The 144,179-nt window shown below is 44.5% G+C and overlaps 2 protein-coding genes across 7 annotated transcripts; one reads left to right on the forward strand and one right to left on the reverse strand.

The window, feature by feature from the left end:
• The first annotated feature begins 11,141 nt into the window (after positions 1-11,141).
• Positions 11,142-52,623, forward strand: LOC137331272 (cysteinyl leukotriene receptor 1-like). Of its 4 annotated transcripts, none has more exons than XR_010965415.1 (3): positions 11,142-11,322; positions 18,500-18,616; positions 51,825-52,623. XR_010965415.1 is itself a non-coding variant. In XM_067994960.1 (3 exons), the coding sequence occupies exon 3, from the start codon at positions 23,957-23,959 to the stop codon at positions 25,115-25,117; it is 1,161 nt and encodes a 386-aa protein (XP_067851061.1). In that variant the 5' UTR covers positions 11,165-11,322; positions 18,500-18,616; positions 23,947-23,956; the 3' UTR covers positions 25,118-28,243. The 4 variants fall into 4 exon arrangements, 3 of the variants coding, with proteins under 3 accessions (XP_067851062.1, XP_067851061.1, XP_067851063.1); XM_067994960.1 differs by lacking the exon at positions 51,825-52,623 and adding an exon at positions 23,947-28,243 and having other exon boundaries at positions 11,165-11,322; XM_067994961.1 differs by lacking the exons at positions 18,500-18,616; positions 51,825-52,623 and adding an exon at positions 23,947-28,243 and having other exon boundaries at positions 11,164-11,322.
• Positions 52,624-56,587: 3,964 nt separating this feature from the next.
• On the reverse strand, positions 56,588-117,304 carry aadac (arylacetamide deacetylase). Of its 3 annotated transcripts, none has more exons than XM_067994967.1 (6): positions 117,127-117,304; positions 109,450-109,788; positions 73,521-73,743; positions 66,273-66,342; positions 60,425-60,596; positions 56,588-58,536 (listed from the first exon to the last, which is right to left on the reverse strand). In XM_067994967.1, the coding sequence occupies exons 3-6, from the start codon at positions 73,705-73,707 to the stop codon at positions 57,928-57,930; spliced, it is 1,038 nt and encodes a 345-aa protein (XP_067851068.1). In that variant the 5' UTR covers positions 73,708-73,743; positions 109,450-109,788; positions 117,127-117,304; the 3' UTR covers positions 56,588-57,927. The 3 variants fall into 3 exon arrangements, with proteins under 3 accessions (XP_067851068.1, XP_067851064.1, XP_067851067.1); XM_067994963.1 differs by having other exon boundaries at positions 109,306-109,788; XM_067994966.1 differs by lacking the exons at positions 109,450-109,788; positions 117,127-117,304 and adding an exon at positions 79,813-79,908.
• Between the last annotated feature and the right edge of the window lie 26,875 nt (positions 117,305-144,179).

A 144,179-nucleotide genomic window follows, 5' to 3' on the forward strand; every position in this document is an offset into this window, starting at 1 on the left:
TTTGAAAGAGGTTAAGATCTCCATTAAGAATACACTGGATCTTCATCCACTAATAGTGAAGTGTTATTTTTAGCCATTGCGCAATGGATTCTGGTAAAATGACAAGCTTGCATTATAATTAGTGCTGTATGAAAGCGTTATTATTTATCACTTATAAAGGATTTATCACACAACAATCTGCAGTCATTCACATACACATACATAGGCTGCCAGCTGGCAAATCAGCTTAAGGGAAATGCTATGCAGAAAGTTGTCCCGTCAGCTTTAACAGAGCACTTGCTTTTACAAAGTGTGTTTATAATGAGAGTTGTTTTGTATATAATAAAAAGTAGGTCAAACAATTGGAAAATGTATTTATTTTTTAGTCAGCCAGGCTTCTAGCACATGCAGAAACTCTTTACCCATGTTTAAGAATCTCCAAAGCAAAGTAGAGTAGAGCTTCTACTTATTCAAAAAGGAGTACACGCTCTCTCTTTCTCTGTTTCCCGCTCACTCTCTCCCTGTCTTTCTCTCTCTCCCTCTCACTCTCTATGTCTCTCTGTCTTTCTTTGTCTCCCTCGTTCTCTGTTTCTCTTGGTCTTTCTCTGTCTCCCTCGTTCTCTGTTTCTCTCGGTCTTTCTCTGTCTCCCTCTCTCTCTCTGTCTCTTTCTCTCGCTCTCTCTCTGTATTTCTCAGTCTCCCTCTCTCTCTCTCTCTGTCTCTCTCTGACTCACTCTCTCTGTCTCCGTCGCCCTCTCTCTTCCTGTCTGTCTCTCTTTCTGTCTCCTTCTTTGTCTCTCTCACCCTGTCTCTCCCTCCCTCTCTCTCCCTGCACTTAAGTCACGGCTCACTCACCTAAGTCCAGACGTCTCAGGCTCAGGTTGGCAAGAGCCAAGGTTTGGGGAGCCTCAAGTGTCTGCAGGGCTACAGCTGAGATCCACAAAACTGATCACTACAGAGCAGTGGTAAACATCCTCTGCTTATCCAGCCAGGACCACCTTGCCCATTAGACACTGGCTTTCAGGAGTTATCGGGAGCAGAGTGGGAAGAATCCCAGTTCCCATCGATTTCCGAAAGGCTATTGATGAGTGCGTCCTGTAGTCCTAAGAGGGAAGCTATGGGTGTACTTAGTAGAATTGACATTCAAAGTAAGATACTACCTAGCAGACAGCGCTGGGAAAGGTTAGAGACTGAATTTACTATAGTTTTAGAGGCAGATGAGAATTTTTAATCAATACATTGCTTTCTCTTCAATATTATATCTAACTTTATTCCCCTTTACCTCTTTATCCCATCTGGTGAATCTGCACTGTACCCTCCCCGAAGGACAATATGTCTTTCCTGAGGTCTGGTGCCCAAAACTCCCTGGGAGTGCAGGATCTCGGAATCACTCCTGGCACGGGCGCATGTTTAAACACGAGGCTGTCTGTTGCTGTTTCAGTTGGCAGCTCCGCAGTGCTGACCTCAGCAGAGACTGCTGGCAGAATCAGCAGAGGTGAGCACACACTGCCTTCAGCCTTCACCTCTGCAGCTGGGAGGTGGGAGTCGCTTGGCGTCAGGGGAGCATTTGAGTCTGGCCCTTCCACGTCCAGAGGTTGGCGTCGCAGCCGGATGCGTGGGGGAGCTTTGCGCCAGCAGAGCACCTGACGGATTTCCCACTCAGCGCTCCTTCGGGGGAAATTCCACACACCCCGGCCTGTGATTTTCCCATCATAAAAATTAAACAGAAAATCCTGGACCATGTCCAAGCACCGGCAGGGAGTACAGCCTTTAATATCTGCCATTTTCTATAATCCACTGGGAGGTCTTCTCCATTCAGTGTAATTTAAATGCCGTTAGATCTTTTGTTTACATGCTGATGTGGAGTTGGGGAGGTGAAAGCTCAGGACAGCTCACCCTCCAAAATGTTGGAACAATTGAGGCAATTAGGCGTCAAAAGAGTCAAGATTTTCATTGGAGTAGGGCATAACCCCTCAGGACCCCCCATGGAAATAAATTTCTCACCTTCGGTCCTTACATCCCCTTTTAGACATTTCCAAATCTGCTAGGAGCAGGGATGCCCGAGCTTTCTGCCTCCTTGGTGGAACTGTGGAGGAGCAGAGAGATTTAGAAACCGCAAAATGCTAGTGGACAGATGCAAGAAATAATTAAAAAGGCTAATGGAATGATGGCCTTTACCTCAAGGGGGCTGGAATACAGAAGGGTGGAAGTTACACTACAGTTGTATAAAGCTCTGGTTAGACCGCAGCTGGAGTACTGCATTCAGTTCTGGAGGATAGGTTGGCAGATAATAAGAATAAAACCAGACGGACCACCCTGCATCGGACCACTAGGCACAGGACACAACAAAGGCAAAGGCAAATCAAGCCCAGTCGACCCGCAAAGTCCTCCTCACTAACGCCTGGGGACTTGTGCCAAAATTGGGAGAGCTGTCCCACAGACTAGTCAAGCAACAGCCTGACGTAGCCGTACTCACAAAATCATATCTTTCAGCCAACGTCCAAGACTCCCCCAGTGGCAGGACAGACCCACCACAGATGGCAGCACAGCGGTATACAGTCAGGAGGGAATGGCCCTGTGTGTCCTCAACATTGATTCCAGAACTCAAGAAAACTCATGGCATCAGGTCAACCATGGGCAAGGAAACCTCCTGCTGATTACCACCCACCGCCCTCCCTCAGCTGATGAATCAGTCCTCCTTCATATTGAGCAACACATGAAGGAAGCACTGAGGGTAGCAAGGGCACAGAATGTCCATCACCAAGAACGGCTCAGTAGCACCATTACTGACCGAGCTGGCCGAGTCCTGAAGGACGTAGCTGCCAGACTGGGCCTGCGGCAGGTGGTGAGAGAACCAATTTAAGTGAAAAACCTACTTGACCTCGTCCTCACCAATTTACCTGTTGCAGATGCATCTGTCCATGACAGTATTGGTAGGAGTGACCATCGCACAGTCCTTGTGGAGACAACTGGGGAAAAATTGGATAGTGGCCATTTTTGGGCATGGGTAGCATGATGCACTATTACCCTGCGCCCAATGACCCCTGCGCAGGCAGGACACGAGTCTCGGCCACCCCAAGGACTCAGCTGCAATCAGCATTCCATTCCGGGCCTTGCCACGTGGAATCAACGCAATTTACACTTTCCACCACAAGGGGGAACTCAATCTCTTAAAGGGAGAATGTTTCTTAGAAATTTCTTAAAGGTAGCTGGTGCCTGTTATTTGCTGTCTGCACGGAGTCTGAACGGAGATCAGACATTGCACACGTAAAACACAGATGTAGGTCCCATCACACTGTATGTTTACACACTGATGAGTTATGTTAAAACATTAAATAAAGGTTGTGCACTGCTAAATCCCACATCCTCCAATCTGCACGTCAGATCTCCAATCTGCCGATCTGAGTTGGTACCAGGCCTGCGAGATTGCGTGCACCAAGGTTCTCTGCTGATGCATTAGAGACCTTGGTGCAAGAGGTGGACAGAAGGAGGGACATCCTATATCCACAGCGGGGGGGGGGGGGGAATGCAAGACACCCTCCAGACATATATCCAAAAGGCAGTGGGAGGCAGCGGGGGACACAGTCAATGCCAGGCGCACAGCATCATGCAGTGCAGGAAGAAGTTTAATGCTTTGACATGAGTGGTCAAGGTGAGTGAGGTTAACTGTCAAGTGGCGTCTCCTACCAACTGCTCCACTCACTACACCCCCATCACCCACATACCAACAAACTCTTTCCAGCAGTACTCAACTCTTCCAACCAAATGCTGCCTCTCACCCTTACACATTACCATTGTTTCAAGCTGCCCACCCACAACTCACAGGCCAAACACACTAGCTATCCTACCATGACCGGCACATCACCCAAGCCCATAATGGGTACGGTAGCATAGTGGTTATGTTACTGGACTAATAATCCAAAGTCATGAGTTCAAATCCCACCACGGCAGCTGGGGAATTTATAATTCAATTAATTAAATAAAAAAAACTGGAATTAAAATACTAGTATCAGTAATGGTGGCCATGAAACTACCAGATTGTCATAAAAACCCATCTGGTTCACTAATGTCCTTTAAAGAAGGAAACCTGCCGTCCTTACTCGGTCTGGCCGATATGTGACTCCAGACCCACAGCAATGTGGTTGATTCTTAATTGCCCTCTGAAATGGACCCCATGAAATCTCATGGCATCAGGTCAAACAGGGGCAAGGAAACCTCCTGCTGATTACCACCTACCGCCCTCCCTCAGCTGATGAATCAGTCCTCCATGATTGAGCACCACTTGGAGGAAGCACTGAGGGTAGCAAGGGCACAGAATGTACTCTGGGTGGGGGACTTCAATGTCCATCACCAAGAAGGCTCGGTAGCACCACTACTGGCCAAAGTCCTGAAGGACATAGCTGCCAGACTGGGCCTGCAGCAGGTGGTGTGCGAACCAACACGAGGGAAAAACTTACTTGACCTCGTCCTCAAACAAACTTCCTGTCGCAAATGCATCTGTCCATGACAGTATTGGTAGGAGTGACCAGTGCACAGTCCTCGTGGAGCTGAAGTCCTGTCGTCTCACTGAGGATACCATTCAATGTGTTGTGTGGCACTACCACCGTGCTAAATGGGATAGATTCAGAACAGAACTAGCAGCTCAAAACTGGGCATCCATGAGGTGCTGTGGGCCATCAGCAGCAGAAGAATTGTATTCCAGCACAATCTATAACCTCATGGCCTGGCATATTCCTCACTCTACCATTACCAACAAGCCAGGGGATCAACTCTGGTTGAATGAGGAGCAGCACCAGGCGTACCTAAAAATGAGGTGGCAACCTGGTGAAGCTACAACACAGGACTACATGCATGCTAAACAGCGGAAAGCAACATGCAATGGACGAGAGCTAAGCGATTCCACAACCAACGGATTGGATCAAAGCTCTGCAGTCCTGCCACATCCAGTCGTGAATGGTGGTGGACAATTAAAAAACTAACGGGAGGAGGCTCTGTAAACATCCCCATCCTCAATGATGGCGGAGTCCAGCACGTGAGTGCAAAAGACAAGGCTGAAGCGTTTGCAACCATCTCCAGCCAGAAGTGCCGAGTGGATGATCCATCTCGGCCTCCTCCCGATATCCCCACCATCATAAGAAGCCAGTCTTCAACCAATTCTCCACATGATAATATCCCGGCTGTAGTGCTGAAGTCTTGTGCTCCAGAACTAGCTGCGCCTCTAGCCAAGCTGTTCCAGTACAGCTACAACACTGGCATCTACCCAACAATGTGGAAAATTAACCAGGTATGTCCTGTCCACAAAAAGAGGATAAATCCAATCCGGCCAATTACCGCCCATCAGTCTACTCTCAATCATCAGCAAAGTGATGGAAGGTGTTGTCGACAGTGCTATCAAGCGGCACTTACTCACCAATAACCTGCTCACCGAAGCTCAGTTTGGGTTCTGCCAGGACCACTCGACTCCAGACCTCATTACAGCCTTGGTCCAAACATGGACAAAAGAGCTGAATTCCAGAAGTGGGGTGAGAGTGACTGCCCTTGACATCAAGGCAGCATTTGACCGAGTGCGGCACCAAGGAGTCCTAGTAAAATTGAAGTCAATGGGAATCAGGGGGAAAACTCTCCAGTGGCTGGAGTCATATCTAGCACAAAGGAAGATGGTAGTGGTTGTTGGAGGCCAATCATCTCAGCCCCAGGACATTGCTGCAGGAGTTCCTCAGGACAGTGTCCTAGGCCCAACCATCTTCAACTGCTTCATCAATGACCTTCCCTCCATCATAAGGTCAGAAATGGGAATGTTCGCTGATGATTGCACAGTGTTCAGTTCCATTCGCATCCCCTCAAATAATGAAGCAGTCCGAGCCCGCATGAAGCAAGACCTGGACAACATCCAGACTTGGGATCATAAGTGGCAAGTAACTTTCACACCAGACAAGTGCCAGGCAATGACCATCTCCAACAAGAGAGAGTCTAACCACTTCCCCATGACATTCAACGGCATTACCATCGCCGAATCCCCCACCATCAACATCCTAGGGGTCACCATTGACCAGAAACTTAACTGGACCAGCCATATAAATACTGTGGCTACAAGAGCAGGTCAGAGGCTGTGTATTCTGTGACGAGTGACTCACCTCCTGACTTCCCAAAGCCTTTCCACCATCTACAAGGCACAAGTCAGGAGTGTGATGGAATACTCTCCACTTGCCTGGATGAGTGCAGCTCCAACAACACTTAAGAAGCTCGACACCATCCAGGAAAAAGCAGCCCGCTAGATTGGCACTCCATCCACCACCCTAAACATTCGCTCCATTCACCACCGGCGCACTGTGGCTGCAGTGTGTACCATCCACAGGATGCACTGCAGCAACTCGCCAAGGCTTCTTCGACAGCACCTCCCAAACCCGCGACCTCTACCACCTAGAAGGAAAAGAGCAGCAGGTACACGGGAACACCACCTGCACGTTCCCCTCCAAGTCACACACCATCCCGACTTGGAAATATATCGCCGTTCCTTCATCGTCGCTGGGTCAAAATCCTGGAACTTCCTTCCTAACAGCATTGTGGGAGAACCTTCAGCAGACGGACTGCAGCGGTTCAAGAAGGCAGCTCACCACCACCTTCTCCCGGGCAATTAGGGATGGGCAATAAATGCTGGCCTCACCAGCGATGCCCACATCCCATGAACGAATAAATAAAAACACATTTCCCGCTTTTTTGCAGGAGAAGGTGGCGCATATCAGGAGGCAGCAAATGGCAGTGGCATTTAGCCCCTCGAGCCTGTTCCACCATTCAGTGAGATCATGGTGGACCAGTGACCTATCTCCATATACCCGCCTTAACATCATATCCCTTAATAATCTTGGTTCACAGAAATCTATCAATCTCAGATTTAACATTCACAAGTGAGCTAGCATCAACTGCCGTCTGCAGAAGAGCGTTCCAAATGTCTCCCACCCTTTGCATGTGGAAGCATTTCCTAACTTCACTCCTGCACGTCCTGGCTCTAATATTAGGCTATGTCACCGCGTCCTAGTATTGAAGTCTAGGGGACCTCCAAAAACAGTTACAAATATCCAGAAGCAATAATCCAGCCACTAACCTGTAAATCCAGCATGGTCCCTTTAAATAGCGCTGGTGGAGGCTCCTCCAGGCACTCAAAGACATGTTCAGATGGTCGGGGTTAAGATTGTGCGTTGAGTTGAGCGTTAAGTCCCAAATTGGTGTCTATCACTTTAAATCAGCGTTGCACACTGAGTGAAGCCATTTTCTCCCTACTTTACATGATTCCAGCGTTTGTAATCAGCTCCTGCGGTAACTCCTATACCAAGATGGTGACTGGCACACATCACGCTGGAAACGTGCATGCGCATCCAAGACGCCGTCTTGGATGTCAGAGAGCCATGTAGCGTGGAAACAATTGGCGCTTCACGGCCCAATTTAGCACCCAAAGTCCCGTCTTCACACTGAAGACACCATCCATCATGTTGTGTGGCACTACCATCGTGCTGAATGGGATAGATTCAGAACAGATCTAGCAGCTCATAACTGGCCATCCATGAGGCGCTGTGGGCCATCAGCAGCAGCAGGATTATATTCTACCACAGTCTGTAACCTCATGGCCCGGCATATTCCTCACTCTACCATTACCAACAAGCCAGGGGATAGGAACATAGGAACAGGAGCAGGCCATTCAGCCCCTCGTGCCTGCTCCGCCATTTGATAAGATCATGGCTGATCTGTGAGATCAACCCTGGTTCAATGAGGGGTGTAGAAGAGCATGCCAGGAGCAGCACAGACGCACCTAAAAGTGAGGTGCCAACCTGGTGAAGCTACAACACAGGACTACATGCATGCTTAACAGCGGAAGCAGCATGCTATAGACAGAGCTAAGCGATCCCACAACCAATGGATCAGATCAAAGCTCTGCAGTCCTGCCACATCCAATCATGAATGGTGGTGGACAATTAAACAACTAACGGGAGGAGGAGGCTCCGTGAACATCCCCATCCTCAATGATGGCGGAATCCAGCATGTGAGTGCAAAAGACAAGGCTGAAGCGTGTGCAACCATCTTCAGCCAGAAGTGCCGAGTGGATGAACCATTTCTGCCTCCTCCCCATATCCCCACCATCACAGAAGCCAGTTTTCAGCTAATTCGATTCACTCTACGTGATATCAAGAAATGGCTGAGTGCACTGGATACAGCAAAGTTTATGGGCCCCGACAACATCCCAGCTGTCGTGTTGAAGTCTTGTGCTCCTGAACTAGCCACGCCTCTAGCCAAGCTGTTCCAGTACAGCTACAACACTGGCATCTACCCGACAATGTGGAAAATTGCCCAGGTATGTCCTGTCCACAAAAAGCAGGACAAATCCAATCTGGCCAATTACTGCTCCATCAGTCTACTCTCAATCAACAGCAAAGTGATGGAAGATTTCTTCGACAGAGCTATCAAGCGACAATTCCTCACCAATAACCTACCCACCGATGCTCAGTTTGGGTTCCACCAGGATCACTCAGCTCCAGACCTCATTACAGTCTTGGTCCAAACATGGACAAAGGAGCTGAATTCCAGAGTTGAGGTGAGAGTGACTGCCCTTGACATTAAGGCAGCATTTGACCGAGTGTGGCACCAAGGAGCCCTAGTAAAATTGAAGTCAATGGGAATCAGGGGGAAAACTCTCCAGTGGCTGAAGTCATACCTAGCACAAAGGAAGATGGCAGTGGTTGTTGGAGGCCAATCATCTCAGCCCCAGGTCATCGCTGCAAGAGTTCCTCAGGGCAGTGTCCTGTTTAGTCCATTCCAGCAGCATTATGAGTCGACACCTCAGTTGGAGAAGAGGCAACAACGAAAGGAGAGGCAACCAAAAACCAATTGGAAAAAGATATTCAAATCAAATTGGTCAGACTACAGTAATTACACTGCATTGTTTAAATACTTTAGGATACGCTGACGTATTTACAAGGACTTTGAACCGTTTACAGTGGTTTCGTAATATCCTGTTCATCAGCAAAAAAAAATTACAGCAGTGAAATATCTTGCAACATTTTCATTGCTCATAAATGTGATACAGCAAGTTAACTGTGACTTCATAAATTAATAGATTTCATCTTTAGGAAGTGGTGTGTGAAATCCCAGCAGGACACATCAAACAGCAGAAGTATATTTCCCATGAAGAAAGAAGAAAAAGCAGAAATAAAATGTTAGACTTTCAACCTAGGGATACCCGATTTTGTCACTAGCAATAATAGCGCTGCCTGTAAAAATCAATAGTAATAGAAGAAAGAAGAAAGAAAGACTTGCATTTCTATAGCGCCTTTCATGGCCTCAGGATGTCCCAAAGAACTTTACAATCAATGAAGTATTTTTGAAGTGTAGTCACTTTTGTAATGTAGGAAACACGGCAGCCAATTTGCGCACAGCAAGATCCCATAAACAGCAATGAGATAATCATCAGATAGTCTGTTTTTTTTTTAGGTTTTGGTTGACGGATAAATATTGGCCAGGACACCAGGGAGAGCTCCCCTGCTTTTCTTCAAAATAGTGCCATGGGATCTTTTACGTCCACCTGAGAGGGCAGATGGGACCTCGGTATAACGTCTCTGTTTACATATTTTTTTTAAGTCTCACGTGGATTTAAATGAAATGAGCTGGCAGAATGGTTAATAAATTCGCATTCACAAGATTGGTTCCAATCAAAAAGGCATATACGGCCCATTTAATCTCAACCTTCCAAGGTACCTGTCACTTGCCTTCTTGTTGCAGTATCTTAGAAGGATCTTAACAGTGCCCTGTGTCCCAGCCTCAACCGTCCTTTCCTGGCAAGCCGTCCCAGCTGTTGATTGCCCTCTCGGTGTAAAGGGATATTCTCTGACATCTGTCCTAACCTCACCCTTTACAACCCTGAACCTGTGCCTTCTTGTTCTGCTGCCCTGGCATATCATAAAGTGCTGAGCATTTCCAATTCTTAAGTTAGACAAGGAAATAGAAACCTCAAATTTATATCAAGGGATACTAATGCACACTTAACGCATTTGTCTGAAAGTCCTCTCACTGCTATTTGTGCCGAGGGGCTAACTTGGTTAAAACAAATGGGTTAACACCATAGTGGAGAGAGCAATTATATACGACCGCATTAAAAGAAAGAAAGACTTGTATTTATATAGCGTCTTTCCAAAGCACTTTACAGCCAATGAAGTACTTTTTGAAGTGTAGTCCCTGTTATAATACAGGAGACGTGGCAGCCAGTTTGCGCACAGCAAGCTCCCACAAACAGCAATGTGATAATAACCAGATAATTAGTGATGTTGGCTGAGGGGTAAATATTGGCCAGGACATCGGGGAGAACTCACCTGCTCTTCTTCGCAATAGTGCCACAGGGTCTTTTATGTCCACCTGAGAGGGTAGATGGGGTCTTGGTTTAATGTCTCATCCCAAAGACGGCATCTCCGACAGTGCAGCTTTCCTTCAGTACTGCACTGAAGTGTCAGCCTAGATTATGTGCTTAAGTCTCATGGAGTGGGACTTTAACCCACAACCTTCTGACTCAGAGGCAAGAATGTTACCCACTGAGCCACGGCTGACACCTATAAATCACGTATTTTCCACTTCCCTCCACTGTGAACTCAAGGCCAATGTTAAAAAGAAAGGAGAAAGGAAAGGCACAGAGAAATTAAAAAACAGAACTGGAAATGCCAATAGGTAAGCGGTAAGATTCGTCGACAGCTTCCATTCCTTATTAGGTTAGAAAGAACGAAACCAAACTTAAAAAACCTTGAATGCCACCCCCCAGCCCCCCACCCCTCATCCCCCACCCCCCCCCCCACCTCCCCCCACACACCCCCACCCCCAGCTCCACGACCACACTTTCTTTTGCTGGTAAATCTTAGCCAATTCAAGTGGCTTTTTTTTTGTCACACTGTGTGAGGATTGACGAGAAAGCCTGCATGATACCTACTGCAAATAAGGAACAACCCAGCAGTTTTTTTAAAAAACCACCTGCCTGGCTAGAACTGGACATTGATCAGTTTGTGCTTTCGGCATGGAGCTGCGAATGTGTTTTTTGGGTGTTGCGTGCGTCTGTGGTTTTCCCAATTCACTAGCTTTTCTGTAGTTCTGCGCAGCATCTGGGACTCCTGATATGGTGTACCCTAGAAACTATTGCTGAGTGTGGATGGTGTGTGGGTGGGGACTGCTCTGATGACCACACTGCTATTACTCAAATAAATAGCGTTGCCAAATTCAGAGGTGGAAGTAGAGCTTTAATTGATCTCAAGCAGCAGGACAGACATCAGCCAGCAGCTGCCCAACATATCTCTTCACTCGGAGACAACCTGAAATGTAAGTGTTGGCTTTTATATTGTATGGAATATATGATAATATTAATTCGGCTGCTGTTTTGAACTAGAAAAGGATTACTTTAGCTCTAGATTGCTGATTAACTTGTTTTACTGATTGCTGGAAGCCGGTGGCTGACACTGATCATAGAATCTTATAGCGTAGAAGGAGGCCATTCAGCCCATCATGCCTGTGCTGGCTGTGTGAAAGAGCTACCCAATTAGTCCCACCACCCCCTGCTCTTTTCCCGTAGCCGTGCAAATTTTTCCTTTTCAAGTTTATATCTGATTCCCTTTTGAAAGTTACTGATGGATCTGCTTCCACCACCCTTTCAGCCCGTCTCCCCTCTGGTTCTTTTGCCAATTATATTAGATCTGTGACCTTTGGTTACCGACCCTCCCGCTAGTGGAAACAGTTCCTGATGTCGAAGGTCAGATGAAGTCATTTTTGTTTTCGGAACTCAATGTGAACTGGGCTGTTCCTCTCCGTTCCGAAATGTTAGCCTGTATTTTGTCTAATTCTGTCCCATCAGAATGCGAAACGTTTGGGTTGAAATCGCAATATAAGTAACAAATGACTTAACCCTTATTTATGATGCGTTGTTGTCAGCTGCTTTAACCCATTTATTTTAAACGAGCTAATTTTTTTGATTAATAAGCAGAACGAAGAGTTTCATACAAATGGGTTCTCACGCATCTTAATATCGACACTGCTAAATACTGCAGAAAGCCTAGAGGAGTATAGAAAGTACAGGGATGACGTAAAAAAGGAAATAAGGAAAGCAAAGAGAGGGCATGAAAAAATATTAGCTAGTAAGATTAAAGAAAACCCAAAGATGTTTTATCAGTAAATTAAGAACAAGAGGTGGGACCTATCAGGGATGTGGAGATGCCGGTGATGGACTGGGGTTGACAATTGTAAACAATTTTACAACACCAAGTTATAGTCCAGCAATTTTATTTTAAATTCACAAGCTTTCGGAGGCTTCCTCCTTCCTCAGGTAAATGTTTCACCTATCAGGGATGATACGGGTAACTTGTGTGTAGAAGCAGAGGATGTGGGTAGGGTTTTAAATGCATATTTTGTTTCCGTATTCACAAAGGAAAGGGATGATCCGGACATAGTAGTTAAAGAGGAGAGGTGTGAAATATTGGATAAGGTAAACATAACGTGAGAGGAAGTACTAGAGGGACTGGAATCCTTGAAAGTTGATAAGTCACCAGGGCCGGATGGATTGTTTCCTAGACTATTGAAGGAAGCCAGGGAGGAAATAGCAGATGCTCTGAGGATCATTTTCCAATCCTCACTAGATACAGGGGAGGTACCGGAGGACTGAAATACTGCAAACGTAGTACCGTTGTTTAAAAAGGGTACGAGGGAAAGGCCGAACAATTATAGGCCGATCAGTCTTACCTCGGTGGTGGACAAACTATTAGAATCAATACTGAGAGATAGGATAAACTGTCACTTGGAAAGGCATGGTTTAATCAGGGATAGTCAGCATGGATTTGTTCAGGAAAGGTCATGTCTTACAAATCTGATTAAATTCTTTGAGGAAGTGACAAGGAGGATTGATGAGGGTAGTGTAGTGGATGTTGTCTACATGGATTTTAGTAAGACATTTGACAAGGTCCCATATAGCAAACTGGTCAGAAAGGTAAAAGCCCATGGGATACAGGGAACTGTGGCAAATTGGATCCAAAATTGGCTCAGTAACAGGAAACAAAGGGTAAAAGTTGATGGATGTCTTTGCGAATGGAAATCCGTTTCCAGTGGTGTGCCACAGGGCTCAGTGTTGGGTCCCTTGCTGTTTGTGGTATATATTAATGATTTGGACTTGAATGTAGGGGGCATGATTGGCAAATTTGCAGGCGGCACAAAAATTGGCCATGTAATTGATAGCAAAGAGGATAGCTGTAAACTCTAAGAAGATATCAATGGGTTGGTGGAGTGGGCGGAAAAGTGGCAAATGGAGTTCAACCTGGAGAACTGTGAGGTAATGCACTTAGGGAGAGCAAACAGTAAAAGGGAATATGCAGTAAACGGGAATATATTGAGAGGGGTAGAAGAAGTGAGAGACCTTGGAGTGCATGTGCACAGGTCCCTGAAGGTGGCAGTACAGGTAGATAAGGTTGTGAAGACAGCATACGGAATGCTCTCCGTCATTAGCCGAGGTATAGAATACAAAACAGGGATGTAATGATGGAACTGTATAAAACTCTGGTAAGGGCACAGCTGGAGTATTGTGCGCAGTTCTGGTCACCACATTAGAGGAAGGACATAATTGCTCTGGAGAGAGTGCAGAGAAGATTTACAAGAATGTTGCCAGGGCTTGAAAATTGCAGCTATGAGGAGAGATTGGATAGGCTGGGGTTGTTTTCCTTGGAGCAGAGGAGGCTGAGGGGTGACTTTATTGAGGTGTACAAAATTAAGAGGTGCCTAGATAGAGTAGACAGGAAGTACCTGTTTCTCCTAGCGTAGAGTTCAAGAACTAGAGGACTTAGATTTAAGCTAATTGGCGGAATGATTAGAGAGAACATGAGGAAAAACTTTTTTACCCAGAGGGTGGTGAGTGTATGGAATTTGCTGCCCGAATTGGTGGTAGAGGCAAGGACCCTCAACTCTTTTAAAAAGTACCTGGACTTGCATCTAAAGTGCTGTAAGCTGCAGGGCTATGGACCGGGTGCTGGAAGGTGGGATTAGAATGGGCACCTGGTTGTTCTTCGAGCCGGTGCGGACATGATGGGCCGAATGGCCCCCTTCTGTGCTGTATCTTTTCTATGGTTCTATGGTTCTATGATTCAAAGCCCTCCTAACTGTTAGATCACATTGTTCAGGCTACTTCAACCATTTTATATTGGGAAAGCTGGTTGTTGAGCCAAAACCTGCAGTAAAAGGGGCTGAAGAGAATAGGAGAGCAGATGAGGTGAATCAAGAGGTTAGATGATGTCAAGCTTGGCTTCTTAGGAACCTGTAGGCTGTAGAAGGAAGGGAAGATGAGTGAGGTAGGGAGTTTCACAATCTCGAGGTCCTAGAAAAGATTGCTGTAAGAGAACAACTAGCATTAGCGGCATCGGGATTTTTGCAAGTGTCTTGGGACGTTTTCTTTTGTTAAAGGCGCTATATAAATTGTTGGAGTATGCACTGAGATGTATAGATTAGCAATTGGCTTCAAATCTTCCCTGTTTTTCTGTGTTCTGAGATGAGAACAAGGCTTAATTATGCGTGGCGTCAAGCCATTGCAAACACTGCACCATTAGGTAAGGGTACTTAATATAGAAAGGAAGACATGTATTTCTATAGCACCATTCACAACCTCAGGACGTCCCAACACGCTTTACAGCCAATTAAGTATTTTTGAAATATAGTCACTGTTGTAATGTAAAAAACACAGCAGCCAATTTGCGCACAGCAAGGTCCCACAAACAACAATGTGACAATGATCAAATAATCTGTTTTTAGTGATATCGGTTGAAGGATTAATATTGTCCAGGGCACCGGGGAGAACTCCCCTGCACTTCTTTGAAATGGTGCCATAGGATCTTTCATGTCCACCTGAGAGGGCAGACGGGGCCTCGGTGTAACGTCTCATCTGAAAGACGGCACCTCCGACAGGCAGCACTCCCTCAGTGTAACAAAAAAAGACACATGTATTAATATCCCGAGAAAGCGCTGCAATCTGCGTGTAGGTGCATTCTATTGGCAGAATCCCGCACACTGTATTTACACAGGGAAACACACTTGCCATTTGTTATTTACTCTGAGATAGACAGGCTCATGGGGCCAATTCTGCAGTGCTGTGAATTAAAGAGCAGCTGTACATTGGGCACAGGAAGATTGCAAGCCTTGCACTCATTTCCTACTGGGCTTCAATTCTGCAATTTGCCGCCGCTGAATGACACAGCGAGTCAGAAGGTTGTGAGTTCAAATTCCACTCCAATGACTTGAGCACACAATCCAGGCTGACACTTCAGTGCAGTACTGAGGGAGTGCTGCACTGTTGGAGGTGCCGTCTTTCAGATGAGACGATAAACCGAGGCCCCGTCTGCCCTCTCGTGAGGACGTAAAAGATCCAATAGCACTAATTTGAAAAAAAGCAGGGGGGTTCTCCTGGGTGTCCTGGCCAATATTTATCCTTCAACCAACATCACTAAATCAGATTATCTGGTCATTATCTCATTGCTGTTTGTGGGACCTTGCTGTGTGCAAATTGGCCGCCACGTATCGTGGACAACAACAGCGACTACACTTCAAAAGTACTGAATTGGCTCTAAAGCGCTTTGGGATATCCTGAGATCGTGAAAGGGGCTATAAAAATATAAATCTTTCTTTAACAGATACGTGAATGCAAGAATGAAACATGTCAGTTGGCAGCTGGGACTAGGCACCTGAATGATGAGGAGAAGCTGTAGAATCTGGGAGTGTTTACAATGAAGAAAAGGGGGCTCGAGAGGTGGAGGTTGATTTTATAAAAGTATGAAAAGTTCATAAAGGATGGAGACAAGATAAACATCAATATGTGCAAGGAATCTTACAACACCAGGTTGTAGTCCAACTGTTTTATTTGAAAATCACAAGCTTTCGGAGGCTTTCTCCTTCGTCAGGTGAGCGAGTGTGACTCGCTCACCTGACGAAGGAGAAAGCCTCCGAAAGCTTGTGATTTTCAAATAAAACAGTTGGACTATAACCTGGTGTTGTAAGATTCCTTACATTTGTCAACCCCAGTCCATCACCGGCATCTCCACATCATCAATATGTGCAACATGGTCACAGATTACATAAAACGTACAGCACAGAAACAGGCCGTTCGGCCCAACAGGTCTATGCCGGTCATTCTACGACATGAGGACATAGCTTTTAACTTAGAAGAGAGAGGTTGAAAAGACAGTTTAGATTTAACTACTTTCTGCTAATTGTGTGGAATGGACTGCGAAGGGAGATAGTGGGAGCAAATTCAGAAGAGAGTGGATAAGTACCTGGTGAAACATTTGATAGAGGCATATGAGAGGCATTGTGGGATACCACATTTTCTTCACACTGGGACCAGCCAGATGGGCCACAGTGGTTTGTTCCAGTCCCGCAAATTCTTATGTTCCTGTGTCAGTGGGCTAAATTGGGCCCTTTTTAGAGTAAAGATTGGATTTCTTTTATCAATATTTTCCTTCCAACTATTTGTCTCCCAAGCCACACACTATGCATGGCTAGGAGAATGTAAAATATTAATACCTTGTCACATTGAAATTTCTGAACACTTTGACACAATTAATTCATTTTCTTGTTCTTATGTAAACAAATGCTATTATGTGGGGTTTTGATGGAGTAAATAGGGAGAAATTGTTTCCACTGGCGGATGTATCGATAACCAAAGGGCACAGATTTAAGATAATTGACAAGAGAACCAGAGCAGGAGATGAGGAGATACGTTTTTAGGCAGCGAGTTGTTATGATCTGGAATGCGCTGCCTGAAAGGGTGGTGGAAGCAGATTCAATAGTAACTTTCAAAAGGGAATTGGATAAATATTTGAAATGGAAGAATTTTCAGGGCTGTGGGGACGAGCAGGGGGGAGTGGGACTATTTCGATAGCTCTTTCAAAGAGTCAGCACAGGCACGATTACCCCAACGGCCTCCCTTTGTGCTGTCAGATTCTATGATTCTATTAATGATCCATTGAGATGAATGATAATTTAATCTGCTTTTTGTGGTTTTAGTTCAAGGAGACGTGTTGGCCAATGTGCGAATAAACACTCTGCTTTACTTCAATTACCTCATGGAACATAGGAACATAAGGACAAGAGTAGGCCATTCAGCCCCTCGAGCCTGTTCTGCCATTCAATTAGATCATGGCTGATCTGTATCTTAACTCTGTCTACCCGCCTTAAATGTTAACATCCACCAGAACAAGCCAACTGGATCTCGTTTTTAAGCAGGGAACTCGTTGCTTGCCGTCTGCCCGAGAACAATCTGGGGGTGACACTCTTTCTGACGTACCTGTGAGGAAGCATTTGACCTACGTTCAGCGGTTACCCATAGTAACGCAGTTGAAGTTGGCACCGCAATTGCGTTGGAGTCATGGACGCCAACCCATGTCACACCCAGTCTGGTGGAGCACGTTGACACTTCAACCCATTGCACTCAATGGCGAATGGACGTCTCTCCAAAATAACTGGAACCCCATAGCTCCCTATATTGGAGCATTTTCTTCATAGCTCAATGTCAGAAGAATACTTCTGCTTCCAAATATAAATCAAATGAGAGATCCCTCGGTGATCTGATGCAATAGTTTGTAAAAGTGAATTGGTTCCTGTTTAAAATTTGCAAATTCATTTTTTCATTTGAACAAGGAGCGACTTCCAGAACTTGCCCATTAGTTCGGCATTTGATGATGGTGTAGGAAATGACACAAAACTCGACTCATTGCTCCTAAGGTGTCAGCTGTGGCAGTGGGTAGCGCTCTCGCCTCTGAGTCAGACGGTTCAAATCCCACTTGCATGCAAAATCTAGGCTGAAGCTGCATTATCAGAGGTGCTGTCTTTGGGTGAGATGTTAAACCGAGCCCCCGTCTGCCCTCTCAGGACGTAAAAGATCCCATTGCTCTATTTCAAAAAAGAGTAGGGGAGTTCGCCCTGGTGTCCTGGCCAATATTTGTCACTGTTGTGATGTAGGAAATACAGAAGCCAGTTTGCACACAGCAAAGTCCCACAAACAGCAATGTGATAACAGCTAGATAATCTGTTTTTTTGGGATAAATATTGACCAGAACACTGGGGAGAACTCCCCTGCTCTTCTTGGAAATAGTGTCATGGGATCCATTATGGTCACCTGAGAGGGCAGACAGGGCCTCGGCTTAACATCTCATATGAAAGCTGGAACCTCCGACAGTGCAGGACTCACTCAGTACTGCCACTGGGGTGTCAGCCGAACTCTTGCACTCGTGTCTTGGGACTGGGACTATGAAACCACAACCTTCTGAATCAGAGGCGAGAGTGTTACCCACTGAGTCACAGGTGACACCTGCTGCCTAACACTATTGAATATGACAATACCGAAGTTATTGTAGCAGAATTCAATTTTAGGCATGCCTCATACCAGGTACCTTCTAATCACAGAGCCAAAGAGTAGAAGTCAGTGGTATGAACCTATCTTAAATGTATAAATTATTTCCTGCTGCCTCTTTTTCAGCGAGCGCTATCGTTCACTTTGTACAATCTGTTCCTTGGTAACCGTATCGTGAGAAGCACGTCCTTGCTGATCAGCACCTCCAGGAACTGGAAGTGTCCAGAAGAAAAGACAGCACCAGTAAGCAACAGCAGACATCAGTGTGACCTGGACCTAAAGTCCTTAGAGTTACTAGATGCGTGATTTTAACCGAAGTTGTGTCTCCCTATTGATAGTAAGATATTCAAGGCCAGCATGACATTGAAGCTGAAATACCTCAGCAGAATTTTCAGATTGCAAGCCCAATATTGATGAGGAAGACCATTTGGGTCTAGGATCGAACCAACCAGGGAACAGACTATTTTAGGTCTTATTTGTGTAATGAGACAGGGTTAATTAGTAATCTCACTGTAAAGGATCCTCTGGGGAAGGGTAATCATAATATGATAGACTTTCACATTGAGTTTGAGAGTGACGTACTTAAATCAGAAATCAGAGCCTTAAACTTAAATAAATCCAATTACATAGCTATGAGGGGCAAGTTGGTTCAGGTAGATTGGGAAATTATATTAAAGGGTATGATGGTTGATAAACAATGGCAAACACAAGACCATAAGAACATAAGAGATAGGAGCAGGAGTAAGCCATTTGGCCCCTTGAGCCTGCTCCACCATTTAATGAGATCATGACTGATCTGATTTTTAACTCAACCCCACTTTCCTGCCTTTTCCCCGTATCCTTTGACTCCCTTGCTGATCAAAAATTTGTCTAACTCAGCCTTGAATGTATTCAATGACTCAGCCTCCACAGCTTTTTGGGGTAAAGAATTCCAAAGATTCACGACCCTCCGGGAGAAGAAATTCCTCCTAATTTCCATCTTAATTGGGCGACCCCTCATTCTGAGACTATGTCCCCTAGTTTTAGATTCCCCCATGAGGGGTAACATCCTCTCAGCATCTACCCTATCGAGTCCCCTCAGAATCTTATGTTTCAATCAGATCTCCTCTCATTCTTCTAAACTCCAATGAATATAGACCCAACCTGTTCAATCTTTCCTCATAAGACAACCCTTCCATACCCGGAATCAACCGAGTGAACCTTCTCTGAACTGTCTCCAATGTAAGTATATCTTTCCTTAAATAAGGGCACCAGAACTGTACGCAGTACTCCAGGTGTGGTCTCACCAGCACCCTGTACAGTTGTAGCATGACTTCCCTGCTTTCTATCATGTTACGATCACTGCTTGCCAAGGGATCCTTTACTTTGAGATCATTAATTAATCCTGTTTCATTACCCATTACCAGATCCAAAATGGCCTGTTCCCTGGTTGGTTCCCCAACATATTGGTCTAAGCAACAGTCCTGAATACATTCTATGAACTCCTCCTCAGGGCTACTTTTGCCAATTTGATTTGTCTAATCGATGTGAAAGTTAAAATCGCCCATGATTATTGCATTACCTTTTTTACAAGCCCTCCTTATTTCCTGATTTATATTTTGCCCTACAGTGTAGCTACTGTTAAGGGGCCTATATGCTACTCTCACCAGTGATTTCTTTCAATTGCTATTTCTTACTTCCATCCAAATTGATTCGACATCTTGATCTTCTGAGCCCAGATCATTTCTCACTATAATACCAATTTCATCCTTTATTAACAGAGCTATTCCACCACCTTTACCTTTTTTCCTATCCTTCCGAAATGTTAAATAACCCTGAATATTTAGCTCCCAACCTTGGTCACCTTGCAACCACGTCGCTGTAATGACCATGAGATCATACCCATTTGTTTCTATTTGTGCCGTCAATTCATCTATCTTATTACGAATGCTCTGTCCCTTCCTGACACACTCTGTTTATCATTACCCCCATAATTTTCCGGTAATACTCCCTTGTCTTTTCTCTTTATCAATCTAAACTTTGCCCCACCTGAACCTTCAACCCCCACCCCCCCATTTAGTTTAAAGCCTTCTCTACCGCCCTAGTTATTCGGTTTAGTATTAATATTTAATATTGAAATATTTGAAGTAATATTTCAATATTCTCAACAAATACACATTCCATTGAGAAATAAAAACTCCATGGGAAAAGTGATCCATCCGTGGCTAAGTAATGAAGTTAAGGATAGTATTAGATTAAAGGAAGAGGCCTATAATGTTGCCAAGAAGAGTAATAAGCCTGAAGATTGGGAGAGATTTAGAAACCAGCAAAGGACGGCCAAAAAATTGATAAAAAGGGGGAAAAAAGAATACAAAAGTAAACTAGCAAGAAATACAAAAACAGATTGTAAGAGCTTCTACAAGTATGTAAAAAGGAAGAGAGTAGCAAAAGTAAACGTTGGTCCCTTAGAGGCTGAGACAGGAGAAATTGTAATGGGGAATCAGGAAATGGCAGAGACGTTAAACAATTATTTTGTATCTGTCTTCACAGTAGAAGACACAAAAAGCAAACCAAAAATAGTGGGGAACCAAGGGGTAAATGAGAGAGAGGAACTTAAAGTAATTAATATCAGTAGAAAAAAAGTACTTGTGAAACTAATGGAACTAAACGCCATTAAATTCCCTGGACCTGATGGTATACATCCAAGGGTTCTAAAAGAGGTGGCTACAGAGATAGTGGATGCATTGGTTGTGATCTTCCAAATTTCCCTAGATTCTAGAATGGTCCCAGTGGATTGGAAGGTAGCAAATGTTACCCCGCTATTCACGAAAGGAGCAAGAGAGAAAACAGGGAACTATAGGCCAGTTAGCCTGATATCAGTCGTCAGGAAAATGCTGAAATCCATTATTAAGGAAGTGGTAACAGGGCACATAGAACATCATAATACGATTAGGCAGAGTCAACATGATTTTATGAAAGGGAAATCCATGCATCCTTCTCTCCATCATAAGGTCAGAAATGGGGATGTTCGCTGATGATTGCACAGTGTTCAGTTCCATTCGCAACCCCTCAGATAATGAAGCAGTCCACGCCCGCATGCAGTAAGACCTGGCGACAACCAGGCTTGGGCTGATAAGTGGCAAGTAACATTCATGCCAGACAAGTGCCAGGCAATGACCATCTCCAACAAGAGAGGGTCTAACCACCTCCCCTTCACATTCAACGGCATTACCATAGCCGAATCCCCCACCATCAACATCCTGGGGGTCACCATTGACCAGAAACTTAACTGGACCAGCCATATAAATACTGTGGCTACAAGAGCAGGTCAGAGATTGGGTATTCTGCGGCGAGTGACTCACCTCCTGACTCCCCAAAGCCTTTCCACCATCTACAAGGCACAAGTCAGGAGTGTGATGGAATACTCTCCACTTGCCTGGATGAGTGCAGCTCCAACAACACTCAAGAAGCTCGACACCATCCAAGATAAAGCAGCCCGCTTGATTGGCACCCCATCCACCACCCTAAACATTCACTCCCTTCACCACCGGCGCACTGTGGCTGCAGTGTGCACCATCCACAGGATGCACTGCAGCAACTCGCCAAGGTTTCTTCGACAGCACCTCCCAAACCCGCGACCTCTACCACCTAGAAGGACAAGGGCAGCAGGCACATGGGAACAACACCACCTGCACGTTCCCCTCCAAGTCACAAACCATCCCGACTTGGAAATATATCGCTGTTCCTTCATCGTCGCTGGGTCAAAATCCTGGAACTCCCTACCTAACAGCACTGTGGGAGAACCTTCAGCCGACGGACAGCAGCGGTTCAAGAAGGCAGCTCACCACCACCTTCTCAAGGGCAATTAGGGATGGGCAATAAATGCTGGCCTTGCCAGCGACACCCACATCCCATGAACGAATAAAGAAAAAATTACGTTTGACAAATTTATTAGAGTTTGTTGAGGATGTAACTTGCAGGATATATAAAGGGGAACCAGTGGGTGCAGTATAATTGGATTTTCAAAAGGCATTCGATAAGGTGCCACATAAAAGGTTGTTATGCAAGATAAGAGTTCATGGGGTTGGGGGTAACATATTAGCATGAATAGAGGATTGGTTAACTGACAGAAAACAGAGAGTAGGGATAAACGGGTCATTTTCAGGTTGGCAGGCTGTAACTAGTGGGGTGCTGCAAGGATCAGTGCTTGGGCCTCAGCTATTTACAATCTATATTAATGACTTAGATGAAAGGACCAAGTGTAATGTATCCAAGTTTGCTGACGATACAAAGCGAAGGTGGGAAAGTAAGCTGTAAGGAGGACAGAAGGAGCCTGCAAAGGGATATAGACAGGTTAAATGAGTGGGTAAGAAGGTGGCAGATGGAGTACAATGTGGGGAAATGTGAGGTTATTCACTTTGGTAGGAAGAATAGAAAAACAGAATATTTTTAAATGGTGGGAAACTATTAAATGTTGATGTTCAGAGAGACTTGGGTGCCCTCGTACAAGAAACACAAGAAGTTAGCATGCAGGTACAGCAAGCAATTAGGAAAGCAAATGGCATGTTGGCCTTTATTGCAAGGAGCTTGGAGTACAAGAGTAAGTAAGTCTTACTACAATCTTACAGGGCTTTGGTGAGACTTCACTTGGTGTACTGCGTACAGTCTCCTTATCTAAGGGAGGATAAACTTGCCTTAGAGGCGGTGCAGCGAAGGTTCACTAGATTAATTCCTGGGATGAGTGGGTTGTCCTGTGAGGAGAGGTTGAGTAGAATGGGCTTATACTCTCTGGAGTTTAGAAGAATGAGAAGTTATCTCATTAAAACATATAAGATTCTGAGGGGGCTTAACAGGGTAGATGTTGAGAGGTTGTTTCTAGAGAGTCTAGAACTAGGAGGCACAGTCACAGGATAAAGGGTCGACTGAGATGAGGAGAAATTTCTTCACTCAGAGGGCTGTGAATGCTGAGGTGTTGAGTATATTCAAGGCTGAGATGGTTAGAATTTTGGAATCAAAGTATATGGGCAGGAAAGTGGAGTTGAGATTGAAGATCAGCCATGATCTAATTGAATGGCGCAGCAGGCTCGAGAGGCCCTATAGCTTACTCCTGCTCTTATTTCTTATGTTCTTATATCCCAAACCGCTTTACAGCCAATGAAGTACTTGTGAAGTGTAGTCACTGTTGTAATGTAGGAAACGCAGCAGCCAATTTCCACACAGCAAGGTCCCACAAACAGCAATGTAATAATGACCAGATAATCTGTTTTAGTGATATTGGTTGAGGGACGAATATTGGCCACCACACCAGGGAGAACTCCCCTGCTCTTCTTCAAATAGTGCCTTGGGATCTTTTACATCCACCTGAGAGGGCAAACAGGGTCTCAGTTTACCATCTCATCCGCAAGACAGCCCCTCCAACAGTGCAGTGTTCCCTCAGTACTGCACTGGAGTGTCAGCCTAGATTTTGTGCCCATGTCTCTAGAGTGGGACTTGAACCCACAACCTTCTGACTCAGGTAAGAGTGCTACCCACTGAGGCAAAATTAGCCCATGTATGAAGGTAACTAATAAAATGACTATTGCTAATTTCTACAGAAACAGAAAGATGACGACCATTGCCGTCCCTCAGGATAGTTCTACAATCACCAACACATCGTATGTGAACACATCGAAGGGACCACTCTGCCCAGCAAATGACGAGTATAAGTACTCGGTCTACTCCATTGTGTATAGCATTGTGTTCGTGGTGGGCCTGCTGTCAAACATATTGGCTCTCTTTGTGTTCTACCGTATCGCCAAGAGGAAGAACGCCAGCACCGTCTACCTAATGAACCTTGCCGTTGCTGATCTCCTCTTCGTCCTAAGCCTGCCCTTGCGGATTGTCTATTACCTGAGAAACGGCGACTGGCCTTTCAGAGATTTTCTGTGCAGGATCTCCACCTACATTTTCTATGTCAGTATGTACTGCAGTATTTTCTTTCTGACTTGCTTGAGCATTTCTCGCTACCTGTCTGCAGTGCATCATGTAAGGCATCAAAGAGTGTTCACTTTTCGGCGGTGCATAATAACATGCATTAGTGTCTGGATATTTGTATGTGCTGCTGCAGCCCCCTTCCTCTTAACAGGAAGCCAGGTCGTCAATGGCAAAATCAAATGCTTTGAGCCTGTGCACGTGGCTTCCTGGACTCGCATCGCAAATATGAACTACTTTGCACTCACCGTTGGATTTCTCATCCCTTTCACAATCATTCTCATCTGTTACTCTCTGATAATAAAGCATTTAATGGGAGTTAGTTGGGGCACAAAGCGAGTCAAGAGGGATTTGGCCATGACCGTGCTGGTTTTGGGGGTGTTTTTTATCTGCTTCCTTCCCTATCATGTGCAAAGGACTGTGCACTTGCATTTCCTGGTACACCACCACACTAACTGCGACCTTGAAAATGACCTGCGCAAGTCCGTTGTGGCAACATTGTGCCTGGCTGTCGCTAACAGCTGCTTTGATCCCCTGCTTTATGTTTTTGTGGGGCAGGGATTTAGGACGTTTGTTAGAACATGGTTTAAGAAAAAAGAAGCCGATTCCATGTATAGCTCTTCCAGTACCAAGCTTGCCGTGGCATTTGTCCAACAGGGCAGGGAACTGGAGATGTCATCATTACGCCCGATACAGACAATCCAGACTTTGGTTGATGGAGGAGCTGAGGAAGAGTATAATGGGTTATGCGAAACAGAAAACTTGTTTAACACTGAGCAAAACAATCCACAGTGAAATCTCAACATCCTCCATAGTTCCAGTTAGATTCAGAGAGATTTTGTTGTCGGGCAGGGTAATCAGTTGGTTCACTGACAGACAAAGATTTTCTAAAAGCGTTTTAAGCAGAAAACAGTGGAGTGGCATAAGGGTGACAACGGGGAGGATGTGGATTTGTCCACAATTCCTGACATGTCAAGAGACCAATCTCACCTGAATCGAGTAGAAGCGACTTACTTTCCAGGGGGTTGCGGGAGGGGGAGGAGGGAGGAATGGGAGGGATGGTCACCCCCATCCTTTCTCATGTATTTCCCAGCATGTGATCATACAGCTACATAGACAGAGGTTGTGGTAGTGTTTGACCGTAAAAAGAAGGGGAAAAAGATAACTCCTGAATCACATACCTTAAAATGTTTTTAAAGCAGTCAAAAATACCTACCGCACACAATATTATCTCTCACCTGTCTAGACATTCTCATGTTTCAGTTCTCCCAAGATGTTTCATCAAACAACACGTTTGCTGCCTTTTTAAAGAAGAACTTCTTCAAAGGTTTCATGTGTAAACGCACCACGTGTTTTATTTATAAGCTATACAAGGCCAGGAAGTCCCAGGTTCAATCCGCAATCTGTGGCGATGCAGCTGACCTTCTCTAGGGCAGCTGTTGGCCTTAGGGACCTCATGCTCGAGAGGGGGAGGTTCAGCCAAGGTTCCCACTCCTGATTGTTTTTATTTTAGTTTTCCATGCTGAAGTATCCCGCAGAACACAGATGTTCAACAATTGATGCCAGCAATGTAGCGTGAGGTACAGCGTAACTTTTGGGGAACAGATTGACCTTGATGATTGCACTCTGTGATAGGAAGTCATCATGCAATGGAGTGAAATAATATTGGCCACTTGTATGTCATTTGTTAAAAGTGCAATCACTTTTTGGATAAAGTATGTATATTTTTACAATTATGCAACCATTGTTAAGTACAACTTAAGTATTAGATCATATTGAGCACAGTATTGGGGTCTCGAGCTGACCCATGAGTCTATGTTGCTGTAGTTTGAGAAAATCGTACTCTTTAACTCCTCACTGCCATGCTGCATCCAACCCATTTGCTCACTGCTGGTGGAAGGGGTGAGTGGGGGGAGTGTTGACCATTACATTGAGTGAAAATACTTGCCGTCAGCTATGGTGAAAAGCTACCCTGGAACCCTCAAGATGAACTCAAGCAAAAATGGAAAGTAAATAATTTAAACAGAGGGAAATTTACCCTCATGAACAAAACAAAAGGTTACTTCTTCCAAGACACCTTTTTGCTTCCTTAAAGGAACAATGTCACCACATTAAGAGAAAAAGAAAGAACTTGCATTTATATAGCACCTTCCATGACCACAGGACATCCCAAAGTGCTTTACAGACAATGAAGTACTCTTGAAGTGTAGTCACTGTTGTAATGTAGGAAGTGCGGCAGACAATTTTTGCACAGCAAGGTCCCATGAATAGCAGGGAGATAATGATCGGATAATCTGTTTCACATGTTGGTTGAGGGATAAATATTGGCCAAGACACCAGAAAGAACTCCCCTGCTCTTCTTTGAACAGTACCATGGGATCTTATACATCCACATGAGAGGACAGGTGGTGCTTCAGTTTAATGTCTCATCTGAGCTCAAGTCACATCATGTGCTGAAGTCTCTGGAGCGGGGCTGAACCTACAGCTGTCGTGACTTCAGAGGCAAGAGTGCTACCCTCTGAGCCAAGGCTGACACCTAAGGAGTCTTTGAGTAGGCTCGTTGCCTGAAGCAGCCAAGACCAGCTTCCTTGAAGAACTTAATAAAAGTTGAGTAAAAATACTGAATCTGTAACACTGGATGAAATCAGAAATTTCAACAACACTAATATGATATTAGCCAAATAATTGTATCTTTTCCTGCATAAGAATCAAGTGTTTCAGAAAGCCCATTGCCATGACAACATTTCCTCTTAGAGCCAGCTGTGCTTTGACTACAGTTTGTGCAAAATAAGGAAGTGTGTTACACTGAAGGAAAATGTTACTGGATTGCCGTGACTTTAACTGAAAGAAGTGACTGTGTCTTTGGCTTTCCATCTGTTTGTTGATTAGCAGGCAATTCACTCTCTGTGATTTTCAAGGAAAATGGACCTTAAAAAAAATCAGGAGAAAGAGTGGGAGAAGAACACCCATGGTCACAAAAGACCATAACAAGACCAAAAAGGTGGAGAAAGGAGCGGGGTCCAAACTAAATTCGATGTGAGAATGCCTACACCACTGGATGTTGCTCCAAGTAGTCCCATTGAACCAATCTACACCATGGTGGCCCCATAATATTTGCTACTATTAGTAAGTGTGTAGAAAATACTCAACCATTTTCTTCCCTACCCTCTTCTCATGAAGTTGTTGACCCCTTGTTAAGGTGTAGCTCCACAGTGCTTTCCAGGCATCATCAACAACTTGCGTGTATGCTGCGCCTTTAATGTAGAAAAACTTCCCAAGGCGCTTCACGGAGCTTAATCAGACAAAAATTAAGGGAAAGCTAGTTAAGTACATGAAGGAGAAAAGAATTGAAGTTTATGGTGATAGAATTGGATGAAGAGGGGTGGGAGGAGGCCCGTGTGGAGCATAAAGACCGGCATAGGCCGGTTGGGTCGAATGGCCTGTTTCTATGCTGTAAATTCTATATAATTCTATGCAAAAGAAGTGCTAATAGCCACAAATCATCTCCAGACATTGTGGGGATTAACAGATCATAAATGAAGGATTAGGAGTGGTCCAAATTATGTGAAGCACCACTAAGTGAAGAGAGACTACATGGAGGGCAAAGAGAGACCAGGTCCAAAAAAAATGTAGTCAGCCTAGGCCACCAGAGAGAAGAACAAAAAAAAATGACAGTATGTCAGTCCGGAGCAGAGTTAATGACCCCCCACTGTCAGCAAGTATGTGTACCAATTGATGTTTGATGTCTTATCAGTGCCTTATTTCTGAAATGCTTCAAATATAACAGCTGAAAAAATTTATTATTTTGTACAACTACCATTTTAGTTTAATTGAGACACAGATCATTACTCAATGATCTTAATATATTGTTAATTTAAGAAGCTTGATGCACTTTTCTTTAATTAAATTGTTCCTGTGATATGCAAGTGTAATTTGTTTGCTTTCTAAATGTAACATTTCAAAAATCATTTCACCCTTGTAAAAAACCATTACATACATTTCTTTGATATAATATATTACACCATTAAGGCATTTGGCTTTCTTTGTCAGCCTCTGAGTCAGAAGGTTGTGGATTCAAGTCCCACTTGAGAAACTTGAGCACATAATCTAAGCTGACACCAGTGTAGTACTGAGGGAGTGCTGCACTGTTGGAGATGCTGTCTTTCGGATGAGACGTTAATCTCTCAGGTGGACGTAAAAGATCCCATGCCACAATTCAAAGATGAGTGGGTGGTGGGGTTCTCCCCGGTGTCCTAGCCAATATTTATCCCTCAACCAACATCATTAAAACAGATTATCTGGTCATGATGGGCTAAAAATGGATAAAGAGGAGGTTCTAGAAAGGCTAGCAGTACTTAAAGTAGATAAGTCACCCAGTCCGGATGGGATGCCTCCTAGGTTGCTGAGGGAAGTAAGGGTGGAAATTGCAGAAGTACTGGCTATAACCTTCCAAACATCCTTATATACGGGGGGTGGTGCCAGAGAACTGGAGAATTGCAAATGTTACACCCTTGTTCAAAAAAGGGTGTAAGGATAAACCCGGCAACTACAGGCCAGTCAGTTTAACCTCGGTGGTGGGGAAACTTTTAGAAACGATAATCTGGGACAGAATTAGCAGTCACTTGGATAAGTGTGGATGGATTAGGGAAAGCCAGCACGAATTTGTTAAAGGCAAATCATGTTTAACTAACTTGATAGAGTTTTTTGATAAGGCAACAGAGAGGGCCAATGAGGGCAATGCAGTCGATGTGGTGTATATGGACTTTCAAAAGGCATTTAATAAAGTGCCACATAATTGGCTTATCCTCAAGATTGAAGCCCATGGAATAAAGGGGGCAGTAGCAGCACAGATATAAAATTGGCTAAGTAACAGAAAGCAGAGAGTAGTGGTGATCGTTTGTTTTTCAGACTGGAGGGAGGTATACAGTGGTGTTCTCCAGGAGTCGGTACTAGGACCACTGCTTTTCTTCATATATATTAATGACTTGGACTTGGATGTACAGGGCACGATTTCCAAATTTGCAGATGACACAAAACTTGGAAGTGTAGTGAACAGTGAGGAGGATAGTGAAATACTTCAAGAGGCTAGAGACAGGCTGATGAAATGGGCGGACATGTGGCAGATGAAATTTAACGCAGAAAAATGTGAAGTGATACATTTTGGTAGGAAGAACCAGCAGAGGCAATATAAACTAGAGGGCACAATTCTAAAAGGGGTACAGGAACAGAGAGATCTGGGGGTATGTGTGCATAAATCGTTGAAAGTGGCAGGGCAGGTTGTGAATGCAGTTAAAAAAGCGTACGGGATCCTGGGCTTTATAAATAGAGGCATAGAGTACAAAAGTATGGAAGTCATGATGAACCTTTATAAAACACTGGCTCGACCACAACTAGAGTATTGTGTCCAGTTCTGGGCACCGCACTTTAGTAAAGATGTGAAGACCTTAGAAAGGGTGCAGAAAAGATTTACTAGAATGATTCCAGGGATGAAGGACTTTAGTTACATGGATAGACTGGAGAAGCTGGAGTTGTTCTCCTTGGGGCAGAGAAGGTTGAGAGGAGATTTGACAAAGGTATTTAAAATCATGAAGGGTCCAGCAGAATAGATAGAGAGAAACTGCTCCCATTGGCGGAAGGGTCAAGAGGACATAGATTTAAGGTGATTGACAAAAGAACCAAAGGTGACATGAGGGAAAACTTTTTTTGCCCAGCGAGTGGTTAGGATCTGGAATGCACTGACAGGGGTGGGGTGGTGGAGGCAGCTTTCAAAAGTGAATTGGATAAGTACTTGAAGGGAAAAAATTTGCTGAGCTATGGGGATAGGGTGGGAGAGTGGGACTAGTTGGATTGCTCTTGCATAGAGTCGGCACGGACTCGATGGACCGAATGGCCTCCTTGTGTGCTGTAACCTTTCTATGATTTTATGATTCTATGATTATCACATTGCTGTTTGTGGGAACTTACTGTGCGCGATTTAGCTGCCAAGCTTTCCCGCATTACAACAGTGACATCTTCACTGCCTGTAAAGTGCAATATCAATTTCTACTTTCTTTCTTTTATGTGCAATATAATTATCAATGATTTCTTCAATAATTTATTTGCTGCTCAGTCTTGATAAATACATAAACATATTTCTGACTTCATATCAGCTACAAGCATATTGAAACAACATGCTTACCCGAAGTGCGCCTCACATATCAACAGCACAGCACTGACAGGACGGAGAAAAAGCACAGGACGTTGACTTTATCAATATTGGTGTGACTCTGTATCCATCATTAATTATAAGAAGTGCGATGAATGTTTTCTGCTGATCTGTGAACATTTGATTCCCAGCTTAAAAGCTGTGAACTGAAAATGGCTGATGACCACAGACCACGGTGGTGAAATTTAACTCAGGCGGGGTGTCAAACGGTCTGCCAATTCACTATTGCCCGATTTGCACAACAACCAAAGTAGAAATCCCCCCACCCCCCCATGCCCACCCCACCCGCCCCCAAAACACACATTTTTTTGAAGCTCTGCTGCCTTTTCTAATTTTTTATCGGTGAGCTCAATAACAAACGCCACACTGACGAAGTATCAAGGAGGGAAAGTGGGCCTATGTTGAAAGATTAAGGGACTGCTAAAGACGTGTTTGAAGGGTAAGGTTTTCAGGAGGCTTTTCAAAGGAGGGAGGAAGATGTCCCGGTGGATAGTTTGAGGGCATTCAGAGGGTAGGAGCATAATGGCTCAGGTCTTGGTTATGCATTAAATGAGCGTAATTTTTTTTCTCCATTTTAGCACATTCACACAAACGTACAGATTAATCGAAGTGCATTCTTGGAGCTGGGACATGTAAAATTAATGCCAGACTGTGTGTTAACACACATTTGGATCATTTACTCTGTGCAGCAAATTTAGAAACATGGGCAAAATTGCTCTAATGCTCTGTTAATGCCAACACACCAAATGTCTGCCCTGTAATGCATAATTAGTACATGTGCTAACTCTAATGCACAGAGCAGATTAGACCCCTGTGTGGGAAATCAGAGGACTACCCCATGTTGCATCTTTTTGTACAGAGTGTCTATTGACACCACTGCGTTAGCCAATGAGTTGCACTGTGTCAGCCAATGTATTGGAGGCAGGGCGGGACTTACAACAGGACTCACAGCAAACAGTCTATTTTACAGCAATCAAGCTTTCGGGGCTTTGCTCCTTCATCAGGTGAAATCACCTAACGAAGGAGCAAAGCTCCGAAAGCTTGTGATTTCAAATAAAGCTGTTGGACTATAACCAGGTGTTGTGTGACTCCTTACATTTGTCCACCCCAGTCCATCACCGGCATCTCCACATTACAGCAATCAAAGTCTATTTACAGAGTCTATTTAAGAAGAGTCTCTGTGAACTGAACTCATGACTAAAACTACAGCGACTTCTCCCGATAAAAGCAGGGTGATTTCTCCAGCAAATTGCAGTGAGCAGAGGATAGTTACATAATGTGCATAAAATCAATCCCAGTCACTTACAGCAGTGTGGTCTCCAGGCGTGATTGACGGGGGAATTACCCAATCATCTCTATTCTGGCCGGGAATAGTGGTGCCACTATATGCAGCCCTCTTTGTATTGCAGTATTCCTAAGCATGGCCTGCAAGTAAGGGGAGTCCTACTGTGAACTTTCAGTCTCCATGCTGCTGCATGGATACTATGTTTGTTAATAGTTGGTACACTGTCTAAAGACTTTCGAATGAACTAAACTATTATAAACAAATTTGAAAGTTGAAAACCAAAGCAAAATACTGCGGATGCGGGAAATCTGAAATAAAACAGGAAAATGCTGGAAAACACTCAGCAGGTCAGACAGCATCTGTGGGGAGAGAAACAAGAGTTAATGTTTCAGGTCAATGAACTTTCATTGAAAGTTGAAAAATTGATTCTGACGGAATGAGACTCCAAGGGCTGAGCATACTAATGAGAACCACTCTGAAGGGGCCTCTCATATTTAATTAATCAATGTCGTCAAGTGAAATTTCAGAGCATTAAGTTTCACTTGACAGAATATCTGATGAGTGAATATTTCTCTCAAGGGCTTTGAAAGTTCAAACAGTGCTTCACAGAAGTAGCAGAGGAAAACAGGAAGGAAGAAAGAGCATTTACTGATATAGTAGCGCTTAATATATTCGTAAATGCTCAACAGGGCTAATAACCCCTCAACTGAAGGACTTCTGAATTCTGTTCACAATAAAACTGACTGAAAAAAAAAATGTGATCATTAAAATAAGAATGGAACATATATTTGAAAAGGAAAAATGTGCAGGGCTATGGGGAAAGAGCAGGAGCAGGTGGAACTATTGGATAGTTCTTGCAAAGTTGCTGCACCATGGGCCAAATGGCCTCCTTCTGTGCTGTATGATTCCAACAGAGCAAATAACCAATAAGTTCAAAGAGCAGATAAATTGGCCCTGATTTTAAATGCGTAGGGTGGTGGCGTGTATGGTGTCTTTCCAGGTTTGCCCACATCTCGAGAACAAATTTTTAAAAATGAGGCACATTAAGGCAGAGCAGCTGGTACAGAGCAGACAAGCCCTGAAATGGGTGGAGCACCCAGGGAGTCCGAGAACTTGGAGGATCAGCCGAACTTATCATAAATCTCCTCGGTGACCCGCCTGAACCAGATCAGACCAGACCCGTTACCTGGCCGGCGGGTGGGAGCAGGAATTTGTCGGCTGGAAATCACAGCCGGGGACCCAGGTAAGTGGTGAGGGGGGCACTGGATGCGATCGGGAGGGGGGGGGTGTGGGGGTAGCCCAGGGCAAAGGAGACTTAAGGTGTCCTGGTGACACCTGGAGGAGTACTCCTGCTCTTTTCCCAGGCCCACATGCAGCACTAAAATTAAATTTAATGACTTACCTGCCTGGGCCTCTTCCGGTCCACGATCCCCCTTCCGGCAGGTCACTGACCCCTGCTCAGGCCTCCAACTAAAATTGCAGATTGGGTCCCAATTACATCATCAGGCCCGATCTGCATATTTAAAGAAGCAGGTGTCCTACTTTTTTTTTTATTCGTTCATGGGATGTGGGCGTCGCTGGTGAGGCCGGCATTTATTGCCCATCCCTAATTGACCCTTGAGAAGGTGGTGGTGATCCGCCTTCTTGAACCGCTGCAGTCCGTGTGGTGACGGTTCTCCCACAGTGCTGTTAGGAAGGGAGTTCCAGGATTTTGACCCAGCGACGATGAAGGAACAGAGACATATTTCCAAGTCGGGATGGTTTGTGACTTGGAGGGGAACGTGCAGGTGGTGTTGTTCCCATGTGCCTGCTGCTCTTGTCCTTCTAGGTGGTAGAGGTCGCGGGTTTGGGAGGAGCTGTTAAAGAAGCCTTGGCGAGTTGCTGCAGTGCATCCTGTGGATGGTACACACTGCAGCCACAGTGCGCCGGTGGTGAAGGGTGTGAATGTTTAGGATGGTGGATGAGGTGCCAATCAAGTGGGCTGCTTTGTCCTGGATGGTGTCGAGCTTCTTGAGTTTTGTTGGAGCTGCACTCATCCAAGCAAGTGGAGAGTATTCCATCACACTCCTGACTTGCCTACTCAAAAGAGCAAGTTAACATCGGGACACAGCAGGATCAGAAGGGGTAAGTCGCAGCCCTCATCTTAACTGCGCCCAGCCCAGTTTCCGCCAGGCAGGGGCAGTTAAAATTGGGCCCATTGTCTTATTTAATTGCTGTCCATAAAAACACTTTAATTCACAGGTTTCTAGAAGTGTCTTTATTATGCACTGGTGTAAATTTATATCTAATTACTTAGAGCTAGACTACAATATATTACTGTGTGATAATAGTGTACAAACGCTTAACAGGCTCATATAAAATGTCTTTGTCCTCTATTTTAACAGAGGTATTAATCAGTTTAAAATATTAATGTTTCCACTAAAAGAACAAAGGAATTTCATATGAATGTGCTGAGCATTCATATTGCCACAGTGTCATTTCAAGGCTACACTCACCTATCATAACAAATGGAACAAGAGAAGGTCGAGAGCACATCTGTCAAGATCAGTGTGAGATTTGATATGCAAAGGCGTGAGATGAATTGCAAACCTATCCAAACAGGCATTTGCGTTTTTTTTTTAAGAGTGCGATATATCGATGTAGGGTACATTTTAAACCACAATAAGTCAGAATTGGCAGCCATGGGTTAGAACAGGGACATAGTGAACTGACATGACCTTTTCCTGGTTCACTTAATCCACCAGGGGAGGTAAATATCCAAAGATAAAACTTTTGGCAGGAGAAGACACTTCTAACTAACCCATAAAGGCAATTGCGATCGAGAGGAAGCAACTGAGAGTGGACTTTATAGAAGTATTTACATAGAATTGCATAGAATGTACAGCACAGAAACAGACCATTTGGCCCAACTGGTCTATGCCGGTGTTTATGCTCCACACGAGCCTCCTCCCTCCCCTCTTCATCTCACCCTATCAGCATAACCTTCCATTCCCTTTTCCCTTATGTGTTTATCTAGCTTTCCCTTAAACTGGCCAGAAAAGTAAAAGCCCATGGGATCCAAGGGAAAGTAACAAGTTGGATCCAAAATTGGCTCAGTGGCAGGAAGCAAAGGGTAATGGTCGACGGGTGTTTTTGTGACCAGAAGGCTGTTTCCAATGGGGTTCCACAGGGCTCAGTACTAGGTCCCTTGCTTTTTGTGGCATATATCAATGATTTAGACTTAAATGTAAGGGGCATGATTAAGAAGTTTTCAGATGATACAAAAATTTGCATGTGGTTGATAATGGGGAAGAAAGCTGTAGACTGCGGGAAGGTATCATGGACTGGTCAGGTAGGCAGAAAAGTGGCAAATGGAGTTCAATCCGGAGAAGTGTGAGGTAATGCATTTGGGGAGGGCAAACAAGGCAAGGGAATACACAATAAATGGGAGGATACTGAGAAGCATAGAGGAGCAGAGGGGCCTTGGAGTGCATGTCCACAGATCCCTGAAGGTAGCAGGACAGTAGATAAGGTGGTTAAAAAGGCATATGGGATACTTTCCTTTATTAGCTGAGGCATAGACTATAAGAACAGGGATGTTATGCTAAAACTGTATAAAACACTAGTTAGGCCACAGCTTGAGTACTGCATACGGTTCTGGTCACCAAATTACAGGAAAGATGCGATTGCACTAGAGAGGGTGCAGAGGAGATTTACGAGGATGTTGCCAGGACTGGAGAATTTTAGCTATGAGGGAAGATTGGATAGGCTGGGGTTGCTTTCTTTGGAACAGAGGAGGCTGAGGGGTAGATTTAATTGAAGTGTATAAAATTATGAGGGGCCTAGATGGAGTGGATAGGAAGGACTTATTTCCCTTAGCAGAGAGGTCAATAACGAGGGGGAGTAGATTTAAAGTAATTGGTAGAAGGATTAGAGGGGAGTTGAGGAGAAATGTTTTCACCCAGAGGGTGGTGGGGGTCTGGAACTCACTGCCTGAAAGGATGGCAGAGGCAGAAACCCTCATCGCATTTAAAAAGTACTTGGATGTGCACTTGAAGTGCCGTGACATACAAGGCTTCAGACCTAGAGCTGGAAAGTGGGATTAAGCTGGATAGCTCTTTTTTGCCTGGCACAGACACAATGGGCCGAATTGTCTCCCTCTGTGTCGTAAATTTCTATGATTCTACGATTCTATGAAATGCATCTATGCTATTCAGCTCAACCACTCCTTGTGGTAGCAAGTTCCACACCCCTAAACCACTCTCTGGGTAATGAAGGTCCTCCTGATATCAGATATTAAACTGTGCAGAAAGAATAAAAATGAGGCAAAAATGTGGAATCATTTCAGAAACAGATGGCAGCAATGGGCACAAAGGGCACAGGGTCAAACTGGAGAAAAGTCAATGGACTGAAGTCAGCAAGTTCCTCACACGAAGAGTAATTAACATTAAGGATGAGCATTTGAGCAAGGTGGTTCAGGCATAAACTCTGGATTCATTTAGGACAGGGTGAATGTTCTGATGGGATGAGGCCCATAGGGTTTAATGTGAATGAATAAAGCTATTTAATTTGTGGAATATCCAGAGTATCAGTCTGCCATCACAATCATAACGATTCCAGTCTGGGATAATGAAAATGTCGCCTATTAATGTGCGAATCGGCCAGCACGTTCAGGGGATGAAGAGATACGCCATGAGTTGCAAATCTCCAGGACTTGCTGGTCGATTTACGCCACTCCACAGCATCTCGTCCATAGCCTCCCCATTATTTTAATAGGGACCCGAGATTTATGGGGAGGAGGGGAGGGAGTGGTGGGGCCGGGGAGGAGGTGGGGGGGGGCGGTGGTTTTAGTGGCAGGCAAACAGGGAAATACGGGTTTTCTTGGAGGTCCTGCCAAATTTAACAGCAGGGCCTGATTAGGTTTTTTGAATTGGTTTCCTGGCCACAGCCAGCCAGATTGAGAGGCTCGCTGATTGTCGGGCGGGAAGGCCTGCAGCTCCAGGCTGCAGCCGGGGAGCGGAGAGGAGGGAGGGAGGTGATTGGAATATCAGGGGCTTTACAGGTTAGCTCAGGGGGCTTGGGGGGGAAGAACTCCTGCTCCTCTTGGCCCACAAGCTGTGCTGGAAAGGGACATACCTGTTACATCCGACTGTTGTGGCTTCCCTTCAGCTACCGGGTTTCCAGAGGCCCAGAAAACCCAGCCGGCCAGCGTTAAATCTAGAACAGTGATAAAATCTTTGGCTCACAGCCTCATTAAAATATTTAAATGATGGGCCCGGGTCTGGAGAGCAGGTTAGTCGCCCAGCCCCCAACCCACCCCTGTAAAAACAGGAAGTGGGCGCATTGGAGGCAGGTTGGGGTCGGGTTTCCCATTTTTAAATTTTTACCCCCCACCCACCTCCCCGCCCCCGTCCGTCCTGGCAGTTTAAAATTACCCCCTTAGAGTCTAAATGGGTTAGAGGTGCAAAGGGATCTGAGGTACAGGTTCATAAATCATTAAACACAGCAACACAGGTTAGCAAAGCCATAAAAAGTGCAAACAAAGCACTGGGGTTCATTTGTAGAGGGATACAATTCAAAAGCAAAGAAGTTGAGTTAAACTTATATAGAACCTTGGTTAGACCACACTGAGAGTACTGCACACAGTGCTGTTCTCCATTTTACAAAAACTATATAGTAGCACTGGGGAAAGTGCACAAAAGATTCACAAGGATGATGCCCGAACTGAGAAGTTATAACTATCAGGAAAGATTGAACAGGTTGGGACTTTTTTCTCTAGAAAAGAGAAGGCTGAGGGGTGACCTGATAGAGGTCTTTAAAATTGTGAAGGGATTTGATAGGGTAGACATAGAGAAGATGTTTCCACTTCTGAGGGAATCCAAAACCAGGGGCCATAAATTTAAGATAATTACTAATAAATCCAACAAAGAATTCAGGAGGAAGTTCATTACTCAGAGAGTGGTTAGAATGTGGAACTCGCTACCAAATGGAATGGTTGAGGTGAATAGGAGAAAGGAATAGAAGGATATGTTGATAGGGTGAGATAAAGTAACGTGGGAGGAGGCTTGTGTGGAGCATAAACACCGGCATGGACCAGTTGGGCCGAATGGCCTGTTTCTGTGCTGTAAATTCTATGTAATTCTATATAAATACTTATATAAAGATCCCCCTCAGTCACTGAGCCATGGCTGGTACAGAGTTAATACAGAGTTAAACAGTAGTCTATTAAAGCAAAAAGAACGGTGCCTAACAGTTTCAAATATGAAGACACAGTGGTAAGAGGACCCCAATCATTTCAAATGAAAAACGTGATCTTACTGCTGACTGCATCACCTGCAGGCCAGTGAGAATGAGGAACTGGAGAAGATGAGAGGAAGCAGCATTCGAACAGGCACGGTCTTTGTGAACAACATGGTATTGGGTAAACCAGTTCTGGTTTGGGAAAGAAGAAAAGCCAGAAGTCATGTGTCATTTTCAGCACAGTGACATCAAATGAAATGGCACAATGATGGGAAGTCATTGCACAGGAAACTTGGCTGCACAAACCTGTTTTACCACACTCACGTGTTCAAGCAGCACTGCGCTCCCTGCCAACTCTATAAAGATAGAAACACCCGATCGTTACTAAGCTTTAATACGCACTCAATATTTGTTCAATACATTTACTGCTGCTGTCTGTGACTTCCTAGACCTTACTAGCCTCTATGCATGCTTGAGTTAAAGCCATTTTATTTTTCTTCCTGTAAGTGTGCTCCTCAAGGTGAGGGATGTTAGTGCTGGTGAATGGAACGCTTCCCATTCCAGGCACCCAGTGTCAGCATCAAGCACTCCCAGGTGCAGCCACCTGCAGAATAAAACTTCCTCTATTTTGCCCATCAAGATGCCTCAGTCCCAACCTCAGAAAAACTCCCACCACCAACTACACCAGCATGACATTTTTATCCCCCATTTCTCACACTAGCTATCCTGTGGCTTCTCTGAGCAAATAGCGCCAGTTTTGCGCTGTAGGTCTATGCCCCCTACGGACTGGATCAAGCTAATTTCAGATAGGAACTTTACAGAGAGTAGACAGAGAAACACTCTCATCCCATCAGTCTGGATTTAAACTGAAGTCCCAGAGGTGAAAGATCTGTGTTTAAAGGGTTAAATTACGAGGACAGGTTGCATAAACTTGGCTTATATTCCCTTGAGTTTGGAAGGTTGAGGGGTGATCTAAGCGAGGTGTTTAAGAAGATTAAAAATTTTGATAGGGTAGATACAGAGAAATTATTTCCTCTGGTGGGGGAATCCAGAACAAAGGGGCACAATCTTAAAATTAGAGCTAGGCCATTTAGGAGTGAAATCAAGCAGCACTTTTTCACACAAAGAGTAGCGAAAATCTGGAATCCGTCCCACCCCAAAAAAAAGCTGCGGATGCTGGGGGCCAATTAAATTTTCAAGACTGAGATGGATCGATTTTTGTTAGGTAAGGATATCAAGGGACATATCCATGTAAATGGATATAAGGTAGGTAAATGGAATTGCGGTACAGATCAGCCATGATCTAATTGAATGGCAGAACAGGTTCAAGGGGCTGAATGGCCTACTCCTGTTCCTATGTTTCTAACCCACTGTGCCACCTGTTCTCCAAAGCCAATCTGAGGACTGTAGTCTTGCTGACGGGTTGAAGATAAAAAGCCTCTCTATTGAGGAGACAGGGTCATTTTTATTAATTACGCACTGAAGTAAAGCATAGATCAAAAAGATGCTCAATTTACCAGCACAAGGCACTAGAAAAGATTCCAGCTACTTGTTCATGTAGGACCACTCTATTCATTATCTGGAGCTGAGTGGGAAGAATTTTAGCGCTCGGTGACAGGTTTATCTCTTCATGTTCAATCGATGAGCCAGGCTGGCTGGTCGCTTATCAACAATGCCTTGATGTACTGAAGCCTTGAAGGAGGTGTCTAGCTCAGGCAATGTGTCAGTCACAGACAATCAACCTGGTTCCAATCACCAAGCATCTCATCTCAGAGTCAACTTGACCTCAAAGAGACCCTGCTTACCTAGCCCAAAGAGAATAGTCACTGGTAACATGACTTGTTCTGCAGTCCTAGGAACTAGAACGCCAGGAACCGTGGAGGTCCAAAGAGAGTTAGGGAGGTCCATGTACACAGATCACTAAAATGTGGTGGCCAGGTACAAAAAATAATCAAAAAGGCTAATGGAATGTTAGCCTTTATAACTAGAGGGCTAGAATATAAAGGAGAGGAAGTTTTGCTACAACTATGCAAATCCCTGATTAGACCACATCGGGAGCACTGTGCATAGTTCTGGGCACCGCACCCATACTGGCCTTGGAAGGAGTGCAGCACAGATTCAACAGAACGTTACCTAGGCTCCAAGGATTAAATTGTGAGGAGAGATTACCTAAACAAGGTTTGTATTCCCTGGAAGATAGGGAGAAACTTTTTCCACTAGAAGGGGAATCTGGGCCAAGGGAACTTAACCTAAAATCAGAGCCCAGGCCTTTCAGGAAAGAAATAAGGAAACACTTCTTCATGCAAAGGGTAGTAGAAGTGTGGAACTGTCTCCTACAAAAAGGAGTGGATCCTAGTTCAATTAATAATTTTAAATCTGAGATCGATAGATTTTGTTAGCCAAGGGTATTAGGGACATGGAGCCAAGGTGGGTAAATGGAGTTAGGGTACAGATCAGCCATAATCTCATTGAATAGGGGAACAGGCTCGAGAGGCTGAATGGCCTGCTCGTGTTCCTATGTTCCTTGAAGAACTAAGTCAAAACCTGGTCAAAAATTATGTTGAAAATCAGTTCTGCATTTCACAGAAGTGCCTCATATTCCATTGAGGCCTTTACACAGTTCAATACTTTGTAACCAAAACCCACTTGAGAACATTCAGTCCAATCTACCCACAAACCACAAGTTCTAACAAATAGCATAAGTGAAATAATAGCCCTGAATTTCCCTTTTACTTTCAGGACTTATGCTGTCATTGGGATGAAAAGATTGAGGAAATTTCCCTTTTTATCACATTTGGCTACATTTATGCCGTTATTGCGCTAAGCGCAAGTTTCCTTGATCTTTTGGACAGTGTAAATCTTACGCCTGTCATGGCCCATCAGGGATCATATGCACAGCTGCACTATTGAAGTACATGGAAGTTTGCTGGGTTTAGGCCGCTCCTGCAATCGGTGTATCGTTACATCCCCCCACCCCCACCCCCAAAGAAAACGGCCTAACAGCTCCCCCTATCACTTCAGACCAGTGTAAGTGAGGAGTTGGTGAGCTGAGGAGGGTACCAACTTCACTTAATGCCTACTGTCGTAGAATCATAGAAGCATAGAATGATACAGCACAGAAGGAGGCCATTCAGCCCATCGTGCCTGTGAATCATAGAATCATAGAAAGTTACGGCACAGAAGGACACCATTTGGCCCATTGTGTCCGTGCCGGCCGAAAAAGAGCTATCCAGCTTAATCCCACTTTCCAACACTTGGTCTGTAGCCCTGTAGGTTACGGCACTTCAACTGCTCATCCAAGTACTTTTTAAATGAGTTGAGGATTTCTGCCTCTACCACCCTTTCAGGCAGTGAGTTCCAGACCCCCACCACCCACTGAGTGAAAAAGTTTCTCCTCAGCTCCTGTCTAATCCTTCTACCAATTACCATATCTATGCCCTCTGGTCACTGACCCCTTTGCTAAGCGAAATATGCCCTCTCTATCTAGTCCCGTCATAATTATATATACCTCAATTAAATCTCCCCTCAGCCTCCTTTGTTCCAATGAAAACAATCCCAGCCTATCCAATCCTTTTTCATAGCTGAAATTCTCCAGCCCTAGCAACATCCTCGTAAATCTCCTCTATACCATCTCTAGTGCAATCACATCCTTCCTGTAATGCGGTGACCAGAACTGTACGCAGTACTCAAGCTGTGGCCTAACCAATGCTTTATACAGTTCTAGCATAACCTCCCTGCTTTTATATTCTACGTCTCGGCTAATAAAGGAAAGTATCCCGTATGCCGTTTTAACCACCTTATCTACCTGTCCTGCTAACTTCAGGGATCGGTGAACATGCACTCTAAGGTCCCTCTATTCCTCTACACCTCTCAGTATCCTCCCATTTATTGTGTATTCCCTTGCCTTGTTTTTCCTCCCTAAATGCATTACCTCACACTTCTCCATATTGAATTCCATTTGCCACTTTTCTATCTACCCGACCAGTCCATTGATATACCTACTGTCTACAGCTTTCCTCCTCACTATCAACCACTCGGCCAATTTTTGTATCATCTGCAAACTTCTTGATCAAGCCCCCTACATTCAAGTCCTATTCATTAATATATACCACAAAAAGCAAGGGACCTAGTACTGAGCCTTGCGGGACCCCACTAGAAACAAGCCTTCCAGTCGCAAAAACACCCGTCAACCATTACCCTTTGCTTCCTGCCACTGAGCCAGTTTTGGATCCAACTAGCTACTTTCCCTTGGATTCCATGGGCTTTTACTTTTTTGACCAGTCTGCCATGTGGAACCTTGTCAAAAGCCTTGCTAAAATCCATGTACACTACATCAAATCCGTCACCCTCATCGACCCTCCTTGTTACCTTCTCAAAAAATTCAATCAAGTTTGTCAGACATGACCTTCCCTTAACAAATCCATGCTGACTGTCCTTGATTAATCCATGCCTTTCTAAATGACGATTTATGTTGTCCCTCAGAATCGATTCCAATAATTTGCCCACTCTGTGCTGGCTCTTTAAAAGAGCTATCCAATTAGTCCCACTCCCCTGCTCTTTCTCCAGAGCCCTGCAAATTTTTGCACTTTAAGTATTTATCCAATTCCCTTTTGAAAGTTATTATTGAATCTGCTTCCACCACCCAATCAGGCAATGCATTCCAGATCACTGCATAAAAATTTATTCCTCATGTCGCCTCTGGTTCTTTTGCCAATTACCTTAAATCTGTTTCCTCTGGTTACTGACCCTCCTGCCACTGGAAAAAGTTTCTCCTTATTTACTCTACCAAAACCCTTCATGATTTTGAACACCTCTATCAAATCTCCCTTCAACCTTCTCTGCTCGAAGGAGAACAAACCTCAGATCCTCAAGTCTCTCTACGTTACTAAAGTTGTTAATCTTTGGCACCATTCTAGTAAATCTCCTCTGCACCCTCTCTAAGGCCTTGACATCCTTCCTAAAGTGCGGTGCCCAGAATTGGACACAATGGGCCAGAAATCGCTCAAAACGGTGAGGCAACGCTCACCGCAGCTCCTGCAACTTAAATTAACAAAAATACTTACTACGGGCTCCGTAACATCGAATTGCTTGATTTTGAACTTTAAAAAAATTGTGCGCTATCAACCGAGCCTCTGAGCAGCGTGAGTTGATGCACATGGAACAACAGCCTGTGAGAAGAGAAGACACGCCCACAAATTCTGTCAGGAAGAGAAGTTACGCCCACAGATTCAGGCTGCATTGCTCAAGCAGGCAAGCAGACTACATTCATTGAAAGTTAGTATACTGGGCGTCATTGTAAATAAAAATGTTAATTTTTTTTTATACAAAGCCGAAGAAATAATTGAATTAAATTAAAGAGACAGAAGGGAAAAATAAAAAAAAATAACTTTTTAATTTAAAAAAATTTTTTATGACCAAAAACTATTAAAATAAGGAGTAATATGAGACTCCACATTTTTAAAAGTTAATTTTTAGTTGTTTGGCAGTCGTTAAGACTAACTGTGGTCTTAAAACATAGTTTAGTTCTGTATTATTAAGCGTGCCTATTTGGTGGCGTAATTAGTTACTTTCCAGCTGGGCAAATAAGCAAGTTGGCGATTTTTCAATGATTTCTCTGATTGCAGCGTGCGATGGCCCTTTAATTCGAAGCTGTCATTATCGTCGGCGAACCACTAGGAGCAAGTTCACGATTTCCGCGTTTCACTGTGCAAACGTGGGAACTTGCTCCTTCAATTCACCACTAAAAACAGAGAGCGTTGTTGAGCTCCTCTGTTATTTCGGGAGCGATTTCTGGCCCAATACTCTAGCTGGGCGCTAACCAGTGTTTTATAAAGGTTTAGGATAACTTCCTTGCTTTTGTACTCTATGCCTCTATTTCTGAAGCCAAAGATCCCGTATGCCTTTTTAAACAGCTTTCTCAACCTGTCCTGCCACTTTCAAAGACTTGTGTACGCACAGCCCCAGGTTTCTCTGTTCCTGCTCCCCCTTTAAAATTGTACCATTTAGTTTAGAAACATAGACATAGAAACATAGAAAATAGGAGCAAGAGTAGGCCCTTCAGCCCTTCGGGCCTGCTCCGCCATTCAAAATGATCATGGCTGATCGTCTAACTCAGTACCCTGTTCCCACTTTTTCCCCATATCCCTTGATCCCTTCAGCATTAAGAAATATATCTATCTCCTTCTTGAATACATCTAATGACTTGGCCTCCACTGCCTTCTGTGGTAGAGAATTCCACAGGTTCACCACCCTCAGAGTGAAGAAATTTCTCCTCATCTTGGTTCTAAATGGCATACCCCATATCCTGAGACTGTGACGCCCGGTTCTGGACTCCCCAGCCATTGGGAACATCCTCCCTGCATCTAGTCTGTCTGGTCCTGTTAGAATTTTATATGTTTTGATGAGATCACCTCTCATTCTTCTAAACTCTAGTGAATGTAGGCCGAGTGAATATATTGTCTCTCCTCATTCTTCCTACCAAAATGAATTACTTTACACTTCTCTGCATTAAATTTTATCTGCCATGTGTCTGCCTGCCCATTTCACCAATCTATGTCCTCCTGAAGTCTGTTACAATCCTCTTCACTGTTACTACATTTCCGAGTTTTGTGTCATCTGCTAACTTTGAAATTATACCCTGTATACCCAAGTCTAGGTCGTTAACATATATCAAAAAGATCTATGGTTCCAACACCGACCACTGGGGGACACCATTGCTCACTTCCCTCCAGTCTGAAAAACAACCATTCATCACCACTCTCTGCTTTCTGTCCCTTAGGCAATTTGTATCCACACAGTCACTGCCCCTTTAATCCCATGGGCTTTAATTTTGCGAATAAGTCTTGATGTGGAGATGCCGGTGATGGACTGGGGTGGACAAATGTAAGGAGTCTTACAACACCAGGTTATAGTCCAACAGTTTTATTTGAAATCACAAGCTTTCGGAGGCTTCCTCCTTCGTCAGGTGAGTGTGGGATTCCATAAAGGTACAGCATATATAGTCAGAGAACAATGCCTGGTGATTACAGATAATTTTTCCAACTGCCCGTTATCAAAGCAATCAAAGGAGTTGAATGGTGTTCAGACAGGGAAACATTACATACAAGACTACCGAATACACAAACGGTCACAACACAAAGACAGAGAGAGAGAGAGAGAGAGAGACACACCCGAAAGGCAGAGAAAGAGACAGAATGACCAGTTGTATTAAAAACAGACCATCGTTTGCACCAAATTACCCAGCTTTCAGGAGAACAGCGGCCACGACACCACACAACCCTGCCACAGCAACCTCTGCAAGACATGCCAGATCATCGACACAGATAGCACCATCACACGAGAGGACACCACCCACCAGGTACATGGTTCATACTCCTGCGACTCGGCCAACATTGTCTACCTCATACGTTGCAGGAAAGGATGCCCCGGAGCATGGTACATCGGCGAAACCATGCAGACACTGCGACAACAGATGAACGGACACCGCGCAACAATTGCCAGACAGGAGGGTTCCCTCCCAGTCGGGGAACACTTCAGCAGTCAAGGACATTCAGCCTCCGATCTTCGGGTAAGCGTTCTCCAAGGCGGCCTTCGAGACACACGACAACGCAAAATCGTCGAGCAGAAATTGATAGCCAAGTTCCGCACCCATGAGGACGGCCTCAACCAGGATCTTGGGTTCATGTCACGCTACACGTAACCCCACCAGCGAAAAAAAAGTTATCTGTTTTTAATACAACTGGTCATTCTGTCTCTTTCTCTGCCTTTCGGGTGTGTCTCTCTCTCTCTCTCTCTGTCTTTGTGTTGTGACCGTTTGTGTATTCGGTAGTCTTGTATGTAATGTTTCCCTGTCTGAACACCATTCAACTCCTTTGATTGCTTTGATAACGGGCAGTTGGAAAGATTATCTGTAAACACCAGGCATTGTTCTCTGACTATATATGCTGTACCGTTATGGAATCCTACACTCACCTGACGAAGGAGGAAGCCTCTGAAAGCTTGTGATTTCAAATAAAACTGTTGGACCATAACCTGGTGTTGTAAGACTCCTTACATTTGTCCACCCCAGTCCATCACCGGCATCTCCACATCATGGCTACTATCGACACCACAAACTGCCGGCTCACAGTGGAGAATATCTCCAAGAAGATTGCGCATATCGACACAGACATCAAGTTTCTACAGAGCTGCAAGAAAGCAGACAAGATCCCAAAAGGACGTCAGATCATGAAACCCACTCAAGTCGACATACAGCTCAGATTACGCTGAGAGACTCTGCCGTCATACATCTCGTACACCAAATCTACAGCAGACGCCGCAATCTCGAAACCAAGATAGAGTCCATACTCTCAACCTTTACTCAGGACACAGCAGACCAGCTACGAGACACCGCCAAACAGACGAGGCAACGGAACTACACCGCCTACATGAAAACCAAGAGCAAGAAGCTTGAGAAACTCGGCATCACCACCAGCATCAACCAAGCCTCCCCCGGTACCACGGTTGCAAGCACTGGGAAGTCTATCGTCAATTTGTCCGACCACACCCTTCAACCAGACTAAATCGAAGTTCTCAGCCGGGGGCTCAATATCTGCCCCACCACCAAAATGGACCCAATCAGTTTTGCGGTGGACACAGAGGAATTCATCAGGAGAATGAGACTCTGGGAATTCTTCCACAAATCCCAAGATTTCAGCAGCGAACCCAATGAGACAATCAATGATCCGGAACAGCAGACAGAGGGATCCGCGATACAGCAACTGAAGAAGAAAGAGTCAAATTGGACTCCTCCGGAGGGTCGCTGCCCTAAGCTTGACATGTATGCTCAAGCTGTCAGGAGATGCGTCAACGCCAGATTCACCAGCCGCACTCACAAGACAGCCCAGAATGTCACCCGAGCACAACGCAACTGTGGAAAACCATAAAGACCACATTAATGCAGAAATACGTGAACAGTTACTTGACCATAAAAAAGAAAAGCATGATGGGTATTTGACCAATGTTAACTCCTTGACTCCCATACATAGGGTAGTTACAATTTCACACACACACACAGAAAGACACAATTGTCCTTGGTACGTTGATAATTAAGTTGGCTGTCCAGGCGCTTGGTACTGTCTGGCCTCCCCCCCCTCTCCCTTTGCAGATAAGGGTATTGCTGGCTTATAATATATTGAGAATACAGTTTATTGAGAGGCCATGTGGCCTTGATTCTGACTTCAGCCCTGTGATTAACCAGCTTTGGAATTTAGGGAGGTGGTGTTCTCGGGCCTGCGAGGCCTGCTACGTGCCAAAACAGGAATGAGCTATGGATGTCCAGAGGAGGCAGGCTCCCTGCTTGATTGACTAACCACTTGAACTAATGGGGAATGTACATGTACGCCCATATTCTATGATAGGCAGACATTACTGAATTAACTGTATAAAAGTTAACTGTTTTCTATGTACAGTGAAGACGTAGCCTCAACCATTGTTTGGGGTACACTTCCACTTGAGCTCAAGTTTCTCTTAATTAAAATTCTTACTTGTCTGAAAATAAGTGTTTGGAGTTGATGCATTGTATATAAGGGGTAATTAAGTTTTCGACAGTTCTTGGAAGTTCCACCGAGATCGCTTGTGATCCCCGGTAAGTACGGATACAAGTTGTCTGTACGAACCCAGACACACAGCGATTGATAAGCATATGCATTAACTGACGTGACTAATTCTTCTGTTTGCCTTTAGGAATCGGAAGGCGATCATAGGAAATGTGTTTCGTATAGACAAGAAAAAAAAGAGAGAGACGCGCGACAGATTACTCAATATTGTCAGCTGCGGTGTTGTAGTAACGGGCTGAGAGAGCAATAACGGAGTAGATCTGTGATACTGGTGATACTAGGAGTGAAGTTGAGGTTGCTGTATGGGACCAACAGACTGTCAGCTGCGAGTGGATAAAGGCGCCAGGAAAAGAGAAAAGGTGACCCTGGTTATTGGGACCACGTGAGTGTAGATGGTGCAGGATTACCAAGAGTAGTTCTTTGACATAAAATGGCTTTACAAAGTTACGGTGCAACCTTTGCTGGAGAAATTTGGTGCAGGAAACGATCCAGTGGTGTTAAAAATTTAAGACTTTAGCTGCAGACATCAGCAGATACCAAATGTCACAGCGTGGTGATATCAACCTGATTCTCTTCTTTTGAAAACATTTTCATTTGTTTTGTTTTAACCCATTTATTGTCTTCCGAGACAGAGTGCTCGAGATGGGAAGATATGGGAGTTACATCCACAAGCACTTCATCTCTACTATAAAACCACAAAGCCTGGACATAATTTGTTTCTGAAATTGGAATTGATAAGAAAAATTTATATGAGTTGCTATTCAAGCACTCGAGAAAGAAAAATGTACTTGTAATTTAAGGGGATAATCAAATTATATTTTAAATAAAAGAAGTCCAGTCTAAATGGTTCCTATTGAATGCTGTGTATCAAGGAAGAATTCTTTTCGAGAGGGAAGAAAATTTTACATTGACAATACTGCTCTCAAGTTGGGATAATTGTGAAATGATAGAAGGGACTCGGGCACAATGTAGTGGGATATTTTGGGAAATGAAAAGCGGTTCAAGAAGAAATTACGTAAAATAAACAAATTTTGGGATACTGAACCTGACTGTAAATATTGTATCGGACAGTAACGTTCCTCCAGGGCTCATGATAGGTAATATAATGGGTTATGTAAAATTGGATGAGAGGAAGTGATTGAGAATTAAAGTAAAGAAACAGAGAAATTACACCAAATGGGAATTTCTCTAAAGTCATTGAACTGGGCATGATTTACAAAATAAAATATCAATCTGGCATAAATATACAATCTAGTGAAAGTCAGGAAAGTGTAGTTGAGAATAGTAAATTGATAGCTTTCTCGTGGAGATATTTGTGTCCTTGCCTATAATGAACAATGAGAAAGCTACACTCAATAGCCTGGCCACTACCCTGACATCGGGACCATGCAGGGGGAAATAAGCACTCTAGACACCCCTGATCTTTTTGATAAGATAACCTGAAAACCTAAGAATGGCTACAGTGGACATAAAAGATACAAATGTATGTTGCCATCATCTGAAACGGAGACCAGGATGAAGAACATGATTACAAAGGCCTATGGCCTGGTGAGCTGGTGCAACCACTCTTTAAACAAACCAGTTGCTTTTACAGGACTGAATCCTACAGGACATATGATGTGTGCCATGGAAAACACGTTCGGAAATACCATGAGGAAAAAGAGACTGGCCAGCAGAAAGTTAATATCCAAGAACACTACCTATGATATGTTGCTAGTATGCGGAAATACATGAAGAAGATACACTGAAGAATGAGTCTCAGACAGGCTCAGTTACTTGACAACAGCACAACATGAAATGGTTAATGTGGTCCAGGCAAGTGAGAAATCCGTTTAAACAAGGCACTGACACATGGTCCATAGAGAAACCAACTAATTAATGAAACAGTCAGGAAACACTGGTACCAATCAGAAGGACTGAAATTAAAGTAAAGAGGGACATAGTAATTTAGATTTCCAAAATTCAGGGTTAGGTTCCCATCAGTTAACAATGAAATTGAGAGAAACAATACTTAGAAGATATCCACACGATGGATACAAAATTACAAAATTATGAGGGGCCCAGATAAAGTAGACAGGAAGTACCTGTTTCCCCTAGCAGAGGGTTCAAGAACTCGAGGACATAGATTTAAGCTGATTGGCTGGAACAAAATTAGAGGGATGTGTTACTAGACATGCTGTCACTGTATGTCCACATAGTGTTGGACACAGCCCAGCACAGTGTGGGTTTAACAATACCGGTACCAATCAGGATATTAACTGTACCATGGAGGCCCTAGAGGCGGATCTAAAACCCACTCAAGTGGCATATGCCGGAGAGGGCGAATATTGTGTTACAACTAATTTGAAAACATTTAAATATGCCAATCTAACTTGTGATATTTTAAGTCCAGAGTTCTGCTCCATTCCTGAAGTCCCGGTTCGGATTGGACCCGAGGAACTGGTAGAGATACACCGGCATAACCTCACCACCTTACAAGTTTCTGAGGATGTCAAAAAAAGGACTTAAAAGAATATCAGGACACATTTGGGTATCTGACACCCCTGTTGCCTAAATGCTTGAAAGCATTGCGAATGGAGATACGCCTCTCCCAGAAGGTTTATTATAACCTACAACAGGACAATAAAAACATTAAGCATGACATTGACCAAATTAATGTCACCACTTGGTGGGATGACCTCTGGAATTTGGGACTGAATATACAGATCCATCTTTGGATTAGATTAATTTCATATGTATTAGTCATAGTGCAGTTTGTTGTAATGTGCTTCTTGATTTTCATTGCATGTAATAAATGTAAGCAGAGGATGAAGGGTTTGGCAAAGATAGTAAAACAGAGCCTGGGTGAGAATGTCCCCATTGTCTCTGTGATTTCAACTAAGAAAACATCTTAATGGTACCGGGAGTAGCACCCGCTGGGGTAAGGTGCATGTAAAAGGGAAGACAATCATAGTTTGATAGGATTATCAGATGCTCTGCCTCTCTTCCACCCGGACTGGTGGCCAACACGAAGGGAACCTGGTTAAGATGAGGTACAGCATCTAACAGGATTTTGTAGGGATAAAAATTTGGATTAAGGGATATAAAGGGGAGGGCCCCAATTCACAGGTATAAAATGGTCTGAAAGGTACCATTCAGTCTAGTTAGGCTGGAAACAAAATATAAAGCACCATGGGATATTTGACTATGTTAGCCCTTTTCAAACTAACATGGATAGGTTTAGCTGACCAAGGACATTCCCAGCTTACTTGAGAAATGTTTAGAAGGAGTCTGTTCCTGAGAAGAGATAAGAGTACAAAGGCGTATTGATGAAACATGGCTGAGTTCTATTGGGACTTCTCTAGTTCAAGGTTTAGTCATATTCGTTGTTATAATTCTTATAGTTTATTGCTTACTTAAATGTTGCTGTCCTATGATGTCCAATCTGGGTACACATATAGCGCCCACAAATTTGATGGTGCAAGTAGGGGTGACACAGGATGAGGTGCAGGAGGAGTTTGAACGTCTGGGTGGAATAATGCTCTATTAGAGTATTGTCCTTATATATATATAGGACAAAAGGAGGGAATGTGGAAAACCATAAAGACCACATTAATGTAGAAATATGTGAACAGTTAATTGACCATAAAAAAGAAAAGCATGATGGGTATTTGACCAATGTTAACTCCTTGACTCCCATACATAGGGTCGTTACAATTTCACTCACACACACAGAAAGACACAATTGTCCTTGGTACGTTGATAATTAAGTTGGCTGTCCAGGTGCTTGGTACTGTCTGGCTTCCCCCCCTCCCCCTGTACAGATAAGGGTATTGCTGGCTTATAATATAATGAGAATACAGTTTCTTGAGAGGCCATGTGGCCTTGATTCTGACTTCAGTCCTGTGATTAACCAGCTTTGGAATTTAGGGAGGTGGTGCTCTCGGGCCTGCGAGGCCTGCTACGTGCCAAAACAGGAATGAGCTATGGATGTCCAGAGGAGGCAGGCTCCCTACTTGATTGACTAACCACTTCAACTAATGGGGAATGTACATGTACGCCCATATTCTATGATAGACAGACATTACTGAATTAACTGTATAAAAGTTAACTGTTTTCTATGTACAGTGAAGACGTAGCCTCAACCAATGTTTGGGGTACACTTCCACTTGAGCTCAAGTTTCTCTTAATTAAAATTCTTACTTGTATTAAAAACAGACCATCATTCGCAGCAAATTACCCAGCTTTCAAGAGAACAGCCTCCACGACACCACACAACCCTGCCACAGCAACCTCTGCAAGACATGCCAGATCATCGACACAGATACCACCATCACATGAGAGGACACCACCCACCAGGTGCATGGTTCATACTCCTGCGACTCGGCCAACGTTGTCTACTCATACGTTGCAAGAAAGGATGCCCCGGAGCATGGTACATCGGCGAGACCATGCAGACATTGCGACAACGGATGAACGGACACCGCGCAACAATTGCCAGACAGGAGGGTTCCCTCCCAGTCGGGGAACACTTCAACAGTCAAGGACATTCAGCCTCCGATCTTCGGGTAAGCGTTCTCCAAGGCGGCCTTCGAGACACACGACAACGCAAAATCGTCGAGCAGAAATTGATAGCCAAGTTCCGCACCCATGAGGACGGCCTCAGCCGGGATCTTGGGTTCATGTCAAGCTACATGTACCCCCACCAGCGAAAAATAAGTTATCTGTTTTTAATACAACTGGTCATTCTGTCTCTTTCTCTGCCTTTCGGGTGTGTGTCTCTCTCTCTCTGTGTCTTTATGTTGTGACCGTTTGTGTATTCGATAGTCTTGTATGTAATGTTTCCCTGTCTGAACACCATTCAACTCCTTTGATTGCTTTGATAACGGGCAGTTGGAAAGATTATCTGTAATCACCAGGCATTATTCTCTGACTATATATGCTGTACCGTTATGGAATCCTACACTCACCTGGCGAAGGAGGAAGCCTCCGAAAGCTTGTGATTTCAAATAAAACTGTTGGACTATAACCTGGTGTTGTCAGACTCCTTACTCTAATAAGTGTATTGTGTGATATTTTATCAAACATCTTTGAAAATCCATATTTACATCAACCACACCACTCTCATCAACCCTCTCCTTTACTTCATCAAAAAACTCAAACAAGTTAGTCAAACACGATTTGCCTTTAAAAAATCCGTGCTGGCTTTCATTGATTAACCCATATTTTTCCAAGTGCCAACTAATTTTGTCCCGGATTATTGTCTCTAAATGTCGGCCAAGGAACATTTTCTTAAGCCCATCCTTCACACTTTTAAATCACTGACACCTGCACTTCGTTTTACCGTAGTGTTTTCCTCTCTTCCCAGATAAAAATCTAGGAACGCCCCAACTCCCCCCCCACCACCCCTAAACCCACACACAGATCGACTTTGGATCGGGGATGGTTGTTCCCACGGGAGCATCACTCTGCTGTCATAATGGAGTAGCAGTAGCAGTAGCAGCGTGTCCAGGCCAAGAGATTTAGGTAGCATGGCTGAGGACAGAATGTACTACCTTCCCCAACCCTTTGTACAGGCCGCACCGGCCTACGAGGACCTCTCTGAGGAGCTGTGCGTCCAACAACTGCACCTCTGTTAGGAACACTAGCATGAAAGGTTTTTATTGAAGAGTCCATTTTATGTCCAGGACTCCATTTTGTATTTAAAAGAAAGTTTTTGCAGAACCTGTTGAAACAGGCAATGTCTGTAGATGTTGGAGTACCATCCAAACAGCCCTCTAGTACCTCAGGCAAATCATGTTGGAATACCTAATATAGACTGGGATAGTAATAGGGTAAGGGGCAAAGAGGGGGAAGAATTTTTGAACTGTGTTCAGGAGAACTTTCTTGACCAGTACGTATCTAGCCCAACGAGGAAGGAGGCATTGCTGGATCTGGTTCTGGGAAATGAGGTGGGCCAAGTATCAGTGGGGGAACATTTAGGGAACAGTGATCATAGTATCATAAGGTTTAGCTTAGCTATGGAAAAGGACAAGGGTCACTCTAAAGTAAAAATACTCAATTGGAGGAGGACCAATTTCAGTGGGATGAGAACGGATCTGACCCAGGTAAATTGGAATCAAAGATTGGCAGGTAAAACTGTAAATTGATCAATGGGCTGCCTTTAAAGAGGAGATGGTCCAGGTACAGTCTCGTTACATTCCTATGAGGGAGAAAGGTAGGGCAACTAAAGCCAGAGCTCTTTGGATGACAAAAAAGGTAGAGAGTAAGATGAAGCAGAAAAAAGGGACTTACGACAGATGTTAGGTTGATAATAGAAGTGAGAACCAGGCTGAATATAGAAAGTTCAGAGGGGTGGCAAAAAAGGAAATAAGAGGGGCAAAAAGAGAGCATGAGAATAGACTGGCGGCTAACATAAAAGGGAATCCAGAAGTCTTCTGCAGGCATGTAAACAGCAAACGAGTAGAAAGAAGAGGGGTGGGACCAATTAGGGACCAAAAAGGAGATCTACGCATGGAGGCAAAAGGCATGGCTGAGGTACTAAATGAGTACTTTGCATCTGTCTTTACAAAGGAAGAAGATGCTGCCAAAATCACAGTAAGTGAAGAGGTAATTGAGATATTGGATGGGCTAAATATTGATAAAGAGGAACTACTAGAAAGGCTAGCTGTACTTAAAATAGATAAGTCACCTGGTCCGGATGGGATGCATCCCAGGTTGCTGAGGGGAGCAAAGGTGGAAATTGCGGAGGTACTGGCCATAGTCTTCCAAACATCGATACGGGGGTGGTGCCAGAGGACTGGAGAATTGCAAATGCTACACTCTTGTTCAAAAAAGAGTGTAAGGATAAACTCTGCAACTACAGGACAGTCAGTTTAACCTCATTAGTGGGGAAACTTTCAGAAACGATAATCCGGGACAAAATTAGCAGTCACTTGGACAAGTGTGGATTAGTAAAGGAAAGCCAGCACGGATTTGTTAAAGGCAAATCGTGTTTAACCAACTTGATAAGAGTTTTTTGATGAGGTAACAGAGAAGGTCAATGAGGGCAATGCGGTTATATGGTGTATATGGACTTTCAAAAGGCATTTGATAAAGTGCTGCATAATAGGCTTGTCATCAAAGTTGAAGCCGGTGGAATAAAGAGGGCAGTGGCAGCAAGTATACGAAATTGGCTAAGTAATAGGGAACAGAGTAGTGAATGGTTGTTTTTCAGACTGGAGGGAGGTGTATAGTGGTGTTCTCCAGGGGTGAGTACTAGGACTACTGCTTTTTTTGATATATATTAATGACTTGGACTTGGATGTACAGGGCACAATTTTTAAATTTGCAGATGACACAAAACTTGCAAGGGTAGTGAACAGTGAGGAGGTTAGTGATAGACTTCAAGAGGACATAAAGTATTGTGTCCAGTTCTGGGCACCACACTTCAGGATGTGAATGTCTTAGAGAGGGTGCAGAAGAGATTTACTAGAATGATTCCAGGGATGAGGGACTTCAGTTTCATGCATAAACTGGAGAAGCTGGGGTTGTTCTCCTTAGAGCAGAGCAGGTTGAGAGGAGATTTGATAGAGGTATTCAAAATCATGAAGGTTCTGGACAGAGTAGATAGAGAGAAACTGTTCCCATTGACGATGGGGTGAAGAACCAGAGGACATAGATTTAAGGTGATTGGCAAAAGAACCAAAGGTGACATGAGGAAAAACATTTTTACACAACGAGTGGTTGTGATCTGGAATGCACTGCCCGAGGGGGTGGTGGAGGCAGATTCAAACGTGGTTTTCAAAAGGGAATTGGATAAGTACTTGAAGGGAAAAAATTTATTGGGCTACAGGGATAGGGCGGGGCAGTGGGACTAGCCGGATTGCTCTTGCAGAGAGCTGGCATGGACTCTTGGGGCCAAATGGCCTCCTTCCATGCTGTAACCATTCTATGATTCTATGTGGCCATTCTTTTTGCGAGACCCTGAATAATGAGAGTCTGCCAGCTGTTTGACTGCTCAGGGTCATCGCAGCTGAGCCTGATCTTTTCCTCACCCGAGATGCATGTGTGTGCATTACAGTGGCTCAGTGGAAACACTCGCCTATTGAGTCAGAAGTTTGTGGGTTCAAGTCCTCACTCCAGAGACTTGAGCACAAAATCTAGGCTGAGACTCCAGTACAGCACTGAGGGAGTGCTGCACTGTCAGAGGTACCGCCTTTCAGATGAGATGACATTATCACATTGCTGTTTGTGGACAAATTGGCTGCTGCGTTTCCTACGTTACAAGAATGACTACACTGCAAAAGTACGTAGTTGGCTGTAAAGTGCTTTGGGACGTCCTGAAGTTGTGAAAGGCGCTATGTAAACGCAAGTCTTTCTTTTTACTTTCCAAGAATCAGTGGATAACAATCAGTACAGGGATACCTGCCCAATATTTCCCCCTCCCTAGCCCAGGAATGGTGTAGCTAATGGTAATACCCAGCTGCTGTCTTGGCTGAATTGGGTTATCTCAGCACAGATCATGGATCAACCTTGGGCTCTTCTCGGGCTGTAAAGCCTCATGCCACACTGTGCAGTGTATTTCATGGCTGTTCTAGCAGAGTTGGTCTACTTTGGGGGTTTTAACGCAGAAAATCTACGTGTTAAAAATATTGGAAATCAGTTCCACATTTCTGCAACACTCATTGTATTGTGGTGAGACCATCATTAACAACACCAACATCAACTTGCATTGATGTAATGCCTTTAACGTAGAAAAATGTTCAAAACATCTCGCAGAGGCGTAAGGAAAAACAGACAGTGAGCTAAAGAGGGAGAGATCAGGAGGGGTGTGCAAAAATTTGGTCAAGGAGGTGGGTTTTAAGAAGGGTCTTGAAGGAAGAGAGGGTAGTTGAGAGGCGAAAGGGTTTAGGGAGGGAATTCCAGACCGTGGAACCAAGTCAGCTGATTCACCCAATTGATTATTCTCTGAATAACAAAATACACAGAGACATCTGAAATGAAGAAAGGATTTTTTTTCTCAACAATTTTAATGTTATTTTGTGATACGAAGAGGACAAGTGATCGCATTACATTATGTGTTATGCACAATCAGCACATAAACAGGGAATAGGGTTAATACATAACATGGCACTTAATTATTACCCCATAATGTTATGGGTACACCCGGAGCACGGTGACAGTACCAGGCAAGACGATACAAAATAGGAACAAAATGTATAAAAGAAGAGGATAGTAATTGTTGATTTGAGGAGCAGGGGGGACCACCAAGAATGAAGATACAGAGGCAACTGCTGACTTTGGGGTCAGGCATTCTGGTTTATGGAGTAAATACCCAGTAATTTTCATAGTTGAAAAGAGGACAATAAAATTTTCGATCCTTATATTTGAAACAAAGACTTTTTTCAGCTCTGCTGATGCGCAGGCAGTTCTCCTCAAAGTTTGGTGTTTGATAGGGCAAAAAGTCACAGGCATGGGTGAGGTCCCTGTGCAGGACCCAAGTAGGGTCGCCAACCCTCCAGGATTGCCCTGGAGTCTCCAGGAATTAAAGATTAATCTCCAGGACACTGCATCGAGTAAAACCCGACTTGGAAATATATCGCCGTTCCTTCATTGTCGCTGGGTCAAAATCCTGGAACTCCCTTCCTAACAGCACTGTGGGAGAACCATCACCACACGGACTGCAGTGGTTCAAGAAGGCGGCTCACCACCACCTTCTCGAGGGCAATTAGGGATGGGCAATAAATGCTGGCCTCGCCAGCGACGCCCACATCCCATGAACGAATAAAAAAAAACCCAGGAGAAAAATCATAGGGGCAATAAAAAATTGTGTTTTTTAAAAAATTCTCTTTGAACACTTTTGTTCACTAGTTGTAAAAATATTGAACATGGGAAAAAAGGATTTTTGACTTACAGTGAAGAATCATCCAATCAGGTAACGAAAAACCTATTCCCTTTCCAATTGGTGTGAGAAGGCGGGGCACCGTGAGGATGGACATGTTGGGCGACCAATGATGGGTGTGTGGGGGTGGGGCAGTTGGAGGCAGGAGGATGAAACCTCCAGGACTATGTCCAATCAGAGTTGGCGACCCCTGGACCCAAGTAACGACAACCTTCTCCTTCCTTACCTCACAAAAAAAGTGATTTGTTTTTAAATCAGTCATTTAAAATGATGAAAGCCCTGACCAAACTTATTTCAGTCAAATATAAATGGTTAAAAACAATGATATTCGGGGGGAAAAAGAACATTTAAAAAAAAAACACTTGGCGACAATTCAGAGGTGTGGACGTACTGTGGGTATTTAGCAGGGGACCGACGCGATGTTCCTTTAAAATTTATTTACAAATTCTTTTGCAGCCAGTCTATGTAACGGCTCATCATTTTCTGGCCAATTGCGAAATCGGTCGGCCACGTGATGAACATCATGGCACCGTGGAAGCCATCTTCGTAATGCTCGTGCGTCACTCGGACGCCCGCCTTCTCAAGCCTCATGACGTACATAGCCCCGTCGTCCCGCAGCACGTCGTACTCGCAGGTCACGATGTAGGCCCACGGCAGCGCCTTCAGCTTTTCGTCCCCCGCCAGGAGGGGGGCGGCCCTCGGATCGAAGATCCCAGGAACCTTGGCGGAGAAGTCCGAGTTCTCGCGGCCCGGGAGGACGTACCTGTAGCTCTTTCTGAATTTCTGCGGCAGCAGGACGCTCCAGTTCACAAGGTCGCTCAAGCGCCTCGATTCTAGGGTCATGTGGCTGTCGCTCATCATGTTTCTCAGCAGCGACTTGTCGCGACTGAAATATTCACTCCAAAACCTGAGCATTAAGGACTTGGGAAGGATAGGCATGTTTGCATTTTGCTGGTAGGAAGGAGTGTTAAAGTCAATGGTCTGAAGTGCAGGGTAGATTAACGCTTGAATCTTGATCTCTCCTTGAACCTCTGGATCCTCCTGAATCTGCAAGGCATTCCCTTTCATTAGTAAATGCCCAAAATTACTACGTAAATGTATTAACATACAGACATGATTGTACGGCAATTTTAACGGGTTAATATCACACAAGATATTACTTGATTTCTTAGAAAGAAAAGCTGCAAATCTGAAATAAAAGCAGAAAATGTCAAATACGCAATAAGCCAGTCACTTAGATCTGACAAAATATTTATCTTTCTTCTCCTTGTACGTCAAGCTGTGTATCTAACTTGGTTCAGTTGGTAGTCAGGAGATTATTGCCTCAAGCCCCACTCCAGACCTTTACCACATAATCTGAACGGACACACCAAAGGAAAGACGTGCATTTATATGGCACCTTTCACGACCTCAGGACATCCCAAAGCACTTTACAGCTAATGAAATACTTTCTGACATGTAGTCACTTTGGAATGTAGGAAACACAACAGCCGATCTGCACACAGAAGGCTCTCACAAACAGCAATGTGATAATGACAAAATAATCTGTTTTAGTGATGTTGTTGACGATAAATATTGGCCAAGACACCAGGGAGAACTCCCCTGCTCTTCTTCGAAATAGTGCTATGGGATCTTTCACATCCACCTGAGAGGGCAGACAGGACCTCAGTTTAATGTCTCATTTGAAAGGCGGCACCTCCGACAGTGCACTGCTCCCTCAGTACTGCACTGGAGTGTCAGCCTAGATTTTGTGCTGAACTGGTGCAGTACTGAGAGAGTTCTGCATTGTCAGGAATGAATGAGATGTTGAACTGAGGCCCAGTCTGCCTGTTTTTGGTGGACACGACACAATTTGAAGAAGTCCAGAGTTCTTCTAGTGTCCTGCCTGACAATCCCCGCACAATCAATGCTACCAAAAACAGATGAAATGGTCATTTCCTTTTTATTAAACAGTATTAGCATCGCATTGTGGGTATAACAATATTATGAATAAATTAGAGGTGAATAGGCCCAATGAGGCTGCTCCTTTTTCATAGTTCAACACCCAGCTTATCACATCCCTCAATCTCCAGAAACAAACCAATTCTTTCTTGGACACTTTGTGATGTTCATATTATTGGATAGTGTTGATTCTTTGTTTAAAGTTTTTCGCCCTTCCCTCAATTAGCTTCAGTGGAGGACTTCAGAATCGTGTTACTAAAAGGGAAGGTGGGAATCGATAGACCCTCGCTAACACGGTGTAACAAATGGAATTCAATACGATTGCCTTATGGTGCCAGAGTAACAACCATTTTCATGTTGCTTCTTCTTCTCCCTCGCACAACAGATGTATTAGGTAGTAGCCTGTACCTTGAGTCTCACTCAGCACAAACTAAACCCCACACCCCCAAATATCCAAACAACTCCCAGGAGAGACAGCAGACCAACACAGTAACGCAACCATTGACATGGAACATCACTCCAGCCAACAGGACCACTAACGAGCAGAACCCTTTTGTTCCCCGACCTATTTGAATTCCAGAGATCATGACCAAACATACACTTATAGAAGGCTGCTCACCACCACCTTCTCAAGGGCAATTAGGGATGGGCAATAAATGCTGGCCATGCCAGCGACGCCCACATCCCACGAACGAATAAATAAAAATACTTGCAAAGGAAAAAATGTGCAGGACTATGGGGAAGAAGCAAGGTAGTGGGACTAATTAGATAGTTCTTTCAATGGGCCGAATGGCTTTCTTCTGTGCTCTATGATTCTATGATTGTATACCAAGCTAAGGAGGGCAGTCCCCAATTTGGCACGAGCCATGGGAGAATGAGAAAATGGCCACTTTGGGCGAAACAGTCGTCATTTCAAAAATATTATAATTTAAGCAATCAAAAACATGCAGGTTTGATAACTTTCACAAACCATTGGTGGTATTTGTAACTGTACCTGCTGAGCTACTGCGGCAGCCAAGTTCCCACCAGCGCTGTCTCCTGACACAGCAACTCTGCCCGGATCCACCAAGTATTGAGCCAACACATCGTGCTGTAGGAAGTACTTCACCACAGTGTAAACATCATTGAACTGATCAGGGAAATGATGCTCCGGTGCTAATCGGTATCTGGAGAAAAAAAATGGGGATAGAAAATAACCGATGGCTATCAGAACTCGACCGAGTATCGGCAGCAAATATTGCATGCTGGCTCTCCAGGCTCTCCAGCTATTCAACTAAAAATATGTCAGGCAGCTGAGGAACATAGGAACATAGCATTGGAACAGGAGTAGGCCATTTAGCCCCTTGAGCCTGTTCCACCATTCAATGAGATGATGGCTGATCTGGATGTAACCGCATGTCCCTTAATACCTTTGGCTAACAAAAATCTATCAATCTCAGATTTAAAATTAACAATTGAGCTAGCATCAACTGCCGTTTGTGGAAGAGAGTTCCAAACTTCTATCACCCTCTGCACGTAGAAGTGTTTCCGAACTTCACTCCTGAAAGTCCTGGCTTTAATTTTTTGGCTATGTCCCCTAGTCCTAGACTCCCCAACCAGCGGAAATGATTTCTCTCTATTTACCCTATCAGTTCCCCTTAATATCTTAAAAACTTCGATCAAATCACCCTAGTTTGTGCAATCTCTCCTTGTAATTTAACCCTTGGAGTCCAGATATCATTCTAGAAAATCTAGACTGCACTCCCTCCAAGGCCAGTGTATCCTTCCTAAGGTGCGGTGCCTAGAACTTTTTTTTTATTCGTTCACGGGATGTGGGCGTCGCTGGCAAGGCCGGCATTTATTGCCCATCCCTAATTGCCCTCGAGAACTGAACACAGTACTCCAGGTGCGGTCTAACCAGGACTCTGTATAGCTGCAGCATAACTTCTACCCCCTTGTATTCTAGTCCTCTAGATATAAAGGCCAGCATTCCATTAGCTTTTTAGATTATTTTCTGTACCTGTCCATGACATTTTAATGATCTATGTACATGGACTCCTAAGTCTCTTTGGACCTCCACTGTTTCGAGCTTTTCACCGTTTAGAAAGTACTCTGATCTATCCTTTTTAGGTCCAAAGTGGATGACCTCACACTTGCCTACATTAAAATCCAGTTGCCACAGTTTTGCCCATTCACTTAGGAACATAGGAACATAGGAACAGGGAGTAGGCCATTCAGCCCCTCGTGCCTGCTCAGCCATTTGGTAAGATCATGGCTGATCTGTGATCTAACTCCATATACCTGCCTTTGGCCCATATCCCTTAATATCTTTGATTGCCAAAAAGTTATATACCTCAGTTTTAAATTTAGCAATTGAGCTAGTATCAATTGTCGTTTGCGGAAGAGAGTTCCAAACTTCAACCACCCTGTGTGTAGAAATGTTTTCTAATCTCACTCCTGAAAGATCTGGCTCTAATTTTTAGATTGTGCCCCCCAGTCCTAGAATCCCCAACCAGCGGAAATAGTTTCTCTCTATCCATCCTATCTGTTCCCCTTAATATCTTATAAACTTTGATCAGATCACCCCTTAAGCTTTGAAACTCTAGAGAATACAACCCCAATTTGTGTAATCTCGCCTCGTAACTTAACCCTTGAAGTCTGGGTATCATTCTAGTAAACCAACACTGCACTCCCTCCAAGGCCAATATGTCCTTCCGAAGGTGCGGTGCCCAGAACTGCTCACAGTACTCCAGATGCGGTCTAACTAGGGTTTTGTATAGTTGCAGCATAACTTCTGCCCCCTTGTACTCTAGTCCTCTAGATATAAAGACCAGCATTCCATTAGCCTTATTGATTATTTTCTGCACCTGTTCATGACACTTCAATGATCTATGTACCTGTACCCCGAAGTCCCTTTGGACATCCACGGTTCTTAACTTTTTACCATTTAGAAAGTACCCTGTTGTATCAATTTTTGATCCAAAGTGGATGACCTCACATTTGTCCACATTGAATTCCATTTGCCAGTTTTGCACATTCACCTAATCTATCAATATCGCTTTGTAATTTTATGTTATCTACACTGCCACCAATCTTTGTGTCATCGGCAAACTTAGATATGAGACTTTCTATGCCTTCATCTAAGTCATTAATAAATATTGTGAATAATTGAGGCCCAAAGACAGATCCCTGCAGGACTCCACGAGTCACATCCTGCCAATGTGAGTACCTACCCATTATCCCTACTCTCTGTCGCCTTTCGCTCAGCCAACTTCCTAACCAAGTCCGTACTTTTCCTTCGATTCCATGGGCTTCTATCTTAGCTAACAGTCTCTTATGTGGGACATTATCAAATGTCTTCTGGAAGTCCATATAAATAACATCCATTGACATTCCCCTGTCCACTACTTCAGTCACCTCTTCAAAATTCAATCAGGTTTGTCAGGCACGACCTACCTTTCACAAATCCATGCTGGCTCTCTCTGATTAACTGAAAATTCTCGAGGTTCAGTCACCCTATCCTTAATTATAGACTCCAGCATTTTCCCCACAACGGATGTTAGGCTGACTGGTCTATAATTCCCTGGTTTCCTCCTCTCTCCTTTCTTAAAAAGCGGAGTGACATGTGCAATTTTCCAATCTAGAGGGACAGTTCCTGAATCTAGAGAACTTTGAAAGATTATAGTTAGGGCATCTGCAATGTGCTCACCTACTTCCTTTAAAACCCTGGGATGGAAACCATCTGGTCCTGGGGATTTGTCACTCTTTAGTGCTATTATTTTCTTCATTACTGTTGCTTTATTTATGTTAATTTTATTGAGACCCTGTCCCCGATTCAATATTAGTTTTCTTGGGATATCCGGAATGCTATCCTCTTTTTCTACTGTAAATATTGACGCAAAGTAATTGTTCAACATGTCCGCCATTTCCCCATTGTCAATGACAATATCCCCACTTTCAGTTTTTAAGGGGCCAACACTGCTCCTGACCACCCTCTTTTTCCTAATATAACTATAAGAGTTCTTCGTATTGGTTTTGATATCCCTTGCAAGTTTCTTTTCATACTCTCTTTTTGTAGCTCTTACTATCTGTTTTGTGACCCTTTGTTGATCTTTGTATCTTTCCCATTCACCAGGATCAGTGCCATTTTTTGCCTTTTTGTATGCCCTTTCCTTATGTCTTATACTGTCCCTTACCTCTTTAATTGTCCATGGCTGTTTTTTTTGGCAAGTAGATTTCTTGCCCCTCAGGGGTATAAACCAATTCTGTATCACGTTAAATGTTTCTTTAAACATTTCCCACTGATCATCAGTCGTTTTACCCATTAACAGATTTGCCCAGTTTACTGTGGACAGTCTCTGTCTCATCCCATTGAAATTGGCCTTACCCAAGTCTAGAATCTTAGCAGCTGATTCACTTTTTTCCCTTTCAAACACTACCTTGAACTCGATCATGTTATGATCACTATTGGATAGATGTTCGCGCACAGTTAAGCTGTTAACTAAATCTGGTTCATTACTCATTACTAAATCTAGTATGGCTTGCCCCCTTGTTGCTTCTAGGACATACTGCTGTAGAAAACTATCCCGGACACACTCAAGAAATTCATTACCTTTTTGACAGTTGCTGGTCTGCTTTTCCCAATCTATGTGAAGGTTAAAGTCCCCCATTAAGACCACTATGCCTTTCTTACACGCTTGTCTAATCTCTGCATTTATACAATCTAGCACTTCAGAGCTGCTGCCAGGGGTCCTATACACAACTCCCACTATAGTCTTAGATCCTTTTCTATTTCTCAATTCAACCCATAAGGTCTCTGTTGGCTGCTTACCCCTCGTTATATCCTCCTTTATCATTGAAGTGATTTCATCTCTAATCACTAAGGTTACTCCTCCCCTTCTTCCATTTTCCCTATCTTTCCTGTAGACCTTCTAACCCGGTATATTTAGTTCCCAATCCTGACCATCCTGCAGCCATGTCTCCGTAATAGCTATCATGTCATACCCTCCAATTTGAATTTGAACCTGTAGTTCATTTAATTTATTCCTTCTACTCCGTGCATTTGTATATAGAACTCTTAGTTGGACCACACACCCTAGCCTGACCTTCAGCTTTGATGCTGGGTTAATCGCTTTACACCTTCTAGTTTTCACTTTATCTGTAGTGCCTAAAGTACACTTTCTTTCTGCTGCTCTACGCTTTTCCCTTTCACTTGTTCTTGAACAACAGTTTGTACTATTTGTATTGTAAATTTCCTCCAGGTCCTCCCCTCTCTTGCTGCTCTCAACTTTACTCCCTTCTGACTCCCCGCTCAGGTTCCCTTCCCCCTGCCACTCTAGTTTAAACCTTCCCCAACAGCACTAGCAAACACCCCTGTGAGGACATTGGTCCTGGTCCTGGTCCTGGTCCTGCTCGGGTGTAACCCATCCCGCTTGTACAGGTCCCACCTTCCCTAGAACCGGTCCCAATGTCCCAGGAATCTAAATCCCTCCCTCCTACACCATCCCTGCAGCCACGCATTCATCCGGTCTATTCTCCTGTTCCTATACTCACTAGCATGTGGCACTGGTAGTAATCCTGAGATCACTACCTTTGAGGTCCTGCTTTTTAATTTATCTTCTATTAATCTATTAATATCTCTGTAATTTTATGCTTCCATCTACTTTGCTAACAATGCTGCCTATCTTTGTGTCATTGGCAAACTTTGATATGTGGCTCTCTATCCCGTCATCTAAATTGTTAATAAATACAGTAAATAGTTGAGGCCCCAATGCAGATCCCTGTGGGACACCACTAGTCACATCCTGCCAATTTGAGTACCTGCCCATTATCCCTACTCTCTGTCTCCTGCTGCTCAGCCAATTTCCTAACCAGGTCAATAATTTGCCCTCAATTTCATGAGCTTCAACTTTAGCTCAGGAAAACAGGAGGTGTCCACTGAGGTTGTACAATAGCAGATGGGATGTACGCTGTGCACTGCATGTAGGGTGAGCAGGGGCAAAGAACCAATTACCAGTGACAGAATGAAGAGCCATGGAACAAGATTCACTTGGCCTGGTAAGGTAGTGTAGTGGTTGGGTTACTAGTACCAGTAATCTAGCGGCCTAGACTAATTAAAGCCTGAGAACATGAGTTCAAATCCCACTTTGGCAATTTAAGAATTTAAATTCAGTTTAAAAAAGCTAGCATCAGTAAAAGAATTTTTTTGGATTGTTGTAAAAACCCAACTGGTTCACTAATGTCCTTTAGGGAGTGAAACTTGCCATCCTTACCCAGTCTGGGCCTATATGTGAATCCAGTGCCAAACCAACATGGTTGACTCTTAGCTGGCCTATCAAACTGCTACCAGCAGTTCAAGAAGGTGGCCCACCACCACCCTCTCAGAGTAACTAGGGATGGGCAGTAAATGCCAACCTTGCCAATGATGCCCACTTCCTGGGAATGAATAATAAATAAAGGATGTCTAGAAAGCACTTGGATTAACTGCTCATTTTTATAATTCTACATATAACTGATCAAAAAGATGCCCTTTTTTTGCAGCAGCTTTTGCTTTCTGAAACCTAGTCTTGACATGTTTGATTCCTCAGCTGCCTGATTCATGTGTATGTTTTCTTATTTGTGATGGATTGGGCAATACAATAATAACCAACAGTTAATCTGTCAAAAACATCTTGAGCAATTACAATAAATCTATCAAAATTACTCTTTATTATCATATAGTCCTATTAGAATTGCCCTTAACAATCCCGAGAAGCATTTAATGTGGGTGTTTGAGGTTTTATGATTACAGGGTTCAAATAAAATAAATCATCCATTCTCCAACAGTGCTCATTTTGAGAAGAAAAGACAGTAATAGTTCTTACTCAACAGAAACAATCACTGCATTTAGTTCGGCTGCACTCTTTCTTGACAGGACATCATACGGTTGCATTTCTGAAAATGAAATGAAAGATTAGATAATCTGGAGTATCAAACTGCTTCAATTCAAATATACTTGCCAAAAAAATATGGAAGGACCCCCCCCCCCGCCAAGGGAAACAGCTGGCTATATATAAAGAAAGAAATTGCACTTATATCTCATCTTACCACATCCCCAAAGCAATTCACATGTAATAATTTACTTTTAAACTGCAGGCACTAATGTTTTGACAAACACAGCAGCCAATTTGTCACAGGAATGTCCCACAAACAGCCAATGAGATTAATGACCAGTTAATCTGCTTTTTACAATTGTGTCAGCTGAAGGTGGGATGTCAACCAGGAGACCGGGAGAGCTCGGTGCTCTTATTCAACAAGCACCATGGGATCTTTCACATCTGCTGACTTGGCCTCGGATTAACATAAACTAGGGTCGCCAACTCTGGTTGGACTTATTCCTGGAGGATTTCGTGACCTCCGCTCTCCAACTGACCCGCCCCCCTCCACGCTACTCCCATTGGTCGCCTGACGCGTCCATCCTCCCGGGCGCACTGCCTTCCCACGGCCAACTGGAAAGCGAACAGTCTAATCATTACCCGATTGGATGCTTCTTGACTGTCAGTCTTTTTTGCCCATCTCCAATAGTTTTACAACTAACAAATGAAAGTGTTCAAGGAAAATGAAAAAACACACAAATCTTTTTCAGTGACCCTGTGATTGCTCTCCGGAGTTGCTTGCAGCAATGTCCTGGAGATCAATCTTTAATTCCTGGAGACACCAGGACAATCCTGGAGGGTTGGCAAACCTAGATTAAACCCACAACCTCCGAGTCACATGCGGAAGTGCTACAGCAGAGCCCAGCTGACAACTGTAATGAGAATTAGATAAGCAGATATCATGTAGTACTTTTTGCTGCCACCAAATAGTGCTGTTGCACTTAGTAATGATGTGGAGATGCCGGTGATGGACTGAGGTTGAAAAATGTAAACAATCTTACAACACCAGGTTATAGTCCAACAATTTTATTTGAAAATCACAAGCTTTCGGAGGCTTCCTCCTTCGTCAGGTGAATGGACAGTGGGGCCGAGATCGGGACTTAAGGTGGAGTAGGCCTGAGTGCAGCGTTCGACCCGTGACTTACGTGACACTCTCGAGGATATAGTCGTAGCTCAAGTTCTCAACAAAGGGAGGCAGAACTGCTTTATTGGCATTGCTGGGATTGTACTCCCTCGAGTATAGAAGATCAAGGAGTGATCTAGTTGAGGAGTTTAAGATGACTAAAGGATTTGATAAGATAGATCGAGAGAAACTATTTCCTCTGGTGGGGGGAGTCCAGAACAAAGGGGCATAATCTTAAAACGAGAGCTAGGCCATTCAGGAGTGATGTCAGGAAGCATTTCTTAACACAAAGGGGAGTGAAAATCTGGAACTCTCTCCCCAAAAAAGCTGTTGAGGCTGGGGGTCAATTGCAAATTTCAAAATTGAGATTGATAGATTTTTGTGAGGTAAGGGAATTAGGGGATATGGAACCAAGGCAGGTAAATGGAGCTATGATACAGATCAGCCACAATCTAATTGAATGGTGGAACAGGCTCGAGGAACTGAATGGCCTACTCCTGTTCTTATATTCTTAGTTTTGATGGGCACATGGTTCACTTGCAGTTGAGTCTTGGTTCAATTTTGTTTCCAAAACAAAACATAGGAACATCGGAACAGGAGTAGGCCATTCAGCCCCTTGTGCCTGCTCCGCCATTTGATAAGATCATGGCTGATCTGTGATCTAACTCCATATGCCTGCCTTTGGCCCATATCCCTTAATACCTTTGGTTGCCAAAAAGCTATCTATCTCACATTTAAATTTCGCAATTGAGCTAGTATCAATTGCCGTTTGCGGAAGAGAATTCCAAACTTCCACCACCCTTTGTGTGTAGAAATGTTTTCTAATCTCGCTCCTGAAAGGTCTGGCTCTAATTTTTAGACTGTGTCCCCTAGTCCTAGAATCCCAACCAGCGGAAATAGTTTCTCTCTATCCACCCTATCTGTTCCCCTTAATATCTTATAAACTTCGATCAGATCACCCCTTAAGCTTTGAAACTCTAGAGAATACAACCCCAATTTGTGTAATTTCTCCATGTAAAGTAACCCTTGAAGTCCGGGTATCATTTTGGCAACAACTAGTAATTTTTGACCTGAGGTGATCTTTCATAAGGCTCATCTGGTGCTATTTGAGTTCTTATCGGTCCATGGGCTTGACTGCCGTTTACAGCAGGTAATGCTGTCAACTAACATCTTTCAGAGAAAGAACTGGATGAATATGTTTAGATTAGCAGTTCGACCTTCTCGCGAAGATCAAGTGTAGTGTAGAGAGATGATTGAAACCTAAGCAGAATATGTCGACTGCTGAGCTTCCTACTGGCGGCCAGTCAAAGAAATAAGGGCCAATTCTCCTGCCTCCCCCTTTTTTGTCAATTCATTCTCGGGATATGGATGCCACTAGCAAGGCCACCATTTATTGCCCATCCCGATTTGCCCTTGAGAAGGTGGTGGTGGGCCTTCTTCTTGAATCGCTGCTGTCCGTGTGGTGAAGGTTCTCCCACAGTGCTGCTACGTAGGGAGTTCCAAGAATTTGACCCAACGACCATGAAGGAACGGCGATATATTTCTAAGTCGGGATGGTGTGTGACTTGGAGGGGATCGTGCAGATGGTGGTGTTCTCATGCACCTGCTGCCCTTGTCCTTATAGGTGGTCGAGTTCGCAGGTTTGGTAGATGCTGTCGAAAAAGCCTTGGCAAGTTGCTGCAGTGCATCCTGTCGATGGTACACACTGCAGCCACAGTGCGAAGGTAGTGGAGGGAGTGGATGTTTAAGGTGTTGGATGGGCTGCAGATCAAGCAAAATAACCCAGTTCTGACGAAAGATCTTCGACCTGAAACGTTAACTCTGTTTCTTTCTCCACAGATGCTGCCTGACTCGCTGAGCTTCTCCAGCATTTTCTGTTTTTATTACACAAACACACGATGGCTTTGCAAACCTTATTCTCACAGAACGTGCCACCTTAATCAGGGCACAGGTGCCCTCGTCTGAAGAGTTTAATTGACTCACATTGGAGACAACAGACGACAGATACCAGAATTCTCCCTCAGTGCTGGATTTTTGTGAAATTCGCTTTGAATTGGATGCACGCAGAATGATTTTTTTTCTGGCAAAACTCATTTTGTTCCATATAAGATTACCACATTATAAGAATTCTTTAAGTTACCGTGGTTATTTTCAACCAAACGTCGCACAGAGAGGGGGGGGAAGAAAACATTTGCAGCCGTTGTAATTGCGGCGTAGCCCCAGTGCGGGACAGGGCAGGTGTTGTAGTCCTTTCCTGCCGATTTAACGTTGGACCAAATGGGGAGAGGGACTACAACTCCCAGAGTGCAGCACGTTGCACAGGTGCCCTTGATTGACAGTTGCCTGTTGAAGCGTGAGGATGAGAGACAAGGTGGGTGTGAGATAGCAGCAGCTGGGGCCTCTTACACAAGGGCAACCCTGACAGGGCAGAGACAGGGTTTGTATTGCATTTATATATTTCATTGATTTAAATCATTTGCAATATAAATGATTTGGCGTGACGACAGACCGATGGTCATTGCCATAAGTTGGGGAAAAGCAACATTTCCATTCCTAGCTGCACCATTGGGCACTGATGATGGCAGCACAGAACCCAGACAGGATCAGAGGCCCCATTCCTGGTACTGAAAAGAAAGCTGAATATACATATATATATATATGCACCAAATTTTACTGAGATTTATTTAGTTTATTTCAGCCGTAGCACTGAGGGGGTTCTATAATTGTTTGCAATGTCCCTGGGATAGAGGGGGATATAATCAATAGTGATAGGGGCTCTACAATTGGATACAGTTTCCCTGGGTCAAAGAGGAATAAAATTAACAGAGATAGTGGCTGTACAATTGGATATAGTCGGACAGATTTCCAGTTTAATGCCCGGTTGTAGATCTGATGTTGCAGACCAGCTGCCTGTTACAGCAATGCCCTGATTTTCATTTCTATTGAAACAAATGGAAGTGAAAATCGGGCGGTTGCTATAACGGGCGACAGATCCGCCAGTTTTATGAGGCAAGTTGAAAATCTCACCCCAGTGTCCTTGAGTTAAAGAGGGTTAAAGTCAATCAAAGTCAAAAAAGGATAAACCCAGCAACTACAGGGCTAGTCAGTTTAACCTTGGTAGTGGGGAAACTTTTAGGAACGATAATCCGGGACAAAATTATCAGTCACTTGGACAAGTGTGGATTAATTAAGGAAAGCCATCATGGATTTGTTAAAGGCAAATTGTGTTTAACCAACTTGATTGAGTTTTTTGATGAGGTAACAGAGAGGGTCGATGAGGGCAATGCGGTTGATGTGTATATGGACTTCCAAAAGGCTTTTGATAAAGTGCCACATAATAAGGTTGTCATCAAAGTTGAAGCCCGTGGAATAAAGGGGGCAGTGGCAGCATGGATACGAAAATGGCTAAGTGATAGGAAACAGACAGTAGTGGTGAACGGTTGTTTTTCGGACTGGAGGGATGTGTACAGTGGTGGTGCCCAGGGGTCGGTACTAGGACCACTGCTTTTTTTTTATATATGTTAATGACTTGGACTTGGGTGCACAGGGCACAATTTCAAAATTTGAAAAAGACACAAAACTTGGAAGGGTAGTGAACAGTGAGGAGGATAGTGATAGACTTCAAGAGGACATAGACAGGGTGGTAGAATAGGCGAACATGTGACAGATGAAATTCAACGCAGGAAAATGCCAAGTGATACATTTCGGTAGGAAGAACGAGGAGAGGCAATATAAACTAAAGGATACAATTCTAAAAGGGGATGCAGGAACAGAGAGATCTGGGGGTATATGTGCACAAATCGTTGAAGGTGGCAGGGCAGGTTGAGAAAGCGGTTATGAAAGCATACGGGATCCTGGGCTTAATAAATAGAGACATAGTGTACAAAAGCAAGGAGGTTACGTTGAACCTTTATAAAACACTGGTTCGGCCACAACTGGAGTATTGTGTCCAGTTCTGTGCTCCTCGCTTTAGGAAGGATGTAAAGTCCTTAGAGACAGTGCAGAAGATATTTACTAGAATGATTCCAGGGATGAGGGACTTCAGTTACTTGCATAGATTGGAGAAGCTGGGGTCGTTCTCCTTAGAGCAGAGAAGGTTGCGAGGAGATTTGATAGAGGTATTCAAAATCATGAAGGGTCTGGACAGAGTAGATAGAGAGAAACTGTTCCCATTGGCGGAGGGGTCAAGTACCAGAGGACATAGATTTAAGGTGATTGGCAAAAGAACCAAAGGCGACATGAGGAAAAACTTTTTTACAAAGTGTTGGCCAGGGGCTGCAGAAACTATTGAGTTTATTCTGAACTGCTGACACACAGGGAAAAACAACTTTTGAACTGAAGTAACCTGAGTTCAGTCGCTGGCCTGAGCTGGCTGGAACCAGTTTGAATTAGCTAAGTTTTGTGAAAGACAAAGGAGATGTGATAAGACACAAGTCCTTATTTAGAAAAGGAGTAATGAGGTAATGCTACCTAAGTCCTTGGGACAGAGCCAATGAGGAGAAGACACGGACTAGGCGAGCAAGCCTAAACCAAAGGGAGAGAGACAGCACAACTTGAAGAGATAAGATTCCGAATAAAAATGAAGAATCTGGGGCGTGGAGCCAGAGCGAAGACTCCGGAGACCAACCATCGCAGAAGTGGAAGGACCTACGTCAGGGACGTAGAGATGACGTCAAAAGAGAGAGAGAACGGAATGCCTGGCCAGCGTCAGCTCTCCTTTTCGGGTATTAGCCTTTATATTCTGTGACCACTCAGGGAGTGTCAGAGAAACCTAGTGGGTGTGCGTTTAGATCCTAGTTTGGGTATAAAACTGTATAACCTGGTGCAAACTGCATGTCTATATCTAACCAGACGTATAAGCTATATGTATATGATCTAACGACGTGAATAAAGCGAATTGAGAGTTAAGAGAGAATTGACTCTTCTCCTCTTTGTACTAAGCCAATAACCATAACCAGTGACCTCCGGTCAACAAAAGCGTGTGGTTGTGACCTGGAATGCACTGCCTGAGGGGGTGGTGGAGGCAGATTCAATTATGGCTTTCAAAAGGGAATTGGATAAGTACTTGAAGGGAAAAAAATTGCAGGGCTACGGGGATAGGGCAGGGGAGTGGGACTAGCTGGATTGCTCTTGCAGAGAACCGGCACGGACTCGACGGGCCAAATGGCCTCCTTCTGTGCTGAATCATTCTATAATTCTACGATTCTAGGTCATCCCTGCTGTCTACCATCTAGGGAACTTTGTTGTATTGTAGACACTGGGGACAACAGGAAAGGGCTCACCCAAGCATGGTTGAATATCTTCCCAAGACTGTCAAGGTTCACACATTAAGATTGGTCACTTTTAGGTGAGGTGCTGCAGGTTCAGGTCAGAATCTTCAAGAACTGAGCGAATAAAAGGGAAAAAGTAGGACAAAAAAATCGTTCTAGTTTTCATTGTATTTACCTGAGGGAAGAAGGTTTTTAACAACAATATTATTTAATTCAATTAATAATCAAACAGTACAAAAGGCCTGGTATGAAATACTGTGTATTGCATCTATTAAAGTTAATTTTTAAAAATTGTATCCAACTTGCAGCAGACTAGAGTCAGCCTTGGCTCAGTGTTAGCACTCCCAGCTCTGTGTCACAAGGTCATGAGTTTGAGCCCCACTTCAGAGACTTGAGCACATAATCTTGGCTGACACTCCCAATGCAGTACTGAGGGAGTGCTGCACTGTCGGAGGTGCCGTCTTTCAGATGAGGCATTAAACCGAGGCCCCGTCTGCCCTCTGAGGTGGACGTAAAAGATCCCTTGGCACTATTTCAAGGAAAAGCAGGGAGGTTCTCCCTGGTGTCCAGGTCAATATTTATCTCTTAACTAACACCACTTAAACAAATTATCTGGTCATTTATTTCAATGCTGTTTGTGGGACCTTGCTCTGTGCAAATTGGCTGCCGCACTTCCTACAGTACAACAATGACTACACTTCAAAAGTACTTCATTTGCTGTAAAGCACTTTTGGACGGCCTGAGGTCGGGAAAGGCACTGTATAAATGCAAGTTCTTTCTTTAGAGGATGATTTTACTACTTACTTGCACTTCCTATGCACCATCCGCCACCGTGCACGTAAACAACCGCTCGCCTCAGTCCCAGATTCCGGCTGCTCGGCACATAGACGCGAACTGGGACCTTGTTAAATGTGGTGTCCATCACAGTGACATTTTCGTCAGAGGCAGGGGCCACTGTCTCTGCTGCAGTGAGAACCATCATCACCTCCATGTAATGTTTGAGCCCAATGAGTTCAGTCAGTTCTGCCTAGATTTAGACAAAGAGAAGCAGATATTCAGGTTACCCCAACCATTAGAACAAATGCATTAACTTCCTCCAGCCCTAGAAGCCTCCGAGATCTCTGCACTCCTTCAATTCTGGCCTCATGCGCATCCCCGATTTTCATCACTCCACCATTGGCAACCATGCCTTCAGATGCCTAGGCCCTAAGTTCTGGAATTCCCTCCCTAAACCTGTCCACCTCTCTATCACTCTCTCCTTTAAGTCGCTCCTTAAAACCAACTCTTTGACCAAGTTTTTGATCATCTGTTCTAATGTCTCATTATGTTGCTTGGTGACAAATTCTGTTTGATAATCGCTCCTGTGAAACGCCTTGGGATGTTTTACTAAGCTATATAAATGCAAGTTATTGTTGTTGTCGTCCTTTTGGGAACAGTGCTAAAACCACTCACCAGAAGATTGAGAGACATTGTGGTTTGTTTCGCGACACAAAAATTTAAACAAAAATGGGGCAATTTTAACCTAACTTGCCTGGTGGGAAAGTGATGGGATCGGGGCAACGTTGGTTTACACCCGGCCTGATTTTATGAGCAATATTAGTTGGGGTGTAAATCCAGCATTCCATCATGTCCGACCCCCATCGTTATCTTCGACCCCCTCCACGATCTTCGACCACCCGCCACAATCTACCACCTCTCCACGATGTCCGACCCACCCAAGATTTCCGACCCCCACCCCACGATCTCAGAACCCCCAATGTCCAACCTCCTCAAGGTCCGACCCCCCCCACCGACTCAGCCCCTGATGACCTCCCCCAATGACCGCCAACCCTGATGACCAACCCCCCACCGAATGAATCCCCGACCGTGACCCCCCGCCCCGGATGACCAACCTACTCTCGGATAACCGACTCCCTGATGACCCCTGACCCCCGATGACCACCGACCCTGACCACCCCCCACCCCGATGACTGACTCCCCCATGACTCCCAACTCCTCCCGATGACTGATCCGATGACTGACCCCTGATAACCCCCAGCCCTGACCCCCCCTTACCCCCTCCCCCCCCGCCCCCCCCCCCCCCCCCCGGCCACCTGCTGGCCTCCGCTCCCTGGCCACTCTCGCGTCCAACTGACAGCCAACCTCTCAATCCGGCTAGCCTGTCGGGCGGGAAACCTACAGAAAAAAAACGAAAGGCATCCTTACGTCAAGATCGTAAGGACGTCCGGGAAACCTTCCGGGTTTCTCGTCAGGAATTCCCTCCCCCAACCCTCTGCCCGGCTCCCCGTTAAAATTTACCCCTTCTTCTCTGTTGACTGTTCTCTGTTGATTGTGGCATCAATTTGCTAAGCAGCAGACCCTGAAGTAATTGAATGACTGAGCTGTGGTACATTACATACTGCCCGATCCATACATGTGCAATCCTGATGTTTGCATATTGCTGGCAGATCCCTGATTAATACAGATCACTAGCGTCCATCACTTTTGCCCCTCACAAATGTCATGCTGTTTCTGCCCTTTGTTATGGAGGATGTTTGTTTATTCAAAGACCTGTAATAGGATCCTGTGTTCATATCAGCCAAGAGCTAGATATAAATTGGGCTTATGCTAGTTCATAGTTTGTGGTTTGCTAAATCAGCGGTATTGGAATGTAATCTGTCATTGCCATTCGAATGTCCCGCAGATCGCTCTGTGTGAATGAGGCTACTTTTAGATTAACTGGTACCAGTGAGGGAGTCTCACTTATCTCAGGCCTGGGATGTTTTTCGACCTTGTCCGAAATAAGGATCCATGCATTAGGTAGCTGCAAAACAACACTCCCTACACCTGCTTACCCCAGAATTCAGCTTATCATATCGCTTTGCTTGATTCATAATAAAGCATACATTTTCATACAGGAAATTAATAACATAAACGAATGATCAAGGATAAACTCATTTGAAAAGCTCATTGTTCTAATTCTAGCTAGCAAAATGGGCCACTTATATTAACCCTTGGTTTACCATACTGCCATTTTGTTATGGAGGCATCTTATTGAGCTACTGAAAGCTTACTACATATGCATTTCATTAGAGGGGCACCTCGTAGGTATTCTCACCAGTGCTGCTGATTCCTGGAAACATTGGACTCAATTTTAGCCCCCAAGTCCGGTAGGTTGGGGGAGGCGGGGGGGCAATCAAAATCGCGGTTTGATGGAGCGGGAACGATTCCCGACTCCAACCCGCCGACTTCCACGTTTAACCCAGACGCATCTGGGTGCGTGTACGCTTCAGAAGGCCGAATGTCGCAGCGGGCCGATATTTAAAGCAGTAATTAAGGGAGTTGAACTTGTTAAAAGTATTTAATTTTATGTTGATTGAGGCAAGGAAAGGATTTTAACGTTTCCCGCGGCCTCTGAAAAACGCCATGGAAATGGAGGCGAGTTGCAGCCGGGAGCCGTTTTGACCTTTAAACCAGTGTTTGACAGATGGGGATAAAAGGTGAGTTTTTGCAGCAGGGCAGCAGTTCCCTCAGACAAGCCTTTCACTGAGAGTTCTTTGTGTTTCGACTCAGATTTTTTTTGGTCACACTCAGAATTCTTGTGTTCAGACATATTTACCTACTTTTTGGACCCGCTCAAACTGACATCTTCAGGATGGAGGACGCAATGATTGTATTCAGCAGTACATCTGAGGAGGAGGCACATCACCATCCTCGGCAGGCACGGCGTGCAGTTCCAGGACTTGCAGCTCCACAAGACAGAGGTGCGCCACAAGGACCTGCAGAAGAGCAGAGAGGGGAACAATGGAGGGCCGACATCGCAGGAGGCACTGCAGACAGAGGCTGAGCTTCCTGGACCTCTCTGAGGAGCAGTGCCTACAAAGGCTCAAACTGAGTCGCCAGCTGGTCGCAGACATCTGCAGGCTCCTTCATGCAGAGCTGCTCCCAGCTGGGCCTGGTGGCCACACATTTCCCATCACAGTTAAAGTCACCACTGCCCTGAATTTCTTCACCTCCAGATCCTCCCAGGACGCCACCGGTGACATCGCCGGGGACTCTCAATTGTCTGTACATAAGTGTATATGACAGATCAAGGATGGCTTGTTTTGCAGGGCGCCCGACATCAACTTCCCCATCAACGACATCAGCCAGACTGAGAGGCAGTGCGTTTCAACCATCTGGCTGGCTTCCCACAGGTACATGGCGCAATTGGTTGCACCCATGTAGCAATCCGAGCACCTCCACATGAGGCAGGAATGTTCATCAATAGAAAGGGATATCACTCCATCAACGGGCAGCTGGTTTGCCACCACCAGAAGAGATTTGTGCAGGTGTGTGCCAGATTCCCTGGCAGCTGCCATGATTCCTTCATTCTGCGTGAATCCGACATCCCATGCCTCTTCCAAGTACAAAACAGACTTAAGGGCTGGCTCCTTGGAGGCCATTGATACCCCCTGCAGACGTGGCTCACGACACCTTTGAGAAACCCCACCAGCGAGGCACAGCATTGGTACAACAATAGTCACATCACCACCAGGTCTGTCATTGAACAAGCCATAGGACTGCACAAGATGCTCTTCAGGTGTCTGGTTCGATCTGGGGGAGCCCTTCAATACCCACCAGCATGAGTGGGTAGAATAATAGTCGTCTCTTGTGTCCTGCACAACATCGCTCAACAGAGAGGGTTACCAGTGCATGAGGCCTCATGAAGCATTCACATCTGCATCGACATTGAGGAGGTGGAGGAGGAGGAGGAGCAGGGCGGCGATGTGCAACCCATCGGCAAAGCAGCAACACACCTGGCTGCTCGTGATGCCAGGGAGTCACTCATATTTGATAGATTCTCATATGGAGATCGGCAAAGTGTAGATAGTCAAGTTCTCATCTGGAATGACCACCACCAACACCATCCCCCCTCCATCCCCCACCCCTTGCACAAAACATTCCTACAACCACACATACACCCAGTGTAAACGCACCCACTGAGTGGCATCAAGGCTCGCCATTCATGATGAAGCACATGAAAGGGCGCTTTCACCAAAGGGACTCAAGAATGGGCAAGACGTGGCAGTGGTGGTGAGGATTATAACGTTTAATGTGCATTTAACAAAAACCAAATATAAATGAAAAACATGACATTCTGTCTGACACCCTTGTGCATCCCCTTCGTGATCACAAATCCTTAGCCTTTCTCTTCCTACTACTTCTACGTGGTGCATCCCCCGTGGCTGCTGCAGAGTAAGTGGCAGGTTGCTCATGTTCATGCCCTGATTGCTTAGGCGCTTTCGGCCAATGCCCTCTGGGTTTTGGAGCCCGTGAGGGCCCCTCCAAAGACTGCTCCACCTGCACCTGCGCAGGGCAGACTCGGCCATCTGGAGAGGAGGCAGCATTGCGGGTACTGGTTGAGAGGGGGGCAACGGGTGCGATGTTGAGACGTGGGAGCCCTTTGAGATAAGGCGGCAGAATGTAGTTCGCCCTGAGTCCGCACGGTCGATGTCACGGCCTGAAGGGACTCAATTGTGAGCCGTGCTTGAAGCTCAATGGAGGCTGCCATTCTCTCCATCGCAGACATTCCCGCACTTACCTGTGTCCCAATTCCACTCATGCTGGAGGTGTTCTCCTCCATCCTTTCCACTATTGTGGCACGTTTTCCAGTACCTCGCAAAGGTGCTGCTGTCCCTCGATCATTCTCCTTTTAAAGGATGGCCCCCGGGGGTTCAGCATCTGCGTCCAGCTGAGCAGAGCCTGGAGAGGAGTGCTCCCACCGACGCGGACTCTCCACAGCTGCCCCCGCCACCAGTATCTGTTCGTGCTCACTCGTGTGTGGTGACTCACCAGGTGACAACCCAACTAAGTGTATAATAGGACCCACCAAGGGGTGAGTATCTGCGCTGGTGGATGGCTCACTATGATGTGACGGTGCACCCCCAGAGGCCGGGAGCTCCTCTGAGGAATCGCCCTCTTTCACCCCTTCTGTCCTTGAAGGGCCTGGAAGAGATCAGAAGGCAATATTAAGAATCATCACAGATGTGTAACGTTGCGACGAGCATACTGAGGTGTGCAACATGTCAATCATTAATAACATCAATCCATGTTGTGTGTGAGGGATGTTAAAGTTCTGTCAGCAGACGTTTGCAGGGTGCCTGTCTCGGCATCCCTGAGGGACAGGCACTCGACCATCCAGCTGATTTCCAAGACCTCCTCCTCTGCCCCTGTGAGGACCACTATTTGTTGTGCCCCTCCAGTCCTTACCCTCTGCCTTGCATTCTGAGCTCTCTTCTCCTACAAGGGGAGAAAGTACAGACGTGAGTGAGTGAGGGTGAAGTGGTCCCCCAATGGATGAATTGCTTTGGTTGAGGCTGACAATGAAAAAGCCATGCATCAGAGGCAGACTACACGACACATTGATCACATTGGATCAGGATTGGGGTGAGTGGGAGCGATGGGTTCACAAAAGGGGAGGTGAGGACGTGCACAGAAAGTGAAGGTAAGTTGACCATGAGCCTTAAGCAGGCGTGAGGAGCGATGTGATGGAGTCGGCTTCGCAGGTCAGAGTGTGGGGGGAGGGGGTGGGGGGGCGATGTGATGGAGTCGGCTTCGCAGGTCAGAGTGTGGGGGGAGGGGGTGGGGGGGCGATGTGATGGAGTCGGCTTCGCAGGTCAGAGTGTGGGGGGAGGGGGTGGGGGGGCGATGTGATGGAGTCGGCTTCGCAGGTCAGAGTGTGGGGGGAGGGGGTGGGGGGGCGATGTGATGGAGTCGGCTTCGCAGGTCAGAGTGTGGGGGGAGGGGGTGGGGGGGCGATGTGATGGAGTCGGCTTCGCAGGTCAGAGTGTGGGGGGAGGGGGTGGGGGGGCGATGTGATGGAGTCGGCTTCGCAGGTCAGAGTGTGGGGGGAGGGGGTGGGGGGGCGATGTGATGGAGTCGGCTTCGCAGGTCAGAGTGTGGGGGGAGGGGGTGGGGGGGCGATGTGATGGAGTCGGCTTCGCAGGTCAGAGTGTGGGGGGAGGGGGTGGGGGGGCGATGTGATGGAGTCGGCTTCGCAGGGCAGAGTGTGGGGGGAGGGGGTGGGGGGGCGATGTGCACCACGGAAAGCAGTTGAATCAGGAACTGTACTCACTTTTGCTGACCTACACTGGACCCACCTCGAGGGAGGCCTTCTTGGCGGCAGAAGCAGGGCGCTTCCTCCCATCAGCCGGGTACAGCGTCTCCCTCCTCCTCCTCACCCCAGCCAGTAGCAACTCAAGTGCGGAATCACTGAACCGTGTTGCTGGCTTTTTCTTCTGCTGCTGCTGCTCCACGTTTCGAAATTTCTTCTTTCTCCCACAAAAGCCATGCTTGCAATGGCCCATTAAATACTCCAGCTGTCAGCACGTCATCTGGGTGCGCAGTCCACCCACTGTGCAGCTTTCAGAAGGCAAACCCGGAAACCACATTAAGGGCCTTCAATTAAATCACGATCGCGTGGAGGAAGGAACGATTTTTTTTGCCAGGTTTCCCACGCACCCAATGACCCCCCCCCCACTTACATCCTGCCAACATAATAAAATCCTGCCCATTGTCTTGCACAGCCAGCTGGAATTTGAACACAAATCTGCTGGGACTTGTTCAAACCAGTCATCAGGAAACCTGTTTTTAGCCAGTCTTGCGGGCTGTTGGTTTTTAGCAAGTCCCGGCAGTTTTACATTTGCGGGGGTGTAATTGGGCGGGAGCGCAGAACGGGCAATAGCGCATCAGCAACCTATTTTACACCCCGCCCAAGATAAATTTCACCCCTTTGGTTCTTGGGGACGGGGGGCAGCATGACACCGCGCTTCCGGGTACTCGGAGGCACTAGTGGAACGTAAGAGCAGCTTAAAGACAGAGAGGTGAAATTCCTCTTTTGATGTAAAATGTGAGAATGCCTTTTTCCCAATCCATCAATGAAATCGCATTCTCAGAAAGTGCACTCTTCAAAACCGGTTAGTAGGTGGTTAAAGAGAAAGACCAGCATTCTCCCATTTTCTGCTATGAAATGTTTCTGATATTCCAATTGGAATTGTATAGGAACATAGGAAGGTGTTGACTCTTGGCCAGGTTCCAGTTCCAGGGTCTCTGGGCATTCTTTGGTACCTCACCCCAAGTGGCCATTATTCATGCTTGAGCCTTGATACTGAGGGGTAAATTTTAACTGAGAGCCGGGAAGGGAGTGGCGGGGGTGGGGGTGGGGGGGTGGGAAGATTTCCAGGTGCGAAACCCAGAAGGTAAGTGGGCGGTGAGGCCCATCAATTTCACTTCTGGGTTTCGCGCCCAGCAGCCAGCTTGATTGACAGGCTGGCTGGCTGTCAGCCAGGAAGGCCTGCTACAGCAGGCCACAGCTGGGGATCAGAGAGGGGAAGGGAAGGATCGTAGGCCGGGGAGAAGATCGGGGGGCAGGGGGGTGGGAGAAGATCAGGGGGGCAGGAAGAAGATTGGGGGGGGTTGCTGATGAAGAGGCCGGGGGCTGATGAAGTGATCAGAGGTCACTGGAGGCTGGACTAAGAACCAGAAGTAGGTGGGGTCCATAATGGGGGGGGGGGGTTCCACCATTGGGGGAGGGGGCATCATCGAGGTGTGGGGAGGGAGGGGGGCGTTGGCGGCCGGTTTGTGTAGGTCCTGTCAGCCAGGTGAGCTTGTTGGACCTGGAAAAAGCACTCCTGCTCTTCCGGGCCCACAAGCAGTGCAATCAAGGCCCTTCCCTCCTGCTTTCACCTGACGTGAATGGGAAACTCAAACAGGTAAGGTTAAATTCATTTTATTATTTCAATACACGAAGTATCTCAATGAGGTACATTGCCCTTTTAAGTATTGGCCCACCGGATTTAAGTGGGGGCGGAACTTCCTGGTTTCTGCCCTCCATATGCAGACAAACCTGCCCGGGTTAAAACCAGAAGCAAGTGTTTGAGCCGGGATGCTGTCCCGCTCTGAAAACGGAGTATTTTTATTCCCCACCTGCCCCCAACCCGCATGTTTCTGGGGGTTAAAATTTACCTCTGTGTGTCGGTAGCCTGTTTGACTGTGGGAGGCATCAGCCTGACCCTGTCCTCACCTGAAACCTGCACACGTGTACTTCTAACTGGGATCAATGGATAGTGAGCAGGAGCGGGTGATAGACTTCCCCCTCCCCCTCCCTAACCCGGAACACTGAGGCCAGTTGTACTTACTTCAGTTTAATGCAGCACAGATCGAGAATCAAACTGGTCACTGCATGGTCTTTCTGGTGTTGTATTAAAAAGGGTGGAACATAGGAGCATAGAAACAGGAGTGGGTCATTCAGCCCCTCGAGCCTATTCCACTATTCAGTTAGATCATGGCTGATCTTTACCTCAACTCCATTTACCTGCCTTTGTTCCATATTCCTTGATATCCAACAAAAATTTATTGATCTCAGTCTTAAATATGCACATCCCCTGTCAATGCTGAGTCAATTGATCACAGCCACGGCAGTGATAGGGGTGGAACATTTGGCTTAATTTCCCTTGGGTTTGGGAAGGGAAAATTGACCCGGGGTCCTGCTCTTGATCCCTCTGCTGCAGACCCTACTGGTAGAGTGGCGAGTGTGCGTGTTAGGTGAGGGGATCATCGGGCTCTGCTGCAATGTCCTTGTGGTCGAATATCCTGTTGTCTTGGCTTGCAAGGGAAGAATGGCTACTCAGGCAAAGTACCAGAGAGTAACCAGAGCCCTTGGAACCACACCCCAGCAAGGAGTCAACCCGTCAGAAGAGGAGTGATGCCAATGCGATACGATTCCCCAATGGTACTTTACTGATCTAAGCCACGCCATCACTGGAGAAGCAGAAAGTGGCCCCCTGGCACATCCTCACAGTGCTGGGGCGAATCACCTCCTAGCAGCTTGCGATATGGCACCATTAGCAGAGACACCAATAGCCCACTCAGCTTTGGTATAATCCATTAAACAAGACGTGGGGACAAATTCAGAAGGTTTCGAAAAGGTTTCACATTTCATTCCCCTTGCGATGACGCAGTCATATTACAGATTCGAATTTGAGATCAGTACTGGCTCGTGGTGACGCAGGGTTGGCAGACCCAAGTTATACTGTTGACTACACACCATTCTCTGGTCAGGGCAAACGGGGTTCTGCGCATGTGTGTAAGCTTTGCTCAGTAGCAATCAAATTAAATATTAATATTTACTATCAAATGTAATGTTAGTCAAAGGTTAGACATGACATTTAAAAGGCTCCCAGGCAGCCCGTTATATACTGCACCATGAAGCTGAAGTGATAGGGTACTACCTCATCAAAGTGACCTCACAGTTGCGTAAATTGGTCATAAGGTCAGAAATGGGGATGTTCGCTGATGATTGCACAGTGTTCAGTTCCATTCGCAACCCCTCAGATAATGAAGCAGTCCGAGCCTGCATGCAGCAAGACCTGGACAACATCCAGGCTTGGGCTGATAAGTGGCAAGTAACATTCGCGCCAGATAAGTGCCAGGCAATGACCATCTCCAACAAGAGAGAGTCTAACCATCTCCCCTTGACATTCAATGGCATTACCATCGCCGAATCCCCCACCATCAACATCCTGGGGGTCACCATTGACCAGAAACTTAACTGGACCAGCCATATAAATACTGTGGCTACGAGAGCAGGTCAGAGGCTGGGTATTCTGCGGCGAGTGACTCACCTCCTGACTCCCCAAAGCCTTTCCACTATCTACAAGGCACAAGTCAGGAGTGTGATGGAATACTCTCCACTTGCCTGGATGAGTGCAGCTCCAACAACACTCAAGAAGCTCGACACCATCCAAGATAAAGCAGCCCGCTTGATTGGCACCCCATCCACCACCCTAAACATTCACTCCCTTCACCACCGGCGCACTGTGGCTGCAGTGTGCACCATCCACAGGATGCACTGCAGCAACTCGCCAAGGCTTCTTCGACAGCACCTCCCAAACCCGCGACCTCTACCACCTAGAAGGACAAGGGCAGCAGGCGCATGGGAACAACACCACCTGCACGTTCCCCTCCAAGTCACACACCATCCCGACTTGGAAATATATCGCCGTTCCTTCATTGTCGCTGGGTCAAAATCCTGGAACTCCCTTCCTAACAGCATTGTGGGAGAACCGTCACCACACGGACTGCAGCGGTTCAAGAAGGCGGCTCACCACCACCTTCTCGAGGGCAATTAGGGATGGGCAATAAATGCCGGCCTTGCCAGCGACGCCCACATCCCGTGAACGAATTTTTAAAAAATTGGATTTGGACGACGTACCGCCCAAGTTATACCACACATTTTGGGCTGACATGATGTCAAAATTGCTAAACATTACTGCAAACATGTGGTATAGAAGGACTATTGTATGGCAGCCCTGGATCAAGCATCTGTGCGTCTTTGTTGCAGTTAACTAACATTATGACAACAGTCCTGCAATGCAGGAGAAGCTAATCCTCGGATTGATGAATAACTATCTTTTTATGCAGCAACACGGCTCTCAATTGGACTTCAAAATCAATGATTGCTTCATCAACGGCTGCCAATCAATTTGATCTTATTGTACCAAAATTGATGCATTGTCAAGAAATGTTGTGAGATCCTCGGTGGCATTCAACGTAAAGATTTCCAATCTAATTGGACATTATTGTAAAAATGTTATCTTCAAGAGTGCAGATAAGATTTATACAACTGTTTAATTTCATAACAAAGTTCTTTAGAATGCTTGCTTGGGTAACAATTAGATTTTTTATGCTGCATGTGTGATTCTGTTAAGCTGTGTTTAAAGAGATGCTGGGGATGAAATTAGTCCTTGGTGGTAGCGCAAAACAGGCCATGACGAACCTGCCGCTCGTTTCATATCTTGCTCTATTTTCATTTCCAGCGCAGCGTGAAATGGGTCGCCAATTCACTATCACCCATTGTGCACTACCATCAAAGACCAATTTCACTCCCACTGTCCTTTTCACCTTTGAATAACAGAATAAAAGAACGTCACAGCTCACAAACCAACCATTCAATCCATCAAGTCCGCGCTGGTGTTTTTCTCCAAATGAGTCACCTAATCTAACTCGGCTGTCCTGCTTGCTCTCCCTGCACTTCAATATTCCTCTTTTTCAAGCAACTATCTAGATCCCTTTTGAAAGAATTTGCAGCTAGTGATTGAATGCACAATTCCTTGCACACTGAGAGGTCCTTAACCTTGACCCGACGGTGAAGGGAGACACGCACCACAGGCAGAGGGTGAAACAAATGGAAAGCAAATGAAGAAGCCGAGGGACAAGTTACTCCTTTGAAATCTAAGGGCGATAAATATAAGATAGTCACTAATAAATCCAATAAGGAATTCAGGAGAGACTTCTTTACCCAGAGAGTGGTTAGAATGTGGAATTCGCTACCACAAGGAGTAGTTGAGTCGAATAGCATAGATGCATTTAAGGGGAAGCTAGATAAACACGAGAGAGAAAGGAATAGAAGGTTATGCTGATAGGGTTAGATGAAATAGAGTGGGACGAAGCTCGTGTGGAGCATAAACTTGGGATAGACCAGTTGGGCCGAACGGCCTGTTTCTGTGCTATAAATTCTATGTAGTTTCACACTTCAAAGGGGCATTAGATAGGGAGAGGCCTTGGAGCAAGTTTCTTACCAGTTTTACTCACCTACGAGTGAAGCTGAATAAAGCTGTTTTAATAATGTAGGCCAGATCTCGGGAGAGCAACACTGATTTCCCAACATTTACATTCAAATAGTGCAGCTGGTGTTCATGCGAACTGGCTACAGACTGGATCCCGACACAGTGCACATTACAGACTGGCTTTGAAAAATTGGCGAGTGCACACGTGCATAGTATCAGCCTCATGATGTCACCACAGAGATCGCACTGCCTCTGGAATAAACGCCAGGAATTTCCTCAGGGGGTTCTGGCGATCAACTGCCGTAACTTCGACGGAAGATCGACAGAAATCCTGTTTATGTGTCTATCCGGGGTTTCAAAGAAAGAGGGAAAGAAAAAAGAACTTGCATTTATAGAGCACCTATCATGACCTCAAGACAACCCAAAGCGCTTTACAGCCAATTTGCGCAGAGCAAGGTCCCACAAACAGCAATGAGATAATGACCAGGTAATCTGTTTTAGTGATGTTAATTGAGGGATAAATATTGGTCAGGGCACCGGGGAGAACAACCCTGCTCTTCTTCGAAATAGTGTCAAGGGATCTTATACGTCCACCTGAGAAGGCAGACGGGGCCTCGGTTTAACGTCTCTTCCGAAAAACAGCACCTCCGGCACTACAGCACTCCCTCAGTGCTGCATTGGAGTGTCAGCCTGGATGATGCTCTCAAGTCTCTCTAGTGGGACTTTAGCCAACAATATTGTGAGTCAGAGGCGAGAGTGCCACCCACTGAGCCAAGGCTGTCACGTGGAAAATTATGGCTCTCTTTTGTCTGCATAACAACAGTAGCTGCCCATCCAATTTTATCCATTGACTATAACGTGCACTGGGATGCCCTATAAATCATAGAATCTTACAACGCAGAAGGAGGGCATTCGGCCCATCATGCCTGTGCCAGCTCTTTGAAAACTATTCAATTAGTCCCACTCCCCTGCTATTTCCCCACAGACCTGATTTTTTTTCCTTTTCAAGTATACATCTAATTCCCTTTAGAAAGTTGCTATTGAATCTGCTTCCACCGCCCTCTCAGGTAGTGCCTTCCAGATCATAACACCTGGCTGCATAAAAAAAATTCACCTCATCTCCCCCCAGTTCTTTTGCCATTTATCTTAAATCTGTGTCCCCTGGTTACCCACCCAACTGCCAGTGGAAACAGTTTCTCTATCAAAACCCCTCAAGTTGGTGATAAGGTGCTAGAGCTAACAGCAATGTGGGAGAACCGTCACCACACGGACTGCAGCGGTTCAAGAAGGCGGCTCACCACCACCTTCTCGAGGGCAATTAGGGATGGGCAATAAATGCCGGCCTCGCCAGCAACGCCCACATCCCATGAACGAATAAAAAAAGGGTGGAGTGGCTAAGGCGAATAGTATAGATGCATTTAAGGGGAAGCTAGATAAGTAAATGAGGGAGAAAGGAATAGAAGGATATGTTTTTAGGGTGAGATGAAGTAAGGTGGGAGGAGGCTCGTGTGGGACATAAACCCCCAGCATAGACCAGTTGGGCCAAAGAACCTATTTCTGTGCTATAAAATTCTATATAATTCAATGTATATCAATATATGTTTGTTCTTTTCTTTCTATTCCAATGTTAAATGTAGTTATGATGAAATCCCACTTAAAACCAGATTACAGGTGGATTTCAGGTCTAGACAGCTAAGTCTCAAAACATACAATTTTCTTTGAAATGTCACCACTGTTCCTGGCCCATTGTCAGCAGTTAGCTAGCACTTCATCACCACTCTCCACATAAGCTTTTTGGAGTGTGCTCCATCCAACCCAAGTAATACAAAGTTCTGTGGCACAACCCGAGCTCAACATGCATTAACACAGCAGGAAAGCACATCAGCACCAACCTCATTCCCTGGAATCAGTCCTCGGGGTTGCCCACAATCCCAGTCACTCAGCAAAGCTCACTCGTCACCACAATATACTGTGTATAATACGATTCCATACCAATGTAGTGTAAACAAAAAACAATTGCGATTAAAAAAAATTTGGTAAATTTTCATCATGGCGGCATGGGTGGTAATCTGATAGAGCAGATCGCCCGCCCACTGTAGAACTTGTCCGATTCTCATTTCATTGATTTCAATCCCATTACGTTTCCACTCAGTGAACTTTGCAATGTCTTAAGCATCACTTTAGGAGACAACCCAACGGAAATGGAAATCAAAATGGCTTGTGTGTCTGGCCTTCTACACTTTTGGAAGAATTCTTGCAAAGTTCAAATGACGATAACATTGAAAGCTGCCCCCTCACCTGTGCACTTTAACAATATACTAATAAATATGCTGCAGAAACGACATTTTGTAAACCAACGTAACTGAGTGAAATTCTTTAGCAAAATCAGAACGATAACTCATTGTTTTCACAGTGCAAGAAGGGCAATATATTGTCATGCCTCAACTAAACAAAATACATCAGTTCCCCTGATAGCTTGGTAGATAAGGGCACTGACTGATGTAGCACAAAGCCATGCAAACCAGGAATGTTCTAGATTCAATACCTGTACTAGTCTAGCTGACACCCTACAGTTGGTCTCAGCACCACTGATTTAGGGATAGGAAAACTTTGGGTCAGGCTTCCTGCATCAGTTAGCAAAAATGTCCCCAGCTGGAAAGTGTGGACATGTAGGCATCACGTGAGGCTAGAGTTGGGCCTGTCTTCAATATCCTCCATGATTGACTTGTTAGGAGATATGGGTAGAAGGGGGTTACTATGCAGTTCAAAAAACAGCAGAAGATGTATTTCATGTATTTTCCTTCTCCACTAAAAGGCGAAAGTGGGCCTCTCAAGCCAGATAACACCTGCATGGAATCATGCTCCAGACCCTGAAAAACCCATACTTAATTAAAGCATAGCCCGGTGACCTCAGGAAAGGGAGATGAGGAGCCTGAGAACGTGGAAAGCAAGATGTTTTGAGAAATGGAGCCATCTTCACCCATGTCAATCAATAGAAATACTGTAAAATTGCCCATTATTCATGTACTGTGTAGTTTACAAATGTAACAATTACGTGAACGAGGAATAATCATGCTGAGCCTGCCATATAAGAACATATTGATACGAGACCCACGTGCAGTTAAAGGAATATAAATTAGCAAATTATAGGGGTACAGTAGCATAGTGGTTATGTTACTGGCCTACTAATCCGGAGGCCTGGACTAATAATCCAGAGTCATGAGTTCAAATCCTGTCACGGCAGCTGGCAAATTTAAATTCAATTAATTAAATAAAATTCTGGGGAAAAAAAGCTAGTATTAGTAATGGCGGCTATGAAACTACTGGATTGTTATAAAAACCCATCTGGTTCACTAATACCCTTTAGGGAAGGAAACCTTACCCAGTCTGGCCTATATGTGACTCCAGACCCACAGCAATGTGGTTGATTCTTAATCACCCTCTGAAATGGCCAAGCAAGCTACTCAGTTGCACAAGAAGGCAGCTCACCACCACCTTCTCAAGAGCAATTAGGGATGGGCAATAAATGCTGGCCTTGCCAGCGATACCCACATCCCATGAGCGAATTGTAACGGCAATTTGGATTCAAAGGGTTCGGCCAACCTGAATATGAGCTCAGAACTGTAACACATTGAATCCCACAATAATCAGGCATGGTTGCAAGTACCAAGTGATTAAGTCTATACTTAAGTACTACTGCATGTACTGTATACTTACTAAATCTATGAACAATTGACCGAGATCGCTTGTGAACCCCGGTAAGTACGGACACAAGGGGGGTAATTTTACCACCCGCTATCGGGTGCGTTCTCGGCGGGGGGGCCCCTGAAAATCGGGGAATCCCGGAGCGGGACCGGATCCCGTCTCGATCCTGCCCACTTCCGGGTTCCCCACGGACGAGCCGGCGTGTGCGCGCAGCCCCGCTGGTGGGAATCCCGCAGGCAATTAAAGCCAGCAGGATGCCACTTGACAGTATTTATTTAGGTATTTCAGGTCATTAATTGACCTGATTAAGGGATTATGTGGGATTTTAGAACAAAGTGGGACTGTTTCCCACACTGGGGGAAACACTCCCAGGTCGAATGGACGTGTTGCAGCTGTCAGCCTGTGGCAGCTGCAAAGGTCCATTTGACAGGTGGGGGGGGAGACCCTCACTCATTGCAGGAGGCCACTCTGTCACTTGGGACAAAGTTTGGCCTCCACCACCCTCCTCCTGACAGTCAAAGTCACCAACTTGCACACTTACCCCGGGGTCCAGAGACATGTACCAACCTTGCAGACCACCTCAGATGTACATATTGCGGATGGGGGCCGCCGTAGCTGCAGTCATGACCTCCTCGGAGGGCGAACAGCATCACCAGCCTCGCCATCCACGCCGTCCACCTCTGACATGTGGAGCTCCACAACAGAGTGCTGTGACACATCCACCTGCACAGCAGGAGGGAGGGCTACCGCAGAGAGAGATGCGCCGCAGAAGGCACTACCCTCGCCAGAGGGTCCACAGACCGAGGCTCAGCCTCCTGGACCTCTCTGAGCAGCAGTGCACACGGAGGCTCAGAGTCACTCGACATGTAGTCGTGGACATCTGCAGCCTCTTTCATGCCGAGCTGCTCCCGGCTGGCCCGAGCACCATCTTCTTATCTGTCGCTGTCAAAGTCACCACTGCCCTCAACAACTTCTCCTCCGCATCCTTCCAGGGTGCAACCGGGGACATCGCCGATGTCTCCCAGTCGTCTGCGCAGAAGAGCCCTGCAAATACACTAACACCCACTCTGCAGTGACACAATGGGTGGCATCAGTTGTGGCTCCTCATAGTGATCCTCAGGAGAGGGCATTATTGCACAAACCAGACAGGATTCGCGAAGACATGGCAGTAGTGGTGCCAATATAATATGTAATGTGAGTTGTTCAGAAATTCAATATAAGTAACATTCATGACAAACCCTCAAACACCCTTGTGCATCCCCTTCATGCTCACGACACATTTGCCTTAAGCTGCCGACTGCACATATGTGATGCATGCCCTGTGGCTGCAGCACAGGTAGTGGCAGGTTGGGTGAGGCTGGCCGTGAAAGAGATGCACGAGAGGGTGAGTATGAGACAGAGCCATGAGATTGTATGAGGATTGGGTTGAGTGGTAGTGGCGGGATGAGTGCTGGCGAGGTGAGTAGGTGCAGGTAAGATGAGGATGAGGTTTGAGTGGGTATGAGGGATGATGTGACAGTGTAGTGTTGGCAGTGCCGAAGGAGATGTGGGGTGGGGACAGTGATGTGGCAGACGGAGTGTAGGGGAAAGACTACGTGTACTCACTGTGGCTGACCTACTGAGGTCATTGGACCGCCTCCTGCACTGTATGCAGGTGGGCGATATGTTGGTGGCGCTGGTGACCTCCTCTGCCACCTCGAGCCAGGCCTTCCTGGTGGCAGAGGCAGGCCGCTTCCTCCTGCCCGCCGGGAGGAAGATCTCTGTCCTCCCCCTCCTCCTCACCCCATGTATTGATACCTGGAGTGAGGCATCATTAAACTGCTGTAATTTTTTCTATTTGTTGCAGCATCAATCAGTGGAGGACTGCCCCTTTAACTAGACCACCACCAGATGACAGATCTTACTGCGCATGCGCAGCCCGCCCGACACGCAGATCAGCAGTGGGGAATCCGGAGGAGCAGGTAAGTGGATCCAATTAGTGAATTGTCTGCTACGATCGCGCGGGAAACTGACTAATTTAACCGGGCGCGTTACCCATGCGCCCGATAGCCCCCCCCGCCGAGAACCCGCAGCCCTGCTAACATCGGGCCCAAGTTGTCTGTACGAACCCAGACACACAGCGATTGATAAGTATATGCATTAACTGACGTGACTAATTCTTCTGTTTGCCTTTAGGAATCGGAAGGCGATCATAGGAAATGTGTTTCGTATAGACAAGGAAGGAAAAAAAAGAGAGAGAGACGCGCGACAGATTACTCGATATTGTCAGCTGCGGTGTTGTAGTAATGGGCTGGGAGAGCAATAACGGAGTAGATCTGTGGTACCGGTGATACTCGAGTGACGTTGAGGTTGCTGTAAGGACCAACAGACTGTCAGCTGCTAGTGGAAAAAGGTGCCAGAGAAAAAGAGAGAAAAGGTAACCAGGTTACAGACTTGTTTAAAAAATTCTTAGTGTGAAGTTGTAATTTGGACAAGCGCAGACTAGATGTTGCGTAATTCGGAAAAGTGTGAAATTACAAGTCTGTAGTGGCGACAAACGCAGACTGGTGTGGATGTCGCGGATGCGGAAAAGTGTGAAATTCTGGTTTACCTAAATTAAGTGTTTAGATAGAAACACTAATAGTGTTCCCCCTGCTCAAGGGGAGAAGCACTTTTTAAAAAAAATCTTGCGTAAGTCAGCTGATTCAACTAAGTGCAGACGTTTCTCTCACACACCTAGCCTGGGCTGGTTATTGGGGCCAGGACCCTGGAGTGGGTGTGGAGAACACATGACGTCTTGTCCAATCAGCTGAATTATCAAGTATAGAATTGTGATAGTTAAGATAGGTCTTGATTGTTGTGTAATTATTGTATAAACTATAAGCCATGGGCGCCAACGCAAGCAAAATCCCTCCAAAGGGAACACCTGCTGCTTACATGTACAGAAACTTTGGGAAAGAAACAACTGACGAGTTGATAGTTTGGTCAAAATGGACCAAAACTAAGAAATATCCCTTTCCCGAAGACGATACATTTAATATTGATAGAATTAAGTGACTAGAAAAATGTTTAAAAGACAGAGACCCAGAAAAGAAAGGTTCTTTTGTTTCAGTGTATTGTCTCTTTAAAAAGCCTGTCCTTATTGTGAGTGTTTTCTGTCGGTGTTGTGGGCCACGCCCCCTTCTTACTGCGTCTTACGTGCATATGCCGGAGAGGGCGAATACTGTGTTACAACTAATTTGAAAACATTTAAATATGCCAATCTAACTTGTGATATTTTAAGTCCAGAGTTCTGCTTCATTCCTGAAGTCTCGGTTCGGATTGGACCTGAGGAACTGGTAGAGATACACCGGCATAACCTCACCACCTTACAAGTTTCTGAGGATATCAAAAAGGACTTAAAAGAATATCAGGACACATTTGGGTATCTGACACCCCTGTTGCCTAAATACTTGAAAGCATTACGAATGGAGATACGCCTCTCCCAGAAGGTTTATTATAACCTACAACAGAACAATAAAAACATTAAGCATGACATTGACCAAATTAATGTCACCACTTGGTGGGATGACCTCTGGAATTTGGGACTGAATATACAGATCCATCCTTGGATTAGATTAATTTCATATGTATTAGTCGTAGTGCAGTTTGTTGTAATGTGCTTCTTGATTTTCATTGCATGTAATAAATGTAAGCAGAGGATGAAGGGTTTGGCAAAGATAGTAAAACAGAGCCTGGGTGAGAATGTCCCCATTGACTCTGTGATTTCAACTAAGAACACATCGTAATGGTACCGGGAGTAGCACCCGCTGGGGTAAGGTGCATGTAAAAGGGAAGACAATCATAATTTGATAGGATTATCAGATGCTCTGCCTCTCTTCCACCCGGACTGGGGGCCAACACGAAGGGAACCTGGTTAAGATGAGGTACAGCATCTTGCATATGTAAAATTCAGGGGATGCCTAGGTGCTTGCAAGAGGGCAACACTGAGCGGGGCATACACATGGGCAACCATGGGTGATGGATAAAGGTTGGCTATCTTGGGCTTAGCCAAGGGGATATTGTAGGGATAAAATTTGGATCAAGGGATATAAAGGGGAGGGCCCCAATTCACAGGTATAAAATGGTCTGAAAGGTACCATTCAGTCTAGTTAGGCTGGAAACAAAATATAAAGCACCATGGGATATTTGACTATGTTAGCCCTTTTCAAACTAACATGGATAGGCTTAGCTGACCAAGGACATTCCCAGCTTACTTGAGAAATGTTTAGAAGGAGTCTGTCCCTGAGAAGAGATAAGAGTACAAAGGCGTATTGATGAAACATGGCTGAGTTCTATTGGGACTTCTCTAGTTCAGGGACTAGTCATATTCGTTGTTATAATTCTTATAGTTTATTGCTTACTTAAATGTTGCTGTGCTATGATATCCAATCTGGGTACACATATAGCGCCCACAAATTTGATGGTGCAAGTAGGGGTGACACAGGATGAGGTGCAGGAGGAGTTTGAACGTCTGGGTGGAATAATGCTCTATTAGAGTATTTTCCTTATATATATATATATAGGACAAAAGGAGGGAATGTGGAAAACCATAAAGACCACATTAATGTAGAAATACGTGAACAGTTACTTGACCATAAAAGAGTAAAGCATGATGGGTATTTGACCAATGTTAACTCCATGACTCCCATACATAGGGTAGTTACAATTTCACTCACACACACAGAAAGACACAATTGTCCTTGGTACGTTGATAATTAAGTTGGCTGTCCAGGTGCTTGGTACTGTCTGGCCTCCCCCCCTCCCCCCGTGCAGATAAGGGTATTGCTGGCTTATAGTATAATGAGAATACAGTTTCTTGAGAGGCCATGTGGCCTTGATTCTGACTTCAGCCCTACTGATTAACCAGCTTTGGAATTTAGGGAGGTGGTGTTCTCGGGCCTGCGAGGCCTACGTGCCAAAACAGGAATGAGCTATGGATGTCCAGAGGAGGCAGGCTCCCTACTTGATTGACTAACCACTTGAACTAATGGGGAATGTACATGTACGCCCATATTCTATAATAGACAGATATTGCTGATTGGACTGTATCAATGTGAACTGTGTCCTTTGTCCAGATGTGGAGATGCCGGTGATGGACTGGGGTTGACAATTGTAAACAATTTTACAACACCAAGTTATAGTCCAGCAATTTTATTTTAAATTCACAAGCTTTCGGAGGCTTCCCCCTTCGTCAGGTGAACGATGTTCACCTGACATCGTTCACATCGTTCACCTGACGAAGGGGGAAGCCTCCGAAAGCTTGTGAATTTAAAATAAAATTGCTGGACTATAACTTGGTGTTGTAAAATTCCTTTGTCCAGGGAAGAGGTTGTTCTGACCATTGTCAGAGCAGATCTTCCCTTGAGCTCAAGTTTCTTTTAATTAAAATTCTTACTTGTCTGAAAATAAGTGTTTGGAGTTAATGCATTGTGTATAATAGGTAATTAAGTTTTCGACATCCGTTCTTTTATCTTATGTCGAAATGTAAGACAATGTTTTTTTTACTGAACAGGCTGGGGCGCTTTTCTCTAGAAAATAGAAGCCTGAAGGAGGACCTAATAGAGGTCTTTAAAATTATGAAGGGGTTTAATAAGGTGGTGAAGATGTTTCCTTTTGTGGGGGAATCCAAAACTAGAAGTCGTAAATATAAGATAGTCAATAATAAATCCAATAAGGAATTCAGGAGAAACTTCTTTACCCAGATAGTGGTTAGAATGTGGAACTTGCTACCACAAGGAGTGGTTGAGACGAATAGCATAGATGCATTTGAGGGGAAGCTGGATAAGTACATGAGGGAGAAAGGAATAGAAAGGTATACTGATAGGGTTAGATGAAGGAGGGTGGGAGGAGGCTCGTGTGGAGCATAGACACCGGCAAGACCAGTTGGGCCAAATGGCCTGTTTCTGTGCTGTAATTTCTGTGTAACAATGTCAAACCAGAAAGCAAGGAGAAGCTGTTTCATTAGTGGAGCAATCTAAAACATCCACTGAGAAAGCGATTAGAGTAAGAACAGCACGAAGGAAGCAGTGCAAAGGAACATAGCCATTCAGCCCCTTGTGCCTGCTCCACCATTTGATAAGATCATGCCTGATCTGTGATCTAACTCCATATACCTGCCTTTGGCCCATATCCCTTCATTCCTTTGGTTGCCAAAAAGCTATCTATCTCAGATTTAAATTTAGCAATTGAGCTAGTATCAATTGTCATTTGCGGAAGAGAGTTCCAAACTTCTACCACCCTTTGTGTGTAGAAATGTTTTCTAATCTCGCTCCTGAAAGGTCTACCCCTACTCCTAGAATCCCCAACCAGCGGAACCCCTTAACCTTCGAAACTCGAGAGAATACAACCCCAATTTGTGTAATCTCTCCTCGTAACTTAACCCTTGAAGTCCGGGTATCATTCTAGTAAACCTACGCTGCACTCCCTCCAAGGCCAAAATGTCCTTCCAAAGGTGCGGTGCCCAGAGCTGCTCACAGTACTCCAGGTGCGGTCTAACCAGGGTTTTGTATAGCTGCAGCATAACTTCTGCCCCCTTGTACTCCAGTCCTCTAGATATAAAGGCCAGCATTCCAGTGGCCTTATTGATTATTTTCTGCACCTGTTCATGACACTTCAATGATCTATGTACCTGTACCCCAGGTCCCTTTGGACATCCAATGTTTTTGAACTTTTTACCATTTAGAAAGTACCCTGTTCTATCCTTTTTTGATCCAAAGTGGATGACCTCACATTTATTTACATTGAATTCCATTTGCCACAGTTTTGCCCATTCACCTAATCTATCAATATCGCATTGTAATTTTATGTTTTCATCCACACTGCTTACAATGCCACCAATCTTTGTGTCATTGGCAAACTTAGATATGAGACTTTCTATGCCTTCATCTAAGTTGTTAATAAATAGTGAATAATTGAGGCCCCAAGACAGATCCCTGCGGGACTCCACTAGTCACATCCTACCCATTATCCGTACTCTCTGTCGCCTTTCGCTCAGCCAACTTCCTAACCAAGTCCGTACTTTTCCCGCGATTCCATGGGCTTCTATCTTTGCTCACAGTCTCTTATGTGGGACTTTATCAAATGCCTTCTGGAAGTCCATATAAATAACATCCATTGACATTTCCCTGTCCACTACTTTAGTCACCTCTTCAAAAAATTCAATCAGGTTTGTCAGGCACGACCTACCTTTCACAAATCCATGCTGGGTCTCTCTGATTAACTGAAATTTCTCGAGGTGTTCAGTCACCCTATCCTTTATTATAGACTCCAGCATTTTCCCCACAACAGATGTTAGGCTAACTGGTCTATAATTCCCTGGTTTCCTCCTCTCTCCTTTCTTAAAAAGCGGAGTGACATGTGCAATTTTCCAATCTAGAGGGACAGTTCCTGAATCTAGAGAACTTTGAAAGAGCAGACAAGGGACCAGCAGATCGCCATTTTGATCTCCAGTATGTGCTGAACTAGCAGTTAGAGCACTATAATTGACCTCAACCATGGTTCCTACTTTTGATCACTGTCCAGTGATCCCTGCTGGAAAAGGATATGTTTCTGGACATTGTTAAGGACCAGAGAAGCCTGTCAAAAGCTCACTTGCCAGCCAAGAATGTCCAGCCTGCAGCCCCTGGGCCATAAGCGGCCTCCTTGATGCCAACTTACAAAATATGGAAAAGCTGATAAATAGCTTCAAAGGAGCCGACAACTCAAAAAATCAACGTGCAACTGAAAAACAGCCCTAAATAAATATCTGTTATGAAGGCCAATGCTTCAAGGCAACTAACTGCATTAAATTCCATCGGATTTCAGGATGTCTGGGATCACATTCCACACTTCAGATTGTTTTTCTGTGAAAATTGAAACCATATGGGCCCATGTATGTCATATGAAAAGAAGTAGTTACAATGGGAGTGCAGTAGGACATGAACTTGTCGTGACATAAGCTGCAGCTATACCCAATATTTCATCAGTTGTATTATAGGGGGGAAATAACACAAGTGCACAAAAGTGCAATTTTTGTAGTGGTGTATTTAGAAAATTTTGAAGGAACAAGTGAGCTCTGACAGTGAAAAATTTATTTCCGGGTGAGGGGAGTCTGGGGGCATGTCCCCACCAGGAAATTTTGATTATTGACACTTTTTGGTGCATTTTTCAGCATTTTAAGTGTGCTTTGCTTCAGCCCACAATAATTTACTCTGGATTGCCTCTTTGAAATAACTAGCTAATATGAGTCACAACTGACTCTTGAATTTTGCATGTTCAGAAGGTAATGCTGAGTGAGTATAACACAGCAGACCTACATATAGGCCGGTACCATAGCTGAATGAGATAATAATGCAAATAATAATGGTCTGTAGGCTTACTTAAATCATAAAATTATTGAAAAAGGCTTAACATTTTTCATGTAAAAAGCATTGATGTGAAGGACAGTGAACAGTGCAATCGGGGGCTGGAAATGCTGTTACCTTCTCCAAATGTGAACTGTTGGCAACTCACTTCATTATGCCTCGTGATGATATCTATTGTTCTCCATTAAGCTGCCACCAAGTGTTTGAAATTCTTGTCAGCTGGGTGGATGGATTAGACTCGCATTCAAATAGGCAGACCCTGTTGTTTGGTAGTATCGTTTAAATATTCTTTACTGCCAAGTTAGGCTATCAATAGATCATTAAATTTGAGCATGTTAGTGCTCGTGGGTCAGTGGTAGTCGCAATCTCGCCTCTGAATCAGAAGGTTGTGGGTTCAAGTCCCACTCCAGAGGTTGACACTGCTAGTGCAGTAGTGAGGGAGCGCTGCACTGTTCACTAAAAAAAAAACTTACATGGAAATTACAGTACAGAAACAGGCCATTCGGCCCAACAGGTCTGTACTGATGTTTATGCTCCACACAAGCCTCCTATCAGCATATCCTTCTATTCCTTTCTCCCTCGTGTACTTATCTAGCTTCCTCTTAAATGCATCTATGCTATTCACCTCAACTATTCCTTGTGGTAGCAGGTTCCACATTCTAACTGCCGTCTGGGTAAAGAAGTGTCTCCTGAATTCCTTATTAAAATGAACTATAAACTGATGGCGTAACTCAATTTCTGTAAGAAGCAGCATAAAACTAACTATGCAAACATGCGGTCTTCATTATCTGGTCATTATCACATAGCTGTTTGTGGGACCTTGCTGTGTGTGAATTGGCTGCCGCGCTTCCTATATTACATGAGTCACTTTATTTCAAAAGTACTACATTGGCTGCAAAGCGCTTCGGGACGTCCTGTGGTCATGAAAGGTGCTATATAAATGCAAATTCTTTCTTTTCTTTTTGTAAAGATTGAGGGCAAAAATTCAAATGAAAAATTGCTTTCAACAATGCAAAGCTGAAACTGTTTTGCTTTGATACCAAACATGTATGATTACTGACCTGTAACACGTGGCAAAAATAGAGTTGATTCTCAACAAGTTCAGCACATAGTAGAGGCGCATTCCCTGTTAATGCTAAAGGGATCAAGGGATATGGGGAAAAAGCGGGAACAGGGTATAGAGTTAGACGATCAGCCATGATCATTTTGAATGGCGGAGCAGGCCCGAAATGCCAAATGGCCGACTCTTGCTCCTATTTTCTATGTTTCTATGTTAGCTATTTAGCTCCTTCTTTTGCAACTTCATTGGTATCTGCTTACTTATACATCTCAGTAGTTCTATTACGAAGTACTGCTGACACTTAGTTGGCAAGATGCAAACAGACTTTGTGGCCCTTCGCTTCCAATCAAGCAGGAAAACTGATCAAAGAGTTCAACATAAAACTAATGATCAGATTATAATGTTTACATCCACTTCCAGAGCAAAGTGCTACTTTTAGCTGCATGTACTGGATTATAGTCAGATGAAATCCTTGTGCCTAATTCCAGCACAGCAAAGCAGTGTCAGTTCATCCAATGACATTGCCCACCACCCCTGCTCCCTCCCCTAATGCTGTGGTTATGCTGCATTTTAGAGGTCAGATAACAAATTAAATTGGCTGAAATTCAATCTCAAAAATGTGGTATATTCATGCAGTTTATGAATTCTGAATCGTTGCCAATGCATAAAAGGCTCACTCACCGACCAATTTTCCAGGTATTGGTTTGGATGCATTTTGAATACATAAAACCGATCTAAAAAGAAAGTGAGTTTCAATGCAGAGTTAGACCAGTGCTGCTGCAATTAAGTAACCACTTCACTGCTCTTCCTTCACCACACTACCCTTCCTTTCTAGGCTGACTCAGAGGCGAGCATGTTACCCACTGAGCCACAGTTGACACAAGGGAAAAACCTCCTTGAACTTGTCCTCACCAATCTACCTGTCGCAGATGCATGACAGTATTGGTAGGAGCGACCACCGCACAGTCCTTGTGGAGACGAAGTCCCATCTTCACACTGAGGACACCATCCAACGTGTTGTGTGGTACTACCACTGTGCTAAATGGGATAGATTCAGAACAGATCTAGCAGCTCAAAACTGGGCATCCATGAGGCCCTGTAGGCCATCAGCAGCAGCAGGATTGTATTCCAGCACAATCTGTTACCTCTTGGCCCGACATTTTCCTCACTCTACAATTATCAACAAACCAAGGGATCAACCCTAGTTCAATGAGGAGTGTAGAAGAGCATGCCAGGAGCAGCACCAGGCATACCTAAAAATGAGGTGCCAATCTGGTGAAGCTACAACTCAGGACTACATGCATGCTAAACAGCGGAAGCAACGTGCTATAAATAGAGCTAAGCGATTCCACAACCAATGGATCAGAACAAAGCTCTGCAGTCCTGCCACATCCAGTCGTGAATGATGGTGGACAATTAAACAACTAACAGGAGGAGGAGGCTCCGTGAATATCCACCATCCTCAATGATGGCAGAGTCCAGCACGTGAGTGCAAAAGACAAGGCTGAAGCGTTTGCAACCGTCTTCAGCCAGAAGTGCCGAGTGGATGATCTATCTCGGCCTCCTCCCGAGATCCCCACCATCACAGAAGCCAGTCTTCAGCCAATTTGATTCACTCCATGTGAAATCAAGAAACGGCTGAGTGCACTGGATAAAACAAAGGCTATGGGCTCCGACAACATCCCGGCTGTAGTGCTGAAGACTTGTGCTCCAGAACTAGCCGCGCCTCTAGCCAAGCTGTTCCAGTACTGCTACAACACTGGCATCTACCCGACAATGTGGAAAATTGCCCAGGTATGTCCAGTCCAAATCCAATCCAGCCAATTATCGCCCCATCAGTCTACTCTCAATCATCAGCAAAGTGATGGAAGGTGTCATCGACAGTGCTATCAAGCGGCACTTCCTCACCAATAACCTGCTCACCGAAGCTCAGTTTGGGTTCTGCCAGGACCACTAGGCTCCAGACCTCATTACAGCCTTGGTCCAAACATGGACAAAAGAGCTGAAGTCCAGAGGTGAGGTGAGAGTGACTGCCCTGGACATCAAGGCAGCATTTGAGCAAGTGTGGCACCAAGGAGCCCTAGTAAAATTGAAGTCAATGGGAATCAGGGGGACACCTCTCCAGTGGCTGGAGTCATACCTAGCACAAAGGAAGATGGTAGTGGTTGTTGGAGGCGAATCATCTCAGCCCCAGGACATTGTTGCAGGAGTTCCTTAGGACAGTGTCCTTGACCCAACCATCTTCAGCTGCTTCATCAATGACCTTCCCTCCATCATAAGGTCAGAAATGGGGATGTTTGCACAGTGTTCAATTCCATTCTCAATCCCTCAGATAATGAAGCAGTCCAAGCCCGCATGCAGCAAGACCTGGATAACATCCAGGCTTGGGCTCATAAGTGGCAAGTAACATTCGCGCCAGACAAGTGCCAGGCATTGACCATCTCCAACAAAAGAGAGTCTAATACCTCTCCTTGACATTCAACAACATTACCATCGCTGAATCCCCCACCATCAACATCCTGGGGGTCACCATTGACCAGAAACTTAGCTGGACCAGCCACATAAATACTGTGGCTACAAGAGCAGGTCAGAAGCGAGTGACTCACCTCCTGACTCCGCAATGCCTTTCCACCATCTACAAGGCACAAGTCAGGAGTGTGACGGAATACTCTCCACTTGCCTGGATGAGTGCATCTCCAACAACACTCAAGAAGCTCAACACCATCCAGGACAAAGTAGCCCGCTTGATTGGCACCCCATCCACCACCCTAAACACTCACTCCCTTCACCACCGGCGCACCATGGCTGCAGTGTGTACCATCTACAGGATGCACTGCAGCAACTCGTCAAGGCTTCTTCGACAGCACCTCCCGAACCCGCAACCTCTATCACCTAGAAGGACAAGGGCAGCAGGCACATAGGAACTACACCATCTGCACGTTCCCCTCCAATTTACACACCACCCTGACTTGGAAATATATCGCCGTTCCTCCATCGTCGCTGGGTCAAAATCCTGGAACTCCCTACCTACCAGCACTGTGGGAGAATCTTCACCACACGGACTGCAGTGGTTCAAGAAAGTGGCTCACCACCACCTTCTCAAGGGCAATTAGGGATGGGCAATAAATGCCGGCCTTGCCAGCGACGCCCACATCCCATGAACAAATGAAAAAAAAACTGAGGGAATTTGCCGAGGGAGTACTGCACTGTTGGAGGTGCCGTCTTTCAGATCTGACGTTAAACCAAGACCCCGTCTGCCCTCTCAGATGGACATAAAAGACCCTATGGCACTATTTCGAAGAACAGCGGGGAAGTTCTCCCGGAGATCGTGGTTAACCCACAACCATCACTACAACAGATTATCTGGTCATTATCTCATAGTTGTTTGTGGGACTTGCTTTGTGCAAATTATCTGCCGCATTTCCTACATTACAACAGTGACTATGCTTTAAAAATACTTAATTGGCTGTAAAGCATTTTGGAACATCCTGAGATCGTGAAAGGAGCGGGATAAGTGCAAGTTCGCTCTTTCTTCATGAGATTTTTATCATCTGCCTGGGCTAATGGAATTAGGCAGACAAGGCCTTACTTTAATGTCACATCTAAAGGACAGCACTAAAATTATACAGTATTCCCCCAGCATTGCACAGGAATAGCAGCCTACATTATGTGCTCAATTCCTGGAGTGGGGCTTGAACCCATTACCATCATAACTCAGAGGCACAAGTAATACCAACTGACCAAAGTCAGTTTACTCATAGACATTAAATTGTTTTATTTTAACAGTGACAATCATTGGCTTTGAATTTATGCTGTGGGTTATTAGTGTACAAATACGTTAAGGGTGTATATGCCTAATTCCCACAGCATATTCATCAGGCCTTTGAGACTCTAGAGTAAATTCAGTGATCCCATCTTCTCAGTGAGAAGCCACACACAAAGGAGCACAGGTTAGAGAACTGATATTACAGTGTTGTGGGCTGATTTCCGACCCACATTTCCTTCAAGCAAAGAGCCATGCTAGAAGTGCAGGATTGAAATCACAGAAGAGAGGACTGTATGGGACTATCCAATCTAACATAACTTTGGTATTTTACAGTGAAAATATTAATAGAATTTTCCAAATTTGTTGGGAAAATCAGTTGTTGACTATGTTATTGACGTGCCTCTGTGCAATTTGCAGCTGTACTTTACAATTGTTGTGGCAATAGCCAAATGTACTATTTTCAACAAATTAAAGACATGCAATGTATCATCTGATGTTGCAGGTGCAAGAAGTAAATTACTTGCAAGGAAATTCTGTACAATAGGATTGAGTGGAATAGATTGGTTCATTAGAAACATGTACAAATGAATGGGAAGAAGACTGCATTAGAGATCTCTCCAGTGGAGGGGATTGGGAGCAATCTGTTTATCCATAATTCATAAACAGGAGTGAATGGAAAAAAGTTGGTCTATTAGAAATCTATAGAATAGGAATAAATGGGAAGAGGTCGGTCCATTTGAAATTTGTGCTTGAATCAAAATTATGGCATGATTAGTCTCACATTTATCCTCAGTTGATTGTCTTGCATTCCAAACATCCCTTCACTTCTTACCATCATTCTTGTTTCTAAATTTGCTTTGCCTACTGTGAAGACCCAGGCAAGCAACAGATAACGGGGATCTTCAACTTCTTTTAGACAGAGCTGCAAACCATGGTTAGGTATTTGGAGCAAGGTTTATTTAATGGTGACAATGATGCAAGTCGGCAACTGCAACAGCACTTTGCTTTCCGTTTTCTCCTCCCACCCCCACAGAACCTTCTGGCTTTTGCCCTTTATCGCTTCCCATTCCCCGGGGGTGGGAGGAGCCACAGCTCCACTTTCCCACCTCCCAACCCCTCAAGGTTGACACACTACATTACGATAGGGTTGCTGCTTAGGACAGGAACAAGAACTAGCTTTTTTTTTAAAAGCCACCTAATTCTACCTGAGCAAACGCATGATTTTCCATCGTGCCTCAGGCCATGCTGGCCGAATGAGGAGGTCCTCAGTTGGATGAACCATCGGGTTGAGGTAAGAGGAAGCCCAGGAACTTATTCATGTTGAGATCTGTGGGGGTAGTGCAACAGGGAAACCCAGGAAGCAGTTTGATTGTGTACTCAGTGATCTTTTTGATGTCGTGCGGCATCTTTTACAATTAGGGCTGGATCTTGGGAGGCACTGCGGAGAGGAGTGCAATACTGTGTTGTCTCTGACATAGCTATCTACAACTTGCGCGTGAAAGTGGGCCACAACCAAGCAAGTTTTACAAGGATTCATGTTTTAGACATTAGAAGCAGAGCAAAGATTGCCTGGGAGAGAGCTTGCTCATGCCCTTTTCTGATGATGATGATTTGGAATCCATTTGCAAAGCAATCTCAATCTCAGTTCCATTTTCAAAAGATATCCTCAGTGGACATTCTTTACACTAGACACATTGGTGGATGATTGTCTGACGTACAATGTCTTTCCCTGCAAGTGTAGATTTGCCAATACACATTGGATGGGTGGGAGTCTCCGCCAGTGCTGTGGCTCACAGAAAATTCACCCCCACGTGGAGTATATTTTACAAATTTATGCCCCTGACGTGGAGCTTCGCCCGTTGGGAGCGTATTTGGGTTCGGAGTTCAGTGAGCCCCATAGGCTTTTCCGTCCACTAAAAACGAAAAGGGGTGTCCGCTGGCCTGCGCACTCACATTCCAGATATGTGCTCCCGTTGGGTGAAACTTCGCACCAGGATCACAAGTTAATAACATTTATGCTGCAATGATCTGGCCGGCATTAATCTGGCCGGCAACATGTTCTGAGCGTGACACTGACATAAGAAGAGTTCAGTACGATTTACGAGTAATGTTTTCCTTTTACACTGGGCAGTCAACTCTGTGGATTACCGCTGCATAGTTGTGGGAGGCTGTTCTGGCTGTGTTACTAGGTAATTTGCCAGCATTGTCTTTATGACGAGTACATTATACCCTTTCACTGTTACTAGCACTTCTAAACCTTTCCTCTAATTCTCCACCTACAGTTCCAGTTCTACTAATTTTTCTGTCACTGGTGCATGATATGTTGCCTTGCCAGCAATGCCCACATAGAATCATACAGCACAGAAGGAGGACATTCGGCCCATCATGCCTGTGCTGGCCCACTGAAAGAGCTACCAATTAGTTCCACTCCCCCGCTCTTTCCCCATAGCCCTGCAATTTTTCCTTTTCAAGTGTATATCCAATTCCCTTTAGAAAATTAATATTGACTCTGCTTCCATCACCCTTTCAGGTAGTGCATTCCAGATCATAACAACTCGCTGAGTAAAAAAAATTCTTCTCATCTCCCCCATTGCTTTTTTGCCAGTTATTTTAAATCTGGGTTCTCTGGTTACCCTGCCATATCTCCATATTTACTCTATCAAAACCCCTCATAATTTTGAACACTTCAATTAAATTTTCCCTTAACCCTCTCTGTTCTAAGGAGAACAACCCCAGCTTCTCTAATCTCTCCACATAACTGAAACCCTTCATCCCTGGCCTCATTCTAGTAAATCTCCTCTGCACCCTCCCCAACGCCTTGATGTCCTTTCTAAAGTATGGTGCCCACAACTGGACACCGCGTTAATGAATAAGAAGAAATACATGTGCTTAATTTGTGGTCCTCCCAATTATACACAGCACTAATCTCATAAAATTTCCCTAAAACTACTGCAGTCTTAAGTTTTGCAATGCAATTTTCTACAATGAGCACAATAGCATTGATGTATTCAGTGATACAGATCGCATCACTGCCTTCTCTGTGTACAAACAAAGTAGTGTTCATAATACTGCAAGTTGCCTTGCATCAGTGATACGGCCATTTTTTTGCAATGCACGCAACTCAAGACACACAGTATAACTGCAGTATAATCTGCTGAACTCATATTTAACTTAATATTTACCCTTATCCATGCTTTTGTTACCTCCAGACTCGACTATTCCAATGTTCTCCTGGCCGGCCTCCCATCCTCCATCATCCACCCTCCATAAACTTCAGTTCATCCAAAATTCTGCTGCCCATATCCTAACCCACACCAAGTCCCGTCCACCCATCACCCTTGTTCTCACTGACCTACATTGGCTCCCAGTCCAGCAACACCTCGAATTTAAAATTCTCATCCTTGTGTACAAACCCCTCCACAGCTTCGCCCCTCCCTATCTCTGTAACCTCCTCCAGCTCGACAACCCTCCAAGATCTCTGCGCTCCTCCAATTCTGGCCTATTACACATCCCGATTTCTATCCCTCCACCACTGGCGGCCGTGCTTTCAGCTGCCTAGGCCCTAAGCTCTGGAATTCTTTCCATAAACCTCTCCGCCTCTCCACCTCTCTCTCCTCCTTTAAAACCTACCTCTTTGGTCACCTGCCCTAATATCTCCTTATGTGGCTCGGTGTCAAATTTAGTTTGATAATTGCTCCTGTGAAGTGCCTTGGGATGTTTTACTGCATTAAAGGCACTATATTGTTGTTGTTTTTCTAGGAGCTTAAGACCATCTGAAAGAAATGGTGTTACATTGCTGGCACCAGGGACTAGCTATAATACAAGTGCAACTGCAGTTCGCTGGTGACCTTTTCGCTCTTTTCCAACATCAGAAATGTTGTAGCCATTCAGAGGCTGATGAGCAGAATGACGTAAATGTGTTTGAATACAAGTGCAGAGCTCTGTTTTCTTTGGTTTGAGAGCAATGTGAATTGCACCACACATCATTAGTGTAGAAATTCATTGGATTTGATCCAAAAATGGCAGTGCCAACACCTTATGTGGCTCTGCTCAGCAGTACTACTCTTGCCTCAGAGTCAGAGTGGGTTCAAGCCCCACTCCAGAGACTGGAGTACATAATCTAGGCTAACACTTCCCTCAACCAACATCAATAACAGATTAACCAGTCACTTCTCTCGTTGCTGTTGCGAACCTTGCTGTGCATATGTTGGCTGCTGGGTTTCCCTACATTATAAAAAGAAAATGAAAGGACTTGCATTTATATAGCACCTTTCATGACCTCAGGCTCTCCCAAAGTGCTTTACAGCCAATGAAGTACTATTGAAGTGTAGTCACTGTGACTACCATTAAAAAGGGTACACATTAGCTTTGAACCATTTTGGGATGTCCCGAGGATGTGAAGGGCACTATATAAATTCAAGTCCTTCCTTTTGTGTTATAACATCTGTAGATACGGGGGTGGTGCCAGAGGACTGGAGAATTGCAAATGTTACACCCTTGTTCAAAAAAGGGTGTAAGGATAAACCCAGCAACTATAGGCCAGTCAGTTTAACGTCAGTCGGTGGGAAAACTTTTAGAAACAATAATCTGTGACAGAATTAACAGTCACTTGGACAAGGGTGGGTTGATTAGGGAAAACCAGCACGGATTTGTTAAAGGCAAATCATGTTTAACTAGCCTGATAGAGTTTTTTGGATGAGGTAACAGAGAGGGTAGATGAGAGCAATGCAGTTGAGGTGGTGTATATGGATTTTCAAAAGGTGTTTGATAAAGTGCCGCACGGTAGGCTTATCATCAAGATTGTGGCCCATGGAATAAAGGGGGCAGTAGCAACATGGATACAGAATTGGCTAAGGGACAGGAAACAGAGAGTAGTAGTGAACGGTTGTTTTTCGGACTGGAGCGAGGTGTACAGTGGTGTTCCCCAGGGGCCAGTGCTGGGACCACTGCTTTTTTTGATATATATTAATAACTTGGACTTGGGTGTACAGGACACAATTTCAAAATTTGCAGATGACACAAAACTTGGAAGTGTGGTAAACAGTTAGGAGGATAGTGATAGACTTCAAGAGGATATAGACAAGCCGGTGGCATGGGTGGACACGTGGCAGATGAAATTTAACACAGAAAAATGCAAAATGATACATTTCGGTAGCAAGAACGAGGAGAGGCAATATAAACTAAAGGGCACACTCTAAAAGGGGTACAGGATCAGAGAGCTCTGGGGTATATGTGCACAAATCGTTGAAGGTGGCGGGGCAGGTTGCGAAAGCAGTTAAAAAAGCATACGGAATCCTGAGCTTTATAAATAGAGGCATAGAGTACAAAAGTAAGGAAATCATGATGAATCTTTATAAAATACTGGTTCGGCCACATCTGGAATATTGTGTCCAATTCTGGGCACCGCAATTCAGGAAAAGTGTGAAGGCCTTAAAAAGGGTGCAGAAGAGATTTACTAGAATGATTCCAGGAATGAGGGACTTTAGTTACATCGATAGACTGGAGAAGCTGGGGTTGTTCTCCTTGGAGCAGAGAAGGTTGTGAGGAGATTTGATAGAACTGTTCAAATTCCTGAAGGGTCTAGGCAGAGTAGACAGAGAGAAACTGTTCCCATTGGTGGAAGGGTCAAGAACCAGAGGAGTTAGATTTAAGGTGATTGGCAAAAGAACCAAAGGTGACCTGAGGAAAAACTTTTTTACACAGCGAGTGGTTAGGATCTGGAATGCACTGCCCAAGGGGGTGGTGGAGGCAAATTCAATTACGGCCTTTAAAAGGGAACTGGATAAGTACTTGAAAGGAAAAAATTTGCAGGGCTACAGGGAAAGGGCGGGGTTGTGGGACTAGCTGGATTGCTCTTGCATGGAGCCGGTGTTGGCTCGATGGGCCAAATGGCCTCCTCTGTGCTGTAACCTTTCTATGATTCTAACTAAGATTGCAGATACTGGTGTCACCGTGATACCTGTAGAATGTGATGTAAACCCAACTGTTCAAGTTATACTGATAACTACACCTTGCACCAAGTTTAGCAACAAAGAAGCCTTGCTCCTAATTTGAAGAGAGACTGTGAGCAAGCGCAATTGCAAGAAACTCGTATATGAGACCCTGTAACGTGGGGGTGGGGGTCAGAATTATGTGCAGAGAAGCGTTCGGGCGGAGGGATCGTAAAAGACCTAAGAGATTTGGGCCAATTGTACTTACCCGCGTAAATCATTTACACCCAAAATTCCGCAATCGTGTATTTGGGCGCAAATATGCAGGAAATTCCAGGCCCGTGAATTCACCAATTTCTGAGTGACATTAAAACAATAAACAAACCATTTGCTGAAATGCTTGGAGAAAGTACAGCCTAGGAATTACCCTTGTGGGTGTTTGTAGACAGGTGTCTGCTATTTTGTTCGAGGTGGTAACCCATTTCAAATAAACCTGTTCACACATCCGTAAAAATTGCAGATAGGGGAATACCTTATGAACACAGTAAGCATTCATCTCCAGTAATTTCTAGGCACGCATATATAAATGTATTTATTATATTAAACTTATTATAAAGACATCATGCGACCAGTTTAAAGCCCTCGGTATTTGGCATCAATTAAATGATAGGAAAATATAATAAAATATACTTGTGTCCTGGCATTGCCTTTTATTAGTGAAAACACATAGTTAAAGGGAACAGGCGCCAAAACGAAACAGATCGCAGACAGTAAATAACAACTAGCGTGTCAGTTTCAGCAATAGTTTTAAATTACAATTTAAGGCAAAATGTTTCCGAACTCGAAATGTGGATGTTTCGCACTTGTAGCACTTTAAACCCCAGGAATTTCCGAGCTGTAACAATATATCTCTTTACACCACGCTTTTGTCGGATTCAAAATTGCTGCTTCGTGCATTTCGAGATAAATCTTTTCAGGAGAGTTTATTTGGGCATCCTCACCGCTCAAGGGGAATATCAGTGGTAATTCAGAACCTTACACTCCCTGCACTACGGGGCAAAGATCACCCAGTAATTAAATATAATTAAATAATAAAATCAGGTAGCCGGATTTAAATGCATGCAATACACATAAATATATATATTTTTCTCTCTATCAGGATCATGCACGGCACGTACCAGGTGTTCCAAACTTCGAAAACATGCATCCACCATCATCAACTTCCACCTCTCGCCCAACGCCTCCGGGAGTGGCAAGTACACATAGTACGCGAAAAACACGCTCAATATCACAAACGCAACGAGCTTAGTTCCCATTGTTACCGGCAACTTTCTCTCTCCTGTGCCTGCGATCCGATGATCTCGATCAACAAGACCCAAAATTAGAAGAATCAAAAGAAGGCAAAAAAAAAATAAATCAGACTCAGCCTATCTGCTGATTGTTACAGAGCTGCCGGAGGACGTGACAAATCCGAGGTCGAATTTTGCCAAGCAGATATGACAACACGTGTTAATATCAGCTGATTGCATTATTCAATCATTCATCTGAGCCCCGGGGGCGATCAGTTATTGTTACTGAGTCTGGCTCCATGAATGGATCGTGTTCCTCAATAGCGTCTCAATCCCCACATCACAATGCACAAAGGGATCTCCATTGAAGATCTGAAAGGAAAACGGGAGACTTGTTTAAAGGATAAGACTGCTGCTTTAATGAGTAAAATTGGCAGTGCTGACTTTTTAAAGCAACTTTAATGTGCGTGAGGAGGAAGGGGGAGGTGCAAAAATATTGTCATACTCCTGGGACCCTCGACATCTATTGACAAACTCCCCGAGCAGCCCCTGCAAATATTGACAAAATCGGAGGCATTTCCAGCAACTACTGACACACTGCCAGAGACCTATTTCAAATATTGATGCATTGCCAAGGACCTCCTGCAAATATTGACACACTTGGGGCTACCCGAGGGAAACACACTGCAATCATTTTTTTAAAAAAAACATTTCTAATTAGTATAGAGCAACAGAGTCGAAGGATAAAAATCTAATGACTTGCCTGTCCCTCTGGAATTCTCTCCCAGATTCTCCTTGGTTAGGGAACCCAATTTGAAACCCGGTATAAAGGCACATTTTGATAGTCACAGAATATTAGTGTGCTTGAAGTGAATATATTCTGTTTGGTGCCAATGTGAATGCATCTCTACACTGTACTTAATTTTTCAATTAATCCACAACTTTAATCTATTTACATGTGTTTTTTTTAATTTTCTTTCTTTAAGTTTTCTTATTGGCTCTTTGCTTTCATACTTAACTTATTTTTCTTTTTTTTGCCCCTTTTCATGTCATTCTTCTAAGAATAGATTTTAAGCATTTGTCATTTTAAACTTTTATTTCATTTTTTTTCACTTTTAGCCTCCCTCCTGTGTTTTCTTATGTATATCAAGGGCAATTAGGGATGGGCAATAAATGCCGGCCTTGCCAGCGACGCCCACATCCCGTGAACGAATAAAAAAAAAAATAAAGCCTATGGAGCCATGGATAAGTTATTTTAAAAAAAGCTTCTTGGTTCAGTACTTGCTGGGATTTGACTAAACTAACATAAGGATATGAATGTTGACTTTAGAAGGCTATTCCCTGATAAAGTGAAAGCTATTTTTGTCATATTTGGCAAGGCTGTAATCTGTTCAGGCTATCATCAAGTACAATGCCACAAATTATTTTTAGCTTTCTTTTCATTAAGACCTAAAATTCTAAAATTGCAAATCCCTTTCCCCAGCAAGTAGCCATCATGACAATATTGGAGCTGACCACCCGACTTGCCACCCAACTTCCCTTCTTGGCCCTCATGCGAGCTGACATTGTAAATGGTTCCCTCTCCTCAGGTACTGCCCCCCTCCCCTTCAAAGCTGCCATCCTCACACTCTGCTCAAAAACCCCACCCTCAACCTCTCTGTCCTTGCAAGCCATTGCCACATCTCCAATCTCCCTTTCGTCTCCTATGTCCATGGATGTGTAGTCACCTCCCAAATCCATGCCCATGTTTCCTGCAACTCCATGTTTGAATCTTTCCAGTCAGGTTTCTGCCCCTGCCACAGTACTGAAATGTCACAAATGACATCCTCTGACACTGTGACCATGGTGAACTATCCCTCTTTACGCTTCTTGACCTCTTTGCAACCTTTGACATAGTCGACCACACCATCCTCCTCCAACACCTCTCCTCCATTGTCCAGCTTAGTGGGACTGCCTTCGCTCGGATCCACTCATATCTAACTAACTGTAGCCAGAGCATCGCCAATAGTGGCTTCTCTTCCTGTCCCCAAATCATTACCTCCGGAGCTCCCCAAGGATCCATCCTTGGCCTCCTCCTCTTCCTCGGCTACATGCTGCCCCTTGGCGACATCATCCAAAGACATGGGGTCAGCTTCCTCATGTGTGCTGGCGACACCCAGCTCTACCCCACCACCACCTCTCTCGAACCCACTATTGCCTCTGTGTCGTCAGACAGCTTTTCCAACATTCATTCCTGGATAAGCCACAATTTAGTTTAGCTAAATATTGGGAAGACAGAAGCAATTGACTTCAGCCCCCGCCACAACTCCATACCCTCGCCACCAACTCCACCCCCACCCTGACCACTGTCACATGTTAACCAGACTGTTTGCAACCTCAGCATCCTATTTGACTCCAAAATGAGCTTCCAACCCCCATATCCGCTCCATCACAAAGACCCCCCCCACCCCGCCCCGTCTACTCCCACCTCCGGAACATCGGCCTGACTCCAGCCCTGCCTCAGCTCATCTGCTGACGTACCCCTCATCCATGCCTTTGGCATCTCTAGACTCAGCTATTCCAATGCTCTCCTGACCGGCCTCCCAACCTCCACCCTACACAAACTTCAGCTCATCTGAAACTCTGCTGCCCATATCCTATTTTGCATCAAGTCCCACTCACCCATCACCCTTGTGCTCTCTGACCTACATTGGCTTCTGGTCCCCCAATGCCTTATGTTGAAAATTCTCATCCTCATGTTTAAATCCATACATGGCTTCACCCCTCCCTATCTCTGTAATCGCCTCCTGACCTACAACCCTCTGAGAACTCTGCAAGCCTCTGAATCTGGCCTCTTACGCATCTCCTTATCCCTTCGCCCCACCACTGGTGACCGTCTAAGCCCTAAGCTCTGGAAATCCCTTCCTAAACCTCTCTATCTCTCTCAACAATGTTTTTCTATGTTAAAGGTGCTATAATAAATGCAAGCTGTTGCTGTTGTTGCATTTTTGCAGTAGGTGGTTCCACTAACTAAACCTGAAATTCCACAATCTATCACAAAAAAAAGAACTGCCTACTTCTGCCTATCTTTGCTGCTCTATAATATATGCACTTTCAGCCCTTTTTGTGCTTCTCTCTATCTACATGGATGATAAATGCTGCCCACTCTTATTTTGCCCCTGAATTTCTGACATGTTGATTAATGGCTTTCTTTTCCAGTGCCCAGGAGGGAAACTCAAGAAGCCCATCTCAACATAGAGATTAAGTGCCCCCATGCGATGTTACAAACTATAGAGTGCTTGATCATTACAATTAATGTTACACATGTAAGTATATAGAGCAGCCTGTTTGTGAGTCCCCTGAGTAGCTAGCTTTCCATTTCATTAGCATCAGTCTCAATGTCCTTGTTGCTGTATTGCCTCGAGACATTGCCCATGAATAGGTTTTTAATTATGCCAGTGTGGTCTTACATAGAATTACATAGAATTAAATAGAATACACAGCAGAGAAACATTCGGCCCAACGGATCCATGCAAGTGTTAATGCTCCACACCAGCCTCCTCATAGAATAGAATCATAGAAGTTTACAACATGGAAACAGGCCCTTCGGCCCAACATGTCCATGTTGCCCAATTTATACCACTAAGCTAGTCCCAGTTGCCTGCACTTGGCCCAAATCCCTCTATACCCATCTTACCCATGTAACTGTCCAAATGCTTTTTAAAAGACAAAATTGTACCCGCCTCTACTACTGCCTCTGGCAGCTCGTTCCAGACACTCACCACCCTTTGAGTGAAAAAATTGCCTCTCTGGACCCTTTTGTATCTCTCCCCTCTCACCTTAAATCTATGCCCCTCGTTATAGACTCCCCTACCTTTGGGAAAAGATTTTGACTATCTACCTTATGTATGCCCCTCATTATTTTATAGACTTCTATAAGATCACCCCTAAACCTCCTACTCTCCAGGGAAAAAAGTCTCAGTCTATCCAACCTCTCCCTGTAAGTCAAACCATCAAGTCCCGGTAGCATCCTAGTAAATCTTTTCTGCACTCTTTCTAGTTTAATAATATCCTTTCTATAATAGGGTGACCAGAACTGTACACAGTATTCCAAGTGTGGCCTAACTAATGTCTTGTACAACTTCAACAAGACATCCCAACTCCTGTATTCAATGTTCTGACCAATGAAACCAAGCATGCTGAATGCCTTCTTCACCACCCTATCCACCTGTGACTTCACTTTCAAGGAGCTATGAACCTGTACTCCTAGATCTCTTTGTTCTATAACTCTCCCCAACGCCCTACCATTAACGGAGTAGGTCCTGGCCCGATTCGATCTACCAAAATGCATCACCTCACATTTATCTAAATTAAACTCCATCTGCCATTCATCGGCCCACTGGCCCAATTTATCAAGATCCCGTTGCAATCCTAGATAACCTTCTTCACTGTCCACAATACCACCAATCTTGGTGTCATCTGCAAACTCACTAACCATGCCTCCTAAATTCTCATCCAAATCATTAATATAAATAACAAATAACAGCGGACCCAGCACAGATCCCTGAGGCACACCGCTGGTCACAGGCCTCCAGTTTGAAAAACAACCCTCTACAACCACCCTCTGTCTTCTGCCGTCAATCCAATTTTGTATCCAATTGGCTACCTCACCTTGGATCCCGTGAGATCTAACCTTATGTAACAACCTACCATGCGGTACCTTGTCAAAGGCTTTGCTAAAGTCCATGTAGACCACGTCTACTGCACAGCCCTCATCTATCTTCTTGGTTACCCCTTCAAAACACTCAATCAAATTTGTGAGACATGATTTTCCTCTCACAAAACCATGCTGACTGTTCCTAATCAGTCCCTGCCTCTCCAAATGCAGGTAGATCCTGTCTCTCAGAATACCCTCCAACAACTTACCCACTACAGGCTCACCGGTCTGTAGTTCCCAGGCTTTTCCCTGCCACCCTTCTTAAACAAAGGCACAACATTTGCTACCCTCCAATCTTCAGGCACCTCACCTGTAGCTGTCGATGATTCAAATATCTCTTGTAAACAATTTTACAACACCAAGTTATAGTCCAGCAATTTTATTTTAAATTCACAAGCTTTCGGAGGCTTCCTCCTTCCTCAGGTGAACGAAATGAAATCCTCGAAATGAAATCGCATTTATAATTCACAGAACAATGCTTGGTGATTACAGACAGTTTTTTCAACTGCCCGTTGCCAAGGCAATCAGTGTGCAGACAGACAGGTGTTACCTGCAAGGTCTCAGAATATACAAATCACCAAAAAAAAACAACAAACAAAAAAAAACAGAGATAGAGAGGGAGAAACATAGAAAAGACAGCAACTGACCCGTTATATTAAAAACAGATAACATTTGTTCGCTGGTGGGGTAACGTGTAGCGTGACATGAACCCAAGATCCCGGTTGAGGCCGTCCTCATGGGTGCGGAACTTGGCTATCAATTTCTGCTCGACGATTTTGCGTTGTCGTGTGTCTCAAAGGCCGCCTTGGAGTACGCTTACCCGAACGCAAAATCGTCGAGCAGAAATTGATAGCCAAGTTCCGCACCCATGAGGACGGCCTCAACCAGGATCTTGGGTTCATGTCACGCTACACGTTACCCCACCAGCGAACAAATGTTATCTGTTTTTAATATAACGGGTCAGTTGCTGTCTTTTCTATGTTTCTACCTCTCTATCTCTGTTTTTTTTGTTTGTTGTTTTTTTTTGGTGATTTGTATATTCTGAGACCTTGCAGGTAACACCTGTCTGTCTGCACACTGACGAAGGAGAAAGCCTCCGAAAGCTTGTGATTTTCAAATAAAACTGTTGGACTATAACCTGGTGTTGTAAGATTCCTTACATTTGTCCACCCCAGTCCATCACCGGCATCTCCACATCATAAATTAAATCCATATAAGTGTCAGCCTCGGCTCTGTGGTAGCACTCTCACCTCTGAGTCAGAAGGTTATGGGTTCCAAGCCCCACTTCAGAGACTTGAGTACATAATCTCGGCTGATATTCCAGTCCTGCACTGTCAGATGTGCCATCTTTTGGACGAGATGTTAAACTGAATCCCCATCTGCCCTCTCAGGTGGAAGTAAAAGATTCCATGGCACTATTTGAAGAGGAGCAGGGGAATTTCTCCTGGCCAATATTTATACCAACACCTAAAACAGATGACTTGGTTATTTATCTCATTGCTGTTTGTGGGACCTTGCTGTGCACAAATTGGCTGTCGGGTTTTCCCTACTTTACAATAGTGACTACACTTCAAAAGTACTATGTTGCTATGACTAATCATAGCAATTAATCTGTATCAATTGGTCGACAATGGACCCATACATGACATGAGGAAAACCCCAGTGGTGGAGAGCTTTGGGAATCATAAGTCCAAAGTCACCCTTGTCCTCCCAATCATGCTACACTTCACCACATGTCATGTGTCAAATTACTCAAATACTGTATCTTAGTGGGAACCGGGCAGGTGGACAATTAGAATCACTCATGGCACTCACCAGCCGACTTCCCACACCAACCTGGCAGTTTCTGATTTTGACCTTCGTCTTTTGAGCAAGCAAGAGGGGTGAGGGTTCCTCTTTAAATATGCAGATCGGGCTCTGATGACATCATTGGGGCCTGACTGCTACTTTAACCAGCGGCCTGAGAGGGTGAAGCGGTTGTGGCATTCCCCACTCCCCCGGGCCAACCTAACGGGTAAAGGAGCTGGGGCCAAAAGAGATTCAAAAAGGTATGTATTGTTTACTTTTTTTTTGGACCTTCCTTGTAGGGGCCAGGAGTGCTCCTCCAAGCCCCCATTGGGGAAGTTTAAGAGTCCCCTTCACGACCTTTTGACTCACAGTCAAGAGTGCTACCACTGAGCTATGGACTGACACTTTCTGCAGCTTTCCTTCAATTAGTTCAATTTTTATTATGTCCATCCATTCATTTCTCCTTAAAATGTCATTCCAATTAATGCAGTGTGCTGATGGAATTACGTCTAGGAAGCACAGGTCATACTGGCTTTTGAAGATAATGTACTGCATGAATTACACGCAGTTTTTGACAAAAGGAATTGGGTGCCTGTGGATATTTTTTGGCAAATCCAGGCATTAATCGCAGAAGTTCATTAATTGACATCCCGACTCCAAATGTGACCACTTTGCATTGGGTTTCTGAATCCAGGTACTTGACTTGCATTATAAACAGTAGTGGTCTAATGCTGATCCCTGCGCATCCCACCCCATATGTAGCACCTTTAACATAGTATCCCCCACTTCCTTCACCCCACCTTTGGCGGCCGTGCCTTCAGCTGTCTAGGCCCGAAGCTCTGGAATTCCCTTCCTAAACCACTCTGGCTCTTCACCTCTCTCTGTCCTCCATTAAGACGCTCCTTAAAACCCACCTCTTTGACAAAGCTTTTGGTCACCTGTCTTAATTTATCCTTCTTTGGCTCGGTGTCAAATTTTGTCTGATCACGCTCCTGTGAAGTGCCTTGGGATGTTGTATTATGTTAAAGGTGCTATATAAATGCAAGTTGTTATCGTTATTGACATCACTTGCATATTTATTCAGTTTTCATTGAACAGTTGAATCCAAGTTGTTAATGTAAAGTAGAGAAAGTAGGGATCACAATAATGATGCCTGGGGATCTCGCTCAATACTTCGCTCCCTCACGAATCTCATCAGAATTCCTAACCTTCAGCCAGTTTCTTACCTGTTACCAATTTATGCACACCACATAACGATTCAAGGCCTAACAGACTTGTTCCAAAGTGGGAAACTACAGCAGACACAGCTTCTGATCCCCGGATCGAAAGGCAGGAAGCTCCCAACACGAACCAGGAACAGCACAAGGCTTAATTACTAAAGTGGACTGTCAGTGCAAATCTAATTCTACCAGGGCACAAACACTTTGCTCAGTTTACAAGGGCTTATCTGCTGTTGGTGGGCAGGGTAAACATGGAACATTAACTATGAGTGCAGTTTGGCTCATATCCAACCCTGAAAGCATTTATTATTACAGGTATTGACTTGCAGACTACAAACCATTTGCAGGCTATTGTTATTGCAGTTGGGAGTCCGATTTGAATTCCAATTTCTTTAATGTCGCACTTGAACATAAATTCAGTCTAACGTGGCATCTGTTCTTTGAAATTAACCCCTGTGTGTGCCTCAATTCTGAAATTGTTTGGAGATTTTGGTCAGACCCAGATTAGTTTAGGGTCCCGTTACCCAGTGCTCTCACCCAGAGGTTCCCAAGCCATTTTTGCTGAACCCCCACCCACCACCCCACTTCGGAATTTTTTGTCCCATGTGCGCCCCCAACTCTTTCTAAGAAACAGGTTCAATTTTACTAATGAATGCTCCCTGTGTGGAATCTCATTCAATGGGGGCACATATTGGGGGATTTGCGTCACCCCTTTCCCCTCCCATGACTTTCTACCCTATAAATTAAGAGAGCGCACATTCATAAAATTTACCCTGCGCGTCATCTCTAAGGAGTGAGGAAAATATTTGGACGGTAGCCATTTTGTTCTCTCTCACACTCTCTGGGTAAAATGCCACATATTGACTGCCAGGCCAGTTAGAATGGAAATGGAGAAGTGACAGAATCAGGGAGAGGAAACACCAACAATGAATTGCCTCCAACACTTGATAGTGGCTTATCGAATAAAAACAATAAGCTCAACAATCATATGAGCTACACTTTTCCCGCTGATCGGAAAATTGGTCACCCATTTTACGCACCGCCCGATTTTAGTTTTCATTGAAGAGGGAACGAAAACCGGGTAGTGTGTAAAAACGGGCGTCCGACCCACTACCGTTTCCGACTGGTGGGAAAGTGAAAATTCACCCCAATACTTCTATTTGTCTAATAAAGAGATTAACCAAAGCTAGGGGTCATAATTGTAAGATAGTCACTAATAAATCCAATAAGGAATTCAGGAGAAACTTCTTTACCCAGAGTGTAGTTAGAATGTGGAACTCGCTACCACAAGGAGTGGTTGAGGTGAACAGCATAAGGGGAAGCTAGATAAACGCATAAAGGAGAAAGGAATAGAAGGATATGCTGATAGGGTTGGATGAAGTAGAGTGGGAGGAGGCTCATGTGGAAGATAAACACTGGCATGGACCTGTTGGGCCGAATGGCCTGTTTCTGTGCTGTAAATTCTTTGTAAAAACTTGATATAAGAGGAATAAAGCTGTTGTTATAATATTTTTATAAAGATAGTTATATCTCCTAGAATAACTTAGCAATACAATTTCTTGCAACGACAATCCAATTTCAGGCATTTTACTGCTGAAATCACCACATTCTGGGATATCAACATAAGGACAAAGCTCGCACCGTGACAATTGCACATGAAGGATATTAATAGTGCAGCTTATGGTATAAAGTGCAGTACTATCTGAACCCTATGACAGCTTGTTATGGGAAAAATAAACATTTGCGTTCTTTGGTTTACACAGGAGAGGTAATGAATGATAAAAGATTGAGTGCAGGGTCTGATTTCAGAGCCTGTCATTGGGTGGTTTTTACGACTGGTGCGCTTGTTCCTTGACCTTTGATCTCCAGCATGGACATAGCTTCAGAGGTGCAGGGCGTGGTCTGCGAGCATTCAACGATCAAAACAGGCACTGCAAATAACAGCAACTGTACAGCTCACACTCCCTGGGCCCCTACGAAACAGTCAGACATTCCCTGTACTCTGCACATTATCGCTACATTCTCCCGTTATATTTGAGCTCTTCCCCTCTGAGTTTTCCTCTACAATCAGAGACAAGAGCCGAAGTCCACCTCCAGCAGCATGTCTCCGGTGTGCTTCCTCTCATCGACTATGCGAGCCAACCCGTCCTCCTCGTGCCCCTTCGATAACCTCGTCATGTCCCCAACTTTGGGATCCAGTGCCCTGATCATGCCCTGCCTTTCCATCGCCAAGTTATTCTCCCACAAAGCACTTTCCCTCTCCTACTTTCCCTGCGGTGCAGAGAATCATAAAGAAGTTGGAGTATTGTGCACAGTTCTGGTCTCCATATAACAAAAAGGATATAGAGGCATGGGTGAAGGTGTGAAAAAGGTATACAAGGATGATACCAGAACTGAAAGGTTATAACTATCAGGAAAGACTGAACAGGCTGGGGCTCTTTTCTCTAGAAAAGAGAAGGCTGAGGGGTGACCTAAAAGAGGTCTTTAAAATTATGAAGGGGTTTGATAGGGTAGACGTAGAGAAGATGTTTCCACTTGTTGGGGAGACCAGAACTAGGGGCCATAAATATAAGATAGTCACTGATAAATCAATATCGAATTCAGGAGTAACTTCTTTACCCTGAGAGTGGTGAGAATGTGGAATTCGCTACCACATGGAGTGGTTGAGGTGAATAGCATAGATGCATTTAAGGAGAAGCTGGATAAGTACATGAGGGAGAAAGGAACAGAAGGATATGTGATAGGGTTAGATGAAGTAGGGAGGAAGGAGGCTCGTGTAGAGCATAAACACCGGCATTGACCAGTTGGGCTGAATGGCCTGTTTCTGTGCTGTAAATTCTATGTAATTCTATGTAAGAAGCATGAAAATGGTCACTGGTTTTCAGTTTTTGCCGAAAGGTGAACTGAATCACAGAATGTGATCCCCAAAACATTAGTTAAAAATATCGGAATATTATGTGAGAAAAATAGGACCTGACTTTTGGGGTAGATTTTCACTTTCACCTCCTTGGCGGTGATAGGGAGGGGGAATGGATCACCTGCCCTTTATAGAAATCAACGGAATGAAAATCGGGAAGGTTGTACAAAGAGCGAGCAATCCACTTCCCGGGTTACCAGATCTGCCCCCGAGTATAGAAGATTGAGGGATGATCTGATCGAGGTGTTTAAAATGTTAAACGGATTTTGAGCATCCCAATATAGGAACAGGAGTAGGCCAGTCAGCCCCTCAATCTTGTACGAACTGTCGAAAACTTAATTACCTATTATACACAATGCATTAACTCCAAACACTTATTTTCAGACAAGTAAGAATTTTAATTAAAAGAAACTTGAGCTCAAGGGAAGATCTGCTCTGACAATGGTCAGAACTACCACTTCCCTGGACAAAGGACACAGTTCACATTTATACAGTTCAATCAGCATATCTGTCTATCATAGAATATGGGCGTACATGTACATTCCCCATTAGTTCAAGTGGTTAGTCAATCAAGCAGGGAGCCTGCCTCCTCTGGACATCCATAGCTCATTCCTGTTTTGGCACGTAGCAGGCCTCGCAGGCCCGAGAACACCACCTCCCTAAATTCCAAAGCTGGTTAATCACAGGGCTGAAGTCAGAATCAAGGCCACATGGCCTCTCAAGAAACTGTATTCTCATTATATTATAAGCCAGCAATACCCTTATCTGCAAAGGGGGAGGGGGGGAGGCCAGACAGTACCAAGCACCTGGACAGCCAACTTAATTATCAACGTACCAAGGACAATTGTGTCTTTCTGTGTGTGTGAGTGAAATTGTAACGACCCTATATATGGGAGTCAAGGAGTTAACATTGGTCAAATACCCATCATGCTTTTCTCTTTTTATGGTCAAGTAACTGTTCACGTATTTCTACATTAATGTGGTCTTTATGGTTTTCCACATTCCCTCCTTTTTCCCAATATATATATATATATATATATATAAGGACAATACTCTAATAGAGCATTATTCCACCCAGACGTTCAAACTCCTCCTGCACCTCATCCTGTGTCACCCCTACTTGCACCATCAAATTTGTGGGCGCTATGTGTGTACCCAGATTGGACATCATAGGACAGCAACATTTAAGTAAGCAATAAACTATAAGAATTATAACAACGAATATGACTAAACCTTGAACTAGAGAAGTCCCAATAGAACTCAGCCATGTTTCATCAATACGCCTTTGTACTCTTATCTCTTCTCAGGAACAGACTCCTTCTAAACATTTCTCAAGTAAGCTGGGAATGTCCTTGGTCAGCTAAACCTATCCATGTTAGTTTGAAAAGGGCTAACATAGTCAAATATCCCATGGTGCTTTATATTTTGTTTCCAGCCTAACTAGACTGAATGGTACCTTTCAGACCATTTTATACCTGTGAATTGGGGCCCTCCCCTTTATATCCCTTAATCCAAATTTTTATCCCTATAATATCCTGTTAGGTGCTGTACCTCATCTTAACCAGGTTCCCTTCATGTTGGCCCCCAGTCCGGGTGGAAGAGAGGCAGAGCATCTGATAATCCAATCAAATTATGATTGTCTTCCCTTTTACATGCACCTTACCCCAGCGGGTGCTACTCCCGGTACCATTACGATGTGTTCTTAGTTGAAATCACAGAGTCAATGGGGACATTCTCACCCAGGCTCTGTTTTACTATCTTTGCCAAACCCTTCATCCTCTGCTTACATTTATTACATGCAATGAAAATCAAGAAGCACATTACAACAAACTGCACTACGACTAATACATATGAAATTAATCTAATCCAAGGATGGATCTGTATATTCAGTCCCAAATTCCAGAGGTCATCTCACCAGTTGGTGACTTTAATTTGGTCAATGTCATGCTTAATGTTTTTATTGTCCTGTTGTAGGTTATAATAAACCTTCTGGGAGAGGCGTATCTCCATTCGCAATGCTTTCAAGTATTTAGGCAACAGGGGTGTCAGATACCCAAATGTGTCCTGATATTCTTTTAAGTCCTTTTTTTGACATCCTCAGAAACTTGTAAGGTGGTGAGGTTATGCCGGTGTATCTCTACCAGTTCCTCGGGTCCAATCCGAACCGGGACTTCAGGAATGGAGCAGAACTCTGGACTTAAAATATCACAAGTTAGATTGGCATATTTAAACGTTTTCAAATTAGTTGTAACACAATATTCGCCCTCTCCGGCATATGCCACTTGAGTGGGTTTTAGATCCGCCTCTGGGGCCTCCATGGTACAGTTAATATCCTGATTGGTACCGGTATTGTTAAACCCACACTGTGCTGGGCTGTGTCCAACACTATGTGGACATACAGTGACAGCATGTCTAGTAACACATCCCTCTAATTTTGTTCCAGCAAATCAGCTTAAATTTATGTCCTCGAGTTCTTGAACCCTCTGCTAGGGGAAACAGGTACTTCCTGTCTACTTTACCTGGGCCCCTCATAATTTTGTAATTTTGTATCCATCGTGTGGATATCTTCTAAGTATTGTTTCTCTCAATTTCATTGTTAACTGATGGGAACCTAACCCTGAATTTTGGAAATCCAAATTACTATGTCCCTCTTTACTTTAATTTCAGTCCTTCTGATTGGTCCCAGTGTTTCCTGACTGTTTCATTAATTAGTTGGTTTCTCTATGGACCATGTGTCAGTGCCTTGTTTAAAAGGATTTCTCACTCGCCTGGACCACATTAACCATTTCATGTTGTGCTGTTGTCAAGTAACTGAGCCTGTCTGAGACTCATTCTTCAGTGTATCTTCTTCATGTATTTCCGCATACTAGCAACATATCATAGGTAGTGTTCTTGGATATTAACTTTCTGCTGGCCAGTCTCTTTTTCCTCATGGTATTTCCGAACGTGTTTTCCATGGCACACATCATATGTCCAATAGGATTCAGTCCTGTAAAAGCAACTGGTTTGTTTAAAGAGTGGTTCCACTAGCTCACCAGGCCATAGGCCTTTGTAATCATGTTCTTCATCCTGGTCTCCGTTTCAGATGATGGCAACATACATTTGTATCTTTTATGTCCACTGTAGCCATTCTTAGGTTTTCAGGTTATCTTATCAAAAAGATCAGGGGTGTCTAGAGTGCTTATCTCCCCCTGCATGGTCCCGATGTCAGGGTAGTGGCCAGGCTATTGAATGTAGCTTTCTCATTCTTCATTATAGTCAAGGACACAAATATCTCCATGAGAAAGCTATCAATTTACTATTCTCAACTACACTTTCCTGACTTTCACTAGATTGTATATTTATGCCAGATTGATATTTTTTTTGTAAATCATGCCCAGTTCAATGACTTTAGAGAAATTCCCATTTGGTGTAATTTCTCTGTTTCTTTACTTTAATTCTCAATCACTTCCTCTCATCCAATTTTACATAACCCATTATATTACCTATCATGAGCCCTGGAGGAACGTTACTGTCCGATACAATATTTACAGTCAGGTTCAATATCCCAAAATTTGTTTATTTTACGTAATTTCTTCTTGAACCGCTTTTCATTTCCCAAAATATCCCACTACATTGTGCCCGAGTCCCTTCTATCATTTCACAATTATCCCAACTTGAGAGCAGTATTGTCAATGTAAAATTTTCTTCCCTCTCGAAAAGAATTCTTCCTTGATACACAGCATTCAATAGGAACCATTTAGACTGGACTTCTTTTATTTTAAAATATAATTTGATTATCCCCTTAAATTACAAGTAATTTTTTCTTTCTCGAGTGCTTGAATAGCAACTCATATAAATTTTTCTTATCAATTCCAATTTCAGAAACAAATTATGTCCAGGCTTTGTGGTTTTATAATTGAGATGAAGTGCTCGTAATTACTTTTGGATGTAACTCCCATATCTTCCCACCTCGAGCACTCTGTCTCGGAAGACAATAAATGGGTTAAAACAAAACAAATCAAAATGTTTTTAAAAGAAGAGAATCAGGTTGATATCACCACGCTGTGACATTTGGTATCTGCTGATGTCTGCAGCTAAAGTCTTAAATTTTTAACACCACTGGATCGTTTCCTGCACCAAATTTCTCCAGCAAAGGTTGCACCGTAACTTTGTAAAGCCATTTTATGTCAAAGAACTACTCTTGGTAATCCTGCACCATCAACACTCACGTGGTCCCAAAAACCAGGGTCACCTGTTTTAAAAGAAACACAGAAAATCCATTGCGGCTCTTCTTGAGAGCCCAAGGGGTTAATTTGTCAAATCATCATTTATTATTTATTTTGTCCAAAGGAATAATCCCTTTACCCGAAACAAATCCAGAAAACAAAACAGGAGAGAGAAATTGCCTAGTCCCGCTCTCTCTCTCTCTGGAGCTCGCAACCTGTCTGAAATAAACACTGTCTCTCCCACATACAGATGTACGTAGGACTGCAGACTGGAATTTCCAACTCCAAGTCCTAATCTCTGTGTTTTCAAGATGTAACCACATTAAGAAAAATGTTTTGTGTTTTTTTGATTTCATTTATTCCCTCAGGTAAGGACAGCCCCTCCATCATGCCCACAGGTTAGGTTCACCCTCAGTTTGTTGATTGGTTATTCATAAGGGTACTTCCCCTGCCTGTATCTGGGCTAGGTTCCCTCGAGTCTGTTCCACAATCCAGTTACCATATGTACTGCAGATGTCATTAGCAGCCGCCTGCTAAGATACGTTATATTCCTCTTTTATTAATTTATTAATGGTTTGGGCATGTGTTTCTAGCACTGTAGCTATCTTTTGCAAATGTATGGTCAGCATTTGATCCTCAGACAATTCCTTATCTGTATTTTCATTTATTTTTAAATATATCTTTAATACGAGACCCTAAATCTCAGACCTTTTGATCTAATGTTACCAAATCAATGGTGTTAACAACTGAGGCACCCGTATTAAAGGCAGTTGCTATATCATTCATCACAGATCTTTACATCTCCATATCTGTCTATCTCTTTTACGATGTCCACCTCCATTCGATGTCGTGCTTTGTTTTAACACTTGAGTTAGGAGGTGTTGATATAATTGTTGAGTTTTCTTAGCATTCTCAATGCGAGTTATATAATTTGTCAGGGAAGGTCTCCCCTCTTTGGTCAGATCTTGTATTGGAGCTACTATTCGTGAATAGTTTCAAATAAAATTGAATAGCCCCAGAACTTGTCGAACTTCCTTATCATACTGTGGCGGGGTAAAACTGATAGGCGTTTAGTACCCTGTGTCAGTACATGGCTCAAGTAATGGACTTCCAATTGTCCAACCTATGCTTTCTCTTCATACGATTTGTTTTACATTCCTTTCTTGTCAATTTTTTTTTGTAGCATTGTCTGTGTGGAAACTTTTATCAGTCAATTGTAGCCTTTGGCATTTCTGAGTAATTGGGTCAATTTTAATAATATATAACCTATACCAATTGTTACCTCGTGTTCTGGGCAAGCCTCAGACAGTTCTCAACCGACTGGGTCATTTCTATCTGTTTGAACTGCTCTTGGCATGACAGTCTGGCTTCTTGGGATGGAAGGGGTTAACATTAACTGGCTCTCGTGATAGCAGTAATTTGATACTTCTCCCTCTGAGATTAAGTTTCCACCTTCAAAATTTCTCTTCACACAGGTTTGACTGATTTTTTTTTCTCACATTTATGGATTGCTTTACACTATATATTTTGCACACTATTTTTGAGATTTATTTTAATCATAGTGTTTTCTCCAATGTTTCTAATTAACCAACATGTTTGCTTGCAGCTTCTTTATTTTATTTTCAGACTCTGCTTTAGCTTTGCAAACAGCCTTTTCCCTAATCTTATCTTTCAGACGACAATTAAAATCCAATATGATCATTATCGCCGTCTCTTTTTGTTTGTTAAAAACCTTAAGGGGTAGGGGAAGAATCAATCACAATAGCACAAAATGCTTCGAAGATCAAATTAATTTATAACCAGAGATCATCCTGCAACTGTAACTTGTAATTCTTTAAATCTGCACTTTATCTTTTCTTTTACAATTAAACCTCATTTTGTCTTGGTGAATTGAAAACAGATGTCGGTGTCCTTGGAAGGGGTTAACTTTTTTTTTTCAGTAACAAAACGACGGAGCCAGATATCAGATTCACGCAGCGTTCTCAGCATACGTCAACGTAATTTTCACATAAATTATTTTTTTAAAAATTCATACCGGGAAATAACATCTCCCATCGTACACTTCAGCCCACAGCCAGTCCAGTATCTCCAGACTGCTGCGACCAACTCCTGTCCAGGCTGCCCCCAACCCTCACACCGCTCCGCAAGCTCCACAACTTGCTGTCCAATTGACTTTTTTTTTCACATACTTTTAGTGGGTATGATTATAACCAACTCTCCGAGCTGTTCCAGCTTTCCGACTTTTCCTATCACGGTGATACCAGATAGCTTTTTTTCTTTATCTGTCCCGTTAATTTTTTTTTTAACCTCTTTTTTTTTAACCACAGCCAATCACAAGATAAAAATTCAAAATGCCATTTTTTTTTTGAAGATCCCATGTCTGGAATTTAACATGCTCACATTTTATAAGAACCAGAATTTAATAGGTCACTTAACCTCAATAACTCCAATTTTAATCCAGCAATATCAGAATTGAACACAAGACAAAACAGATACATTACACAAAAGAAGAAAACACGTAAGACGCAGTAAGAAGGGGGCGTGGCCCACAACACTGACAGAAAACACTCACAATAAGGACAGGCTTTTTAAAGAGACAGTACACCGAAAACAAAAGAACCTTTCTTTTTCGGGTCTCTGTCTTTTAAACATTTTTCTAATCACTTAATTCTATCCATATTAAATGTACCATCTTCAGGAAAGGGATATTTCTTAGTTCTGGTCCATTTGGACCAAACTATCAACTCGTCAGTTGTTTCTTTCCCAAAGTTTCTGTACATGTAAGCAGCAGGTGTTCCCTTTGGAGGGATTTTGCTTGCGTTGGCGCCCATGGCTTATAGTTTATACAATAATTACACAACAATCAAGACCTATCTTAACTATCACAATTCTATACTTGATAATTCAGCTGATTGGACAAGACGTCATGTGTTCTCCACACCCACTCCAGGGTCCTGGCCCCAATAACCAGCCCAGGCTAGGTGCGTGAGAGAAACGTCTGCACTTAGTTGAATCAGCTGACTTACGCAAGATTTTTCAAAAGTGCTTCTCCTTTTGAGAAGGGGGAACACTATTAGTGTTTCTATCTAAACACTTAATTTAGGTAAACCAGAATTTCACACTTTTCCGAATCCGCGACATCCACACCAGTCTGCGTTTGTCGCCACTACAGACTTGTAATTTCACACTTTTCCGAATTACGCAACATCTAGTCTGTGCTTGTCCAAATTATAACTTCACACTAAGAATTTTTTAAACAAGTCTGTAAACTGGTTACCTTTTCTCTTTTCCTGGCGCCTCTTTTTTTTCACTAGCAGCTGACAGTCTGTTGGTCCTTACAGCAACCTCAACTTCACTCTAGTATCACTGGTACCACAGATCTACTCCGTTATTGCTCTCTCAGCCCGTTACTACAACACCGCAGCTGACAATATTGAGTAATCTGTCGCACGTCTCTCTTTTTTTTTCCCTTTTTTTTTCTCCTTGTCTATACGAAACACATTTCCTATGATCGCCTTCCAATTGCTAAAGGCAAACAGAAGAATTAGTCACGTCAGTTAATGCATATACTTATCAATCGCTGTGTGTCTGGGTTCGTACAGACAACTTGTATCCGTACTTACCGGGGATCACAAGCGATCTCGGTGGAACCTCCAAGAACTGTCGAAAACTTAATTACCTATTATACACAATGCATTAACTCCAAACACTTATTTTCAGACAAGTAAGAATTTTAATTAAAAGAAACTTGAGCTCAAGGGAAGATCTGCTCTGACAAAGGACACAGTTCACATTTATACAGTTCAATCAGCAATATCTGTCTATCATAGAATATGGGCGTATATGTACATTCCCCATTAGTTCAAGTGGTTAGTCAATCAAGAAGGGAGCCTGCCTCCTCTGGACATCCATAGCTCATTCCTGTTTTGGCACGTAGTAGGCCTCACAGGCCCGAGAACACCACCTCCCTAAATTCCAAAGCTGGTTAATCAATAGGGCTGAAGTCAGAATCAAGGCCACATAGCCTCTCAAGAAACTGTATTCTCATTATATCATAAGCCAGCAATACCCTTATCTGCACGGGGGGAGTGGGGGAGGCCAGACAGTACCAAGCACCTGGACAGCCACCTTAATTATCAACGTACCAAGGACAATTGTGTCTTTCTGTGTGTGTGTGAAATTGTAACTACCTTATGTATGGGAGTCAAGGAGTTAACATTGGTCAAATACCCATCATGCTTTTCTCTTTTTATGGTCAAGTAACTGTTCACGTATTTCTACATTAATGTGGTCTTTATGGTTTTCCACACAACATTCAATTAGATCATGGCTGATCTGTATCTCAGCTCCATTTACCCACCTTGGTTCCGTATCCCTTCATGTTCTTCTATAACAAAAATCCATCAATCTGAGTTTTGAAATTTTCAATTGACTTAGCCTCAGTAGCTTTTTGGGAGAGATTTCCACTATTTGATAGGGTAGATATGGATAAACTATTCCTCTACTGGGGAAATCAAGAACAAGGGGGCATAACCTTAAAGTTAGAGCCAAGCTGTTCAGGAGTCAAATCAGGAAGCACTTTTTCTTACAAATGGTAGTGGAAATCTGGAACACATTGCTGTTTGTGGGATCTTGCTGTGCGCAAATCGGCTGCAGTGCTTCCTGCATTACAACAGTGACCGAACTTCAGAAAAACTTCATTGGCTGTAAAGCATGTTGGGACACCCTGAAGCCATGAAAGGCGCTGTATAGATTCAAGTCTTTTCTTTTTCATTGGCGAAAACAGCTAAAACGTCCATTTACACTTTCCCTGAGGACTGCGCTGATCTCCCACCGTGGGTAGAGTAGGGGATCAGGAGAACCCCGTGGAAATTCAGGGCCTGTATACGTAGAGACGTTTCTGAGAGATGTGCTGGAGTGCAATATGCTGACCTTGCCAGCGACGCCCACATCCCATGAACGAATAATAAAAAAATATATAAATACATCTTTTTAAAAAATAAATAATTTTATCAGTTCTAGCTCATCCAATCATGGCAAAACGGACACTTCAAACTGAGCATGGTTGTCCCTCTGCAGAATATTGTCATTTTGATGGAGAGCATGTTCCCAAAAAACACTTCATTTAGAATTCAAAGATGCACTCAGCAGAATGAAAAAATTCACATTGCAACCAAAGAAAAATATTTTTCATACCATTCGGTTAAGAGTTGGCACCAAGTGAGAATAATCTTTATCCTCCTTTATCCAATTTGGAGGAATGCCAATTGGATGAAGAGAAATTCCACTCGAAATGTGGCTGACGTTCATATTGTATTTTCTTTTCATTTTGCAAGCTCATTCTGTTCTAATATAACTTTGGGGAGATGTGCCTGAATACCCATATACACTTATAGTAGTTCATGCAACTTAGTCAGAATATGTTGGGAATGATATTGGTTTTCAGCTGTAGCGCAAAATAGGTGATAGCAAATCAGACGCCTGTTTTATATCCTCGCCCGATTGTCTTTTTCACTGACTTCAATTGAAAATAAAATCGAGCAGAGTGTAAAACAGGTGGCTGATTCGCTACCATCCGTTTTACAAAGACCAATTTCATCCCCGTTAAGTGTTTCACATAAACAGAGGACTTAGTACTTGAATCACAAAAGGGAAGAGTAAAAGGGAATTTATTCATGCAAAGTGTCAAGGAAAGTGGAATGCTTCATCATAAGTGATGGTTGATTCTAAATTGATTACAGCATTGAAAAGGTATTTGAAATTACTCGAAGAAGGAGAACAACCCCAGCTTCTCTAGTCTCTCCACATAACTGAAGTCCCTCATCCCTGGTCCTATTCTAGTAAATCTCTTCTGCACCCTCTCTAAGGACTTGACATCCCTTCTAAAGTGTGGTGCCCAGAATTGAACACAATACTCCAGCTGAGGCCTAACCAGTGTTAAGCATAAAGGTTTAGCATAACTTCCTTGCTTTTGTGCTCTATGCCTCTATTAATAAAGCCCAGGATCCCATATGCTTTCTTAACAGCCTTCTCAACTTGTCCTGCTACCTTCAAAGACTTGTGTACATACACCCCCAGGTCTCTCTGTTCCTGCTCGCTCTTTAAAATTAAATTTCATCTGCCATGTGTCTGCCCATTTCACCAGTCTGACTATGTCCTCCTGAAGTCTGTTACTATCCTCCACATTGTTTACTGCATTTTTGAGTTTTGTGTCATCTGCAAACTTTGAAATTATACCCTTTATACCTCTAAGTCCAGATCATTAATATATATAAAAAAGTGCAGTGGTCTTAATACTGACCCCTGGTGAACACCACTGTAAACTTCTGTCCAGTCTGAAAAACAACCGTTCATCACTACACACTACTTTCTGTCCCTTAGCTAATTTTGTATCCAAAAGGACAACACTGAGAGTGTGCAGAACATTTTGAGGAGGGAAGGGGAACAGCCAGAAGCCATGGTCCATGTGGGAACCAATGACATCGGAAGGAAAATGGTTGAGGTCCTGCAGTCAGAGTTTCAGGAGCGAAGGAGGAAGTTAAAAAGTAGGACCTCAAAGGTAGTAATCTCTGGGTTGCTCCCAGTGCCACACGCTAGTGAGTATAGGAATAGTAGGATAAGACAGGTGAATGCATGGCTGGAGCAAGGGTGCAGGAGGGATGGCTTCAGATTCCTGGGGCATTGGGACCAGTTCTGGGGCAGGAGGGATCTGTTCAAGATGGACGGGTTGCATCTCAACAGAGCTGGGACCAATGTCCTTGTGGGGAGGTTCAGTAGTGCTGTATGGGAGGGTTTAAACTAATTTAGCAGGGGGATGGGCACCAGGATGAAACATTAGAGAGGAGAAACAAGGTGCACAGAGGACTGGGAGAGACGAGTGGCACTAATGGTTCAGAAATAGGAGGGATCAGACGGGGGGCAAATGCAAGGCAATCTAAGATGAGTTTAGACTGCATGGGTGCTAAATTGGGCTGTGTAGCGCCCGTTGTTTCGGCGCTACGCCGACTCCCGAAGTGCCAAGATGGCATCTTGGCTGCGCACGCACGTTTCCAACATGCCATGCGCCGGACGCAATCTTGGTATAGGAGTTAGCGCAGGTGCAGATAACGAACGCTGGAAGTCTGGAGAAAATGGATACAATCCGTGTGCCACGCTGATTTAAAGTGATAGACCCCATTTTGGGACTTAACGCTCAACTCAACGCACAGTCCTAACCCCGACCACCCGAACGTGTCTTAGAGTGCCTGGAGGACCTCCCACCGGAGCTATTTAAAGGGACCATGCAGGATTTACAGGTTAGTGGCTGGATTATTGCTTCTGGCTGCCGAGACATTTGTAACTGTTTTTGGTGGTCTCCTAGACTTGAATACTAGGACGCGGGGACATAGCCTAATATTTAGAGCCAGGACTTGCAGGAGTGAAGTTAGGAAATGTTAATACACGCAAAGGGTGGGAGAAGTTTGGAACGCTCTTCTGCAAACGGCAGTTGATGCTAGCTCAATTTTGAATTCTAAATCTGAAATTGATAGATTTCTGTGAACCAAGGGTATTAAGGGATATGGGGCCAAGGTGGGTAAATGGAGTTAGGTGACAGGTCCACCATGATCTCAAGGCTCGAGGGGCTAAATCCACTGCCACTTGCTGCCTCCTGATATGTGCCACATTCTCCTGCAAAAAAGCAGGATGTGTGTCTGTGTCATGGTTGAATAGCTGCCAGTGTGTGTGGCCTGTAAGTTGTGGGTGGACGGCTTGCAACAGTGGCAATGTGTAAGGGTGAGAGGAAGCATCTGTTTGGAAGAGCTGAGTACTGATGGAAAGAGTTTGTTGGTATGTGGGTGATGGGGGTGTAGTGCGTGGTGCAGTTGGTAGGAGATGCCACTTGACAGTTAACCTCACTCACCTTGACCACTCATGTCAAAGCATTGAACTTCTTCCTGCACTGCATCCATGTTCATGATACTGTGTGCCTGGCATTGACTGTGTCCCCTACTGCTTCTCACTGCCTTTTGGGTATATGTCTGGAGGGCCTCTTGTTCCTCCCCCCGCCCTCCCGCGGATATAGGATGCCCCTATTTCTATCCACCTCTTGCACCAAGGCCTCTGGTGCATCAGCAGAGAACCTTGGTGCACACACACTCGCAGGCCTGGTACCAACTCAGACCGGCAGATTGGTGAGGTCTGGCGTGCAGATTGGAGGATGTGGGATTTAGTAGTGCGCAACCTTTATTCAATGTTTCATCATAACTCATCAGTGTGTAAACATAGGGACGGGAACTGCATCTGTGTTTTACGTGTGCGATGTCTGATCTCCGTTCAGACTCCGTGCAGACAGCAGACTGTTATTTTCAGCAAATAACATGTACCAGCTACCTTTAAGAGATTTCTAACAGACAGCCTGCCTGTAAGAGTTTGGAGCTCTGCTTGCTGGTGGAAAGTGCCAACTGCATGGAATCTGAGTTCAATACTGATTTCCAACGCAGATTGCAGGTAAGTCCTCAGGCCTGACCAAAGTCTCGTTCTGCCTGCGCAGGAGCCATTGGGCGCGGGGTAATAGCGGATCGTGCCACCCCCGCCCAAAACAGGCCCTATCCAATTTATCCCCCCTAAGAAAGGGAATAAGAGGGGCAAAGAGAGAGTATGAGAATAGATTAGCAACTAACATAAAAGGGAACCCAAAAGTCTTTCATAAACATATAAATAGTAAAAGGGTAGTCAAAGGAAGGGTGGGACCGATTAGGGACAAAAACGGAGATCTTCTTGTGGACGCAGAGGGCATGGCTGAGGCACTAAATGAATACTTCGCATCCGTCTTCATTAGAGAAGAGGATGCTGCCATTGTAGCAGTAAAGGAGGAGATAGTAGCGATATTGGATAGGATAAAAATAGATAAAGAGGAGGTACTTAAAAGATTAGCAATACTCAAAGTAGAAAAGTTAACTGGTCCAGATGAGTGGATCCTAGGTTACTGAGCGAAGTAAGGTTGGAAATTGCAGAGGATCTGCTTGTGCTAGTTTGCTTGTACTAATCCAGTTTGATTGTGCTAATTTAGTTTGTTTGTGCTTCTCTAGCTTGCTTGTTCATTGAGTCTGCCACCCATATTCTGTTGTCTTGTACTAAATGTTCTATTCTCATCCTTGTGTTCAAATCCCTTCATGGCCTCACCCCTCCCTATCTTTGTAACCTCCTCCAGCCCTACAACCCTCTGAGAACTCTATATTCCTCCAATTCTGACCTCTTGTGCATCCCCCGCTTCCTTCACTCCACCATTGGCGGCCGTGCCTTCAGCTGTCTAGGTCCTAAGCTCTGGAATTCCCTCCCTAAACCTCTTTGCCACTCCACCTCTCCCTCCTCCTTCATGATGCTCCTTAAAACTTACCTCTTTGATAAAGCTTTTGGTCACCTGTCCTAATATCTCCTTATGTGGCTCGGTGTCAAATTTTGTCTAATAACATTCCTGGGTAGCCCCTTGGGACATTTTACGATGTTAAAAGTGCTATATAAATGCAAGTTCATGTTGCTGTTGTTGTAATTCTATCCCAGCCTATACCTTATTGTTAAGCTACACTGTATTTTTCCATCACACACCTGACTGCCAACTTTAACCCTTACATGGTACACTTGACATCTGGGCTGAACAGGCATCCCTAGTGTCTAATTGCATTTAATTTCAACATGCCCACCCACATATAGGTGGGTGACAGGCCCAGGGAGTGAAACATTGGGGCAGACACACACTCACAATCCATTGGCTTTCGTATCAACTGTTGAACACAGATGTATGCAGCCTACCACGATTGCAACAGTAGAGCGTCTGGTGTAGCTCCTTTTGTTATTACATTGATATCTGGCTTACAATCTCAATTTTAATCAACTATATGTGGGGAAAGAAAGAGAGCTGCCAAAAGAAATATTTTACATTCAGCCAATTCTTTACTTAATACACAAGCGATTTGAAAGTATAAGAGTCAGCGATGCACAGACAGCTGGCCATGGGTAGCTTGGTCGCAAGTCCTTCCACATGAAGCCAATGCTGACATTATCAGAAACTCAATGAACATAAGGTCAATCCAGGCAGGTGTACACAGTGCAGCACAGAGCGGTAAGGCACAACTTAGAACCCACATGGTATTCCTGATATCAACGGGGCTTTCACGGTGAGGTTGCAGCTTGGGGTGGGGGGGACAGTGGGGAGAGGGAGGGGGCTAAGAGCACTGCTCCACCGCAGGAAGAGAGGGAAAGTGAGATGGCGTGTCACTCGTGGGTCTTAACGTAGCCTGTTACAGAACAACATTGGCAGAGGCCAAGGAGCAGATTACAAATAGCCTGCCCTCTTGGCTTGGGATAGGGTTTGTAAAGTGACGATTGTGCAACAGTGGGGATCCTGAAAAGGCAAAAATAAAATAGTAAAAGCGCGGGTTCAAAGGATTAAAATCTGACCAACCCAGAACTGCATTTATTTGTCCACAACTTAATTTTTATTCCATGACTCCTCAAATCACTTAAAATTAAACGAATGTGATAAATGACACTTATTTTGGAGTGCTGGCGGATTATGAGACCGAGTGAGGTCATTTTCACCTTCAGTGATCAGGTGTAAAAATGACGTTACGGATCGTCTGCCCGTTATAGAACCCGCCCGATTTTCTTTTGCAGGAGGGAATTGAAAATTGGACAGTTTTCTATCACGGGCAGCCAATCCACATCACCAGTTTCACTCCCGGGCAGTGAGTTGCAAATCTATCCACTAATGTCCTTCTCTTGTCTCATTATTTGTTACAGGGTGACATTATATTACAAGTAGCACTGGTCATTTTTGAGCAAGTTGAGGCTAGCAGACCTGAACACCACCTGCACGTTCCCCTCCAAGTCACACACCATCCCGACTTGGAAATATATCGCCGTTCCTTCATCGTCGCTGGGTCAAAATCCTGGAACTCCCTTCCTAACAGCACTGTGGGAGAACCTTCACCACACGGACTGCAGCGGTTCAAGAAGGCGGCTCACCACCACCTTCTCAAGGGCAATTAGGGATCGGCAATAAATGCTGGCCTTGCCAGCGACGCCCACATCCCATGAACGAATAAAAAAAAGTGTACTGTTGGCTCCCATGTTCACTTCTGCCCATAACAGGAAAGCATGGAGCTCTGTTCATATGTTGTACATAATAGCCAAGTGCTGATTAACTGTTACAGTTAGGAGAGAATTCTGATTCTCTGCTAAAAGAGAAAAAACTTGCATTTCTGGATATCACAAAGTGCTTCACAGCCAATGAAGTACTTTTGAAGTGTAGTCAGTGTTGTAATGTAGGGAAATGCAGCAGCCAATTTGTACACAGCAAGAATCAGCACTGTAACGAATGATTAGGTAATTTGTTTTATTGATGTTAATTTTGGGAGACGTCCTCTGCTCCGCTTAATATTAAAAAAAGTAGGATGATGTTTAAACCCTAAACCCTTTAAAACTTGGCTTTGCACAGGACACTTATAACAGACCCAGTGTGAAGTCCAAGTGATGTGCAAGGTATGTTACTGTAGTGGTTATGTTGCTCGGCTACTAATCTAGCATCTAAACTAATCAGAAAATGAGTTCAGATCCTGCTATGACAATTTGAGTTCACTTTTTTAAAAAGCTGGTATCATTAAAAAGTGACCAAGAAGCTGTCAGATTGTCAAATAAAGCCATCTGCTTCACCAATGTCCTAATGGAAAGAAACCTGCCGTCCTAACCTGGTCCGGCCTGTACCTGACTCAAGTTCCACACCAACCTGTTTGAAAAGAAAGAAAGAACTTGCATTTATATAGCACCTTTCATGACCTCAAGACCTAATGTCCAAAAGCATTTTACAGCCAATTAAGTACTTTTTGAAGTGTAGTCACTGTTGTAATGTAGGAAATGCGGCAGCTGAATTGCAGCTCCCAAAAACAGGAATGAGATAATGGTTGACTCTTAACTGCCCTCTGAAGTGGCCTTGCAGGCCACTCCGTTGTATCAAACTGCTACTTCAAGAAGAAGGCCCACCACCAGCCTCTCGAGGACACCGAGGGACGGGCAATAAATGCGGGCCTTCCAGAGATGCCCACGTCCCGAGGATGAATTAAAAAAAACTCTTGCAAGTAGCCTCATGCCTCTTGCCTTAATGTACACTCGGTGAATTTAAACTTGAATTTACATTACACAGTTTGCATCGATATGAAGCCAAGACTGCTTTACATCAGCACAAAATTTGTTGTGTTAACTATTCTACACCTGAAGATTCTCAAATTGTTTTCCATAAGCATTTGCTGAAAAGACCACACAGGGGCAGTATACGACAAGGAGAATCTATCAAGGCCTACACATTAAAAAAATAACAAATAAGAACTGTGTTGGTAGTATATTAATGACAATAGTCATCTAACAACAGACTGCTACGACTCCGTTCCAGTGAACATATCGTAAAAACATTTTTCTGCTAGCCCGCAGCAGGCTCGTCGGTCTATAAACACAAGAGTGGACAAAGCAGGTAGTGTAACTCTATTTATTGACACAACCTGTTGTAAATGTTAAAATACATACATTTGGGATCACGTGCGTCCCTTCATGAGGTGAGAAATGGCCCCTAGGCAAAAAAGAGTGTTTTTAAACTGCTGTGTTGGTCCAATAACATGAAGCACACTGAACACTTTGTTCATCCTGTTTGGGTTGAAGAATTGGATTCTGGGAGGGTGAGCACACTTATTTTAGAGGTAATTTTGTTTTGCTCCCTTGGTAGCTCCATGGCTCTGATGCCCTCCATGGTAAAATAGCTTGCCAGCACTCATTGGGTAGGCTTGCATGTGAAGAATGGACAGGCGGGAGAGCTGCCAGTACCTGTCGATCGGTACCCCAGTAAGCATCAGCAGCTTCAGGAGAGGAGGGGGGGATGAAATGGACTAGAGCAAGACATAACGGGACCTTATTATCACGCCTTCCACGCAGCGCGAATGGGTGGTGGCGTGCCAAAGGTGGCAGTGCGCCACTTATCCCCCTCGTTCCTGCTCCGGCAATGGCAATCACCGTTTCCGTTGAGGCTTTCAACTTGGCAGGCCAGGCACCTGCCTGTTTTAGGCAGAAGCCTACTGTCAATATGTAGAATGGGGTCCTCTGATGTAGATAGGACCCTGATGCAGTGTTGAGGTACCAATGGGTGGAGTGTGCACCATGCATTGGTACCAGGCGTAACCAGTGGTCCATTAAAGGACCGCTGCAGACCGCCCACTTCTGGGTTTCCCACAGACGCGCTGACATACGCGCGCAGCCCCCGCATGTGGGACTCCCGCAGGAAATTAAAGCCGGCGGGGTGCCACTTAAGCTATTTATTTAGGTATTTCAGGTCGTTTACAGACCTGATTAAGGAGATATTTCAGGAGGGTTGGGGTTTTACAAACAACTGGGACTGTTTACCGTACTGGGGGAAACACTCCCAGTTCAAATGGACGTGTTGCAGCTATCAACCTGTGGCAGCTGCAAAGGTCCATTTGACAGGTGGGGTGGGGGAGACCCTCACTCATTGCAGGAGGCCACTCTGTCACTTTGGACAAAGTTTGGCCTCCACCACCCTCCTCCTAACAATAAAATTCACCAACTTGCACACTTACCCCGGTGTCCAGACACATGTACCTACCTTGCGGACCCCCTCAGATGTACATCTTCCGGATGGGGGCCGCTGTAGCTGCAGTCATGACCTCCTCGGAGGACGAACAGCATCACCAGCCTCGCCGACCACACCGTCCACCTCTGACACGTGGAGCTCCACAACACAGTGCTGTGGCACATCCACCTGTACAGCAGGAGGGAGGGCAACCGCAGAGAGAGATGCATCGCAGAGGGCACTACCCTCGCCACAGGGTCCACAGACCGGGGCTCAGCCTCCTGGACCTCTCTGAGCAGCAGTGCACGCGGAGGCTCAGAGTCACTCGACATGTAGTCGTGGACATCTGCAACCTCCTTCATGCCGAGCTGCTCCCGGCTGGCCCGAGCACCATCTTCTTACCTGTCGCTGTCAAAGTCACCACTGCCCTCAACAACTTCTCCTCCGCATCCTTCCAGGGTGCAACCGGGGACATCGCCGACGTCTCTCACAAAAGAGCCCTGCAAATACACCTACACCCACTCTGCAGTGACACAATGGGTGGCATCAGTTGTGGGTCTTCATTGTGATCCTCAGGAAAGGGCATTATTGCACAAACCAGACAAGATTCGCAAAGATGTGGCAGTAGTGGTGCCAATATAATATGTAATGTGAGTTGCTCAGAAATTAAATATAAGTAAAAACCATGAGAAACCCTCAAACACCCTTGTGCATCCCCTTCATGCTCATGACACGTTTGCCTTACGCTGCCTACTACACATATGTGATGCATACCCTGTGGCTGCAGCACAGGTAGTGGCAGGTTGAGTGAGGCTGACTGTGCAAGAGATGCATGAGAGGGTGAGTATGAGATAGAGCCATGAGATTGTATGAGGATTGGGTTGAGTGGTAGTGGCGGGATGAGTACTGGCGAGGTGAGTAAGAGCAGGTAAGATGAGGATGAGCTTTGAGTGGGTGTGAGGGGTGATGTGACAGAGTAGTGTTGGCAGTGCAGAAGGGGTTGTGGGGTGGGGGCGGTGATGTGGCAGACGGAGTGTAGGGGAATGAGTAAGTGTACTTAATTTGGCTGACCTACTTAGGTCATTGCAGCGCCTGCTGCACTGTATGCAGGTGGGCGATATGTTGGTGGTGCAGGTGACCTCCTCTGCCACCTCGAGCCAGGCCTTCTTGGTGGCAGAGGCAGGCCGCTTCCTCCCGCCCGCCGGGGGGAGGATCTCTGTCCTCCCCCTCCTCCTCACCCCATCCAGTAAGACCTGGAGTGAGGCCTCATTAAACCTGGGAGCAGCCTTCCCCCTGGGCTGCTCCATGCTGTAATTTTTCCTATTTCTTGCAGCATCAGTCAGTGGAGGACTGCCCCTTTAAATAGACTGACAGACCTTACTGCACATGCGCAGTCCACCCGCCGCGTAGCTCAGCAGCGGGGGAACCCAGAACAAGAGGTAAGTGGATGCAATTAGCCTGCGATTGCATTCAGGGCAGACTGATTTCACCGGGCGCGTTACCCACGCGCCCAATAGCCCCCCTGCCGCGAACATTTCAAAAGTACTTAAATGTCTGTAAAGCATTTTAGGACGTCCTGAGATTGTGAAAGGCTCTATATAAATTGCAAGCCTTTCTTTGTATTGTATTAAAATTAGGGTTTTGGAACAGTGAGTAAAATGAAATGAAATGTAAACTAAAACAAATTATTCTAATTGCTTAGGTTATTAGTGAGACCACATTGTGTGCAATTTTGGGCGCCCGACCTTCAAGGGGACATTAATGTTTTAGACAGGGTTGAGAGAAGAGTGACCATTCACCCCACACCTCAGTATTCATCAGGTTTCGTTGCATATCAGTGAAACTGTTAGCTGCAAACACTGTTAAGTTTGTTTGTTTAGTGTATTAAATATGTTGTTTAACTATACATATTTCCACACCATTTCCCTTCCACTCTTTATATTGCCATCTTTAATCAAAATTGATTTTGAATTGTGTGCATCCTTTGACTCTATAACGTGCAATATTCCTTGAGCAGGAGAGTCGGCAGCTAATCAGGTCCCACGACTCTGTTTCTGCTGGCTTCTGAGAAATCATTAAGCGGTCGACAGAAGGGTCATGGGTCAACTCCGTCTCCGAGCTTCTTTCCTGAGCTGTGGGAAATCAGCTTGCTTTTGCTGATGGGGTCGGATCCGTGAATAGGGCTTTTGGAATACGTGACGTTATTGGCTTTTGAAGCTGAATCCCAAAGAAATGTGAATTTTTGGCACTAGTGCCGAGTTAAATGAGGTGAAATTCTCCTCTGCAAAATTGTTCGATGGCATCAGTTTACACTGAAAATATAAGGTGAAAATCACTGCTGTTAAATTGCAAACCTGATTAAAAATACAAAACTACAGAACTCAGATCTGAATACTTGAATAGATGGAATTGCCTTTCGTTTGAGGCTTACAAGTTAAAATTATGCTAACCAGCTGCTAATGTCCCAGTATACCATGAAATTTAAGGAAGCCGTATCAGAACATAATGTGCGTGTGTGTGTGAGAGTATGAGTGTGTGAGTGTGAGTGTGAGCGTGTGTGAGCGAGAGTGTGAGTATGAGTGAGTGTGTGTGTGAGTGTTTGTGTTTGTGTGCATGTATAGATATACATGTGGCTATTGGCTGTGTGTATATGTATGTAGCTATTGCATTGTGTTTATATATATTTTATGTGGCAACTGTATGTCTATTTGGTCATTGTATTGCTTGTATATAAATGTATAATGTTCATGGCCATTGTATGGAATCATAGAATGATACAGCACAGAAGGAGGCTGTTTGGCCCATCGTGCCTGTGCTGGCTCTTTGAAAGAGCTATCCAATTAGACCCACTACCCTGCTCTTTCCCCAAAGCCCTGCAATTCTTTCCCCTTCAAGTATATATCCAATTCCTTTTTGAAAGTTACTATCAAATCTGCTTCCACCACCCTTTCAGGCAGTGCATTCCAGATCATAACAACTCACTGCGGAAATTTTTTTTTCCTCATGTCGCCTCTGGTTCTTTTGTCAATTATCTTAAATCTGTGTCCTTTGGTTCCCGACCCTCTGCCACTGGAAACAGTTTCTCCTTATTTACTCTATCAAAACACTTCATGATTTTGAACACCTCTATCATATCTCCCCTTTACCTTCTCTACTCTGAGGAGAACAACCCCAGTTTCTCTAGTCTAGTATGTGTGTTTGCACATGTGTCTGTTTATGTATAAATGCATATTTTATGCATGCATCTGGCTATTGTATGCAACAATAGTATCACTAAATCTCCAAATATACTGCAGACTTTGAACTCTCCACTGTGTATTGCAGACATTGGGAGATGATTTGCTCCAGTCACCGCACGTATTAAAACCAAAGCAGGAAGACTTCCGAATTATAAAAGGGTTAGAAATGAATATATTATATAATCTTAGAATCATAGAAAGTTACGGCACAGAAGGAGACCATTCGGCCCATCGTGTCCGTGCTGGCCGACAAAGAGCTATCCAGCTTAATCGCACTTTCCAGTACTTGGTTCGTGGCCCTGTATGTTACGGCACTTCAAGTGCACATCCAAGTACTTTTTAAATGAGTTGAGGGTTTCTGTCTCTGCCACCCTTTCAGGCAGTGAGTTCCAGACCCCCCACCACCCTCTGGGTGAAAACATTTCTCCTCGGCTCCTGTCTAATCCTTCTACCAATTACTTTAAATCTATGTCCCCTGGTCGCTGACCGCTCTGCTGAGGGAAATAGGCCCTCCCCATCCACTCTATCTAGTCCCGTCATAATTTTATATACCTTAATTCAATCTCCCCTCAGCTTCCTCTGTTCCAAAGAAAACAACCCCAGCCTATCCAATCTTTTCTCATAGCTAAAATTCTCCAGCTCTGGCAACATCCTCATAAATCTCCTTTGTACCCTCTCTAGTGCAATCACATCTTTACTGTAATGTGGTGACCAGAACGGTACACAGTACTCAAACTGTGGCCTAACCAATGTTTTATACAGTTCCAGCATAACCTCCCTGCTCTTATATTCTATGCCTCGGCTAATAAAGGAAAGTATCCCGTATGCTGTTTTAACCGTCTTATCTACCTGTGCTGCCACCTTCAGGGATCTGTGGACATGCACTCTAAGGTCCTTTTGTTCCTCTACCTCATTCAGTATCCTCCCATTTATTGTGTACTCCCTTGCCTTGTTTTCCCTCCCCAAATGCAAAACCTCACACTTCTCTGGATTGAATTCCATTTGCCACTTTTCTACCCACCTGAGCAGTCAATTGATATCTTCCAATTTTTGTATCATCTCCAAACTTCTTGATCAAGCCCCCACATTCAAGTCCAAATCATTAATATATACCACAAAAAGCAAGGGACCTAGTACTGAGCCTTGCGGGACCCCACTGGAAACTATCTTCCAGTCGCAAAAACACCTGTCAACCGTTACCCTTTGCGTCCTGCCACTGAGCCAATTTTGGATCCAACTGGCCAATTTCCCTTGGATCCCATGGGCTTTTATTTTTTTGACCAGTCTGCCATGTGGGACCCTGTCAAAAGCCTTGCTAAAATCCATGTCGACTACATCAAACACGTTACCCTCATCGACCCTCCTTGTTACCTCCTCAAAAAATTCAATCAAGTTAGTCAGACATGACCTTCCCTTAACAAATCCATGCTGACTGTCCTTGATTAACCCGTGCCTTTCTAAATGACGATTTATGCTGTCCCTCAGAATCGATTCTAATAATTTGCCCACCACTGAGCTTAGACTGACTGGCCTGTAATTACTCGGTCAATCTCTTTCTCCCTTTTTAAACAACGGTACGTTAGCAATCCTCTAATCCTCCGGCACCACGTCTGTAGCTGGGAGGATTGGAATATGATTGTCAGAGCCTCTGTTATTTCCTCCCTTGCTTCTCTTAGCAGCCTGGGATACATTTCATCCGGGCCTGGCGATTGATCTACTTTCAAAGATGCTAAACCTCGTAATACTTCCTCTCTCATTATGTTTATCCCATCCAATATTTCACACTCCTCCTCCTTAACTACAATCTCTGCATCATCCCCTTCTTTTGTGAAGACAGACGCAAAGTATTCATTAAGAAACATACCCACATCTTCCGCCTCCACACATAGGTTACCTTTTTGGTCCCTAATAGGCCCTACTCTTTCCTTCGTTTCCTCTTGCTCGTTATGTATTTATAAAACATTTTTGGGTTTTCCTTAATTTTACTTGCCAGTATTTTTCACACCCTCTCTTTGCTTTCCTAATTTCCTAATTTCACCCCTGCACTTTTTATACTCCTCAAGGTTTTCTGCAGTATTGAGCTCTCGGTGTCTGACATAAGCCTCCATTTTTTGCCTTTTCTTACCCTGTATGCTCCTTGTCATCCAGGAGGCTCTAGATTTGGCAATCCCACCCATTTTCTTTGTGGGAACATGTTTACTCTGAACCCCTTGAATGCTTCCCACTGCTCTGACACTGATTTACCTTTAAGTAGCTGTTTCCAGTCCACTTTTGCTAATCCACTTCTCAGCTTAGTAAAATTGGCCTTTCCCCAATTTAGAACTTTTACTCCCGTTCTATCTCTATCCTTTTCCATAACTATGCTAAATCTAACTGAATTATGATCACGACCACCAAAATGCTCTCCCACTGATACTCCTTCCACCTGCCCAGCTTCATTCCCTAAAACTGAATCCAGAACTGTCCTCCCCCTTGTTGGGTTTGCTAAGTACTGACTAAAAAAAGTTCTCCTGAATGCAATTTAAGAAATCTGCTCCCTCAATACCTTTTACACTGATTCTATCCCAGTTAATATTAGGGTAGTTGAAATCCCCTACTATTACTGCCCTATTGTTTTTGCACTTCTCAGAAATTTGCCTACATATTTGCTCTTCTATCTCCCTCTGACTGTTTGGGGGTCTATAGTACACTCCCAGCAGTGTGACTGCCCCTTTTTTGTTCTTTTATAATTTTTGTTCGTAATAGTGATCAGAAGCAAAGTTCCTCCTTTGCTAATGCGGGTCAGGAAGTCTCTTCCCAACAGGTGGTGTTTCAATCTGAAGATCTGCTTATTGAGGGCTTCGTGTTTTCAGCAAAAAACAATATATTCAGTTGGAGATCTTGTAGATGCCAATAAGCATTAAAGCCATTAATGACAAAGCCAGTGCTTTGTAACATGAAACACCCCAGCCTTTTTAGCTGAGCCATGCTTGATGTGTTGTACGACAGCGTGTATGTAGACAGTGGTTTCCTGTTTCTGTTAGCTTGCTTTGTTTGTTTCTGTCAATCACACTCGCTGCATCTTCAGCTGAATGATTAATCATCAA

The sequence above is a fragment of the Heptranchias perlo genome, chromosome 13, assembly GCF_035084215.1.
Source record: "Heptranchias perlo isolate sHepPer1 chromosome 13, sHepPer1.hap1, whole genome shotgun sequence".
Taxonomy (NCBI): Eukaryota; Metazoa; Chordata; class Chondrichthyes; order Hexanchiformes; family Hexanchidae; genus Heptranchias; species Heptranchias perlo.

Bases quoted from the DNA above. Each gene is read 5' to 3' on its own strand.
- LOC137331272 (XM_067994961.1), top strand. From the start codon at position 23,957: ATGACGACCATTGCCGTCCCTCAGGATAGTTCTACAATCACCAACACA.
- aadac (XM_067994963.1), bottom strand. From the start codon at position 109,443: ATGGGAACTAAGCTCGTTGCGTTTGTGATATTGAGCGTGTTTTTCGCG. The intron at 73,744-109,305 runs GTACGTGCCGTG...GTCTAAATCTAG, and splicing joins TTCGAAGTTTGGAACACCTG to GCAGAACTGACTGAACTCAT. The intron at 58,537-60,424 runs GTACAGTTACAA...AATGCCTTGCAG, and splicing joins CTGCCGCAGTAGCTCAGCAG to ATTCAGGAGGATCCAGAGGT.